This window comes from Saccopteryx bilineata, chromosome 8 (assembly GCF_036850765.1).
Source record: "Saccopteryx bilineata isolate mSacBil1 chromosome 8, mSacBil1_pri_phased_curated, whole genome shotgun sequence".
NCBI lineage: Eukaryota > Metazoa > Chordata > Mammalia > Chiroptera > Emballonuridae > Saccopteryx > Saccopteryx bilineata.
Genome location: NC_089497.1, coordinates 75,229,251 through 75,349,051, shown reverse-complemented (window position 1 = coordinate 75,349,051; position 119,801 = coordinate 75,229,251). Strand labels below are relative to the sequence as shown.

At 42.5% G+C, this 119,801-nt stretch overlaps 3 protein-coding genes across 8 annotated transcripts; 2 read left to right on the top strand and 1 right to left on the bottom strand.

Moving 5' to 3' along the window:
- The first annotated feature begins 1,165 nt into the window (after positions 1 to 1,165).
- ACTL6A (actin like 6A) lies at positions 1,166 to 34,510 on the top strand. Of its 4 annotated transcripts, none has more exons than XR_010726887.1 (15): positions 1,166 to 1,342; positions 4,982 to 5,058; positions 5,229 to 5,403; positions 9,575 to 9,675; positions 9,927 to 10,024; positions 16,884 to 16,978; positions 17,281 to 17,387; positions 17,483 to 17,572; positions 19,497 to 19,558; positions 21,026 to 21,140; positions 21,288 to 21,368; positions 24,608 to 24,703; positions 28,556 to 28,642; positions 31,398 to 31,737; positions 34,058 to 34,510. XR_010726887.1 is itself a non-coding variant. In XM_066241487.1 (14 exons), exons 1-14 carry the CDS (start codon positions 1,318 to 1,320, stop codon positions 34,136 to 34,138), a joined length of 1,290 nt encoding a protein of 429 aa, XP_066097584.1. In that variant the 5' UTR covers positions 1,166 to 1,317; the 3' UTR covers positions 34,139 to 34,510. The 4 variants fall into 4 exon arrangements, 2 of the variants coding, with proteins under 2 accessions (XP_066097584.1, XP_066097583.1); XR_010726886.1 differs by lacking the exon at positions 1,166 to 1,342 and adding an exon at positions 3,686 to 3,957; XM_066241487.1 differs by lacking the exon at positions 31,398 to 31,737.
- Positions 34,511 to 34,859: 349 nt separating this feature from the next.
- On the bottom strand, positions 34,860 to 59,306 carry MRPL47 (mitochondrial ribosomal protein L47). Of its 2 annotated transcripts, none has more exons than XM_066241488.1 (7): positions 59,150 to 59,306; positions 51,672 to 51,823; positions 51,104 to 51,164; positions 41,700 to 41,796; positions 40,402 to 40,532; positions 39,005 to 39,100; positions 34,860 to 35,044 (listed from the first exon to the last, which is right to left on the bottom strand). In XM_066241488.1, the coding sequence occupies exons 1-7, from the start codon at positions 59,287 to 59,289 to the stop codon at positions 34,912 to 34,914; spliced, it is 810 nt and encodes a 269-aa protein (XP_066097585.1). In that variant the 5' UTR covers positions 59,290 to 59,306; the 3' UTR covers positions 34,860 to 34,911. The 2 variants fall into 2 exon arrangements, with proteins under 2 accessions (XP_066097585.1, XP_066097586.1); XM_066241489.1 differs by having other exon boundaries at positions 51,672 to 51,817; positions 59,150 to 59,294.
- A 53-nt stretch (positions 59,307 to 59,359) lies between these two features.
- On the top strand, positions 59,360 to 85,852 carry NDUFB5 (NADH:ubiquinone oxidoreductase subunit B5). 2 transcript variants are annotated; one of them, XM_066241491.1, is made up of 6 exons: positions 59,367 to 59,566; positions 74,941 to 75,029; positions 76,853 to 76,919; positions 78,146 to 78,207; positions 80,272 to 80,378; positions 84,808 to 85,852. In XM_066241491.1, the coding sequence occupies exons 1-6, from the start codon at positions 59,443 to 59,445 to the stop codon at positions 84,926 to 84,928; spliced, it is 570 nt and encodes a 189-aa protein (XP_066097588.1). In that variant the 5' UTR covers positions 59,367 to 59,442; the 3' UTR covers positions 84,929 to 85,852. The 2 variants fall into 2 exon arrangements, with proteins under 2 accessions (XP_066097590.1, XP_066097588.1); XM_066241493.1 differs by lacking the exon at positions 80,272 to 80,378 and having other exon boundaries at positions 59,360 to 59,566.
- The last annotated feature ends 33,949 nt before the right edge of the window (positions 85,853 to 119,801 follow it).

Sequence of the window (119,801 nt, the reverse complement as noted above, 5' to 3'; positions counted from 1 at the left end):
TATTTTTAAAAAGATTTTATTGATTTTAGAGGAGGGATAGAACAGATTGTGTGTGTGTGGGGGGGGGGGGGGGCAGGAAGCATCATCTTGCTTGCATGTGCCTTGACCAGGCAAGCCTAGGGTCTTGAACCGGCGACCTCAGCATTGCAGGTCGACGCCACTTTATCCACTGCGCCATCACAGGTCAGGCAACAACTAATTTTTAAAAATTGATTTAGATTTTAGACAGGAAGGGAAAGAGAGCAAAAAAGAAACATCGATTTTGTTGTTCCAGTTATTTATGCATTCATTGGTTGATTCTTGATTGTGCCTGACAAGATTCAACTTGCATCCTTGGCATATCCAGAGGACATTCTACCAACCCATGGTCTTGAGGGTTTGATTTGGAGTTGTGTCACAGAATTGTTTTCATAGATAAAGCTGCCTGCAGTGTGGTCAAGCAGTAAAGCCATTATAAGGTGTTGCCGTAATACAGGGAAGAGGCAATGGTGATGTCAACTGGGCTGGGAGAAAAAGGGACCAAAAAAAATAGATGGAGATGTATGAGGACTAACTACATTGTTCTACACCTGCTCACAGGAAAAGAGATTGATGACATTTAAAAAATATTTGGAGGATAAATTTGTTTGGGATAGTATATCATCTCTTTGAATTTTTGATAACCATTTTTAACATTGCAGAAGCCTATCAATTTGTCCGACTCCTTTATCCCAAGGTGGAGCATAACATTTTTATTATTTCAACATAAAAGTTGAAAATACTTTTCCTGAACAACAAAAAAAAAGTCTGCACTCAACTGCACTTCAAAGCCAGAAATCACCTCGTGAAGACACTTCCCCAAGTTCCAGACGGCTTCCAGGTACCTGGCTCGCTCGGCCCCTCCACGACCAATACCCGCGAACCCGCCCTCAACCCTTTTCCTATTTCTTGTCCTCCCACGGCCGCGGTCCCCCGCCTACTCGAGTGGTTCCGCCCCCTCCTGCCCTCGCCCCAATTCTTTCACTCCTTTTGTCGCTTTTTTCTCTCCCCGCCCCGATGGCTGCCTTCGATTGGCTACCATGACAGTGCCGCAGCAGGATGCCTTAGAGCCTAGTTCTTACTGGCTAAAGGACAGCCGGCCCTGTCGTGATTGGCTGAAGAGAGAAGACAGCAAGTGTGACTGCGCCGCGGGTGTGTGGACGCCGCTTTGTTGCCTGAGGGGGGTGGCGGTAGAAGTTAAGGAGATCAGAGGCTAGCGCCTGTCAGGACCCGTGGTCGTCGTCGTCGCACTCACGTCGCCCGGCAGCCTTCAGCGTAGGGACCGCGACGACAGCAGCCATGAGCGGCGGCGTGTACGGGGGAGGTGAGTGTGCGCGGCCGGACCAGAGCGCGCCGTGCGTACGGGGCTTGTAACCGCCGCCCCCAGCGCTTCCCGCCCCTCCCCTCGGCGGCCGTCCCTTCCGGGCTCCCCTCCCGGGACTCCCGCCTCCCCACCGTCCCCGCCCCGTGGTCTGCGGGCGCCCGCGGGCCCCTTCCAGCTTGAGTGCCCGGAGGAGCGGGTTTGAGGACGCGCGCCGGCCTCGCGGCTGGGAGTGCAGCCCCATCCAGGGGGCGGCCCCAGGTCCACCTCCCCAGCGTGTCCGGAAACCGGCCGTGTCGGGGGCGCGCGAGCCCCAACTTGGGAGTTCCCTGCAGTTTGCGAGCGGACGGGGTTTCCGCAGCGTCCCGCGGAGGCGCGGCGAGCGCGGGCGGGCGGGCGAGCTGGTCGGAGGAGCGGCGCCTCCCAGGACGCAGCCGTTCGCGCTCCCTTCGCAACTCCTGCCTTCCGTTGCCCGGGTTCTCCGAGTTACCACGTGCCGGGAGTCCCAGGGACCGGTGTGGTCTCAGCCTCCCGGTTCGTGCAGCGCTTTGGCTTGGACAGGCGGCCTGACTTTTCCCAACTTGAGCCTCCGTAGTTGTGGGGGTTTCGAACCCGCCAGCCCACGGTGTGCCTCAGGAACGTGCGGGTCATTTAGAGCTAATGTCGACCTGAGCTTCAGCCTGGAGAGAATCTTCCCCTCCCTTTATCCAGATACGTTGAATTAGGGGCCTTGCCCGTGAGAGAGTGCCAACAATTGTGTCTTTCTGACTCACCTAATGGCACAGCACACCTGTATTTCCTAAGCATCTGCTCTCCTTACCCTGCAGTGACCCTTTGAAGTCCCCAAGGTGCACTACTTCATCTGTAACTCAGAATGTCCTATACACCTAGATACCCCTTTCTGTCTCTGAACTCCTGTGCCCGTGGGGTCTCTGACCTTCATGTCTGTGGGGCTGCCATACAAATGTATGTATGAAATTATTTCCTACTAATCTGCCTGATGTTTATTTGCTTATTAGGCCAGCCTAAAGAACCTTTAGACTAACGGATGTTTAACAACTCCTCTTTCCCTAAATCTTTGACAACTCTTGGTCTTATCAGACTTAACATTTTTTTCCAGTTATGTGAGGATGAATCATATTTCTTTTTCTTTTTCTTTTTTTTTGAGAGTAATTCAGGGAGAGAGAAGAGATAAGAACATTGAGCTGCTCCTGTATGTGCCCTGACCAGAGAATCGACCCAGCAACCTCTAGACTCCAGGATGACACTACAACCAACAGAGCCGTCCAGCCAGGGCTTAATTTTTATTGATTTTTTTTTTTTTTTTTAAGAGAGACAGAGGAAGGGAGAGAGTGGAATGGGAAGGGAAGCATTTGGTGTTCCGCTCAATCATGCGTTTTTTGGTTGCTTTCCAGGCACTAACGGGATCGAACCTAAAACCGTGTTTTAGGACAACACACTTAACAGACTGAGCTAACCGGCCAGGGCCTAAATAATATTTATTTTATTTTATTTTTTTATCGAGAGAGACAGACAGGTATAGACAGATGACAGGAAGGGAGAGATGAGAAGCATCAACTTGTAGTTGTGGCACCTTAGTTTCTTATTGATTGCTTCTCATATGTGCCTTGACCAGGGGGCTCCAGCTGAGCAGTGACCCCTTGTTCAAGTCACGACCTTGGGCTCAAGCTAGCAACCCCTGTGCTCAAGATGGAGGAGCCTCAGGGTGTCCTCAGGGTTTTGTACCTGGGTCCTCAGCATTCCAGGCTGATGTTCTGTCTACTGCGCCACCACTTGGTCAGGCTCTTTATTATTTTTAATAATTGAAAAAAATGTTCCTTTGAAAAATCAGTGCCTGGAAAATCCAAGTGCTTTGTTTTAAAAGGCATGATATTTGAGCTGAAATAAGTTTTGAAACATGCAAGCATTGATGATACCTTCATTTTAATGATTTTTAGAGAGAGAGAGAGAGAGAGAGAGAGAGAGAAGAGGGGCGGAGCAGGAAGCATCAACTCCCATATGTGCCTTGACCAGGCAAGCCCAGAGTTTCAAGAGGTGACCTCAGTGTTCCAGGTCGACTCTTTATTTACTATTATACCACAGGCCAGGCTTGGCCTAAATTATTACACCTTACATTCCTTTTTTTTCATAGTCCCTACTTTTTTTGGAGTTTTGCCAAGTTTCTCCTAATTGCATGGCATATTTTTTTTCTTAATGTTTGAAAAATGGTGCTGGAGTGTACTGGTATTTTCCCTTTGCCCCTCCAGGTCCACTTCCCATGCATTTCCACCCTCTCCGTGCCCTGGAAGACTGACCCATGTAGACTGACTGCGTCAGGGGGCTCCTTGACCTCTGGTTTGTCCAGTGGTAGAGTATATATTTCCTACTTGATGCCTCTTGTCCTGGTAAAATTATTAAAGTGGACCCTTTCACACTGAGATGTGACCCAGTTTAGATGAGGCATTATAAGAACACCTTAGCCCATGTGGAGGAGGAGTAGAGAGGTTGGCATGTTTGTTAGCCTGGATCCTTCCTCTCAGAGTCATCCAAGGCTGACTCCATTCCTCAACTGAAGGTCATGGCTTCTCCATACACAGCTCTCTCTCTGGGATCTGGAAGTAGGTTTTTTTTGTTTGTTTGTTTTTGTATTTTTCAAAAATGAGAAGCGGGGAAGCAGAGAGACAGACTCCTGACCAGGATCCACCCAGCATACCCACTAGGGGACGGTGCTCTGTGCATCTGGAGCGTTGCTCCATTGCAACCAGACCCATTCTAGTGCCTGAGGAGGAGACCATGGAGCCATCCTCAGTGTACGGCCAGCTTTATTCCAGTGGAACCTCGGCTGCGGGAGGGGAAGAGAGAGACAGAAAGGAGAGGGGGAGGGGTGGAGAAGCAGATGGGCACTTCTCTTGTGTGCCCTGGCCGGAAATCGAACCTGGAACATCCACACACCGGGCTGACGCTCTACCACTGAGCCAACAGGCCAGGGCTGGAAGTAGTTTCTTCTTCATTCTTTCAATTCTAGGGATGGCAACAGGTCCCTGATATTTAAGTCCTAGAGTATCATACTGTATTTTCTTGTTTCTTATATCGCCTCTCTCTCTCTCTCTCTCTCTTTCTTTCTCTCTCTCTCTCTCTATATATATATATATTAAGGTTTTATTTACTTTATTTTAGAGAGAGGGGAGAGAGAGAAGGGGGTAGGGAGAGCAGGAAGCATCAGCTCTTAGTAATTGCTTCTCATATGTGCCTTGACTGGGCAAGCTTGGAGTTTTGAACTGGTGACCTCAGCATTCAAGGTTGTCTCTTTATCCACTGTTCCACCATAGGCCAGGCTATATTGTGCCTCTATTTTTATAAATAATCCCTTTAATAAGTAAACTTTCCACAAATTACCCAATTTTAATGTAGCATCTCTTTCTTGATTGAATTTTTACATGTATGACATATTTTAATTAAATGAATTCTTAGTTTAAGGTGTTTTAAAAGTAAAGCAATATTCAAGGTAGTAATGTGTAAATGTAATGCCTGTTTTAAATGAGAGATTTTATATATGTTCTTATTTAAGCTTGTTAAATATTCTTTTAATTTTCATCTGATAATTGTAAGTTTTGAATGCTAATCATCCTCTCATCTTTTCAGATGAAGTCGGAGCCCTTGTTTTTGACATTGGATCCTATACTGTGAGAGCTGGTTATGCTGGTGAGGACTGTCCCAAGGTAAGTGTAATGTTAGAGTTAAGTTGATATATAAGGGCCGTTCCTGTAAAATGAAATTCGTGCGGAAAATACTGACTCAAATATGATAAAAGACATTAGTTGGGGGGGGGGGGGATGACTCCTTGACAGAAGCAGCTAAAACTAGTATATGATGTTTTTGACTCTTCCAGGTGGATTTCCCCACAGCTATTGGAATGGTGTTAGAAAGAGATGATGGAAGCACATTGATGGAAATCGATGGTGATAAAGGCAAGCAAGGCGGTCCAACCTATTACATAGATACTAATGTCCTGCGTGTTCCCAGGGAGAATATGGAGGCCATTTCACCATTGAAAAATGGAATGGGTATGATTTTTTTCCCTGTATAATTGATTATAAACATAGATTATATTTGGTGCATTTTAGACATAAAGTAACAGCTTTTCATAAGTTGAACATCAGCAATTTTTTTGTTTGTTTTTATTCCAAAAACGGATGTTCCAGGCACTGAGAATACAAAGATGCATAGGACACGTTTCTTTTCCTGAAGAGACTCATAGGAAGGTTGCATAGATGCATATACGAATGTGTTGGATAAGTGCTATACTATAACTACGTCTGATAATCAGTGGGAATAGAGAGGAGTGTCATTTAACTCTGTCATGGGGGTCAGTGATGGTTTTCACAAAGGAGGTAACTTTGTACTGAATCTTGATCATTGAATAAGAATGAGCATGGCCCAGGCCAGGTAGCTCAGTTGGTTAGAGTGTTGTCCAGTATGCCAAGGTTTGGGTTTGATCCCCCGTCAGATCATATACAAGAATCAACCAGTGGATGGATCAACAAATTGATGTTTCTCTCTATCTCTCTCTTTCTTTCTCCCTCTCTACCTCCCTCTCTTTCTCACTAAAATCCATAAATAAAATTTTTTAAAAAAGACAATTACCAAGAAAACGGTAAAGCAGAGCAGCCAGCATGTGTGAGGAGTTGGAGTTGTGGAAGAAACTTACATGTTTAGAAATGTCATCAATTATGTGTGGCTATAGCATTGGGTGCCAGTTGCAAGGAAGGTGGGCTGAGAACAATAATAAAAGGGCTCATGTGTATTAAGCTTGTCAATAAAAGAGTAATCCCAAAATAATTTGAGCCTGACCAGGCGGTGGCTCAGTGCATAGAGCGTTGGACTGGCATGCCAAGGACCCAGGTTCGAGACCGCGTGGTCGCCAGTTTGAGCACAGGCTCATCTGGTTTGAGCACAGGCTCACCAGCTTGAGCGTGGGATCATAAACATGACCGATCCCATGTATCTGTCAAAAAAAAAAAGTTTTCTAGATTTTTGATTGTAGTGACTAAATAGAGGGAGGAATAAAATGTAAACAGGAAGTTTTCTTATTTGTTTTTAGAGAAAGAGAGGGGAAAGAAGAAACATAAACTTGTTCCACTTTGTTGTGTACCCATTGATTGCTTCTCATATGAGCCCTGACCAGGGTTTGAACTGGTGACCTTGGCCTTGAGGTGGTGACTCTAGGATTGAGCAGGTAATCTTGGCATTCTGAGATGACGCTCTATCCACTGAGCCACCGGCCAAGGCACAAGAGAAAGTTTTACGCTCTTAAAAAGGCAAGTGTATGTGTGATAATCAAGAATGCCCTTGGCTTTGGCCTGTGGCTCAGAGGATAAAGCATTGGCCCAGCGTATGAACTTCCTGGGTTCAATTCCCAGTCAGGGCACACGGGAGAAGCAACCATCTGCTTCTCTCCCCCTCTGTTACCCCTTCTCTCTCTCTTTGCCTCCCCCAGATAGTGTCTCAATTGGTTCAATTGTGGCCTTGGGCACTGAGAATAGCTTAGTTGGTCCAAACAGGTCAGCCTCAGGCATTAAAAATAGCTTGGTACTCGAGCATTGGCCCAATATGGGGTTAACGGGTGGATCCTGGTTCTGGCACATGTGGGAGTCTGCCTCACTATCGCCCCTTCTTTCACCTAAAAAAAAAATAGAAGAAGAAGAAGAATATTCTCAGGTTCAGTTATTCTAGAAGGACTCACAAGACTCAGCACTGATTTGTAGTCATGGCTGAGATGATTACAATGAAATGGCAAAATTAGCAAAGGAAAAAAATAGTGGGGTTTTCCATAGGAAACCAGTGTAAATTTACAAGAGTCTTCTCTCACTGCAGTCGTACAGGATGTACTTAACTCCTTCTGCATTGAGTTATAACAACATGTTGTTAACTCTTTTCTGTACAGCAAGTAAATGAATTTGTTAGTGAGTTCAAAGTTTGAGTATAGGTCAGAAAGATTTTTAAGACATGAAGCTGCATTATATTACCCAGAAGGGTTTGAAATAGAACAGGGTTGCAGATGGGGTTCCTTGTGAAAATTTGTTGTGTATATAACCAATAGAGACGGAAGAAGGTGCCCATGAAGGTGAGTGTGAAGGAACATTTAGGGATGTGAGAGAAAATTCTGGAGGACAAAAGGAAAAGTTCTGGAAGCTTAGAAGTCCAGCGATTCTCATTGTTAGCTGTGGCATTGAGATTTACACTAAGAAGGGGATAGAGAAATTAGAGCTGCTAATGACATCTGATAACTGAAAAATATATCCTGCTAGGTCTGCAGAAGTATGTTGTACAAGTAATGACATTTCTTTGGACTGTGGCAGAAAACGTTAGTAAACTCTTCAGCTGTGTCAGTAATTTAGAGGTCAAGAGAAATTATCAATGTGAAATAGTCACTGGATTTGCTCATTAAAAGGTTAAAAGTGACTTAGACAGTTTTTTTTTTTTTAAGATTTTATTTATTGATTTTAGGTGGGGGAGAAAGAGGAGGGAGGAGAGGAAAAAGCAGCATCAACTTGTAGTTGATTCATTTTAGTTGTTCATTGATTGCTTGTTATATGTGTCTTGACCAGGCAAGCCCAAGGTTTTGAATTAGTGATCTCAGCATTACAGGTCCAGGTGCTATCCACTTTGCCACCACAGGTCAGTCTAGGCAAAGATTCTTTTTTCCTGTAATAGAAATTAGCTTTACTTATTTATTTTTATTTTAGTGAGAGAGGAAAGGAGAGAGGGAGAGGGGCAGGAACAAAGAAGATGTTCCTGTATATGCTCTGAGCAGGGATTGAACTGTCAGCCTCTCCACTTTGGGATGACACTCTAACCAACTGAGCTATTTGGCCAGGGCTAGGCAAATAGTTCTAATGGCATGTTCAGGTGGAAGCCAAATTGGAGACATGTTACATTAATCTCAATATTTTTGTGTGTGTGTGTGACAGAAAGACAGAGAGAGGAACAGATAGGGACAGACAGGCAGACAAGAAAGGAGAGAGATGAGAAGCATCAATTCTTCGTTGCGGCACCTTAGTTGTTCATTGATTGCTTTCTCATATGTGCCTTGACCGTGGGCCTTCAGCACACCAAGTGACCCCAAGTGACCCCTTGCTCGAGCCAGCGACCTTGAGTTCAAGCTGGTGAGCTTTTTTTTTTTTTTTTTTTTCTCTCTTAACCGGATGAGCCCGCGCTCAAGCTGGCAACCTTGGGATCTCAAACCTGGGTCCTCGGCATCCCAGTCCAACGCTTTATCCACTGCGCCACCGCCTGGTCAGGCAGGCTGAATATTTTTTATGTTTTTTAATTTTATTTTTTCAAATAGATTGTGAGGTCTTTGAATGTCAGGTCTAGATTATACAATTCTTTTACCATTTTGATCACATACTGGGCCTCTAACAAGTACTTATTGAATAATATGTACTCGGTACTTTATTTATTTATTTATTTATTTTTAATTTTTATTCATTTTAGAGAGGAGAGGGAGAGACAGAGAGAGAGAGAGAGAGAGAGAGAGAGAGAAGAGACAGAAGGGGGGAGGAGCTAGAAGCATCAACTCTCGTATATGCCTTGACCAGGCAAGCCCAGGGTTTTGAACTGGTGACCTCAGCATTTCCAGGTTGACGCTTTATCCACTGCACCACCACAGGTCAGGCAATACTCGGTACTTTAAGTCTATTAGATCAGTGGTCCCCAACCCCCGGTCCGTGGGCCATTTGGTACCGGTCCACAGAGAAAGAATAAATATATTATTTTCGTTTTATTTATATTTAAGTCTGAACAATGTTTTATTTTTAAAATGACCAGAATCCCTCTGTTATATCCGTCTAAGACTCACTCTTGACGCTTGTCTCCATCACGTGATACATTTATCCGTCCCACCCTAAAGGCCGGTCTGCGAAAATATTTTCTGACATTAAACCGGTCCGTGGCCCAAAAAAGGTTGGGGACCACTGTATTAGATACATCACTTATATTTGGGACAGGTCTTGGGATTGGGATACTGTTGGGGCTGAAGAAAGCAAAAAGGAGTTCTGTGTTCAGAAACAAAGATGATGTCTATGTAAGGTACCATGTTATGAAGTGAAACTGTCGAGAAAGCAGAGTCTGTGTATCAAAGTATTTAATGCTAAATCGTAGAAGTAATCATTCAAAAGATGCAGTTTACCTTCAACTAAGCATTGTTTTCAAGGTATTAATTTTCTATTGTAGTTGAAGACTGGGATAGTTTCCAGGCTATTTTGGACCATACCTATAAAATGCATGTCAAATCAGAACCCAGCCTGCATCCTGTCCTCATGTCAGAAGCACCGGTAGGAGTGGACAATTTTTTACTTCTTATTAAATAATATCCAATTTTTAATTTATATTTATTAATTTTATTTACAAAGAAATAGAATTGCACTCAATATTATAAAATTGTTATGAAGATTATTTGCCATATTATTATATTTTTAATGTTTTACATCTTTGTTAATATAATGCTGTAATGATTCTGGAGATAAATCAATATTTTAGTTTTTAAACAACAAATCACTTGTATTTCTTTTTCTCTCTTCTCCAGTGGAACACTAGAGCCAAGAGAGAGAAACTGACAGAGTTGATGTTTGAACACTACAACATCCCCGCATTCTTCCTTTGCAAAACCGCAGTTTTGACAGCGTATCCTTGAAAGAGTAGTGCTTAGATTTTTTCTAAAAGTGAATGTGGTGCTCCTGAAGACAGTGCCGCAGCAGGAAGACTGAGCCAGTTCTTGTTTGTTCAAAATATTGCAGTGTTTTCTCTCATGGTTTTTAGCTATCTTTTAGTATTTTTTGAAAGATTTTTTATTTATTTATTTATTTTTATTATTATTTTTTTCTGAAACTGGAAACGGGGAGAGACAGTCAGACAGACTCCCGCATGCGCCCGACCGGGATCCATCCAGCACGCCCACCAGGGGGCGACACTCTGCCCACCAGGGGGCGATGCTCTGCCCTTCCGGGGCGTCGCTCTGCCGCGGGCCAGAGCCACTCTAGCGCCTGGGGCAGAGGCCAAGGAGCCATCCCCAGTGCCTGGGCCATCTTTGCTCCAATGGAGCCTTGGCTGCGGGAGGGGAAGAGAGAGACAGAGAGGAAGGAGGGGGTGGGGGTGGAGAAGCAAATGGGCGCTTCTCCTATGTGCCCTGGCCGGGAATCGAACCCGGGTCCCCCGCACGCCAGGCCGATGCTCTACCGCTGAGCCAACCGGCCAGGGCCGAAAGATTTTATTTATTAATTTTAGAGAGAGAAAGATGGGAGAAGCAGGAAGCGTCAGTTTGCAGTAGTTGTTTGTCATGTGCCTTGACCAGGCAAGCCCAGGGTTATGAACCCAGCCATTTCAGCATTCCAGGCCAATACTTTATTTACTGTACCACCACAGGTCAGGCAATATATATAATTTTGTTTTTCTTTTTTGAGAGAGAGAGGAAAGAGACAGGAAGGAAAAGAGATGAGAAACATGAACTCGTAGTTGCAGCACTTTAGTTATTCATTGATTGCTTCCATGTGCCTTGATGGGGGGGCTCCAGCTGAGGCAGTGACTCCTTGCTTAAGCCAGTGACTTGGGCTCAAGCCAGCGACCATGAGATCATGTCAGTGACCTTGTTGTGCTTAAGCCAGCAAGCTTGCGCTCAAGCTGGAGAAGCCTGTGCTTGTTAAACTGGCCATCTGGGTGTTTCGAACCTGGGACCTCAGTGTGCAGGTTGACACTTTATCTACTGCGCCACCACCAGTCAGGCATCTTTCAGTATTTCTTATAGAACTGATACACCAGAAGATGTGAGAGGTTAATGGGGAAAATACATTCAACTCCTGCTTGTTAACAAGGTATTTTAAAAATTCAGTTTTTTGAGGGGGAATGTGCATAGAGGGCAGTGTTGTACCAATGTTGGCTAATAATCCAAAGATTTCCAATTCCTTTCTCCCCTCCTATACCATGGAAAAGTAGTTGGCAATAAATTCACTTATTAATCCCCAGATAATTATCATTTAAAGGGACAGATAAGGAAATATATCCTACCTCAAAGAATTTATTAATATTCTTGTTAGAACTAAATAACATATATATATATTTTATCAAATGAGAGGCAGGGACCCTGGCCAATTGGCTCAGCAGTAGAGTGTCAGCCTGGCTTGTGGAAGTCCTGGGTTCGATTCCTGGCCAGAGCACAAAGGAGAAGCACCCATCTGCTTCTCCACCCCTCCCCCTCTCCTTACTTTCTGTCTCTCTCTTCCCCTCCTGCAGCCAGGGCTCCATTGGAGCAAAGATGGCCCAGATGCTGAGGATGGCTCTATGGCCTCTGCCTCAGGTGCTAGAATGGCTCCAGCCACAACGGAGCAACACCCCAGATGGGCAGAGAGCATCACCTCCTGGTGGGCATGCTGGGTGGATTCCAGTTGGGTGCACGCAGGAGTCTATCTGACTGCTTCCCTGCTTCTAATTTCGGAAAAATACAAAAAAAAAAAAAATGAGAGGTGGGGAGACAGAGAAACAGACTCCCCCATGTGCCCTGACTGGCATCCATCCCACAAGTTCCCTACGGGAGGTGCTCTGCCCATCTGGGGCTGCTTTGTTGCTTGGCAGCTGAGCTATTTTAGTGCCTAAGGTGAGGCCATGGAGCCATTCAGGGCCAGCTTGCTGGAACCATTCAAGCCATGCCTGCGGGAGTGTGATAAATGGGAGGGGTGGAGAAGCAGATGGTCGCTTCTTCTCTGTGCCTTGACTGGGAATCAAAACCAGGACTTCCACACTCTGGGCCAATGCTCTATCCTTGAGCCAATTGGCTAGGGCCTAAATAACAGATTTAAATAGTACTTCAAAACACCTTTGGCAAAAGTTATGAAGAAGGGCATGATTAATTTGAATTTTTTCTATACCAATTGTGGTATTTCAGCAGAGTAATATAGTAGCTTGACAAACCTTTATAAACAAAATAGAATTTAACTGTATGCTATGGGAGAAAGAGCCCTATATTTAAAATTCAAGTTATAGTGCTTACAAACTGATCTTGAATTAGGTATTTAAAACCTGAATTTCACTTATACTCATTTATCTTGTATACCTCCTTGGATTGCTATAATATGCAAGTAAATTTTATGTATACATGAGGATTACTGTGGGAACTGTAATCTGATATTTGTGAATAGTGTCATGTCATGGAGATGACTAGCAAAAGTGTTGAGGTGGGCAGTATAAGCATCTGTGTTAGGGACTAAGTTTATAGTTGAAGATGTATGTGGTACTTCAGAAGGAGTTGTAAAAATAGGTTTAGGTCTGACTATGGATATAAAAAGTATTAGATATAAAAAGTGTGAACTTTAGAGAACCACTGAAGGTTTTTGAGTAGAGGATTGAGAGTTGAGTACTAGCAGACTCATTATGTACATTATCTTATTTCATTTTCATGCTAACCATGTCAGGAAATAAAGTAAGCAAATTGTCCCAAGTCCATAATTTGAAAATGATGGTCCTAGATTTGAACATAAGTCTGACTGTTTTCTTATAAAGAAAGTGTAAAAAGAATTGGGCATTGTTTAACTTTTTAACCTTTCATTATAATCCTGCCCATCTTCCCTACCACCATGATTTTGATGTAAATCTCAGACATAATATAATTTTTATCCCTAGAAACATTACCATGTATGTATGTATCTATAAGGGATTTTATAAAAGCAAAAAAAAAGATATAATCACAATTTATTTTCTTAATCCTTTGAGTAGTATGAACGTTCATGTACGTCCTCACTCAAAGGGTTAACAAAAAACTACTCAAAGGGTTAAAGAGTTTAATATCTTTGAATCAGGACACAAAAAAACATGGTAATACATTGTATTTATTCAATATCTCTTGATCTCGCTCTCTTTTAACATTTTTTATTTATTGATTTTTCAGAGGTGGGAGAGTGGAAAGTATGAACTCATAATTGCTTCACTTTAGTTGTTCATCAATTGACCGGGCAAGCCCAGGGTTTCAAACCTGGGACCTCAGTGTTCCAGGTCGACAATCTATTCACTGCGCTACCACAGACCAGGCTGTTTGGTCTTTTTAAAGAATATATATATATATTTAGATTTTATTTATTCATTTTCAAAGGAGGAGAGAGAGAGAGACAAGGGGGAAGGGAGAAGCAGGAAGCATCAACTCCCGTATGTGTCTTGACCAGGCAAGCCCAGGGTTTCGAACCAGGACCTCAGTGTTCCAGGTTGACGCTTTGTCCACTGTGCCACCACAGATCAGGCTTTTTTTTTTTTTTTTAAGATTTTATTTATTGATTTTAAAGAGAGAAGAAAGAGAGGGGTGGAAAGTGGGAAGTATCAACCTCAATAACTGCTTCACTTTAGTTGCTAATTGATTGCTTTTTGTATATGCCTGGCCAGGCAAGTCCAGGGCTTTAACCTACAACCTCAGCATTCCAGGTTGTTGCTCTATCCTTGCGCCACTACAGGCCAGTTTTGTTTTTTTAAGATTTTTTTTTTTATACAGACAGAGAGTCAGAGAGAGGGATAGAAAGGGACAGACAGGAACGGAGAGAGATGAGAAGCATCCATCATTAGTTTTTCGTTGAGACACCTTAGTTGTTCATTGATTGCTTTCTCGTATGTGCCTTGACCACAGGCCTTCAGCAGACCAAGTAATCCCTTGCTCGAGCCAGCGACTTTGGGTCCAAATTGTGAGCTTTTGCTTAAACCAGATGAACCTGCACTCAAGCTGGCGACTTCGGGTTCTTGAACCTGGGTCTTCCACATCCAGTCCGACGCTTTATCCACTGAGCCACCACCTGGTCAGGCAAGATTTTTTTTTTTTTTGAAGACTTTATTTATTCATTTTAGAGAGGGGAGAGAGAGAAAGAGAGAGAAAGGGGAAGGAGCAGGAAGCGTCAACTCCTGTATGTACCTTGACTGGGGAAGCCCACGGTTTTGAATGGGCAATCTTAACGTTCCAGGTCCACGCTTTGGACTGTACCACCATAGGTCAGGCTGCACCACCTAGGTCAGCCTGCTACACCACCATAGGTCAGGCTGATCTCTTTTAATGTATAGATTCTCTGCCTCCTCCCCTTTTTTCCTCTTATAATTTCTTTGTTCAGGGAAGTAGATTGTTTTTGCTGTATGAAGAATTTCCCATTTTTGTGACTGGTGTCAAACTTATAATGTGCATTGTATCTGGTATATTTACCATATTAGAAATTAAAATAGAACTTTTAAAATTATATTTGCTTAGTATTTTAAGTAAATTAATATTATATTTTAATATAAATAAAATATTTCAATGAAAAATAACTTTTCCGAAATGAAAAGAATTAATGAAAAGAGTAGTATTGTTTTACATTTTTCAGATCTCTTTAATGTAGGAGTTAATAGCAGAAGGTAGAGTCTACTATCTGGCTTTTTTTCCCTTTTTTTTGCAAGGGGGGGCAGCAGTCATGGACAAATAGACAAGAAGGGCAGAGAGATGGGAAGTATCAACTCATAGTTGCGGCACCTTAGTTGTCCATTGATTGCTTTCTCATATGTGCTTTGACCAGGGGGCTACAGCTGAGCCAGTGACCTCCTTGCTGAACCCAGCAACCTTGAGCTTTAAGCCAGCAACCTTTGGGCTCAAGCCGACGACCATGGGGTCATGTCTATGATCCCACACTCAAGCCGGCAACCCCCTGCTCATGCTGGTGAGCCTGCACTCAAGCTGGATGAGCCCATGCTCAAGCCAGAGACCTGGGGTTTCAAACCTGGGTCCTCAGCACCCCAAGCCAATGCTCTATCCACTGAGCCACCACCTGGTCAGGGTTCTATCTGGCTTTTGCATTCAGTCAGTGGTTTATCACACAAGACATCCCCTCTGGAAAAATCCCATATACTTATGAGAGAATGACAGTAAAAAAGACAAATAACATCTTAGTGTTATTCTAAAATTATTTTTAAAATTTTATTTAGAGAAGAAAAGAGAGAGAGAAACATTGATTTGTTGTTCCACTTACATATGTATTCATTGGTTGATTCTTGTATGTGCCCTGACCAGGAATCATACCACCTGGGAGTGTTGGGATGATGCTCTGACCAACTGAGCTATCCAGCCAGAACTAAATTGTTTTGACTTGTCAAATATTATGGCCTAGGGATTTTTTAATACATACAAATTACTGAAAACTCCCAAGAGCTTTTGTTTATATGGGTTATATCTATCAATATTACTGTTGGACAAATTAAAACTAAGAATTTACCACTTATTGGTTCAATTTACAGTAATGAAACAGACCTGTTGTTAACACAAATAACATTTTTATGAAGGGTCAATGTATTTTGTAAAACAAAACTATTAACAAGACTAGCATAGTTTTATCTGACTTAATTGATGATAGCTGGGTTCTCATATCTTCCGGCCACAGGCTCTGTCCTATTGACACCTTAAACACATAAGGAAGGCCAGTTTTCTGCTGTCCAAGCTGCATAGTTGGAGAATACATCCAGTTAAGAAAGTAATAAAATCACAGATTTTATAGCTACAGCTTTTTTGGGTTTTTTTTTATGTTTATTTTATTAATTTTAGAGAGAAGGAGGGAGAGAGCAAGAGAGAGGAGCACTGATCTGTTCCTGTATGTGCCCTGGCTGGGGATCGAACCTGCAAGTTCTGTGCTTCAAGGCAATGCTCTAACCAACCAAGCTATTTGGCCAGGGCTATTCAGTGAATATTTGATGACCAAGTAAATGGCCCTATTTCTTTTTCTTTTTCTTTTTTTTTAAATGGCCCTGTTTCTAAAAAGTGGTTTAAGATATTTGGTGCAGCCCTGGCCGGGTAGTTGTCCAGAGCGCTGTCCCAATACGCCAAGGATGTGGGTTTGATCTCCAGTCAGGGTACATACAGGAACCAACCAGTGAATGTGGAACAAAGTAAAATTGATGTTTCTATCTCTCTCTACCTCTCTTCCTCTTTCCCTCCCTTCCTCCCTTTCTCTGTCTCCCTAAAACCAATAAACAAAAATTAAAAAGAAAAAGAAAATGTGTTCTGGACATAGCTGTAGAAAATTTGTTGTGTGTTGAATCTACCTGGGCGGGAACTGCCACTCAGCTGCCAGTGCTGAAATTCTTTTTTAATCCTTAGTGACTGTTTTTAATTCTTAGCTCAAAGTCCATAGCCTCCCACTATTTGTTTTCCGTTTCTATGTATTTTGTTAAATAAATGCCCCTCAATTTGTTATAAACCCTTTGATATACCCCCAGAGACTGTGTGATTGTGTTCATTTTGATTAACTTAACGATGTCTTACTTTAGGAGAAAAATTTCTCCAAGTTCTTCATACCACCACTCTAGAAGTCGGTTTTGCCTGTTGTCATTTGTTTTTAAGCCAGAGTCATTATTTAATATCAATTTTAACCCCTAGATTCACTTTTACACTTTCTGAGCCATAATGCCTATGCTTACAAATGCCTTAATAAAACCTTTATTTTATAATAAACATATTTTTTAGGAGCCTTGATCCTTACTTTTCCTTAATGCTTTAAACTAGGTTTGCTAATGGACGTTCTACGGGGCTTATTTTGGACAGTGGAGCCACTCATACCACTGCAATTCCAGTTCATGATGGCTATGTCCTTCAGCAAGGTAAAGTTATTTAACCAGTGTGCACTCAGACAATGTTAGCTATTACGAGGACGCAGACAATGAAACTACTGTCAAAACATACCTGGTTCCAAATAATGTCTTTTTAAAAAAGAGATTTTTAAAATTTGGGGGTATGTAATGCAGATTTAAAGCTGATACATATCTTTGTGCATGCTTTTAGGAAGGATACTTCTGTTAACTCTACTTGGATGTCAATTATTCATGTATAAATCCACAAGGACATTTTGTCCCAAACTGTTTGGATTTAATGCTGTCTCAGCCTTGTTTAATCTGTTTCATAGGTATTGTGAAATCACCTCTTGCTGGAGACTTCATTACTATGCAGTGCAGAGAACTCTTCCAGGAAATGAATATAGAACTGATTCCTCCATATATGATTGCATCCAAAGTAAGTATAACTGAATATTCTTTTTGGAATTTATCTCCCGCTCTTCACCTCATGTTGTGAGCCCTGTTAACCTGTCCTGTGCTCTTGGTACTCAGGAACCTGTGCGAGAAGGATCTCCTGCAAACTGGAAAAGGAAAGAGAAGTTGCTGCAGGTGACAAGGTCTTGGCACAATTACATGTGTAATGTAAGTAACCATTATCCTCTTTTTTTTTTTTTTGTATTTTTCTGAAGCTGGAAACGGGGAGAGACAGACAGACTCCCGCATGCACCCAACCAGGATCCACCTGGCATGCCCACCAGGGGGCGATGCTCTGCCCCTCCGGGGCGTCGCTCTGCCGTGACCAGAGCCACTCTAGCGCCTGGGGCAGAGGCCAAGGAGCCATCCCCAGCGCCCGGGCCATCTTTGCTCCAATGGAGCCTTGGCTGCGGGAGGGGAAGAGAGAGACAGAGAGGAAGGAGGGGGTGGGGGTGGAGAAGCAAATGGGCGCTTCTCCTGTGTGCCCTGGCCGGGAATTGAACCCGGGTCCTCCGCACGCCAGGCCGACGCTCTACCGCTGAGCCAACCGGCCAGGGCCACCATTATCCTCTTTATGAAAGAGGTACAGCCTGTAAGTCTTTGAATACATTGTGAGCACTGTTTTCAATCTTTACATTTTTAATGGCATTTTATGAACAGAATTAATAGCTTTTTTGGGTGGGGTTGCTTTTCATAGTTGCCAAACAAATATATCAATGAACTACTATATACTCATTTGGATTATTGTGGTGAGACTTGGAAGGAACTTTGGTATTGGCATCAAAACAAACTATTCTGGACGTGTGTGTGTGTGTGTGTGTGTGTGTGTGTGTGTGTGTGAAGAATGGTTTTCATCTATAGCAATTACCTGGTATGGCTCAGTTAGTTATGTTCTCTTTCCTAATATAAGTAAGCCATAAAAATAAAGTGTAGTATTGTTCATCGTAACGAGCCAACAAAAAATTCTCTTTACAAAAAATTCATTTCTCAACATAAGACTTACTGTGGAGAGGTTAGTAAAACAACCCGTCATAGCACAGATATACGTTCATTTCTCTCAGTAAAAGACATAATTTACTATGACAGGGATATATAACCTATCTGATATTTTTGCACCTAAAGATAAAGGTTTTTTGTAGATGTTTGGTACAAGGAAAAATAGTGAAAATAATTAGCAGTTTGTCCAAGTATTAGACAAGATTTATCCTTAGTCACCTAAAAATCATATATATCAGAGCAAATGGTAAAATTGTTTTACAATATGTGCAGTCATTAAAAATTCCATCAAATGCAATGTATATGCTTGTGTGTTTATGTATTGAGGTAATGAAATCTTGTTTATAAATCTAAGCTTATTTTTATGATAAAAACTGTTTTGAAACTGGGTTTGTTATTTAGAACTGTGGTACACAATTCTTAGTTGTTATTTTATCATTGTTTCATAACTGTTGCGATTTAAATGTTCTGCATTTTAGCTCTAATGCAGATACTTACAATTGGGTTACTTTGTTGCTCAACGGTCTTTGCTGGACAAATTTTCTTTTTTTTAAATTTTTATTTATTGATTTTAGCAAGTGAGCAAATGAGAGAGAGAGAGAGAGAGAGAGAGAGAGAGAAAGAAACATCAATCTGTTCCTGTATGTGCCCTGACCGGGGATTGAACTAGCAGCCTCTGCCTTTCTATGCTCTAAATCCCAGGTTGGCCAAACACGGCTAGCGAGCCACATGCAGCTCTTCAGCCCCTTGAATGTGGCTCTTCCACAAAATACCACGTGCAGGCACTACTTCAATAAGCAGTGTACCTACCTATATAGTTTAAGTTTAAGAAATTTGGCTCTCAAAAGAAATTTCAATCGTTGTACTGTTGATATTTGGCTCTGTTGACTGAGTTTTACCAACCACTGCTCAACCAACCAAGCTATCCGCCTAGGACTTTGCTGGATAGACTTATACCCTTGAAATTACTTACCCATCCATGAACATAGTCCATTTTCTTAAGAAAACTATTTTGTAGATAATGTTATGAAAGTACAGATTGCAAAGACAAATCTCAACAACCTTGTGTCTTAAATTTTCTTATTTTTATCCATAGTGTGTTATCCAGGACTTTCAAGCTTCAGTACTTCAAGTGTCAGATTCAACTTATGATGAACAGTATGTTTTCTTATTTTGTCTACAAGATACAATTTAATAGTTCATAAAAACCTTTATAACTAATCTTTTAAAAAATAGTATACTTCCACCTGACCAGGTGATGGTGCAGTGGATAGAGCATCAGACTGGGATGCAGAGGAACCAGGTTCGAAACCCTGAGGTCGCCGGCTTGAGCTTGGGCTCATTTGGCTTGAGTGCAGGCTCACCAGGTTGAGCGCGGGTCGCTGGCTTGAGCCCAAAGGTCACTGACTTGAGCCCAAGGTCACTGGCTTGAGCAAGGGGTCACTCTACTGTAGCCACCCCCCACCATCAAGGCACATATGAAAAAGCAATCAATGAACAACTAAAGGAGCCGCAACGAAGAATTGATGCTTCTGATCTCTCTCTATTCCTGCCTGTCTGTCTCTATCTGTCCCTCTCTCTGACTCTTTCTCTGTCTCTGACACACACACACACACACACACACACACACACACCCAAAAGGTATATACTTCCTAAATGAGGAAAGAAATTGATTTATTTAGGTAAAAAAAGAATAAAATATGCTTAACTGTTCAAAAGGTAAAATGTTATGTTAAGAAATATGTAATAGCCGTGGCAAGCTAGCTCAGCGGTAGAGCATCTCCTGGTGTGTGGAAGTTCCGGTTCAATTCTTGGCAGGGCACACAGGAGAAGCGCCCATTTGCTTCTCCACTCTTCCCCTTCTACTTACTTTCTCTCTGTCTCTCTCTTCCCCTCCCGCAGTCAAGGCTCCATTGGAGCAAAGTTGGCCCGTGGCCTCCGCCTCAGGCCCTAGAATTGCTCCATTGCAACAGAGCAATGCCCCAGATGGGCAGAGCATCGCCTCCTGGTGGGTATGCCGGGTGGATCCCGGTCGGGCACATGTGGGAGCTTGTTTCTGCCTCCCGCTTCTCACTTCAGGAAAATACAAAAAAAAGGAAAAAAAGAAATATGGAATAGCTTGACCAGGTGGTGGTGCATAGAGCATCAGACTAGGATACAGAGGACCCAGGTTTGAAACCCCAAGATCGTCAGCTTGAGCATGGGCTCATCCAACTTGAGTGTGGCTCACCAGCTTGAGTGCGGGGTGGCTGGCATGAGCATGGGATCACAGACATGACCGCATGGTCGCTGGCTTGAAGCCCAAGGTCACTGGCTTGAGCAAGTGGTCACTCTGCTCTACTGTAGCCCCTCAGTCAAGGCACATATGAGAAAGTAATCAATGAACAACGAAGGAACTGCCACAAAGAATTGATGCTTCTCATCTCTCTCCCTTCCTGTCTGTCTATCCCTATCCTTTTCTCTGTCTTTCTCTCTGTCTGTCACACACAGATAAAATATGGAATAACATTTTAAAAGAAAATATTATCACTCTGTTTCGCTTTAATATAAGTTGAGTTTTTAGTAGGTTATCATTTTTGAAGAGGATTGTTTCTGTCTTTTCTTTAACGCTGAGTATGTTTTCAGAGTAGCCGCACAGATGCCAACGGTTCATTACGAATTCCCCAATGGCTACAACTGTGATTTTGGTGCAGAACGATTGAAGATTCCTGAAGGATTATTTGACCCTTCCAATGTAAAGGTATGAAAGCTTATTTCATAATTAGCCCTATTCTTCTGTATATGTAGAGATCTTGCATAATTATAAAACCTATATACTACTAAGGTTTTTTGGATGCACTTTATTGTTTAAATTTCTCTGTGTCATACTCATCTTATTTTGTTGTAGGGATTATCAGGAAATACAATGCTGGGAGTCAGTCATGTTGTCACTACCAGTGTTGGAATGTGTGATATTGATATCAGACCAGTAAGTGCCAATCTCCTGTGTATGCTATAAAGGTTTCATCAGGGCACTGAAATGCCCCACATTATTATTTAAGTTGGCAGCACTGGCCATTAATCTTGAAGTCAGTTTTGCAGCAGAGTATGTAAAAAGATGATGTTTACTAGAAAAGGAAAAATGCCAAATTTTATAGCTGTAGTGTTGAAAGTGGTATCTGCTGGCCACATGCGGCAATTTTTTTTTTTTTTTTTTTTTTTTAAAGAAGCCGTTGGAATTTATTTATTTATTTATTTATTTATTTATTTATTGTATTGAGGTTGGAAACGGGCCTGTGGGAGGGGAAGAGAGAGACAGAGAGGAAGGAGAGGGGGAGGGGTGGAGAGGCAGATGCGCGCTTCTCCTGTGTGCCCTGGCCGGGAATCGAACCCGGGACTCCTGCACGCCAGGTCGACGCTCTGATACTGAGCCAACCGGCCAGGGCAACACATGCGGCAATTTAAATTAAAACAAATAGAAATACCAAGTGGTTCTTTAGTTGTTGTAGCCACATTATAAATGTAGATGCAGTGCAGATATAGAACATTTCCGTCTACACCAAGTTCTTTAGGACAGTTCTAGATATTTCCTAAAAATGTGACACACCAAAACATATTGGTTATTTTTCTTGTTTATAGTACAGTTTCCCTTTTATTTTTCCAGAAGGTATGGTTTAAATTATGTAACTTTTACAAGGAGTATATAGGTCAAATGATCTTCGTATTTTTGTGCTTTTTAAAGTTTTATTTATTTTTATTCATTAATTTTTTTTATGAGAGAAACAGACAGTGGCAGACAGACAGGAAGGGAGAGAGATGAGAAGCATCAACTAGTAGTTGTGGCACTTTAGTTGCTCATTGATTGCTTCTCAGATGTGCCTTGACCAGAGGGCTCCAGCTAAGCCAGTGACCTTGGATTTGAGCCAGCAACCCCAGGCTTCAAGCCAGTGACCCTTGGGCTCAAGCCAGTGACCATAGAGTCATCTCTATGATCCCACACTCAGACTGGTGACACCATGCTCAAGTTGGCGATCCCTCGCTCAAGCCAATGACCTTGGGGTTTCGAACCTGGGTCCTCAGCATCCCAAGTCGACGCTCTATCCACTTCGCCACTGCCTGGTCAGGCTTTTTTAAGTTTTAAATACCAACTCCATATTATAATTCCACACTGATTATTAGATTGAGTATAGCGTATTCAAATCCTAGATTCTTTTTTTTTTTTTTTTAATTTATTAATTTTAGTGAGAGAGCCAGGGAGAGAGAGAGAGAGAGGAACATCAGTCTGTTCCTGTATGTGCCCTGACCAGGGATCCAACCAGCAACCTTTGTGCTTCGAGACGATGCTCTTAACCAACCGAGCTGTCTGGCCAGGGCAAGTCATAGATTCAATTTGTAATAATTCAGTGGTGGATAAAAATAGGTTTACACTTGTTTGTGTGGAAAGACATGCAGGTTACGATTAGTACAATAGCTTTACTAACTCAAAAGAATGTCACGTAACTGTAAACCTGCTTTTGCCCACCCGTTTCCCTCAATTTTCTTTGAACTCATTCCTTTGTGAAGAGTATAGTTCTCATAGCTAAAAGGGTATTTATAAACCATATTGTTAAAAAAACACCTTTGGGTGGCTCTGAAAAATATTCTTTATTTCAACCAATCACCTAGCAGCAGGCATCAGTTGTTTTTTATCACAGTAGGAGTATAAGTGTGGAACTTTTTAGTGCTAACTCCAGGCTACTTTTTGGAGAAAACAATGGAACTGAAGAACTTTTACTGTAAGAGAGTGATAGCTTTCTGTTGTTAGTGAAACCTCATTGAATTAATGTTGATGGCAGAGGAGATGCTTCTGTACTCCATTTTGTCTTTTAAAAGTTAGATGACTTATAACTTTGAAATATTTTTAAAACTATGAACTTAGCCACTAAAAAAGCAAGCTGGCATTTAACTTTCTGATCTATACTTGCAGATTAGAGATAAACACACTCCTTCTAAGTAGGAATGTATTTTTATTTGGAGAGGCCTCAGCATGTAGATTTTGTAAAAGCCCACCGTATGGTTCTGATGCACACCCGTGCGAAAGAGAAAGATAGCTATACTTATCTGGAGATATTGTCAGTGCACATTTTATTTTGTTCGTGTTTTTAAATGAGAAGTGGGGATACAGACAGTCTCCCTCCTGTACTCCAACCGAAATTCACCTGGCAATCCCCGTCTGGGGCCAATGCTGAATCAACCAAGTTATCCTCAGTGCTTGGGCCAACACTCTAAACCAGGGGTCCCCAAGCTACGGCCCGGGCTGCGGGCAGCATGCGGCCCCCTGAGGCCATTTATTCAGCCCCGCCGCACTTCCGGAAGGGGCACCTCTTTCATTGGTGGTCAGTGAGAGGAGTATAGTTCCTATTGAAATACTGGTCAGTTTGTTGATTTAAATTTACTTGTTCTTCATTTTAAATATTGTATTTGTTCCCGTTTTGTTTTTTTACTTTAAAATAAGGTATGTGCAGTGTGCATAGGAATATTTGTTCATAGTTTTTTTATAGTCTGGCCCTCCAGTGGTCTGAGAGACAGTTAACTGGCCCCCTGTGTAAAATGTTTGGGAACACCTGCTCTAAAGAGTTGAGCCACTGGCTGCCAAAGGGAAGAGGGAGAGGAGGTGGGGACGGAGGAAAATAAGAGAGCAGCAGATGGTCTCTTCTCCTGTGTGTCCTCAGTGGGAATTGAACCCAGGACGCCCACATGCTGGGCTGATGCTCTAACCACTGAATAAACCAACTAGGGCCAGTGTGCATTGTTCATTACAGTCGTTAAGAGTCACATCGTATAATTTTGAGTCCCAGAACTTCTAGATGAGCATTCTAAGCTGAAGGCATTATAAAATATACTTCTAATGAAATATTAGCAGCTATCTGCCAAAAAATTACAATGGGTTTTAGAATAATTGCTTTAAGTTAGTGATTTTTAAACTTTAATTCATATTAGAATCATCTGCAGAGTTGTAGACAACTAAAACAAACTACAAACCCATCCGCAGAGATCTATAACTGCTCCAAATACTAATGTTTTAAAATCTGCCTAAAAGAGTGGAATATGCGGCCCGTACTAGGTCTGTATAGAAGTAAAGCAAGGTAAAAAGAAAGGGCAATTGTAGTGGCGGACATGGTCTCATTCGTAGTTGTGTTTTAAAACTGTTGGAAACTGAAACTAATTTACTTTTGCTTTGTGTCCTAGGGTCTCTATGGCAGTGTCATAGTGGCCGGAGGAAACACGTTAATACAGAGCTTTACTGACAGGCTGAACAGAGAACTCTCTCAGAAAACTCCCCCTGTAAGTTGTGTTTGTTCTTAAGTGACACTCTTCAGTCACATATATCCGCCACTGGTGAAATTTTATCAATACTGCTTGTATCGATACTACTTTTTTCAGTAAATTGATGATAGTTTGTGTGTGCCTGGTGCAGTATTACTTCAGTAAAGTTAATCAGATTTTCTAGATGGCATTTGTTAGTTACTCTTGTACTACTTGAATCTCATTGTAGTCACTGACTCCATTGCTAAGCACCTGTGGTCGGCTGGGGACTGAAGATATTAAACATAGCCCTGCCCCGCAGGTGCTCAGTCTGCCAGAATGAAGAGACATGGAAAAATCTGACTGCAATGTGCTGAGTAGTTGAGGATGTCATGAACCAGGCATTCTCGGGAACACTGAGGAACAAGCACTTAAGTCCCTAGGGCCCCGGTCAGCAAACCGTGGCTGGCGAGCCACCTGCGGCTCTTTGGCCCCTTGAGTGTGGCTCTTCCACAAAATAGCACGTGCGGGCGCTACCTCGATAAGGAATGTACCTACCTATATAGTTTAAGTTTAAAAAATTTGGCTCTCTCTTGCCTGACCAGGCGGTGGTGCAGTTGATAGAGCATCGGACTGGGATGCAGAGGACTCAGGTTTGAGACCCCGAGGTCCCCAGCTTGAGTGCGGACTCATCTGGTTTAAGCAAAGCTCACCAGCTTGGACCCAAGGTCGCTGGCTTGAGCAAGGGGTTACTCGGTCTGCTGAAGGCCCGTGGTCAAGGCACATATGAGAAAGCAATCAATGAACAACTAAGGTGTCGCAACGAAAAACTAATGATTGATGCTTCTCATTTCTTCATTCCTGTTTGTCTGTCCCTGTTTATCCCTCTCTCTGACTCTCTCTCTGTCTCATTTAAAAAAAAAAATTAAAAAAAAAATTTGGGGCCCTGGTCAGTTGGCTCAGCGGTAGAGCGTCGGCCTGGCATGCAGGGGACCCGGGTTCGATTCCCGGCCAGGGCACATAGGAGAAGTGCCCATTTGCTTCTCCACCCCCCCCTCCTTCCTCTCTGTCTCTCTCTCTTCCCCTCCCGCAGCCAAGGCTCCATTGGAGCAAAGATGGCCCGGGCGCTGGGGATGGCTTCTTGGCCTCTGCCCCAGGCGCTAGAGTGGCTCTGGTCGCGGCAGAGTGACACCCCAAAGGGGCAGAGCATCGCCTCCTGGTGGGCAGAGCGTCGCCCCTGGTGGGCGTGCCGGGTGGATCCCGGTCGGGCGCATGCAGGAGTCTATCTGACTGTCTCTCCCTGTTTCCAGCTTCAGAAAAAAAAAAAAAAAAAAAAAAAAATGGCTCTCAAAAGAAATTTCAGTCGTTGTACTGATGATATTTGGCTCTGCTGACTAACGAGTTTGCCGACCACTGCCCTAAGCGTATCAGAGGAAGCCTCAGGAAGAGGCTGTGTGAACAGGAGCCAAGTGGTGGCAATTTACGAAAGGACATCTAGGCGGGGGGAGGGAAAGCATGTGACAACACAAAGGGAAGGTGGCATAGTCCAGTATATCAAAGAACTTGGCTTATCCTCTGTGCAGAGATGGTAGAGGATATGGCTGGTTGGATGGATGGTGTGTTAGTGTCCTAGGGTTGCCGTGAGGAAGTACCACAGGTGGGTGGCTTAAAGCAACAGAAACTTAGCTCTCTCGGTTGTGGAAGCTGGAAGTCTGACATTGGTGTGTCAGTCGGGCCATGCTCTCTCTGCAGCCTACAGAGGAGAATCCTTCCTTCCCCTTCCTAGTATCTGATGGTTTGCCAGCTTTCCTTGGTGTTTCCTGGATTGCAGCTACACTTCAGTCTGACTTGGTCGTCACCTGGCCTCTCTGCTGTGGGTCTGTTCTTTCCTTGTAAGAACACCAGTTCTTACACCAGTTCTGGATTAAGAGCCCACCCTGCTCTAGCTTGACCTCATCTTAATTGACCTTAATTACATCTGCTAAGACCCCATTTCTAAATTAGATCACATTCTCAGGTACCAAGGATTAGAATTTCAATATCTCTCTTTGGGGAACACAGTACAGTCACAGATAGGTGGTACCATATCATGTTGTTTATTACTAGCGAACTTCAGGGTTTGTATTTGGCCGAGGACTAACGAACTCCCGTGTCTGTTTTAAAGGGATCGCTGTGTTGTGTGCATTGTGATAACTTTTAAAAGGATAGGAGAACCTGGTTTTTGGAGAATTCAGTTTATGTGGTACATTCATAACAGAAGATTAGTCATCACCTTTAGATTTTAAAACGTCTCTCACGTAGTTTCTTGAAAGGTATTCTACATGAATGTTATTTTTAAAAAACTTATTAGAGGTTATGTAGACCTTAACAGTATTTGTATATTTGATAGTCTTCTGTTTTCTCACACAAAGAAATATTTTAATATGCATGTTTTTGTAATTGTGTTATAAATATTGATATAGGCACAAGATTGATACCTGCTTTATATTTATTCTTGGAGAAATAGTGATCTGGAATATATCCTTTTTTTTGTGACACACAGAGAGAGACAGAGAGAGGTACAGATAGGGACAGACAGACAGGAAGGGAGAGAGATGAGAACCATCAGCTCTTTGTCACAGCTCCTTAGTTGTTCATTGATAGCTTTCTTCTATTTGCCTTGACCAGGGGGCTACAGCAGAGCGGTGACCCCTTGCTCAAGCCAGCAACCTTTGGGCTCAAGCCAGCGACCAGGGAGTCATGTCTATGATCCCATGCTCAAGTCAACAACCCCATGCTCAAGCTGGTGAGCCCATACTCAAGCCAGATGTTCCTGCGCTCAAGCCAGCGACCTTGGGCTTTGAACCTGGTTCCTCTGCATCCCAGTTTGATGCTCTATCTACTGCGCCACTGCCTGGTTAGGCTGGAATATACATTTATTGTAGTGTTAATCATTAGATTTCTTAGACTCTTAGAATAATGAATATTAACATGGGCTCTACAGGGCCTTCTTAAGACCAGTAAGATACTATCCTTGTCCTTAAAAATCAATGAAATAAAAGGAAAATTCCACCATAATAGATATTGACTTGTTCCTCACCTACAAAAACCCATATTCATTCCTCCTTTTCCTAATAACCCCGCTCACCTGTACTACAACATAGTCTGCTCTGGCCACACTGTGTTAAAGATTCACACTATATTTTCACACTTATAATAATGAAAGTATCGACTATTTGTGAAAAATCTATTGATTCTGGAATCGAGAGGGATAGCACTGAGGCAAAAAAACTGTCTATCGAGAGTGTGAGTTCAAAACAGAAACATGTATTAGGAAGGAAAGCAGTATAAATTAAAAACTTACTGAGATTTGCTGTCTGCATTTTGTTTTCTGAGTGGGAATGGGTGTCGGGTTGGGGAGGGGTGAATTAGGATCGAAGGGTAAGCATAGCATGAAGCCTGAAATAGTAGTAGTGAGAAAATTGAGGAGGACTACTGAACTGAAGGGGCGGCAGGTTGTGATAATAGTTGTACTTTGTGTTGGAAGACATGAAGTAATATATGAAGCACTTAGCACCATACCTAACATATAGGAAGTGTTAAGTATATGTGTGCAGTTGTAGTATATAAAAGGTAAATGCCATAACTCTTTAGTGTGCAGTTTTCTAAGGTTATATAACTTATTTTTTATTAAATATTACACATAAAAACCCATAGTTAGTGTACTTTTAAAAAGTCTTTCTTATTCAGTTTGATCTATGATTATTTTTGTCTTAGTTATTGCAAAAGAAATCATGTACAATCAGTGTTTTAACCAATCATTAAGAAGTTGTCAAAGCTGAATTTCTAAGTTTAGTCTCCTGTTTTAATTAATCATGCTAATGATACTTAACTCTTCCCTCTTTATTTTAGAGTATGCGGTTGAAATTGATCGCAAATAATACAACAGTGGAACGTAGGTTCAGTTCATGGATTGGTGGCTCTATTCTCGCTTCTCTGGTGAGTAAATACACTGCTTTGAAAACTAGGTAACAATTCCTATTGAATGATTTATCTTAAATGTACCTCTGAGAGAAACAAAATACAGGGTGACAGAAGATTATCTGACTTTGGGTAATGGGTATACAACATAATCGACTATCCAAGTGATGTGGAGATGTTTTCTCTAAATCTGTGTATCTGGGTCACCAATGTCACCCTGTTAAATTTAATTGTCTAAATTAAAAAAAAATGTGTGTGTGTATATAATATATATGTCAAATGTATTCATTCAAAGTAAAAAAAAATGTACCACTGAAAACACTAAATTTGGTAAAAATACTAAAAATAATTTTAGTTAATCATTTATCTTTGCATTTTACAACTGTCAAATGAGTAGAGGGCCTAATAATACCAGTTTTACATTTTCTAATATAACAGACTGCTTTGTGACTCTACTAGTGGATATTTGTCAGCCTAATTTCAACCTTCCCTCTCAAACAGGTGGGAACCTGTTCATTTATTCACTCCTTTTTCATTAGTAATCTCATTGGCACTGGTCAGGATGTACCTGAAGCATATTTCTAATTAAATCATTCCCTTCCAGGTTCTGGTTGCTCCCTGGCCTGTTGGAGGCAGATGGTGAAGTCATGGTGCTTGGTTTTGCATGTTGTTTAGACTGGAGCCTGCCTTGAACCAGGAGAAAAAGTCCTTGTCCTTATTTGCACCCTAGATTGAGAATGTTCCCTTCTCCTCAGAGCAGTCAAATGTTACCAAGTACTTACACTAAACCGTTTTTAAGCAGTTAGATATTTGGAACTGTCCATGTATGTATTTTTTTTTAATTTTTAATTTTTTTAGAACCAGAGAGACAGGAAGGGAGAGAGATGAGAAGCATCAACTCGTAGTTGTGGCACTCTAGTTGTTTTTTGATTGCTTCTCATACATGCCTTGACTGAGAGACTCTAGCTGAGCTGGTGACCCCTTCCTCAAGACAACGACCTTGGGCTTCAAGCCAGTGACCGTGGGCTGATGTCTATGTTCCCACACTCAAGCTGGCAACACCACGCTCAAGCTGGATGAGCCCTCACTTAAGTTGGCAACTTTAAGTCTTAAAAACCTGGGATTTCAGTGTCCCATGTCATCACTTTATCTACTGCACCACCATTTGATGTATTTTACTTGTCTTTTAATCATTTTTCACTTTTCATTTACAGTTGACCAATATTAAATTTCATTTAATATTGTGTTAGTTTTAGGTGTACAGCCTCAGCAATTCAACATTATTAACTTACTAAATCTGATAAATCTTGTACCAATCTGACACCATACATAGTTATTAAAATAATATTGACTGTATTCCCTATGCTGCACTTAACATTCCCGTGACTATTCTATCACAACCCATTTGTACATTTTTTTTTTTTAAGCGAGAGAGAGACAGACAGGAAGGGAGATGCGAAGCATCAACTCATAGATGCGGCAACTTAGTTCACTGATTGCTTCTCATACGTGTTTTGACTGGGGGGCTCCAGCTGAGCCAGTGACCCCTTGCTCAAGCCAGCAACCCCACACCTATCGGGTGACCTCAGGGTTTTGAACCTGGATCCTCAGCATCCCAGGCCAACACTCTATCCACTGCACCACCACCTGGTCATGCCCTATTTGTACTTCTTAATCCCTTCCCCTTCTTCACCCATCCCTTCAAACCCCCTCCCATCTGGCAACCATCAAAATGTTCTCTGTCTCTTTGAGTCTGTTTCTGTTATGCTTGTTTATTTTTTTAGATTCAATTGTTGATACATATATATATTAACTGCCATTTTATCGTTTATATTTTTTATCCTTTTTTTTTTTTTGGTCTTCTTGAAGCAGACCTTTTATCATTTCACGTAATACTGGTTTGGTGGTGATGAAGTCCTTTAGTTTTTTTTTGTCGGGGAAGCTCTTTATATGTCTTTCAATCTAAATTACAGTTTTGCTGGGTAGAATAATCTTGGTTGTAGGGCCTTGCTTTTCATCTCTGAATATTTTTTGCCAATCGTGTCTGGCCTGCAAAGTTTCTGTTGAAAAATTAGCTGAGTCTTATGGGAGCTCCCTTGTACATAATTAACTGCTTTTCTCTTCCTGCTTTTAAGATTCTCTCTTTGACCTGACAAGGTGGTGGCGCAGTGGGTAGAGCATTGGACTGGGACGCAGAGGACCCAGGTTCAAAATTCCAAGGTTGCAGGCTTGAGTGTGGGGTCACTGGCTCTGCTATAGCTGCGACACAGATGAGAAAGCAATCAATGAACAGCTAAGGAGCCGCCACAAAGAATTGATGCTTCTCATCTCTCTCTCTTCCTGTCTGTCTGTACTTATCTGTCCTTCTCTCTGTCTCTGTCACACACACACACACACATTCTCTCTTTGCCTTAACCTTTTGCATTTTAATTATGATATATCTTGCTGTGGGCCTCTTTGGGTTCATCCTGTTTGAGACTCTGCTCTTCCTGAACTTGTATGTCTATTTCCTTCACCAGGTTAGGAAAGTTTTCTGTTACTTTTTTTTTCAAATAGGTTTTCAATTTCTTGCTTTCTCTCTTCTCCTTCTGGCACTCACGTGATGTGAATGTTTCTATGATTGAATTTGTCCCAGAGGTTCCTTACACTATCTTCATTTTGTAGGATACTTTTTTCTTTTTGCTTTCTGATTCAGTGCTTTTTAGTTTTTTATATTCCAAATCACTGATTTGATTCTCTACTTCACCTACTCTATTTTTTTTTTTTTTTTTAGGTGAGAGGAGGGGAGATAGTGAGGCAGACTCTCATATGCACCCCAACCAGGATCTACCCAAAAATCCCATCTGGGGCTGATGCTCAAGTCCTGAGCTATTTTTAGCACCTGAGGCTGATGCACTTGGACCATCTGAGCCATCTACAACATCAGGGGCCATGCTCAAACCCATCGATTCCCTGGTTTTGGGAGGGGAAAAGGAGAGAAGCGGGGAGAAGCAGATGGTCATTTCTCCTGTGTGCCCTGACTGGGAGTTGAACCCAGGACATCTATACTCCAGGTTGACACTCTATTCACTGAGACATCGGTCAGGGCCCGGCCCTGTAAACTATTCATTTCAGTTAGTATATCATTTATTTCTGACTTTTTTTATGGTTTCCATATCCCTTTTTATGCTGTTGAAATTCTAAGTTTATTGAGCATCATTATAACCAATGTTTTGAACTCTGCATCAAGTAGATCATTTGTCTCAATTTTGTCATTTTTCTGGAGTTTTGTTATGTTCTTTCATTTGGGACTCATTGGTCTCCTCATTGTGGCAGCCTCCCTGTGTTTGTTTTTGTTTGTTAGGTAGAACTACTATGTGTCCCAGTTTGGTCGAGTGGCCTTATGTAGTTGGTGTTCTATAGGGTCCAGTAGTGCAGCCTCCCCAGTTACCGTAGCTGGGTGCTTATGCTTCATGTGGGCTGTGCGTACTCTCCTGTTGTTGAACTTTGATCGCTGGATGGGAAAGATTTATCACCAAGCCAATCACTTGCAAGGTCTGGCTGCTACTATTGAAGATCAATTCTGGAGGAGCCTACCCCACTAAGTAGGACTTCAGCAGGGCTCTGGTGCTTGTCCGGACCACCCCCAGAATATGTTCGTTGTGGAGGTGGTTGGGTGGTGCTTTACCGGGTGCACTGGCTCTGGGGCCTCCCAGGAGGTCCACACCAAGGTTAGCCACCACCTATGTTCTGCCTGGGGCCACTGGACATGAACCACAAAGCTATCTACAGATGGCTGCTACTATGCTGGCCTTAGAGGTGGCCAGGTAAGGCCAAGTGGTGAACCAAGGCCGTTTTCAGGTTGTGCCTGATGAGGGACCAGTTAGTGAGTGGTTGGTGTGGGGCACAGTGAAACCATTGCAGCTTGTTGGAGAGATTTTAGGCAAGTCTGAGCATGCGACATGACAGACTCTTTGTATAAAAAGCCACTGGAAACGGTTTGGGTGAACCCGCAAGTTGGGTGGGGTGGGGTCTTGGGGAATCACCAGGGCTGGGTGAAGTGTGAGCCAGGATGATGGAGACTCAGAAGATGGTGCCCACCTGCCAGTTCTCTGGGGAGAGGGTTCATGAAAGGAACAGTGGCCTTTGCTCTTGCCTTGATGCCAGGTAATTTAGTTCCTCCCTGTATGTGTCTGTGCCCTTTGAGCTGCTGCCCCAGAACTGGAGATCAGAGCGTGTGAGTCCAGAAGTCCATGCACAGGGACTCCGGCAGCCCTCAGTCTGCCACAATCCCTTCTGGTTTTTACAGGCAGAAGTTATGGGGACTTTTCTTCTTGGCACTGGAACCTGGGTTTGGACTTCTAGCTCCTTAGGGGCAACCTCTACAGCGAAGATATCCCTCCAAACTTGAATCTTCCACATGCGGGTGTGGGACCAGCTCATTCCGTGTTTCCACCCTCCTACCAGTCTTTTTAAATTTTTATTTATTGAAATTTATAAAGAGGAGGGAGCAGGGAGGAATGAGAAGTATCAAATCATAGTTGCTTCACTTTAGTTGTTCATTGATAGTCCTATGTGCCTTTTTTTTTTTTTTTAATTTTTTTTTATTTATTCATTTTTAGAGAGGAGAGAGAGGGGGAGAGAGAGAAACAGAGAGAGAGAAGTGGGGAGGAGCTGGAAGCATCAACTCCCATATGTGCCTTGACCAGGCAAGCCCAGAGTTTCGAACCGGCGACCTCAGCATTTCCAGGTCGACGCTTTATCCACTGCGCCACCACAGGTCAGGCAGTCCTATGTGCCTTGAACTGGGCAAGCCCAGGGTTTCAAACTGGTGACCTTGACGTTTTAGTTCAACACTTTATCCATTGTGCCAGCACAGGTCAGGCTCATACTCTTTCTAACCTGTGGGTATTCTGGAGGATGGCAGAAAAGAGAAATCAAATACTATTTGAAGAGTTCTTCATGCCCGCCTGACCTGTGGTGGCGCAGTGGATAAAGCGTCGACCTGGAAATGCTGAGGTCGCTGGTTCGAAACCCTGGGCTTGCCTGGTCAAGGCACATATGGGAGTTGATGCTTCCAGCTCCTCCCCTTTCTCTCTCTCTCTCTGTCTCTCTCTCTCCTCTCTCTCTCTCTCTCTCCTCTCTAAAAATGAATAAATAAATAAATAAATAAATGTATCTTAAAGAGTTCTTCAAAGTTTGAGTTATGAAAATTAAAGATATTAAAAAGAAAAGGTATTTTCTGCCATGGCCAGATAAATTTGTTGGTTAGAGTGTTGTCTTGAAGGACAGAGGTTGCCAGTTCGGTTCCTAGTCAGGGCACACACAGGAACAGATCAATGTTCCTGTCTCTTTCTCTCTCACCCTGCCTCTTCTGCTAAAATAATAACAAAAAAAAGTATTTTCTAATAAAAAGGTATAATAATATAAATAATTTTTCTTTCCATTTTACAGGGAACCTTTCAACAGATGTGGATTTCTAAACAAGAATATGAAGAAGGAGGGAAGCAGTGTGTTGAAAGGAAATGCCCTTGAAAAGCGTTCCCATAAATCCACCTTCCTGATACCTTACGTTTCATAGCTTTAGCGCACTCAGGAAAAGAATGACCATCTTTTGTAGAATGTTTATACATTTTTGCATTTTTCAATTTCTACTTAAAAATTTTAAGGCTTTAACTGGCTCAAAATTAAAATGTGCTGTCCTTGAAATGCACCATTATTCTTATTACAAGCATTTTATAATTTTGTACAAATGTCTATTTTCTCTAAATATTTTGCTTTCAGTCAAATGTTTTCTAACTCTGCTCAGTATATTAATTACCAGTGGATTGGCAGAACTGCTTTTTAATTGACAAGTAAGCTTATTGCTTTTTACCTTAGGCTTGCAAATTTAAATAAAAATTGGTAGCCACCAAGATATACAGTTTTGGACTATTATGTTATGACTTGCTACTTTAAGTAAATATATTTATCAGTATTTTTAACAGTAGTATCCATGCCACCTTCCTATCCTAGTAAAAGTAGGGAAGATGTAACCACTATTGCTTTTGCTGTAGACACTGACACTACTTTCCCACCCTAAGATGCAGGTGATATTATAGTCTGTGTAGGTGTTAGAATTTATAAAATGGAAATTTAATCTGAATATTTCACTTGATTTTTAAAAGCATAACCACTTTCAGAATTAGCATACCATATTACTTTAAAACAGTTGTTTGATTAAAACTACAATTTCTTTATAAACCACTTAACATAGTTACTTTACTATACAGTTTATTATCCAGGAAAAACAAAATGGTAGATTGAGTTCAGACATCAGAGACAAGACTTGACTTCTTGGCCTTTGAAAGATGTGGGAATTTTTCCTGAAGAAGTTTTGCTTTCTTTTTCTCTAGATTTTTCTTCCTTGTTTGGATACGGGCTTGTTTCTCAAGTCTCAGTCTAGAATAATAAAGCACAACAGCAATTTATACAGAACTATTTCTCTGTTACTCAGTAGTATCAAAATATGTCCAGATCAGTGACTTAAAGGCCTCAATCATGTCAGTCTCTGTTAGGTGTGTCATGTATAACATTAAACTTGAATCACTGTAAACCCACACAGGTCAAGGAGAAACGTGAAATCGAAAGCATCTGTTTCCCTATAGTAATTCTTATTTTCTGACTGAACAGATCTTGTGAGCCTATAAAAGAATGGTCTATTTTTTTTACCTTGTTTAAAAACAGTTATTTTATTGAATACATTAGATTTTTTATGTCCTGAGATAGATCCTGAGACTTGGGAATTGCCTAATTTCAAACAGCACTCAGACTAGCATATCCTTTCGCCTACGACAGAGAGAATAAAGCCATGTTTAGAGATGATGCTCTTATCTTGATTTTGCCTGTACCTGTCAGCATCCCAGGGCATGAGCCATTTGTGCCTTAGCTAAATTATGTTGACCTCTATGGCAACCATCAAAACTGCAAATGATAAATTCACTGATGTCAAGCCTCTACACTACTGAAGCTAGTATTTTGGAGAAGATTTTATTGAGAGTAGGCATAAGCTTATATAAAATCTAATACAGGATCCATGTACTGAATAATATGTCAATGCTATGGTGGAGATCACAGAAATTTGAGATAAGGATTATATTTGGATGAATACAATGTATATACAAAAAAAGCATGATATTATCTACTTTGTAAATTAAGTATAACATAAGATTTTAAGATGTTGAAATTAGATTATTTTATTCCTTAATCTTTGCTCCACCTAAATTTTGGCCATTTGTAAGAAATAATCATATCTGAAAGAATAAAGGTTTTCTATTAATATTCAGAAGATCATGCTGCATGCTTTGAAGGCTTAAAAAGACTGAAAAGGAGAATAATATTTAAATTCTGTAAGAGTAACACTGGATTCATAATTTCTCATACATTGTTTTAAGTCATGTTTTTTGTGTTGTTTTTTTTTTTCATTTTTCTGAAGCTGGAAACAGGGAGAGACAGTCGGACAGACTCCCGCATGCGCCCGACCAGGATCCACCTGGCACGTCCACCAGGGGCAAAGCTCTGCCCACCAGGGGGCGATGCTCTGCCCATCCTGGGCGTCGCCATGTTGCGACCAGAGCCACTCTAGCGCCTGAGGCAGAGGCCACAGAGCCATCCCCAGCGCTCGGGCCATCTTTGCTCCAATGGAGCCTTGGCTGCGGGAGGGGAAGAGAGAGACAGAGAGGAAAGCGGGGCAGAGGGGTGGAGAAGCAAATGGGCGCTTCTCCTGTGTGCCCTGGCTGAAGTCATGTTATTTATTGCTTTACTTTACACAACTAGGGGGCAAAGGGTCACATGGCACATTAGGGTTGGAGAAAAAAAGTGCAGTTAGGTTTCTTCAATCACTGAGCATCTGAACTGGGTATTAAAACAATGTATAGGTGGAGAGATTTCAAAGCTGTGGGAACAGCAGCCAAAGAGGAGAAAATGAACAAGTTATGTTTAGGAAACCAGGAGAAAGTTCTGACTTTGTGAAGGATAAGTAGCTAAAACTAAATTGTGGAAACACTGGGTAGGACTGTAACTGTAGACGAGCTACTGGAAGGTTTTGAACACTGATGGGATAGGTTTGAGGACAATTAGGAAGCAGTATCTGAAGGGACTCAAGTAAGGAGGATGTTCAATTCACTCTGATGAAGAGGGACTGCTCTAGGGCAGAGTGGGAGTAGGAAGGACATCCTGCAGACATTTTGCAGGAAGATTTAAATGAAGGACTGACTGAATCTAGAGCAGTGGTGATGAAAAGGATGAATAATATTTAGTATCAATTAGAATGCATATACTGGAGGTAAAGGAGTTCTGGCCCAGTTCCACTGGGAGTAGGGGTTTCCCACACTACCAGGCAATTCTCAGACACACTGGGGTGTCTGAAAATTCAAGTCAGTTCTGAAACTACCTACCCAGAGACAGTGTCAGAGGTTGTCACCTGAGCTGACCAGTTCCTTCCTTGGACTTCAGACACTAGTCTAAAGTGCAGGTTGTTACCCATAGTTCTGACTGACTGGCTATAAATGAGAGATTCCCATGGCCCCCTCCTTGGGTTCAATTAATTACTAGAGAAGACCACAGAACTCGACACACCAGATTACCAATTATAAAAGGATATAACTCAGGAATAGCGAGAAAAATGACACGCATAGGGCAAGGTATAGGGAAAGAGCAGAGCTTCCGGGCCTTCTCCAGGCACACCCTTCTCCCCAGACTCCCTGTGTTCACCAAACCAGCTCTTCAAACCCTGTCCTTTTGGGGTTTTCTCTTTAGGGTGGCTCCATCACACAGACATTCTTGGTTAAACTACTGACCACTGGCAACAGATTCAACCTCCAGCCCATTTCTCCTCCCTAGAAATCGGGTATGGGACTGAAAATTTCAATTATCTAGTTAAGGCTTGTTCCCATGACAACCAGCACCTAACCTTAAGTGCTTTCCAAAAGTCGTTCATTAGCATAACAGAAAAACTAGCATCACTCAAGAATCAAAGGCTTTTAGATCTGTGACAGAAATGGACAAAGTAAACATTTACAAACCACAACTAGGAATGAGGAGAACTAGCTGGTTTGGTGGCGTAGATGAAAAATTGAAACTGATTTTAAAACATACTAAAATAACGTTAAAGATCAATTTAAAGATATATTTAATCCTATTTAAATTATTTTTTATAACTTGGATTTTTTTGATATGGAAACAAGATTTTAGGGGAGAAAGTCATTTTTTTTCCCCCTAGTGAGAGAGAGACAGAGAAAGGCAGAGAGACAAGAAGCATCAACTCATAGTTGTGTCACTAGTTATTCACTGACTGCTTCTCATACGTGCTTTGGGGGCTCCAGCTGAGCCAGTGACCCCTTGCTCAAGCCAGGGACCTTGGGACCATGTCTATGACCCCACACTGAAGCTGGTGACCTCTGGATTTCAAACCTGGGACCTTAGTGTCCTAGGACTAGGTTGACGCTCTATCCACAGCACCACCACCAGTCAGGCAAGGTCAGTTTTTAAAGAAATCTTGCTGAAAGTAGAACATACTATCTAAGCCAGTTGTTACAAGCTGCAATTCTTGTGCTGCTAGGATTTCCCCTTTAATGTCTAGCTGCTTCCCAGCCTTGAATTGACCGCTAGCATCCTTGGCCAGTAGCCCTGCATTTCCCATATCCTGGTAATTTTTTGTAGCCATAGCCACTGAGTTGAATGACACCCTTCCCCTGGAAACCACAAAGTTGTAATTCATTTACCTTCCAAAGAGAGTTTAGATGATTAATCAACTTTGCAATATTTCTATTTTATGCAACTAAAGTATCTGGACCTTCCTTTTAACATTACAGGAAGATTTAGCCTGACCAGGTGGTGGCGCAGTGGATAGAGCGTCAGACTGGGATGTGGAGGACCCAGGTTTGAAACCCCGAGGTCGCTGGCTTGAGCATGGGCTCACCTGGTTTGAGCAAAGTTCACCAGCTTTGAGCCCAAGGTCGCTGGCTTGAGCAAGGGGTCACTCAGGTGTAGCCCCTTGGTCAAGGCACATATGAGAAAGCAATCAATAAGAAACTAAGGTGCTGCAACAAAGAATTGATGCTTCTCATATCTCTCCCTTCCTGTCTGTCTCTATCTGTCCCTCTCTGTCTCTGTCACAAAAAAAAAAAAATTACAGGAAGATTTAACCTTCCACTTACATATAGATTGATGAATAGAGACAAAATTTTTGAAAGGATATACACTAGAAAGTGAATAAAAGGCTATTTCTTGATGGTGAGATTATACAAGTCTTTTAATTTCTTTTCTACCTGATTTTTCTATTTCTTCTGCAATAAACTTATTCTCATAAAAGCATGTCATCTGAAATAAAGATAGTTCATTAGTAAGGGTGCTTGTGCTCACCTGTCAAAACGATCCACGTAGGGCATTGCAAAGAATCGTTTCCTATTGTACCTTTTATTTAGGTACCAAGGTATAGGCCACTGCTTGAATTTGTGCCTGCCAAGAAAGCAGAAAGACATCACCTGATAGCAAACATTGAATATATTTTCAAGCAGATACAGAGCTCTAGCTTTTGGACTAAATATGTTGTCAAATTAAAAGCAAAATAACCTTGAAGAGAATAGCCTTCTTAGTCTAAAACTGACAGATTCTTTCCCTATCCCCACTCTTTCCTAATAAATCTCAACTGGATTAATCCAAATAAAAATTAGTAGGAAATAAAGTAGATCATTGTAGTATGCAGATGTTTTAGCAACTACCTCTTTTCCGTACTGGAATGCATGGTCAAAATCAGTACAGCTACTCCCCTAATGTGGCTCCAAGCAGCCCCATAAGCACAAACTCCATTAAAGAGCCCATCAAATGACTCAGTGCTAATATGTGATGCAATTTCAACGGTACAGGGGAGGTCTCCAACAACCCAAAATGCCTTCCCATTTACTGAGCAATGTTTAAAGTTCCATTAACGACACTTCCTTTTAGCAGCTCAATCTAAACGTAAAACCCCTGGCAGAGAGAGAATATGCTGGGTCTTCTCAGTTATTTATAACTCAGTATAAATGTTTATCAGATCTTTTCCCAAGGTCTGGTTGGTCTCTGGGAACTGGATTTAGGAGACAAGATTAAACTGTTTCATAACTTGGACTAGAGCTTATCCTGGTTCATGTGACCTTATTCTTCTTTTTAACAGCCTTAGGTTCTTAATGGGCAAAGAGGGAGGTATATGTCCTAAAATTAGCTTCATGGTATTTTTAACCTTCTGAATTACATGTACACATGCACATTTTTCTATGAAAGGATCTGTAACTTTCATCAAATCCTCAAAAGAGCACATGATTCACATGAAATTAAAAACCACTGTTATAGCCTGACTAGGCAGTGCTGCAGTGGATAGAGCATTGGCCTGGGATGCAGAGGACCCAGGTTTGAAACCTGAGGTTGCTGGCTTGAGTGCGGCTCATTGGCTTGAGCGCTGGGTCACTGGCTTGAGTGTGGGATCAAAGACATGACCCCATGGTTGCTGGCTTGAGCAAGGGGTCATTCGCTCTGCTGTAGCCCCCTGGTCAAGACACATATGAGAAAGCAATCAATGAACAACTAAGGAGCCACAACGAAGAACTGATGCTTCTCATCACTCTCCCTTCCTGCCTGCCTATCCCTATCTATCCCTCTGTCACCAAAAGAAGAACGAAAAGAAAGAGAAAGGAAGGAAGGGAAAGGGAAGGGAGGGGAGAGGGAAGGAGAGGAAGAAAGGAGGGAGGGCCACAAGGGAGGAAAAGCCACAATGTAAACTGCACCAGATGATTCTTCCAAAAATGTCTTTTCTCCAAGCACCAGGTCTAGCTTTTTCTTGACCAGTCTGAAGAAGTCTTAGAGCATCTTCTCGTTCCTGGACAACTTTATCTAATGCATCCATGGATTCTATTACCTGAGAAGAGAATGGAAAGATATAATTGCAACGATCACCTAGAAGAGAATTCTAAAGAAAGAAGATGTAAAGATTATGCTACAGAAGGAACTTTGTAAAATAACCCGTCTGTCAAATATTTCTAGCCTGAGCTGTGGTGGCGCAGTGGATAAAGCATCAACCTGGAACACTGAGGTCGCCAGTTCGAAACCCTGGGTTTGCCTGATCAAGGTGTATATGGGAGTTGATGTTTCCTGCTCCTCCCCCCTTCTCTCTCTCTAAAAAGAATAAATTAAAAAAATATATTTCCTAAAAATATTTTTGGCACAGGTATACATGGGTGTGTGCAATATCATCACTTTTTATAATTTTTTTAATTTAGTTTCATTTAAATGAAAACCTACAACAGATTTTCTATATGCAGAGAAAACTACTGGTGGATAAACAGGAAACATATGACTGATCACCTCTAGTAAAGGAAATATGGAACCCAAGGGATTTTTTTAAATGTTTATTTTATTGATATTAGAGATAGAAAGGGAGAGAGGAGAGAGACAAGAACATCTGGTTCCTGTACATCCCTGACCCAGGACTGAGCTGGCAAGCTCTCACTTCAGGATGATACCAGAACTGAGCAAGCTATCCAGTCAGGGCAGGATTTTTTTTTAATAATGAAAAAGAACCGAAATTTAAAAAGTTGACAATGTAAGTAGAGTGGACACTACTGAACTATACACTTAAAAATGATTAAGATAGTACATTTTATGTTATGTGTTCTTAACCACAATAAAAATATGCATAAATAAAATTTGACCTAGTGGGTAAGGAAGTGGCTAAGCTAGAAGGAGAAGTGTACAACGGTGCAGCTACTTTAGAAAAGTTTGGTTGGGTCCTAAAACGTTAAACATAGATTTACCATACAACCCAGCAATTTCACTCTTAGTGTCCACCCAAGAGGGGTAAAAACAGGCTCACACATATGGTGGGGGCCGGAGGTAGGAACGGGAGGGCCTGCAGCTGGGCAGCAGACGTCTGAGGCGATGGAAACGTTCTAAACTTAATAGTAATGGTTACACACCTCTGGAAGTTTACTAAAAACCAAGCAGAAATAGAAAAAAATCTACCTGGCAGGAAATAGAGGAATCATATACTCACTCCTGTTACCTCTGTCCCACAAATCAGCCTTACCTTTTCTAGCCGCTCGGGACTTGGCATGGGCAGGATCTGCCGCTTGGCCTCCTGCTGCAGAGTTAGAAGCATGTTTCTTTCCTTCAGGAGGACATACCTGTATCACATCACAGAGCTCGTGAGGCCGTCTTGTGGTAACATTAATAAAGTTGTGATTTTTGACATCAAAATTAGTAATATTTCTCAAAATATTTATAGAAATCTCAATATAGAGTATCATTACAAAGAAGAATCCTTCAGCCTGACCTGTGGTGGCACAGTGGATAAAGCGCCAACCTGGAACGCTGAAGTCGCTGGTTGAAAACCCTGGGCTTGCCTGGTCAAGGCATAAACGAGAAACTACTACGAGTTGATGCTTCCTGCTCCTACCCCTCCTTTCTCTGTTTCTCTAAAATCAATAAATATAATCTTAAAAAAAAATAATCCTTTAATCAGAGTTATATCTATTCTTATTCATTTGTTCAATAAATTTTCCATGTGGTACATAATTGTATTAAGAGCCAAGAAAACTACAAAAAAAAACAACCCATAAAATATAGTCCCTATGTTCAAAGTGGCTAGAGAGGATGGAAGACCACTAATATTTATGCAGTACCTGTTATATGCCAGGCAATGGGCTAAACACTTTCTATAGGGTGGGGCAAAGGTAGGTTTGTAGTTGTAAGTAAAACAGAGATTATTATTGTATTGTTATTAGTTGTAATCTTTTGTTTTTAGCAAGAGAGCGAGAAAAGAAAAGAGAGATGAGATGTATCAACTCCTAGTTGTGGCACCTTCGTTATTCATTGACTGCTTTCTCATACGTGCCTTGATCGGGAGGGCTCCAACCAAGCCAGTGACCCCTTGCTCAAGCCAGCAACCTTGGGCTTCAAGCCAGTGGCCAGGGGGTCCTGTCTATGAGCTCATATTCAAGGGGGCGACATTGGGGTTTCAAATCTGGGTCCCCAGAGTCCCAGGTCAAGGCTCTACCTACTATGCCACCACTGGTCAGGCAATTGTATTACTTTCCATACAAACAACTGTAAACCCACTTTTGTCCAACCCTGTATAAGTTTCTTTTGATTCTTATAAGAACCCTTTGAGGTTACTATTATTTCCACTTTCTAAATGAAGAAACCAAGGCTGGGAGAAGTAGGATATTCTGGAGCTCAGAGCTAATTCAAGATTCAAATGCTGGACTCCCTGCATGCACAAGCTGCTGTACTTTTACTCCACTAGGCTGCCTCCATAACTGCAATGTGACATGGTGGATTGGGTGGTGCAGACAACAAGTACCAGAAGAAGTAAATGGGAGAGAGGAGTCCTTTCTACTGTCTGAGATGATCAAGAAAAGCTTCACATGGCCCTGGCTGGTTGGCTCAGTGGTAGAACGTCAGCCTGGCATGCAGGAGTCCCAAGTTCAATTCCCGGCCAGGGCACACAGGAGAAGTGCCCATCTGCTTCTCCACCCCTCCCCCTCTCCTTCCTCTCTGTCTCTCTCTTCCCCTCCTGCAGCCAAGGCTCCATTGCAGCAAAGTTGGCCTGGGCACTGAGGATGGCCTCTGCCTCAGGCACTAGAGTGGCCCTGGTTGCAACAGAGCGACGCCCCAGATGGGCAGAGCATCGTCCCCTGGTGGGCGTGCTGGGTGGATCCCGGTTGGGCGCATGGGGGAGTCTGTCTGACTGCCTCCCAATTTCCAACTTCAGAAAAATACAAAAAAAAAAAAAAAAAGAAAAGTTTCACAGAGATGGGATCTGTGAGACAGGAAAGAAAAGCAATGCAAAATCACAGGTACTGAGTAGCAAAGCTGAAGGGAGGTTTTGGGAATAACTGATGAAGAATTAGAGCTGAAAGGAAAGGAAGTAACTGGGGAGGGCACTGAACAGGAGACAAAGAAGCTGGGGTACTTTATGCTATGGAGGAAGACAGTTTTAGGGGAAACAATTTTAGGCAGAAAAGAAATTGGGTTTTTTTGGGGGGGTTGTTGTTGTTTTGTTTGTTTTTTTTAGTGACATATAGACATACAGGAAGGGAGAGTGATAAGAAGACCTTGGGCTTCAAGCCAGTGACCTTTGGGCTCAAACCAGCAACCCTGTGCTCAAGCTGGTGAGCCCACGCTAAAGCCAGATGAGCCGGTGATCAAGCCAGCAAAGTTGGGGTTTTGAACCTGGCTCCTCAGCATCCCAGGTCAATGCTCTATCCACTGCACTATCACCTAGTCAGGCATGAGGTTTCACTATGTATGCATGATCGATCAATCACTGACCACTGCTGACTGAACTCAATGTCCAGTACCTCGGCCCCTCCCCAGAGGGGAGGGTGCTGGTGAGCCTGGAAGCTCCACTCCTGAATCACTCCTTGGTCTTTCTGGTGACCGGCCTCCATTCTGGTGACCAACTCTACCAAGAGTAGCCTCATTTGAACAAAAGAAACTTCCATCACTCAGGAAATACCAAGGAATTTAGAAGCCATGTGTCAACGAATGAGAACAAAATCTGAATAGATATCTTTTATTGCATCGCCAAACCTGCATCAGTGGTTCTTTATAAGCATTTTATCGTTTTTTAACCTGCCATGAAAGATAACCGTTTAAGTAAGAGGGTGACATTTTAAAAATGCCTACTCCAGTGCTTAGAAAGATAACAGTAAGTAGGAGGGTTTGGTGAAGGAACAGCAGGATGGAGAAGATGCACGTGTGTTGTGGACCGTTAAAGGCAAAAAGCCATTATAGATTCGAGGCTTGGCAGGGGGCTAAGTTCTCCCCCCTCCATCTCCATATTTGAGTATTTGCACCCACTCCACTTGCTTCCTGGGGTTGCAGGAAGCAATATACATGCCCTTCCTCTGATTCTTTGTTTGTTTCAGATGTTGGTAGATTTCACTAATGTATCCTGTTTTTGCCTTGGAAGAGTTCCTGTCTTAGCCTTTGATGTGCAACTTTGTATCATGGTCCTTGATTTGCATAGGTCTATATAATAAAGCGAACTTGGGGCTGTGAGGCACTTGGATACTGCCAGGCAGTTTAAGGAGTCCTCCTGGTCCCATCATTTTTGTTTTGACAAAGCATGTTTCCTTAATTCCGCACCGTTATTTGGAGCCGTGCTGGTCCGCAGCAAGTGGCGCCCGAACAGACGACTTGAGTACGAGGAAACTAAAACTGAAGGAAGGTGACGGAACTCCCCAAAGTGAAGTACGCACAGTGAGTAAAAAAAGTTTTGGGGGAAAGTTTAGTTGGTAGTAAAAGAATATAGGACAGATAGGGTAAAAAATAAGGGACCTTTTTGTAAAAATGTTTCCGTATGGAGACAAATCGTTGTCTGAAGAGTATCAGGGTGAGCTGGAAACAGAGGGATGTGAATATGAGGATAACTTGGAGTCTGAGGATGACAGGGGGGATGAAAAATCCGTGGCTATGGCGGCCTTAGCCGTGGGGCCTCCGCTGCCCTTAGCTCCTTCCTACATTCAACCCTCTGCTCCTCTGTTCCCTTATCAGGCTGATTCCATAGTCTATAGCTCAGAATCTGGGAAATCCCCTCTCCAACAATCTATAGACCAGGTTTGAAATATAGGGGAAACAATAGATGGCTTTGCCCATTTTCCTGTTGTGGAAAGACAGGATGATATGGGGAGACTAGTGCGAGAACATGAACCTGTACCTTTTAGAACTCTGAAAGAGCTTAAACTTGTTTGTGTTCAGTATGGGCCTACTGTCCCTTTTTCACTTGGTTTATTAGATACTATTAGGGCAAAGGCTCTTCCCCCAAATGACTGGAAGGCGATTGTTTGTGCTTGTCTCTCCGGGAGTGATTATTTGCTGTGGAAGTTGGACTTTCATGAAGGGGCTGTTGAGGTAGGAGAAAAATCTCAGCACAGTCAACCTGAGCTGCCGGTTACAGCAACTATAGCATTTGAGAATGGATAGGAGACTCAGGTATTAGGAAAGTTACAGCTTTTCCTGTCATGATCTGATTTTCTTTAATGTTTTAACTATGATCTTCTGAGCTATCATTTTGTTTCTTTCTTATTCTTTGTCTGGAAATTGAGGCAGGGGACCTGTGTTGGATCTGACTATAGAAAATATCCCAGCAGCTGCCGAGAGCAAATTTTCTCGGGGAGATTTTGTTTAGTCACATCCTACAGTTCCTCTGTCAGAAAATGCCCTGACTAATATCAGGCAGGCATCTTTCTAATCTGGATGTGCTCTGAAATCCCGGGTTTCTCTCTGGTTTGTCTAGTTCGTCTAATTCTTGTTTCTGTTTAGTCTTTGTTTAATGTTGTCAAAATGTGTCTGTTTTTAAGGCCTGAATTAAGGGTTTTTTTGCATGCAAAAATTGGAAATGCTGGCTCTAATATTTAGAAAAAATAAAATGTTTTTAGAACTTGTAAGGAGTGCTCATTTAAATTTAAATAGAATGTAGATCCTTAAGACTTACTGATTTGGTTAGTGCATTGTGAGGTGTGTTCAGAGTTAGGAGCCAAATAGCAACTTAAGTATTAGGAAACTCCTGCAAATCTTCTTTGTCATGCTCTTTTTACTTTAAATTTTTTGAATACTGATGTACAGGGTCATTCAGCAGCAGAGTCTCTGGAACCCTGCAAGGAAAGCCTTCCCTGAAGTGCAATGGAGGGACCTGCTCACAGGAATCTGGCAAGGGCCAGACCCTGTTCTCTTATGGGGCCGAGGATATGTGTGTGTGTTTTTCCTAGGTCTGCTGAAGCTCCTCAGTGGGTCCCTGAACGACTGGTGAGACACCATGATTCTAGATGACTCACTTCACAAGAGCAATTGTATGAGGCTTATTTCACTGTGCTCTTTTCCCTTTCTCAATTATTATTATCTAATTTTTTTAATGTTTTAGATCATTTTATTTCTTTCCTGCTCCATTGCTTGAAAAGAGGGCGAAAGGAGGGCCTGATTTGGGTGTTGCTGAACAGAAATCTCATACGGCCATGTTGAGATTTTTTTAGAGAGATCTCTGTTTAGTATATATCCTTATTATGTTCCTATTAAGGTAGCCCTACTTAAGATCAAGCAGGCCATAGTTTAATCTCTAAAACCCCGGGTTTCACTCTTGATTTGTGATTGTATGTGAAGTCTTTGTTTAATGTCTAAGTGTTTTTGTTTATAAGGCCTGAATTAAGTCCTTACATGAAAAGTAATAATAATAATAATAATAATTTTGGAAATGCCAGCTCTAGTATTGAAAACAAAATAAAAATAATTTCATTTCCCTATATAAATATAATTTTGTTTGGAATAAATAAAGCGCGCTCATTTTGGATCCAAAAGACTTGCTGGTTTGGCCAGGCTGCTCCAGGCCACAAGTGGAAGGCTTGGGGCAGCATAGATTTACATAATAAAGGTGTAAAGATTTTTTTTTACTATAGGAGAATAATGAAGATCACACTGGGATTTTTCAGTTTTGATATGTACTCTTTATGATGCCTGTTAATTAATATTAAGGGGTGTTTTGATAAGTGTGGGAATGTTGCTTGGAGGTGCATTTGCTCTGTTTTTGTTGAAAGTTAACAAAGTCAAGAATTTCTTGCAATCTTTGAAGTCAGAATATTGTAAAGTGTGCTTGAAGATTCAATTGTAAATAATAAGAAAGGGGGGGGTCATGTCCTGGAGCTCCTGCAGGTCTACCCTGTTACGCTTTTTACTTCAAACAGTTTCTTTTGAATGCTGATGTACAAGAGATGCCAAATATTTTTGTCCCACAAACTACTACCCCTTTTTTATTTTTGATTCCAGCTAATAACACTGTTTTGTCTTTTTCTGAATAGCTCCAGATATATAGGCAGATAGGGACCCTCAAGCCCCTCAGTGAGATCTTCTGAGCATGGCTTTTAAGGTACCAAGAGGCAGAAAAAGCCCAAAGGAGATCAGGTAAAATACCAGCTCTTGGCATACGCCCTCAGAGGCTCCAACGCTCCAACCGGAACTTCATCAGGGCCCTGCTTCAATAGTGGAAAGGATGGTCATTTGAGCCAAAGCCTGCCAGGCTTACATGCCTTTGCTGTGAGGAAGAAGGGACACTGAAAGGTAGGCTTCCCCCTCACTCCTCTAAGGGAGGGTTCAGTCTCTTCCAGCCCTGCTCCAGCCACCTGTGACCTAACCTTGCCCAGAATACTGGGATTTGCCACTGAAGGCTAAAAGGTGCCCAGGGCCATCGGCCCCATCTACGACACTGTGGATGAGCCTGGGGTATTTCTTCCAAGTAGCCGGTAGACTGGTCTCATTTACACAGGAGCCATTTAACTATGTCTTGCCTGAATATTCAGGTTTTTTATTCTTCCCTCGAAGATCTCTGTTGTGGGTGTTGATAGTCCTATTTTCTGCTGCTTTGTTTTATAGTTTTCCTTTATTCTTCCTGCCTCAATGCCTCACTCATATTTTAGGCTAGGACCTACTCCTAATTCAGAGCTCCTTTTTTTCCTTTTTTGCCAACTTACAAATTTACCTCTGCCACCCAGCTTAGTGTATCCCAAGGTTCTCACCACCCCATGGCTGTAAAGCTCCAGTATAGGACCCCTGGGTTCATCTTTCCAGTTTAAAGAAAACGGAAGCTCCATCTTTATGCATGCTACAGATGGCTTTTCCAGTCTACCTGGGTCATTACCAGCTAGAAGCAGCGGTCATTGGGACTTTGACGCTAACTGCAAAGTGTGGAAGTGTGACAGCAATTCTAGTGCCATGTGGACTTTTCCTGAATGTGGACTTTTCCTGGACTCCTGCTCCTGTGACAGTTTTTGACGGACTGAACTGGGGTTGGGTTGCATTTGCAGAGATTTGGAATGGTGTTGGTGCCAACTTGGACTTGAACACTTTAAGGACATTACTCTTTTATAGATTCTTGTTGTATTAGCTTAAAGAGTTTGCTTAAAGGCTTTAATCACTGTGATGTATTAGTATACTTGTTTTGGGTCATCTGTTAGCACTGGCTATACTAATTTTGTGTTTGTTCTGTATTTTTTCCGTCTGCCTCCAAATTAGAAAATCAGATGAGTGCAAATCTCAGCACACAAATTAACAAGAAAAGGGGGATATGTTGTGGACCGTGAAAGGCAAAAAGCCATTATAGATTCGAGGCTTGGCAGGGGGCTAAGTTCTCCCCCCTCCATCTCCATATTTGAGTATTTGCACCCACTCCACTTGCTTCCTGGGGTTGCAGGAAGCAATATACATGCCCTTCCTCTGACTCTTTGTTTGTTTCAGATGTTTGTAAATTTCACTAATGTATCCTGTTTTTGCCTTGGTAGAGTTCCTGTCTTAGCCTTTGATGTGCAACTTTGTATCATGGTCCTTGATTTGCATAGGTCTATATAATAAAGCGAACTGGGGCTGTGAGGCACTCGGATACTGCCAGGCAGTTTGAGGAGTCCTCCCGGTCCCATCGTTTTTGTTTTGACAAGTGTGTTTCCTCAATTCCGCACCGTTATTTGGAGCCGCGCTGGTCCGCGGCACACGTGCACTGCTCCATCTAGACCAGGCAGTGGCTACAGACCAACCCGTTGTTGCCATGTAGGAATGCAGGTCCAGTGTGGCCAGATTAGAGGTCTGATTATTACTGAGGAGCCAATCATCTTAATTTCCACATGAAATCTCCCAATTTAAAAAACACAGTAAAGTCCAAGCAAAACATTCAGCTAATGTAGGGAGTGGGAGGGTGAGCAAAATATGTAAAGGGGCTCAAAAGGTACAAATTTTCAGTTATAAAACGAGTAAGTAACAGGGATATAATGTACGGCCTATATAATATATAATGGTGACTATAGTTAATACTACTATACTGCATATTTGAAAGTAGCTAAGAGAGCCTGACCAGGAGGTGGTGCAATGGATAGAGCGTCGGACTGGGATGCAGAGGACCCAGGTGTGAAACCCTGAGGTCACCGGCTTGAGCGCGAGTTCATCTGGCTTGAGCGCGGGCTCACCAGTTTAAGCACGGGGTTGCTGACTTGAGTGTGGGATCATAGATATAACCCCATGGTCACTGGCTTGAGTTCAATGGTCGCTGGCTTGAAGCCCAAGGTTACTGGCTTTAGCCCAAGGTCGTTGGCTTGAGCAAGGGGTCACTCGCTCTGCTGTAGCCCCCTAGTCAAGGCACATATGAGAAAGAAATCAATGAACAACTAAGGTGCCGCAATGAAGAATTGATGCTTCTCATCTCTCTCCTGGTCTGTTCTCTGTTTCTATCTGCCCCTCTTTCTGTCTCTATCTCTGTCTCTCTCTCTCTTTCACACACACACACACACATACACACACACAGAAAGTAGCTAGGAGAGTGGATCTAAAACCCCACACATGAAGATTTACATTACATGAAGATCTCAAAAGTTATCATCACAGGCAGGGAAAAATGCTGTAACCATGTATGGTGATGGATGTTACCTGGACTTATTGTGATGATAATTTTACAATATATACCAATACTGAATCGTTAACATTGTACACATTAAACATACTGTCACATCAATTATACCTCTATAAAAAAATATAGTCAATTAGAAATACAACTTTGTCTTAAATCCTCTCAACTCTAATTTATCAAGAGAAAAGTAGCTAAAGATCTACCTGAATTCCCAATTAAATATGCCCTCCAATATACTTTCCCAAAGCCAAAGATTTCAGACCATGCAAAAGGTAATAAAAAAAGAGGAAGGCCTCAATGTGACCAATTTTTCTCCATTTCCTTTTATTAATTTACTGAAACTATTAGTATAAAGATGCCAGTATGACTGGTAGCAGTTACAGTAAAATTTCTAATTCCTCAACTACTTGAGAACTCTGGTACATTTGTCTTAATATACTTGACCCTCTGACATAGTTATAAAATTTTCTTTTTTTGGACTGTCAATTTATTGTGTGTCTGATGAGTGTTTTAGATAATTATATTTAGTTTTCAATTACAGTTGACATATATTAGTTTGGTTGTACAACACAGTAATTAGACCTTACAAAGTAATCATCTGTGACTGTTTTTATAGCTGGCAGTTTGTCCTTATTAATCCCTTACCCCTTTTTACCCATCTCCCCAACCCTTAGGTCACTGGCTTGAGCACGGGATCACTGACAACAAGCCATGGTTGCTGGCTTGTGATCAGGGGCTGCTGGCTTGAACAAGGGGCCAATGACTTCGCTTAAGCCCCCAGTTAAGGCACATATGAGAAGCAATCAATGAAAAACAAAAGTGATGCAACTATGAGTTGATACTTATAATCTCTCTCCCTTCCTCTCTCTCTCTCTTAAAAAAAAATCTGTCTTATTGTCATTCAACCTGTCATATTCATAAAATCTATGATCTTATATATCATCCACAATACAAACCACTCAATTTCTTACATCACATGAAGTTTATACCTCCTTGTTGTACCATAACTGCTTTAAACACCTTGATGTTCATGTACTCAGTATACTTACCAAAGTTTATGTAAATCTACATTACTTTTGTTCCTTAATTGCTGACAGGTCCATGAAGCTCCTATTAAAATGATAAATTCATACCATGAAATAATTTTCTAGCTATATGCTCTCTGGCAAATTACTTAACCTCTTTAAACCGGTTTATCTGTAAACTATATAATAGTTATATTAAAATTAAAGAGGGATTAAATTATATAACATGAAATTAGATGGGCAGTAGCATTCAAAAATATCAGTAGGACTACGGAATGTATTTTTAGTCTAATGTCAAAATACTTTACATCATAAATTAATTTTCAATTATCTCTAAAAAATAAAATCTGAAACAAACCCCAAACATCAATTTAGTGAAAAATTTCAGCCTACTTCTCTTCTAAACCTTTTGCCAAACTGCCAAGGAACAATTAACTCTATTATATCTTCCTTTCAATTTTCACTAATAGACATTTCTAAAGGAAATAAAAAGAAAAAAGAAAACACCCAAGTAATTCCTAAACTGTCCCAAAACGATGAAAGGTTCAATAAATATTGATATATTTAATGTCAATTAACCTAAATGTCTCACCAGATTTCACTTTTTCTTCCCCCCAATTCTTTGGGTCATCAAAAAATTCTTCCAGGCCTTTCCTCGATAACGTAGTATGAAGTATTCTATGCTGGTGTAAAGATGTGACACCTGCTGTGTTCTTAGGCAACAGTTTAAGAGAAAACCTGTAACTAAACATATATAAACAATTTATTAAAGTTTCACATTTGAATTTTATAAGCAATAAATGGAATCATTTCCTCATCTATAATGTTAAAAAAAAACCTATTCATGGTTTCTGCAAAAGAAACAATAAACTTATAAAACACTTTAGAAATTATTTAAAATATTGCATTGTAGATGATGTTACCCTATAATTTTAGAGGTAATATATTTACATAATTATATACTAAGGCAGTGATTTTCAACCTGTGTGCCATAAGAATTTTTAAAACAAGTAGTACCTGACTATTTAGTCAGGGGCACTTACCTCTTTCCCTTAGATTGTCAAATAAAAAAAAAATGAGAACACCACACACAACAATAGCCATCTGGTGTGAATCAATCAAAATTATATGTATCTTTTTGGTCAGATCAGCAAAATATCTTTTTTGGTATGCTGAAGAATTTTAGTAATTTGTTTATGTGTGCCATTAAGATGAAAAAGGTTAAAAATCATTATTTTCAGGTAACCTATATAGGTCCTTCATAAACTGCTAGTGGGTATATATGAGCAGATTCAAAATATTCTGAAGATTTATTCAGCAACATACATTAGAGGCCTCAATGCTTCTTCCCTTCACTCATTAAGTCCACATCTAGAAATTTTAACTAAAGAAATTATCATAGATGGGAATTGATAAATTAAACATCTATTAAAACATTATATAGGAGGCCCTGGCCGGTTGGCTCAGCGGTAGAGTGTCAGCCTGGCGTGCAGGGGACCCGGGTTCGATTCCCGGCCAGGGCATATAGGAGAAGCGCCCATTTGCTCCCCCCCCCCACCTTCCTCTCTGTCTCTCTCTTCCCCTCCCGCAGCCAAGGCTCCATTGGAGCAAAGATGGCCCGGGCGCTGGGGATGGCTCCTTGGCCTCTGCCCCGGGCGCTAGAGTGGCTCTGGTCGCAGCAGAGCGACGCCCCGGAGGGGCAGAGCATCGCCCCCTGGTGGGCAGAGCTTTACCCGTGGTGGGCGTGCCGGGTGGATCCCGGTCGGGCGCATGCGGGAGTCTGTCTGACTGTCTCTCCCCGTTTCCAGCTTCAGAAAAATACAAAAAAAAACAAAAACACATTATATAGGATATAAAAAAGTTAATAGTGTAAATGTACAACCATGAATGGTTTAGAAATTATTGTGCATCTCTATGATAATCTATTATGCAGGAATTTAAAATTCATGTTTTTAAAGAATATTTAATGACATTGGATAAATTATTTATTTATTTATTTATTTATTTATTTATTTATTTATTTAATTCTGAAGCTGGAAAGTCAGACAGACTCCCGCATGCCCGACTGGGATCCACCCGGCACGCCCACCAGGGGCGATGCTCTGCCCCTCTGGGTGTCGCTCTGCCGCAACCAGAGCCACTCTAGCGCCTGGGGCAGAGGCCAAGGAGCCATCCCCAGCACCCGGGCCATCTTTGCTCCAATGAAGCCTTGGCTGCGGGAGGGGAAGAGAGAGACAGAGAGGAAGGCGCGAGGGGGGGATGGAGAAGCAAATGGGCTCCTCTCCTATGTGCCCTGGCCAGGAATCGAACCCGGGTCCCCCGCACGCCAGGCCGATGCTCTACCGCTGAGTCAACCGGCAGGGCCTGAATAAATGGCTCTGGCTGGTTGGCTCAGCGGTAGAGCGCCGGCCCAGCATGTGGAAGTTCTAGGTTCGATTCCCGGCCATGGCACACAGGAAAAGCGCCCATCTGCTTCTCCACCTTTCCCCTTTTCCTTTCTCTCTATCTCTCTATCTCTCTCTTCTCCTCCCACAGACAAGGCTCCATTGGAGCAAAGTTGGCCCAGGTGCTGAGGATGGTTCCATGGCCTTCACCTCAGGCACTAGAATGGCTCTCAGTGCAAACGGAGCAACGCCCTAGATGGGCAGAGAGCATTGCCCCTGGTGGGCATGCCAGGTGGATCTCAGTTGGTCGCATGTGGGAGTCCGTCTCTCTGCCTCCCTACTTCTCACTTCAGAAAAATACAAAGAAAAAAAGAATTTTATTTATTGATTTTAGAGAAGGAGGGAGGAAGCATCAACTGGTAGTAGCTATTTCTCATATGTGCCTTTACCAGCAACCTCAGTATTCCAGGTCAAGGCTTTATCCACTGAGCCACCACAGGTTAGGCAATATGGGTAAATAATTTAAAACACAATAGTGAAGTGTGTCACAAGTGTTGAATTCCTACCCAAAAAAATGTAAACTGAATCTAGTCTTAAGAAAACAATCAGACAAACCCAAATGGTGGGATAGTCTAAAAACTCTGATATAGGCCCTTGCTGAGTGGCTCAGTGCATAGAGTGTCATCCCAGTGCATGAGATCACAGGTTCCATCCCCAGTTAGGACATGTATGAGAAACAACTAGTAAGTGTACAAGTAAATGGAACAACTAAGTGGAACAAGTTGATGCTTCTCTGTCTCTCACTTTCTCTCCTCTTCCCTTCCTTTCTCTCTCAAACCAATAGAAAAAAAATTTTTTAATTTAAAAGAATAAGGCTGATCTTATAAAAAGTATCAGTGTCAAAAATTAAAAAAAAAGAAACCATTCTGGATTTTAAAAGACTAAAGAGACATGACAACTAATGTAATAAATGCTCATTGTTTGGACTCTGAATAAAAAAATAAGAAAGAAAAGCCTGACCAGGCATTGGTGCAGTGGATAGAGCACTGGACTGGGATGTAGAGGACCCAGGTTCAAAACCCCGAGGTCGCTGGCTTGAGCACGGGCTCACCCGGCTTGAGCACAGGGTCGCTGGCTTGAGCAAGGGATCACAGACATGACCTCATTTTCGCTGGCTTGAGCCCAAGGTCACTGGCTCAAGCAAGGGGTCACTCCCTTTGCTGTAGTCCCCTAGTCAAGGTACATATGAGAAAGCAATCAATGAACATCTAAGGAGCTCCAACGAAGAATTGATGGTTCTCATCTCTCACCCTCCCCCCCAAAAAATTTTTTTAAAGAAAAAAAAATTAAGGCCCTGGCCAGTTGGCTCAGTGGTATAGCGTCGGCCTGGCGTGCAGAAGTCCCGGGTTCGATTCCCAGCCAGGGCACACAGGAGAAGTGCCCATCTGCTTCTCCACCCCTCCCCCGCTCCTTCCTCTCTGTCTCTCTCTTCCCCTCCCGCAGCCAAGGCTCCATTGGAGCAAAGATGGCCTGGGTGCCGGGGATGGCTCCTTGGCCTCTGCACCAGGCGCTAGAGTGGCTCTGGTCGCAACAGAGCGTCACCCCCTGGTGGGCGTGCCGGGTGGATCCCAGTTCGGCGCATGCGGGAGTCTGTCTGACTGTTTCTCCCCGGTTCCAGCTTCAGAAAAATACAAAAAAAAAAAAAAAAAAAAAAAAAAAAAGGAAGGGAATTCTGACACCTATTTCAGCATGGGTGACCTGTGAGGACATGATGCTAAGCAAAATATGCCAGTCACAGGACACATACTGGACAGTGCCACCCGGGTGAATGAAACACTGTACCTAAGAGGAATCAGAGCCGCAGAGCCAGAGCAAGCAGAACGGCGGTTGCCAGAGGGGGAGGAGAGGGAGAACGGGGAGTTCCTGTGTGACGTCTAATTAACGTTGAATTTCAGCCTGTAAGATGGACAGAGCTCTGTGGCCGAGTGGCGGCGCAGTAACACAGCAGCGTGGGTGTCCCAATTGCCGCTAAACTGTGCCGCTAAAAGTGGTCAAAGCGCTAAATTTCGTGTTATATGGATTTACCACAATTTATAGAGAATTACCATGGATGACAAATATTTTCCAGTATTTATTTACATAATTATTATTTAATCTCAAATAACTCAATACAGTAAGTTATATCCAAACATTAAAAACACGATGACATAAAAAAAAAAAATTACCAGGACAATTGATGATGTTTGAATTTGGGCTATATGCCAGATAAGAGTTGCTGAATAATAGTAGTGTATCAATATTAAATTCCCTGGTGTAGCCACATGCAAAAGAATGAAACTCAACTACAGCCTGTCCCCGTGTACTAAAATTAATTCAAAATGGATCAAAGACCTAAATATAAGACCTGAAACAATAAAGTACATAGAAGAAGACATAGGTACTAAAATCATGGACCTGGGTTTTAAAGAACATTTTATGAACTTGACTCCAATGGCAAGAGAAGTGAAGGCAAAGATAAATGAATGGGACTACATCAGAATAAAAAGTTTTTGCTCAGCAAGAGAAACTGATATAAAAATAAACAGACAGCCAACTAAATGGGAAATGATATTTTCAAACAACAGCTCAGATAAGGGCCTAATATCCAAAATTTACAAAGAACTCATAAAACTCAACAACAAACAAACAAACAATCCCATAAAAAAATGGGAAGAGGACATGAACAGACACTTCTCCCAGGAAGAGATACAAATGGCCAACAGATATATGAAAAGATGCTCAGCTTCATTAGTTATTAGAGAAATGCAAATCAAAACTACAATGAGATACCACCTCACACCTGTTAGATTAGCTATTATCAACAGACGGGTAATAGCAAATGTTGGAGAGGCTGTGGAGAAAAAGGAACCCTCATTCACTGTTGGTGGGAATGTAAAGTAGTACAACCATTATGGAGGAAAGTATGGTGGTTCCTCAAAAAACTGCAAATAGAACTACCTTATGACCCAGCAATCCCTCTACTGGGTATATACCCCAAAACCTCAGAAACATTGATACGTGAAGACACATGTAGCCCCATGTTCATTGCAGCACTGTTCACAGTGGCCAAGACATGGAAACAACCAAAAAGCCCTTCAATAGAAGACTGGATAAAGAAGATGTGGCACATATACACTATGGAATACTACTCAGCCATAAGAAATGATGACATCAGATCATTTACAGCAAAATGGTGGGATCTTGATAACATTATAAGGAGTGAAATAAGTAAATCAGAAAAAAACAAGAACTACATGATTCCATACATTGGTGGAACATAAAAATGAGACTAAGAAACATGGACAAGAGTGTGGTGGTTATCAGGGGTGGGGGGAGGGAGGGAGGGAGAGAGTTAGGGGGAGGGGGAGGGGCACAGAGAACTAGATAGAGGGTGGCGGAGGACAATCTGACTTTGGGCGAGGGGTACGCAACATAATTTAATGACAAAATAACCTAGACATGTTTTCTTTGAATATATGTACCCTGATTTATTAATGTCATCCCATTACCATTAATAAAAATTTATTTAAAAAAAAAAAAAATTCCCTGGTGTGATCACTGGAGTATTGTGGTTAAGACACTGCTCTTGTTCTTAGGAGATATATGCTGAAATGTCATAATATTTGCAATTCTGACATGCCTCAAATAGTTCAGAAAAAAAGGCATGGATATAAGAAAAATGTAACAAAGTGCTGAGGATTGATAAATATAGAGTACATGGTTATTCTTAGTCCTACTCTTACAACTTTTCCATTGGTCTGAAAAAAAATTTTTTTTGTGACAGAGACAGAAAGAAGGACATATAGGGACAGAGAGACAGGAAGGGAGACGAGAAGCATCAATTCTTTGTTGCGGCACCTTAGCTGTTCATTGATTACATTCTCATATGTGCCTTGACCAGGTAACTAGAGCAGAGCGAGTAACCCCTTGCTCAAGCCAACAACCCTGCACTCAAGCTGGTGATCCTGCGTTCAAGCCAAATGAGCCTGTGCTCAAGACGGTGACCTCGGGGTCTGGTACCTGGGTCCTCTGCGTCCCAGTCCTATGCTCTCTCTGTTGTGCCACTACCTGGTCAGGCTGAAATTTTTAAAAATAAAAAATAGGGGAAATAAGGGTAAGGGCACAAGAATGTGTGTCTATAAATAGAGCCCTGATTTTATTTTATTTTTTTAGTGAGAGAGAGAGATGACAGACACAGTAAGGGAGAGGGAAGAGAAGCATCAACTTGTAGTTGTGGCACCTTTTAGTTGTTCGTTGCTTCTCATATGTGCCTTGACCGGGGGCTTCAGCCGAGCCAGTCACCCCTTGCTCAAGCCAGCGACCTTTGGGCTCAAGTCAACGACCCAGTGCTCAAGCTAGTGAGCCAGGGCTCAACCCTGCGACCTTGGGGTTTCGAACCTGGGACCCCAGAGTCCCAGGTCAGCTATATCCATAGCGCCACCACTGGTCAGGGCTTATTTTATTTTTAAATTACATGTATGTACGTATATGCAAAGTTACAAAGTGAAAGAAATCTGTTTATCTCTGAGTGGTAGAATTATAGTTGATTTTTACTCTCTTCAAAACACTTTTTCCTATATTCCAAAGTGTTTACAAATGTACATAAAATAGATTCAAGTTTGCCACCTCTGATCAGGTTACAAACTCCTACCCTGACTGGTGGTGACGCAGTGGCTAGAGCATCAACCAGGGACTTTCACTGTCTCACACCAGAGGCCCTGAGGCCCCAAAGTCACAGGCTTAAGCATGGGATCATCAACATGACCACATTGTAAGTGGCTTGTGCTCAGGGTCGCTGGCTTGTGCTCAGGGTCGCTGGGTCAGCTGGACACCCCCCTACACTGCCCACTGGTCCAGACACTTAAGAGAAGCAATCAACTTACAACTCAAATGCCAACTACGAGTTGATGCTTCTCATCTCCCTCCCTATCCCTCTCAGCAAACAAACAACAAAAAGTTGCAACCTCCATTCTCTGCAAAATGAAAAAAATAACTTTTCTCTGAAGTTAATGTCTAACAATACTGTAACATAACATGCTCAATAACTGTGCTAGATTCAAGACTGCATACACTAATTAATTACCTCCTTAGGAAAAAAAAATCTATTTATAAAATTCAAATCATTATAGCCAAAAGCCAACACAAGGGAGGAAAACATACACCCTAAAGTAAAAACAACTGTTTTGACCAGAAGACAAGCTAACCTTCCAGAAATAATGAACACCATGTGTAGGATGTTCCTTTTTTCCACTCGCAAGGGCAACTTTTCACTTATTCAGCTACTTTAAATTACTCACTCAGCATTTACCGAAACAATCTCTGTGACACATTCCAGAAGTAGAAATATCCCTCCTTTTTTTCTCCAAGCCTGACACAGGTCCACAGCCAAAGGGTAAACTCTATACCTCTAGCTTTAATTCAACAAGTACTGGGTATCTCCAGACCTCAGGTATTGCCTGTCTAGAGTAGGTGGCAAGAAAAAAAGGCAAGAACAGAAATGTCGCAGGTGGGCGACTTGTACAAAGCCCCTCACTCGTGAGTTGGGTTCGGACTCAAGCTCCATCCCTGAGCTGTTCTCAGCATTTCGGTAGCCAAAACAAGACCCAGAGTTGACTAGGTGGACACACCTACTCCTCGCATCACTCACCCTGTTCCAGCAGGGGCCTGAGGATTTATTAACGACCTGGAAGCCTTCAGGACGGCTGACACTTTTCTGCAAAGACTGGCTAAACTGGCTGCAGCCATTTTTTTCGCGTAAGCAAACCGCGTTTCTGCCCATAATGGCATCACTTCCGGTGCTTAGCTCCAGCCGGAAGAAAAGAACAGGAACAGCCTTTGCCCTCACTCAATGTTGCTGCCTTCCGTCTTTGCCCTCAAAGGAAGATTGGCTCTCTCGGCTCCCGTTGCCCTCCCCGGTTCTTTCTTTTGCCCTCAGTAGCCATGGCGGCTATGAGTTTACTGCAGCGGTCGTCGGTCGCGGCAGTGGTCGCTCTGACTGGCCGCTGCCTTGGCCCTCGACTTGGATTCGGCGGGTTTCTCACGCGTGGCTTTCCGAAGACGTCCGGTGGGTGCTGGCTTCGGGACAAAGCGCTCCCAGGGGGAGCGGGGTGAGAGCTAGAGGACTCTTCCCGGTGACCTTGGTGGGGCCCCGAGCGGGTTGGGAGCTTTGGCGGGGTTGTGTTCCAGAGGAGGGATGAAGGATGTGCTCCACGAGGAGACTGTGGGTTTTCCTGAAGTAATCAGACCGGTCGCGTTTAAATTATTATAAGGGGACCAACTTTTTTACAATGAAAAGGAGGACAAAAATAAAATGAAGAAAACTATCATAAATAAATAAGCGTTTTATTCATTACAACAGTATACACTATAATATGACAAATGCATAATAAAAACATTTGTAATATTTTATGTTGTAATTATGCTTACATGCCTTTTAACTTTAGTAATAATTGTAAGAGAAAAGTACTCATTTAGATACAAATATGTCACATCACACGCAATAGGAGATCAAATACGGACATTTACAGATTAGTCTTCCAGCATGAAAAAGGAGGACATGTAGGAGGACACTTTTCGAGGGAGGACAGAACTTACAAAAGAAGGACTGTCCTCCCTGTAGGAGGATGATTGGTCACCTTATTAATTATCACTTGTACAATACTTTACCATTGATCCGTGCCAGTTGGTGCTCATTTGCGGGTGAAGCTGAGGTCAGAAAGGCACAGAACTGAGACCCCATGTCTTTCGGGCACCAGGCTGTTTGTACTTTCCTCGGAATTAGGTTCTGATCCCACAGTATGGGAAGTTATGTTGCTGAGGTGCCCACTGATGCTCGGTCATGTGCGGACAGGAGGAGAGGCTCGTGATGAGGCATTATGCATAGGGCCTTGCTGGAAATGATGGAAAGTATTTGACACATTTCCAGCAGGAATTTGAACCTTTTACAGAACTATACAGCTCACAAAAATTAGGGGATATTTCAAAATGAATATGAAGCTATAAAATATCCCCTAATTTTTGTGAGCAGTGTACTTTGCTAACATTCCTTTATAAAGCCCCTTTGTAAGCCATTTCTGAATACAAATTTCCTCCACTTTAAATACTCGCTAGGATAGTATTTCACCATGCCTAGCTGGAGGTAAAAAAATAACCCCCCTCCCCCTTTTAGGCTCTGGCCAGTTGGCTCAGTGGTAGAGCATCAGCCTGGCTTGTGGATGTTCCAGGTTCAATTCCCGGCCAGGGCACGCAGGAGAAGTGACCATCTGCTTCTCCACCCTTCCCCCTCTCCTTTCTCTCCGTCTCTCTCTTCTCCTCCCGCAGCCAAGGCTCCATTGTAGCAAGGTTGGCCCTGGCGCTGAGGATGGCTCCATGGCCTCTGCCTCAGGCGCTAGAATGGCTCTGGTTGCAATGGAGCAGCGACCCCTATGGGCAGAGCATCGCCCCCTAGTGGGCATGGCTGGTAGATCCCAGTCTGGCCCATGGAATTCTGGAAGGATCATTACAGGCAATCTGAGCCCTTTCCCTTGGGAGCAGGAAAAGATGTAATACCAATACTAAGGGTTACTGTATTTTAGATGTGTACCTGCTTTCAAAGGTATTTTGCATGTGAATCCTTGTCTGTCACTGCAATGAAAGGTTTTAATCTGTTATATTATTTATTGAAAGGCAGAAACTGCCATCCGAACTGAAAACATGAGGCTAGTGTGTTCCAAAAGGAAAATTTATTTTAAAAGTGCCCGGGTGCAAGTGGGCTGAGACCAGCAAGGATGTCAGTCCCCAGCTGCAGGACGGAGCATTAGATATAGTGGTTGCTGCAGGTATTTGCTGGCATGGGGTTGGGTGCACCTGGACATACTCAGATTAACATATCAGGGTTTGTGGCCTTGGTCACTGGTTTGATGATGAGCAGGAGGAGGGGGATTCAGCTGCAGAAACACAAGTTCTTTCTGATGCAGCACAGGCCTAATCAGCATGGTCCTTTCTGGTGTCCTTGGTAAATCTTCAAGACAGCCAAGAGGTCAGGACTCTCCCAGGAACAACTGGGACCTGGTGACTTTGGGCCTGTGGTTAGGCTTTGACAAACAACTATTGTGATTTAAACTCCCCTAATAGGTCCCTCCCAACATAAGCTTTCCCTGACATTCCTGCAAAGGTAAACTTTTTGCTACATTTCAAAGTAAAGGCCAAGAAGCCACTAAGAGAGAGAGAGAGTAGCAAGCAAATTAACTACAACCTCACAGTAGGGGATGAGAATGTTCTGTTTTGAGCCCTACTGGGAATTTGGGTGATGGGAATTTGAGTTTTAAAGGGGCTCTGGATGTAATGGAGCTCTGAACCTAAACCTAACATTTCTGTCTGCCCCTAGATGAAAGTGAGTTCCCAGAGTAGAGGACCTTGTCTTCTGTTGTTTCCCCTGGAGTTAGATTGCCTAGGTTCAAATTCTGGCTCCACAGTTTAGTAGCTATGTGACCTTGAGTCATCACATCTGGGAAGCTACCTGGAAGGCAATTAATATCTTGGAACATTTTTTCATCTCTAAAAAAGAGGATGTCTATTACAAGTGTGCTTGCTCTGTTGACAGGAAAGGGAAATAAAATAAAACATTTATCTTTCCTATTGATGAGTATTTAGAACCTTGAAATATATTTCTGAATAATTTTGTATATTTCTAGAAATCCCATTTTGAACTGAGCTTTTTTCTTACCATAAGAACTGGAGAGCTTGACCAGGCAGTGGCGCAGTGGATAGAGCATCGGACTGGGATGCAGAGGACCCATGTTCGAGACCCCAAGGTCACCAGCTTGAGCCCAAGGTCGCTGGCTCGAGCAAGGGGTTACTCAGTCTGCTGAAGGCCCGCAGTCAAGGCACATATGAGAAAGCAATCAATGGACAACTAAGGTGTTGCAATGCCCAACAAAAAACTAATGATTGATGCTTCTCATCTCTTTCCGTTCCTGTCTGTCTGTCCCTGTCTATCCCTCTCTGACTCTCCCTCTGTCTCTGTAAAACAAAAAACAGACAAACAAAAAAAAAGAACTGGAGAGAGAAAGAGGATGAGAATTTTAACCTACCATATAAAGTGGTTGTGGGGAAAATCTACAGTATCTAGCATTAGTCTTTTACAGGGCCCTGTGGCTACATATTTCTTAAACATCTGGTACTGTCTTTATCTGTATTTACCCTCAGTGAAAATCATTCTCAGGCCTAGCTCGTGGTTGCGCAGTGGTTAGAGCGTCAACCTGGAATGCTAAGGTCACCAGTTGTGAACGCTTGGCTTGCCCAGTCAAGGCACATAGGACAAGCAACCAACAACTAAAGTGAAGCGACTACGAGTTGATAATTCTCACTAATCCCCCCTCTGTAAAATCAGTAAATAAAACCTTAAAAAAAACCCACTCAGAAAACAAGCAAATTAAAGTATTTTCTCTAATTAATTAAATTATTAAATTGCAAATAGCAAGGGATTCAAGAAATGAGCTGAAGTTCTCCCCGTAGCTGCAGTGAACTTTAATGTTGAATACTGATGTGCACATATTGTTTTAGTGATTTTCTTTTTTAGTCTTTTTTTTTTTAGTGTGCATATTTTGGTTTTAAAAAACAGAATAGTATTAAAATTATAATCAAAGTGGTGTGGAAGATGGAGCATTTTCACTGGGGGTAGTTTTAACAGGTACAATTACAGGCAGAAAAGGATGTGTTTTCTGATGTATCTGTATGGGGCTCTTGGGATATGTAGCTGTTGAAAGAGAAAGCTAAAATAAGGGAAGTTGGAGAATAGTCACAGAAATGTGGATTACAGCATAGAGAATATAGTCAATAATAGTGTAATAAGTATGTTCAGGGCCAGGTGGGTGCTTGAAGCACTGGAGGACCACTCATCAAGTACACTATTTTCTGGTCACTGTGCTGTACATCTGAAATTAATGTGGAATGGTATTGAATGTAGATGGTAATTTAAAAATATAAATTTTTTTAAAGGGAAGTTGGGACCAAATTGGTGAGGGGTGGGAATGAATACAAACCCAAAGTATCTTAACTATTTTTTAGGCAGCAGAGAGTTTTAGCAAAAAAAGTCATCAGTCAGGTATTTTCAGAAAATGCTTCTGAATTGGATGGCTTCTAGTGTTGTAAAGTACCATATCTCAAATCTGCGGGTTTATGTAGAGACACCAGGTCCAGATGAATTTTGAAGAGTTTTATTAAAGGAGGAGATTTATTAAATATGCCGGCCGCATATAGCTGACATGGGGCAGTCTGGAAGCCCAAATCATGTGCCCCAAAAATATTTTAGGGGCTGTTTACATACCCTTGATCACACAAAGGCGGGGGAGAGCATGACATCATGGCACAAGCTAGGGGGATACACAGAAACATTAAGACTTTCAAGGTAACACAATCAAAGATATTTATAAATCTTGGCCCTGGCCGGTTGGCTCAGTGGTAGAGCGTCGGCCTGGCGTGCAGAAGTCCCGGGTTCGATTCCTGGCCAGGGCACACAGGAGAGGTGCCCATTTGCTTCTCCACCCCTCCCCCTCTCCTTCCTCTCTGTCTCTCTCTTCCCCTCCCGCAGCCGAGGCTCCATTGGAGCAAAAGATGGCCTGGGCGCTGGGGATGGCTCCTTGGCCTCTGCCTCAGGCGCTAGAGTGGCTCTGGTCGCAGCAGAGCATCGCCCCCTGGTGGGCGTGCCGGGTGGATCCCGGTCAGGTGCATGCGGGAGTCTGTCTGACTGCCTCCCCGTATCCAGCTTCAGAAAAATACAAAAAAAAAAAAAAAGATGTTTAGAAATCTTTTAGGGTTCATCTTCCCTCACTAGCCTAGAGGTGTTTTACTCTCAAGATTCCAAAAAAGGGGAGGAACTACAATCAATGCATGGTGGCATGTAAATTCTGTCTCCTATTGAAAGAGAAGAAGTTTCTTGGTTAACCTTTATTTTATTTATTTATTTTTTTATAATTTTATTTTTTTAATGGGGTGACATCAATAAATCAGGGTACATATATTCAAAGAAAACATGTCCAGATTATCTTGTCATTCAATTATGTTGCATACCCATCACCCAAAGTCAGATTGTCCTCTGTCACCTGTCTAGTTTTCTTTGTACCCCTCCCCCTCCCCCTTTCCCTCTCCCTCTCCCCCCACCCCCTGTAACCACCACACTCTTATCAATGTCTCTTAGTCTCGCTTTTATATCCCACCTACGTATGGAATAATGCAGTTCCTGGTTTTTTCTGCTTTACTTATTTCACTCCTTATAATGTTATCAAGATCCCACCATTTTGCTGTAAATGATCTGATATCATCATTTCTTATGGCTGAGTAGTATTCCATAGTGTATATGTGCCACATCTTCTTTATCCAGTCATCTATTGACGGGCTTTTTGGTTGTTTCCATGTCCTGGCCACTGTGAACAATGCTGCAATGAACATGGGGCTGCATGTGTCTTTATGTATCAGTGTTTCTGAGTTTTGGGGGTATATACCCAGTAGAGGGATTGCTGGGTCATAAGGTAGTTCTATTTTCAGTTTTTTGAGGAACCACCATACTTTCTTCCATAATGGTTGTACTACTTTACATTCCCACCAGCAGTGAATGAGGGTTCCTTTTTCTCCACAGCCTCTCCAACATTTGCTATTACCTGTCTTGTTGATAATAACTAATCTAACAGGTGTGAGGTGGTATCTCATTGCAGTTTTGATTTGCATTTCTCTAATAGCTAAAGAAGATGAGCATCTTTTCATATATCTGTTGGCCATTTGTGTTTCTTTCTAGGAGAAGTGTCTGTTCATGTCCTCTTCCCATTTTTTTTATTGGATTGTTTGTTTGTTTGTTGTTGAGTTTTATGAGTTCTTTGTATATTTTGGATATTAGGCCCTTATCTGAGCAGTTGTTTGAAAATATCATTTCCCATTTAGTTGGCTGGCTGTTTATTTTGTTATCAGTTTCTCTTGCTGAGCAAAAACTTCTTAGTCTGATGTAGTCCCATTCATTAATTTTTGCCTTCACTTCTCTTGCCTTTGGAGTCAAATTCATAAAATGCTCTTTAAATCCCAGGTCCATGAGTTTAGTACCTATGTCTTCTTCTATGTACTTTATTGTTTCAGGTCTTATGTTTAGATCTTTGATCCATTTTGAGTTAATTTTAGTACAAGGGGACAAACTATAGTCCAGTTTCATTCTTTTGCATGTGGCTTTCCAGTTTTCCCAGCACCATTTGTTGAAGAGGCTTTCTTTTCTCCATTGTGTATTGCTGGCCCCTTTATCAAAAATTATTTGACTATATATATATGGTTTTATTTCTGGGCTTTCTTTTCTGTTCCATTGGTCTGAGTGTCTATTTTTCTGCCAATACCATGCTGTTTTGATTGTCGTGGCTCTATAATATAGTTTGAAGTCAGGTATTGTAATGCCCCCAGCTTCATTCTTTTTCTTTAGGATTGCTTTGGCTATTCGGAGTTTTTTATAGTTCCATATAAATCTGATGATTTTTTGCTCCATTTCTTTAAAAAATGTCATTGGAATTTTGATGGGAATTGCATTAAATTTGTATATTGCTTTGGGTAATATGGCCATCTTGATTATATTTATTCTTCCTAACCAAGAACAAGGAATATTCTGCCATCTCATAATATCTTTTTCGATTTCCCTTAACAATGGTTTGTAGTTTTCATTATATAAGTCCTTTACATTCTTTGTTATGTTTATTCCTAGGTACATTATTTTTTTGTTGTTGCAATTGTGAAGGAGATTATTTTTTGAGTTCGTTCTCAAATGTTTCATTGTTGGCATATAGAAAGTCTATTGACTTCTGTATGTTAATTTTGTATCCTGCGACCTTACTGTATTGGCTTATGGTTTCTAGTAGTCTTTTTGTGGATTCTTTGGGGTTTTCGATGTATAGGATCATCTGCAAAAAATGATACCTTTACTTCTTCTTTTCCGATATGGATGCCTTTTATTTCTTTGCCTTGTCTGATTGCTCTGGCTAGAACCTCTAGTACCACATTAAATAAGAGTGGAGAGATTGGACAACCCTGTCTTGTTCCTGATTTAAGGGGAAAAGCCTTCAGTTTTGTGCCATTTAATATGATGTTCGTTGATGGTTTATCATATATGGCCTTTATCATGTTGCGATATTTTCCTTCTATACCCATTTTGTTGAGAGTCTTAAACATAAAATTGTGATGTATTTTATCGAATGCCTTTTCTGCGTCTATTGATAAGATCATGTGGTTTTTGTTCTTTGTTTTGTTGATATGGTGTATTACAGGTTAACCTTTATTTTAGATTTAAAACTAAATAACTCGTTCTTGCAAGCCAGAAACTTCTACATTCTTCTCCCTCCCCTCCCCACAGGAAGGACGGGACAGGAAAGCCTGACCTTTCCTCCTAGAATATCAATATTAATTTGTCATCTTTTTAGTACCTTACTACAATCCTCACTTGTTTTATTTTCTAAGTCTTTTGTGAACTGGCCCCTCCTCCCATATTTAATAGCTAAGGCTACCAATTACAAAATTAAAACTACTTCAGGAAATTCCAGAAATTAGTGCAGTAATGAAAGCAAGAAAGATAAGACAGATAATTAACTAGCACCCAGAATAAAGGGTGTTTGACTAAATAGGTATTCATTATTACACAAGACTAGGAAAAGGAGCCAACAGAAGAGACTAATTTCTTCAGGGGAGAAGTCTGACAGAGGGCCCTGATGCTAAAGTTTGTATCCAAGAACAAAGAGAATAAACAATTCGCCATTTAAGATTGCTTTTTAGTCAGAAACTTCTAATTTTTAACACAAAAACTCAAACCAGGCCTTAAAAACAGACAGATTTAGAATTAAACAAAGACTTGACATAAATAGTGAGCATGTTTCATTTCAATTAAATTTTCTGACAAAGACAAAGCTTCATAGACAATGGAAGATTTCCCCCTAGTGGCTGTTTAGGTGCACACAGGCCACGACCCTTACATTTTTTTTTTCTTTTACAGAGACAGAGAGAGGGATAGATAGACACAGACAGACAGGAACAGAGAGAGATGAGAAGCATCAATCATCAGTTTTTCGTTGCTACACCTTAGTTGTTCATTGATTGCTTTCTCATATTAATTTTTCAGCTTTTTGGTACCTTACTACACTAGAGGATGTTTCATTAGTTAAGCCATTGAGGTAAAGAGAGCATTGAGAGAAATGGAAAGTATGAGTCTTAAAATCATGAGGTCTTGACAACTGATGAATGAGGGTGGGTGCGAGGAAGGTGACCGAGACTTTTAGCCTAGCTAGTTGAGTTGGTGGTGCCATTAACTGGGAACAGTCTTGAGACTGAAGGAAAGAAAAGGGCCATTTTTTTTCTTTTTTAAGGTTTTATTTATTGATTAGTGAGAGGAGAGAGAGAAAGGGGGAGGGAAGGAGCGGGAAGCATCAACTTGCGGTAGTTGCCTCTCCTACGTGCTTTGACTGGACAAGCCCAGCCCAGGGTTTCAAACCAGGCTGATGCCTTAGCCACTGTGCTTCCACAGGTCAGACAAAAATGATGTTTTTTATTGTCTTGGAAACACAAAAATATTTTATAGTATCTTATTTGATTTTCACAAAGACTACAATTGTCAAAAACATAACTATTCTAAAAGTCATTTGCATTTAAAAATATTGTTATTAAAACCTAGTTGCGCCCTGGCCAGTGACTCAGTGGTAGAGCATCAGCCAGCATGTGTATATTCCGGGTTCGATTCCAGGTCGGGGCATACAAGGAGAGGTACTCATCTGCTTCTCCACCCCTCCCCCTCTACTTCCTCTCTATCTCTCTCTTCCCCTCCCCACAACCAAGGCTGCACTGGAGCAAAGTTGGCCCCGGGCACTGAGGATGGCTCTGTGGCCTACCCCTTAGGCACTAGAATGGCTCCAGTTGTAATGGAGCAACAGCCCAGATGAGCAGAGCATCACCCCTTAGTGGGCATGCTGGGTGGATCCCAGTCAGGCACATACGGGAGTCTGTTTCTCTGCCTCCCTGCTTCTCACTTCAGAAAATAAAAATATAAAAAATAAACTAGTTGCACATAATTAATGAATACTTGAGAAATTCCAGGCTTTATAAAGTGGTAGAAGATGCCAATTTTTTTTCCCAGAGACAGAGAGAGAGTCAGAGAGAGGGATAGATAGGAATGGAGAGAGATGAGAAGCATCGATCATCAGTTTTTCGTTGGGACACCTTAGTTCATTGATTGCTTTCTCACACGTGCCTTGACCGTGGGCCTTCAGCAGAATGAGTAACCCCTTGCTCGAGCCAGCAACCTTGAGTCCAAGCTAGTGGGCTTTTTGCTAAAGCCAGATGAGCTCGCTCTCAAGCTGGCGACCTTGGAGTCTGAAACCTGGATCCTCCACATTCCAGTCCGACGCTCCATCCACTGCGCCACCGCCTGGTCAGGTGAAGATGCCTATTTTCTTGGGAGGAGGGTCTGAGTTACACAAATCCTGGCAGTCACTTGTGTGTAAACAACGTTCAACCTAAGATTTTTAGATAGTAAGCACAACACTGATACATAAACAAGTCGTGAAGGCTTAGAATATTTGGAAAGAGTTTTGTTCTCTGAAATATACTTTAGAAAAGTCCATAGTAGTGAGTTTTCTAGCACATTTAATATTATGAATAATTGTTGTTTAACAATAGGATAATTACGTGTGAAAAAGCAAGCAGTTCACATTAATAGCTGCATTAATATTGCTAGAATGCAGCTAGACTAGTCTCCCATTTTCCGTATCTATTACAGTTCATAATCAGTTGTCCTTAAAACCCCATCAGGTTTAATTTTTATATCCTTCCCTCTGGGTGGTATACCTGTACACGGTGTTTGTCTAATTGAAAGGGGAAGTTAGAAGTATACTGTCTCTTCTGAGTAGATTTACTTTCAGGGACTAAGGAAAGATCTCCTACCAGCTTTTAATTTACTTAAGAAATGTAAATTCAACAATATTTATAGAGTGACTAGTATCTGGTGGGAACCAAGGGTACTGGAGATTACCAAATAAGACAGTTCCTGACCAGATGGACTTGAACAAAATGATTAGGCTTAGTGCTCCTTGTTCTAAAAGAAATATAGGCATACCTCACAGGTACGGCAGGTTCAGTTCCAGACCACTGCAGTAGCATGAGTATCTCAGTCCAGTAAAGCAGGTAGTGGTCTTTTCACTGGGTGAGGGTCCTGCCTTCTATTTTTAAAACATGCAACACTGGTGAAGTACAAAAGCACAATGAGAGGAGTTATGCCTGTAATCAGGTAACAGATAATGGGAGTAAGTGGGAGGCCAGCTTTGGATAATGTAGCTAGAGAAGACCCTTTGAATAGTTGACATTTGATCTTAGCCTTGGAGGATTTGTGGAGATGTCCATTCAAAAAGCCTGGGGAGCCTGACCAGGCGGTGGCGCAGTGGATAGAGGGTTGGACCAGGACGTGGAGGACCCAGATTCAAAACCCCTAGGTTGCCAGCTTGAGCCCCCCCCCACCCCCCGTCAAGGCACATATGAGAAATCAATCAGTGAACAACTAAGGTGTTGCAATGAAGAATTGATGCTTCTCATCCCTCTCCCTTCCTTTCTGTCCCTATCTGCCCCTCTCTCTGTCTCTGTCACAGACACACACAAAAAAGCCTGGGTAAAGCTTCCAGACAAAGGGCAAAATAAGTTTAAAAAGAGTTCTTAGCATTGGAAGGAAACCATTGAGATTGATGAGTTGGTTTTATTCTGGTTATATTCAGATTCTTTGAGGAAAAGGACCTTAGAACAAGGCATTACCTGTGGTGGTACAGTCGACAGTGTCGACATGGAATGCTGAAGTCACCAGTTCAAAGCCCTGGGCTTGCCTGGTCAAGGCACATAAGGGGCTTGACGCTTTACGCTCCTCCGCCTTCCCTCTCTCTCTCCCCTCTATAAAATGAATAAATAAAGTGTTAAAAATAAATAAATAAAATCTTTTAAAAAAATCATTAGTTTTATAATCTTTATACAACATCAGGGTGGTTAACTCTTTTTCTGAACCGGCACTGGTCCTGGTGACTGAAAAACACTGCTCTAGGCCAGCCCCTATGCTAATTCTTGTTACAGCCCATTATTGGTACTTGAATAATGAATGGAGAGTTGAGAGTTGGTCCAGTTTTCTTTTATTTTCTTTATTTTTATTTTTGAAGATTTTATTTATTGATTTTTTGAGAGAGAGAGAGAGAAAGGCAGGGGGATGAGCAAGGAGCATCACTCATAGTTGCTTCTGGTCTGTGCCTTGACTGGGCCTGGCTTTGATCCAGCGACCTCGGCACCCAGGTCAGCACTAATCCACTCTGCAACCACAAGGCAGGCGAGTCCAGTTTTATTTTCAACCACTGAAATTGTTAGAAACGTCTTCCTTTTGTTAAGCACTTACCACGTTGATTCTAGTTCTTCCCTTCAACTCACGTAGAATAGTGCATGCCTTTGGTCCTGGGACAGCCCTCAGCTCTTTCAAGACTCGCATCTGGTCTCTGGCTACCATCTTTTTTTGAAAAGCAATCAGCCTCAGTTCTTTCAGTTTCAAAATGTCAGTTTCCAGGTGGTTTTTCTTCCCCTTGCATAAACTGGGGTCATGCTCCAGGGCAGCTACAGTTGATGCTTCTCATCTCTCCCCCGTTCCTGTCTCACTCTCTAAGTAAAAATTTTAAAAAGGTCAAATTACCTTGGTTTTTTTTTTTTTTTGGTAATCACATGCCAGTGACTATTATTTTAGGTTTGTAACCCATTAAACTTTTTTTTTGGAGGGGCAGGGACAGTGTCCAAGAAGGACTTTCCACTTATATTTAATCATTTTAGAATCAACCTTTTGTAAATGCATATGAAGACTTTTGGGGGACCCCATTTCATCATCAGTGTAGCCTCCACTCTTATAGCAGTAGTTTTGTGACTCGTCAGGAACACCATTATGTGGGCCAGTGGTCCCCAAACTTTTTTGGGCCACGGACCGGTTTAATGTCAGAAAATATTTTCATGGACCGGCCTTTAGGGTGGGACGGATAAATGAACAAAATAAAATTATGCGACCAGCCTAAAAACTGTGGTATTTTTAAATATAATTGTCGAACTTACGAGACAAGCGTCAAGAGGGAGTCTTAGATGGATGTAACAGAGGGAATCTTGTCATTTTTTAAAAATAAAACATCGTTCAGACTTAAATATAAATAAAATGGAAATAACGTAAGTTACTTATTCTTTCTCTGTGGACGGGTACCAAATGGCCCACAGACCAGTACAGGTCCGCGGCCCGGGGGCTGGGGACCACTGCTGTAGGCCATTCAGGGAAACCCTGACCCTACGGGGCTGTGGAGACAGCCTTGGCACCGCGTTAAGTAATCACTACTTTTGGGTATAATCAGTCAAAATTTGAATTACCCATTCAAATTCACTTAACTTGATTTAACTTGCTTTTTGTCTCAGCTTATAATGTCCTTTCCTTCACACACACACACACACACACACACACACACACCATCACCCCCACCCCCCCACCCCGGACACAGAACATCCTCTGTAAATAGGAACTTTACTTCTGGGTCTGTTCTTTTCTGACACTGAATCCTGTTTCTTTCTTCTGTTGTTTTTATAGATTTGTAACTTTGTTCGTCTATTTATTTAATGTCTCTTTCATCCAGTAGGCTCTATGTTCCTTTTAGACTGTAGGCCTAGCATAAGATCTACACTACACATAGTAGGAACTTACACTGTTACCAGTGTAAAGCCAGAAGCCATGGCCACCATCACAGCAGCCTCCTGGCCCATGCAGGTTCGCATTGGATTCGGACAGTCGGTAAAGAAACAATGGAGCCACAAACTGGTGGGCCATAGTCTTTAATTCTAGCTTGCACCCGGCGGGCAAGTAAAAATGCACACTGGGCTCCAAAACCCACTCACATTCAGTGCTCACAAAGCTACTGACTTATCCGAGTTTCCTAGAATCAAAGGTTTCTAGCTCACCAGACTTATTCACCTCTGTTCCCCATCTCCTTCCTTATCCCAGATACAAACTCTGCACAAACTGGCGTCTCACTCAGCAATCCACCATCTTGGCTGCTTCTCCTGGCCACATGGCCTCTTTCTGCTCTCTGCTCTGCTCCCTCTGCTCTCTCATGCTAATCATCCCAGGAACCAAGAGAGCAAGCTCTCGTCCTGCCCCCATTTTATAGTGTAGATTCAAAACCTTTAATCCAATATACAAAATAGGGAAGTCTCTAATACAAAGTCACTTCTCTAAGGCATGATAGGATTGTACCAACCCACATCAAAAAGGGTGGGAAAGGCTTAATCCCAAAACCAAGCCCCAGGCTACAACGATTCTGCCTGCCCCCAACACACATTAATATCACCTGGGCACCTCCACATGGGCAGCGTTATCTTTTACAAAGTAAGCATAATATATTTTATCTGCCCAACACCCAGCCCATTTTTTTTCCATCTAGTTCACAAAAAATTCCATCTTTCAAGTGATTTGCTGAAATGCATACTTAAATGCAAATTCTCTTACCTTGTTATTTTAAAAGACTTAGTGGTATGAACTGTGCTTAATAAATTCATGCCAGCTTCTAATTCTTTTGTGAGTAATCCTCCTAAATTCATTGGAAACTGCTACAGGTTATACCAAAATTAAAAGAACAGTGTTGCCTTTAAGACATTTATATTTCATTGGTGGAGTGAAAGCAATTATATACCTCCCTAGACTATACAACAATTCAAAGGTAAGAAAGGTCTCATCTGATTGGGAGATCGTTGGTTTCTTGGAGGATAAAATGTCATTTTCACCTAAAGAACAGATTCCAATAGAGGGGAGGGTGTTCCAAACACTTAACCTTGAACAAGGATACAGAATGTAGAGTAACCCTCAGTTTATCAGTAACAGAGCCTTATCTGCTTCTGGAAGAAAGGGCTTAGAGTGCCTGTGTGATGTTTCCAGACTTCCAGAGAAGGAAAGAATGTAGAAGGAAGACCCTGGAGTGAAATTTTGCATCACTTTATCTCCAACCAGGTTAAATACGATCTAGGGGAGGAATTTTTTTATTTTTATTTACTTTTGATGTGTTTTTCTGAAGTGAGAAGCAGGATGGCAGAGAGACTCCCATCCTGCACTCGACTGGGATCCACCCGGCATGCCCACCAGGGGATCCACCCGGCACTCGACTGGGATCCACCTGGCATGCCCACCAGGGGGCGATGCTCTGCCCATCTGGGACGTTGCTCCGTTGCAACCAAAGCCATTCTAGTGCCTGAGTTAGAGGCCACAGAGCCATTCTTAGTGCCCAGGCCAACTTTGCTCCAGTGGAGCCTTGGCTGCGGGAGGGGAAGAGAGAGACAGAGAGAAAGGAGAGGGGGGAGGGGTGGAGAAGCAGATGGGCGCTTCTCCTGTGTGCCCTGCCTGGGAATTGAACCTGGGACTTCCACATGCCAGGCCCATGCTTTACTGCTGAGCCATGATGGGGGGGGGGGTTCTTAAATTCTTCTTCTTTTTTTTTTTTTTTTTTTAATTTATTGCCTGACCTCTGGTGGCGCAGTGGATCAAGCATTTGACCTGGAATGCTGAGATCACCGGTTCAAAACCCTGGGCTTGCCTGGTCAAGGCACATATGGGAGTTGATGCTTCCTGCTCCTTCCCCCTTCTCTCTTTCTCTCTGACTCTCTTCTCTAAAATGAGTAAATAAATAAAATAATTAGATTTTATTTATTGATTTTGAGAGAGGAGGGAGTGAGAGAGAAAGAAAGAGATGGAAGAATCTGGAAGCATCAACTTGTATTTGCTTCCTGTATGTGCCTTGACCAGGCAAGCCTCAGGGTTTGAACTGGTGACGTCAGCATTCCAGGTTGACGCTTTATCCACTGTGCCACCCAGGTCAGGCTATGGGGAGAATTTGAAGCAGAGGATATTGGTAATGAGGAATGGCTTACAGAGATTTTATCCAGATATGTAGAGTTTTCTTTTTTAACAAGTTCAAATTCCTGCTGATATATGTTAAATAAATATCTTTCCATTTATTTTATAGCTAGTTCTAGTGTTGTTTGTCTCATATGGAATGCCATCATTTAAATTTATTTCTTTTGTAGATTAGAAGATATTTATTGCAGAGAGTAAACAAAATAGCCCATCAAGGGTTTCTGACCTTCCTGCCTGCTAGTTAAACAAATGCAAACAATTATTTAGATATTTCTTTAACATTTAATAAAAATAAGGAAAGCTATAGTGTAAACAGTACATCAATCTGTTTAAAGATACCCTATCTGCCCTGCCTGTAATACTTAAATAAAGAGGCATGCATTTTTAACCTTAATTAGTATCAAACATTTATTCATATACATTTTTTTATAATCTGACTTTATCTCAGAAAATAATAGTATACCGAAAGGAAACCTGTATAAAACAGGGTATTTTAATGTTTCCAGCTCCTGTGCGACACAGTGGAGACCATGGGAAAAGACTGTTTGTTATCAAACCATCTGGATTCTACGACAAGCGTTTTCTGAAGTTACTGGTGAGTCAAAGGTTTTGTTGGAACTAAACTCCATATAAATAGGAAAAACACTGTGGCCTGTTTAGAAGACATCTTTCATTTTGTGAAAGACTTTATTTTATAAATTTACATTTCTTTTCTCAGAAGGTATTGAGAAGAGTAGTAAGGTCTGATTTGTTCCTGGGTTTCTTTTAAAGTTAACCTTTCTTTCTTTAAAAAAAAAAGGCTTTTATGCTTATTGGAGGTAAAAAAAAATAGGCTATTCCTTTCTTAAGATTATGGAGTTTTGAAAAATAACCTGTGTTCCTGACTTAAGTAAATAAATAAATAAACAAACCTATAAACTGTAGACCTTTGAAAACAGATTTATTTGGGGATAATTATTTGTATCATTAAACTAGTCTTTAAAATACCAAAGAACTGGCCCTGGCTGTTTGGCTCAGTGGTAGAGCGTCGGCCTGGCGTGCAGGAATCCCAGATTCAATTCCCGGCCAGGGCACACAGGAGAACTGCCCATCTGCTTCTCCACCCCTTCCCCTCTCCTTCCTCTCTCTCTCTCTCTCTCTCTCTCTTCCCCTCCCGCAGCCAAGGCTTCATTGGAGCAAAGTTGGCCCGGGCACTGAGGATGGCTCTCTGGCCTCTGCCTCAGGCGCTAGAATGGCTCTGGTTGCAATAGAGCGATGCCCCAGATGGGCAGAGCATCGCCCCCTGGTGGGCATGCTGGGTGGATCCCAGTCGAGCGCATGCGGGAGTCTGACTGCCTCCCGTTTCCAGCTTCAGAAAAATACAAAAAAATAAAATACCAAAGAACTAATTGAAGTATTTCTTTAAATAAGGTATGCCAGTATTCTGAGATATGATATTTTTATTTCTCTCTTATTTGAGAACATTGATTCAGAGAGTAAAGCAGGTTACTGACTCTGCTTATTAACTCAGGATTTTATACTGAAAAGTAGGGGCTTAGAAGATAGAAGGGTGTCTACACTCTGCCGCTGTTCCTAAAGCTGTGAGCCTCCACTGGCACCAGGGCGTGTGCTGTCCCCAACCTCCTCTTGCTCTGTCGGCCTGGTCCATCGCCTTGGCTCAGTTCTCACTTTTCTTATCATGAGTGACTTGGACTTTATACAGTGGTTGATATCACTCTGATGCTTTTACAGCGGTACCTTGAGATACGAATTTAATTCGTTCTGTAACCGAGCTCGTAAGTCAGTCAACTCGGATATCAAACTGCCGATACTGGACCCATGCGCCAACATGCCAACTAGCGGCAGCTTCCCAAATCACGACTCATATCTCGGAATTTCGCTTGGATCTCAAACAAAAATACAGACCGAGTCGCAGCTTGTATCTTAAAAAAAAAAAATTTCATATGTTGGTCTGTTCGTATCTCAAGGTACCACTGTATATTCTTCTTTTTCTTTTCTTTTGTATTGAATATATTGGGGTGACATTGGCTAATAAAGTTATCTAGGTTTCAGGTGTACAATTCTGTATATACTTTTTAATATAAAAATTTCTAACTTTCATTACATTGTAAAATATTTAATTTTGTATTTAGATATTTTATATTGTAATTAGCTATTTTGTAAATAGATATATAGTACAATATACATTAAATATATATTGTATTATACTTACATAACTTTTTTCTTTCATTTTTGGTATTAAATATAGGCATCTTAAACTAGAGCAAAAAAATCACAAATAAATAATTTGATACTATGTCTCCAATATTCAAGTTTATTTTGTAAGAATTATAAGTAAACATATAATAAGTACAATTTGAGGGTGGGGAAAGAGAGTTAGGAAATGGTTATATGAAAATTTTTTTTTAATTTTAACAGAAATTCTACATTTTGTTGACTGGGCTTCCAGTAGTAATTGGCATAACTCTGGTGAATGTATTTATTGGTAAGTCCCTCCCTCCTAACCAAGTTGGTCAATTTAAAAAACCTATGTACATTAACTAAAAAAAGAAATTATGGATAAGGAAAAGCTCTTTAAATAATTAAATAAGAGCATGAGAATTTATCTTAAAATAAATATTAATCCATAAGAGTATACAATGATATTTTCTAAAATTTTAAACAATTTATTTGAGAGAGAGAGAAACACGGATTTTGTTGTTGTTGTTGTTCTACTCATATATGCACTCATTGGTTGATTCTTGTATATGTCCCGACCAGGGATCGAACCTGCAACCTTGGCATATCAGGATGATGCTCTAACCAGCTAAGCTACCTGACCAGGGTGCAGTGATAAATGCTTCAATCATCTTGATTTTCTTCCAAAAGCTTTAGGCCATCAGTTCTGTAGCGGCCACATAAAAGACGTCAGAAAGCCTTGTCTTCCTCCTCATTTCCCAAACCAAGCTTTCACAAGACAGAATACTGACAATAGAAAGAGATAGGTGTGAGAGAGGCTGAGGAGTGCCAGTGCTTTTTTCATTTTAGAACACGTACTATTATCATCTAAAAAAGAATAGAATTGTGAATGACAGTAAATTTTAGATTTTTCTGGGAAATTCTGCTTAAAGTAATTCTAACATCTTGAACCCTAAAATGTTTTCTCTAGTTGGTATAGGGAAAACCAGAGGGAATAATGTCTGTTGTTATATCTTGTTATACTAAACAAAAACATAATGAGAAACTCTTATATAATCCTACAACAGTGCCTTATGTATAGAAAACATCTAAATATAGCTAATGAATAAATTTTCAACAGGATTGAAGTGAATTTAAAATATTAGATATCATACTGGACCAGGTGGTGGTGCAGTGGATAGAGCGTCAACCTGGGATGCTGAGAACCCAGGTTCAAAACCTGAGGTCACTGGTTTAAGCCCAGAGGTTGCTGGCTTGAAGTCTAAGGCCACTGGTTTGAGCCCATGGTCAGCAGTTTGAACAAGGGGTCACTGGCTCAGATGGAGCCCCCCAATCAAGGCACAGATGAGAAAGCAATCAATGAATAACCAAAGTGCCACAACAATGAATTGATGCTCTCATCTCTCTCCCTTCCTATTTATTGATAAAATAAAAGGCCCTTTAAAAACTACAAGAAGTTTGTTTCTTACTTAATGAAGACAATATTATACATTCCTGATCCTGAAGTTGAACATCACTATTTTCTCTTATCAGGTGAGGCTGAGCTAGCAGAAATTCCAGACGGCTATATCCCAGAACATTGGGAATATTTCAAGGTTGGTATAAGTTACTTTCTCTGAAATGTCTTTTCTGTGCACTGGTTAATGTTTAATTTAGCAATTAAGATATAGGTTTATATTCAGTTTTTAATATCGAAATATTTGAGATGAATTCATTTTGTGCTCACTTTTTTACACATAACTTTTTGGTAATTTTTTGCATTGTTTTTATATTAAGCTTTATGGTTTTTTGAAGGATTATTCCATTGTGTTCTCCAACTAGCAGAGTAACAGTCACAGTGTATCCCCGTGGTAGTCAACCTGGTCCCTACCGCCCACTAGTGGGTGTTCCAGCTTTCATGGTGGGCAGTAGTGGAGCAACCAAAGTATAAATAAAAAGATAGATTTAACTATAGTAAGTTGTTTTATAAAGATTTATTTTGCCAAACTTAGCGAAAATCCAACATAAAGTACTTGGTAAGTAATTATTATTATATGCTTTAACTCTGCTTTATAAATTTTATAAAGTAAAGTTACTTCCCTACTTTATAAATCACCATTACTGTGGAACTGGTGGGCGGTTAGAAAATTTTATTACTAACAGAGATACAAAAGTGGGCGGTAGGTATAAAAAGGTTGACTACCCCTGGTGTATCCCATGTTTAATGCCATAGAAAGGATTTTAGCAATAGTACTATTAGCTCATTTATTGAACACCTACTATGTATATGTAGCAGGCACTATGGTGCTCTGCAAATATGTCATTCCATGTAAAAGGTACTATTATCCTCATTTTAGAGGTAAAAAAGTTTGAGACTTAAAAGACATGGTGGCCTGACCAGGCGGTGGCGCAGTGGATAGAGCGTCGGACTGGGATGCGGAGGACCCAGGTTCGAGACCCGAGGTTGCCAACTTGTGCGCAGGCTCATCTGGTTAGAACAAAAACTCACCACCTTGGACCCAAGGTCGCTGGCTCGAGCAAGGGGTTACTCAGTCTGCTGTAGCTCCACGGTCAAGGCACATATGAGAAAGCATTCAATGAACAACTAAAGTGTCGCAATGCGCAACACAAAACTAATGATTGATGCTTCTCATCTCTCCGTTCCTGTCTGTCTGTCCTGTCTATCCCTCTCACTGACTCTCTCTCTGTCTCTGTAAATAAATAAATAATCTTTAAAAAAAAGACATTGTGGCTTGACCAGGTGGTGGCGCAGTGGATAGAGCGTTGGACTGGGATGCCGAGGACCCAGGTTCGAGACCCCGAGGTCGCCAGCTTGAGCGTGGGCTCATCTGGTTTGAGCAAAAGCTCACCAGCTTGAACCCAAGGTCGCTGGCTCGAGTAAGGGGTTACTGGGTCTGCTGAAAGCCCACGGTCCAGGCACATGTGAGAAAGCAATCAATGAACAACTAAGGTGTCGCAATGCACAACGAAAAACTAATAATTGATGCTTCTCATCTCTTCGTTCCTGTCTGTCTGTCTGTCCCTGTCTATCACTCTCTCTCTGTCTCTGTAAGAAAAAAAAGAGATTGTGACCTGCCCAAGAGATATGGCCCATGTTTGAACCTAGGCAATCTCGGCTCCAGAGCCTGCACTGCTAATTAGTCACTGTCACTGCTGCTGAAACCCCAGAATTAATTCTGCTGCTTGTCTTTACCAGTGTGGTAGTGAGTGGCCTTATTAGAATATCCTATCATATTATATCTGAATGAATTATATTTTAGGAAGAAGTACCTCATTATTAAATCTTAATATAAGCCATACAATTAGTTTATCTATCCTAACCAGTAGAAAGAACTCCACTTTTTTTGGATCACCAAACTCTGGGTTTGGCTCCTAACTCTGCCTCTTTGGGTACTCAGTACAGGCTTTGGAGTCAGACCTGGTGTGAATCCAGATGCTGCCGCTTAGTGACCGTATAACTTTGTGCAATCTGTTCCTCTGTATAATGGGGACAAAAATAGTATCTACCTAATAGATTAAAATTATTTAAAATATGCATAAAGTAGTTGACACATAGTAAGTGTTATTGGTTTACCTGAGATTATCATTTTAAAGAGGAGTAAAGTGGAAAAGCAAAATATTGTTCAGAAACTTAATTTTACACAAATTTTCTCTTGTAGCATCCTATATCTAGATGGATTGCCCGAAATTTCTATGATAGTCCTGAAAAGAATTATGAACGAACAATGGCTATCCTTCAAATTGAAGCTGAAAAGGCTGACTTACGGTAAAAAGGGGGTGAGAGGGGAGGGAAGAAAATCCTTACTATATTCCAACCATAAGAAAAAATTTAATGAAACTGTTTCAACACTATAGGCTGCTCTATGTAAAAGAATGAAGATGGGTGAGAATTAGCCTGTTTAGAGACTATGAGCTGGAGACTAGGAAACAATTAGGACATAATGTCTATCAGATTAAAAAGAATTCTTTTAAAAAAATACTCTACTCTTTTCAGAACAAGGCAGTCCTGACCAGGCAGGAGTGCAGTGGATAGAGCGTCAGCCTGGGACACAGGTTCAAAATCATGACATTGCTGTCTTGATCCCAGAGTTCACTGGCTTGAACAAAGGGTCACTGGCTCAGCTGGAACTCCCCATTTAAGGCACTGATGAGAAAACAGTCAATGAACAACTAAGGTGCTACAATGATGAGTTGATGCTTATCTCTCTCCCTTCCTGCCTTTCTCTCCCTCTCCCTTCCTTTCTCTCTCTCTCTCTTTCTCAAAAAAAAACCCAAAACAAATCAGTCCTCTCTTCCCTCTTCCCCTCCCCCAGTTTCTTTTCCTCTTGTACCCAGTCCATCCTTAGTGGTGACTACTGTTTACTGATTTCTTATATATGTTCCTAGAAAAAATTTTATGCATTAAAAAAATATTTTTTTTATGTATCATTTTAAAATATTTTAACACAGGCCCTGGCCGGTTGGCTCAATGGTAGAGCGTCAGCCTGGCGTGCAGGAGTCCTGGGTTCAATTCCTGGCCAGAGCACACAGGAGAAGCGCCCATCTGCTTCTCCACCCCTTCCCCTCTCATCCTCTCTGTCTCTCTCTTCCCCTCCCGCAGCCAAGGCTCCGTTGGAGCAAAGATGGCCCGGGCGCTGAGGATGGCTCTGTGGCCTCTGCCTCAGGTGCTAGAATGGCTCTGGTTGCAACAGAGCAATGCCCCAGATGGGCAGAGCATCGCCCCCTGGTGGGCATGCCGGGTGGATCCCGATTGGGCGCATGCAGGAGTCTGTCTGACTGCCTCCCCGTTTGCAGCTTCAGAAAAATACAAAAAAAAAAAAAAATTAACACAGTGGAATTCTTCTGCACCTTGTCTTCATTTCACTTAAATATATATATCTTGGTGATCTTTCTGTAATAGTATATACCTTATTCTCTTTAATGCCTGCTCCATATATTTTCATGAATGTGCCTTCTTTTTTTAATCAGTCTCCCATTGTCAGTACATAAGTGTTTTCCAAATTTTTTTGTATTCTACAAAGTGCCTATAGTATATTATCTCATCTTATGCATATTTTTGCATATTTATTCAGTGTATCTGGAATATAAGTTCTTAGCAGTGGTACTGATAAACCAGATGTTGTATATTTCAGTTTTAGATGTGTATAGCTGAACTCTTCCAAACAGTTGTGTGGTTGTGTTTTCTGTTACCAATCCATGATAGTTTCTGCGTCTTCATACCTTTTTGCAGTAATGGAATTTATCAAACCTAAATGTTTTTGCTAATGAGATAGTTGAAGAATGTTATCTCATTTCAATTTTGTATTTTTTTAAATATTTTTTTAATTTTAATTTTTCTGAAGTGAGAAGCCCGGGGAGGCAGAGAGACAGAGTCTGACGTGCCAGACAGGAATTCACCTGGCATGCCCACTAGGGGGCGATGCTCTGCCCATCTGGGGCGTTGCTCTGTTGCAACCAGAGCCATTCTTGCGTCTGAGGCGGAGGCCATGGAGCCATCCTCAGCGCCTGGGCCAACTTTGCTCCAGTGGAGCCTTGGCTGCGGGAGGGGAAGAGAGAGACAGAGAGAAAGGAGAGGGGGAGGGGTGGAGAAGCAGATGGGCGCTTGTCCTGTGTGTCCTGGCCAGGAATCGAACCTGGGACTTCAACACGCCAGGCCAACACTCTACCACTGAGCCAACCAGCCAGAGTCACTCAATTTATTATTTTTTGTACAGTTGAGTATTTTTTCATATATCAATTGGTTGTATTTCTTTTTCTCTAAATTGCCCATTTTCCTACTCATCTGTGCATTAAATAAATTAATTTTTGTTTTTCTTGCAAATATGTTTTCCTGGCTTGTCATTTGTTTTTTGACAGTGTAGAATGTTTTGCAACATAGAAGTGTTTTTGGCTTGACCAGGTGGTGGCACAGTAGATAGAGAATCAGACTGGGACACAGAGGACCCAGGTTCAAAACCCCAAGGTCACTGGCTTGAGCGTGGGCTCATCCAGCTTGAGCGGGGGGTGGCTGGCACAGCATGGGATCACAGACATGACCCCATGGTCACTGGCTAGAAGCCCAAGGTCTCTGGCTTGAGCCCAATGTCATGGGTTTGAGTAAGGGGTCACTCGCTCTGTAGAGCCCCCCAATCAAGGCACATATGAGAAATCAATGAATGAACAACTAAGGAGCTGCAACGAAGAATTGATGCTTCTTTCTCATCTCTCTCCCTTCCTGTCTGTCTGTCCCTGTCCCTGTCCCTGTCTCTGTCTCTCTGTTTCTATTGCTAAAAAAAAGTGTTTTTGTTTCAGATAACAAAAGTTAGTAGTAGTTAATATATTTTGAACATTGCTATGTAACATTGCTTTAATTACTTTATATGTATTTACTCATTTCTTTTTTTTTTTTTTTTACTCATTTCATTATTGTCAGGTTTATCATCTTTTTCTTTAGTTTCTGGGATTTTGTGTTATGCATAAATCTCTAATAATAATTAAATAAGTAAATATAAAAGTCAAATTTATTGTTTTAAGTGGTTACTAATGTTTTCTTTTGCTACTTTTAAATTTGCTGCTGTATGAGATTTATTTTGGTGTTTAGAATGAAGTTTACATGTAATCAAATGTACTGTTAAGTTCAGTGGGGTTTTGGTATAAGTATGTGGCTGTTTAAACGCCTCTACCTGGGTCATTCTGGTCTAGTGAGCCCCTTTCTCCGCCCTTCTGGTGAGTCCCTCCCTGCTCTCGGCCACTGCCATCTGTCTGCTTTCTGTTCATTCTGCTTTAATCTTTGGAATTTATAAAAATTGCTATTTATTGAAAACTATTTAAATGATTAAAAGAACATATGATTGGTTTGTTTTCTAGATATGTAATTGTATGTATATAGAGTTACCATATGGAACTGTCATTAAGTATTTAAGAGCATGGCACAACAATATGGCTCATACCAAGCAACATTGAACTTCAGACATATACTTTTAAGTGAGAGAGAGACAGACAGGAAGGGGAGCATCAACTTGTAGTTGCTGCTCCTTAGTTCATTGATTGTTTCTCATATGTGCCTTGGCTTGGGGGCTCCAGCTGAGCCAGTGACCTTGGGTTCAAGCCAGCAACCATGGGGTCATGTCTGTGATCTCACACTCAAGCAGCGACCTCGGGGTTTCGAAAATAGACCCTCAGCATCCCAGGCTGACGCTCTATCCACTGCACCACTGCCTGGTCAGTTCAGACATAACTTTTGAGTTCCAGTTAGAAGACCAGATCCCAGAATTCCTTAGAAATAAAGAGATCCTAAGCAGTTTGAAAATTGAAGAAAGTAAAAACAAAAAACCCTGATTTCTGCCCCCCAAAAAAGATGCCCATGTGAGTGTACAGTGGGGAGTACCTACAGTTTTATAAAGTATATATTTAGCCCTGACCAGGCAGTGGCGCCGTGACTAGACCGCCAGACTGGGACACAGGGGATTCCAGGTTCGAAACCCCAGGGTCGCTGGCTTCAGTGCGGGCTCATCAACTTGAGTGTGGGGTCGCTGACTTGAGCTTGGGATCATAGACATGACCTCATGCTTGCTGGCTTGAGACCAAAGGTCACTGCATTGAGCAAGGGTCACTCCCTCTGCTGTAGCTCCCCCCCCATCAAGGTACATATGAGAAAGCAATGAACAACTAAGGAGCCGCAATGAAGAGTTGATGCTTTTCATCTCTCTCCTTTCCTATCTGTCTGTCTGTCTGTCTCTCTCTCTCTCTCTCTCTGTCACAAAAAAATAAAAAAAAGAAAAGTTATATAATATTTAGGTATTTTAAAAACTGAAGCATAAAGAAAGTTATAAAATAGAAAGGAACTGCCTCCTGTAACTGACTCCCCCACAGATATATATATATATATTTTGTATTTTTCTGAAGTTGAGAACGGGGAGGCAGTCAGACAGACTCACGGAAAGTAGGAGGGAGCTCATTATCAATTCAAGTAATGTTTTGGTCATTAAAAACAATATTTGTTGGCTAATTATATAAGCAAGATAATTAAAGTAAAAAATAAGTCCTAAATTTTGGTTATAGGTAGATATCATTTTTATGCATACGCATGGATCTGTAGAGGTTCATTATAGTTTACATAAAGCAAAAGACTCTCCAGGGGTTGTTTTCTATGGTGGTAGCTCATTAAATATGTATTTGAGAATGTTAGACTCACAACATTGCTACATTTGTTGCAGGTTAAAGGAGCTGGAAGTACGGAGATTAATGCGCACCAGAGGCGATGGTCCCTGGTTTCAGTATCCAACCATTGACAAGGAGCTCATCGATCATTCTCCGAAAATAAGTCCTGATAACTGACTTTTTATTACTATATTCTCTTTATGGGAAAATAAAGTATTAATATATTCTGTATTTTTGCTCAGAGTGATGAATAAAAGATCCTCTTCCATTGCTGTTTCTCAATGTTGGTTCAGACTAAGCCTTTTATGTGTATGATTTAATTTTTTTTAGCTTTGTGAGGTATAATTAATAAAAATTGTAAGATATTTAAAGTGTTCGTGATGATTTGATATATGTATATATGGTGAGTAGAAGATAAAGGCTTTTGATTTGGCAATTTCAGCTTCCTCATTTAAGGTTTAAAATTAAAAAGAAAAAACTTGGAGAAATACAAATTTGTAAACTCCTTAAAGGTATAATAACTTTGAAAGGTTGATGTTTTACTTGTTTGATAAATGGAAGTTACAGAAATCTGTATGTGTTAAGTATCAGGAAGTATAGTAGTTTATGTACAAGACTATATTGTAGACATCTGGATTATTCAGGGGCAACTCAGAGTTTTAAATTATACAAATATTGAACCAACTATATAAAACACTTAACACCTTAATAAACATTTTCAGTGAACAGATCTCAGTTTGTTTTCATAGTTTTTAGCCATCTGTCATTCTTTTTAAACACACACATTTTACTTAGATGCAATCTCTTAAGATTCTTTAAAGTCCTTTGCAAACACTTGAGTTGTCCAAAAGGTAAAATGATTGCTGCAAAGGTTATGAAATGTGAGTAAAAGCTAAAATAATGACTGTCACTAAGCATTTACTGTCTGCTGAGCAATGTGTTAAGTAACTGCATTATTTTTACATTGTTTTCAAAGTGACCTTTGTGAAGTCATTTTGTGACCTTTCTGTGTTTTACAGATGAGACATTGAGGCTTGGAGATTTTAAACATGTACTCAAGATTTACCAAAATAAATATTTACACTTGAACTTCCAAAATGACCTTTTAGCTTCAAAAATGGCATTATTTTTAGCAAATACCTTCTGAGCATCCTCTTGCCCTAAGGGCCCTAAAGTCAAGTACCCTTTACAATTCAGCCAAAATCCTTTGGGGTGGTTGCACTTTCGTTTTTTTTTTGTTTTGTTTTGTTTTTTTAATTTTTCTGAAGCTGGAAACGGGGAGAGACAGACAGACTCCCGCATGTGCCCGACCGGGATCCATCCAGCATGCCCACCAGGGGCGATGCTCTGCCCACCAGGGGGCAATGCTCTGCCCCTCTGGGGCGTCACTCTGCCGAGACCAGAGCCACTCCAGCACCTGGGGCAGAGGCCAAGGAGCCATCCCCAGCTCCCGGGCCATCTTTGCTCCAATGGAGCCTTGGCTGCGGGAGGGGAAGAGAGAGACAGAGAGGAAGGAGGGGGGGGGGGTGGAGAAGCAAATGGACGCTTCTCCTATGTGCCCTGGCCGGGAATCGAACCCAGGTCCCCGGCACGCCAGGCCGACGCTCTACCGCTGAGCCAACCGGCCAGGGCCTGGTTGCACTTTCTTATTTCCCCAGCAGAGGGCTGCCTCCCAGCTACCTCCAGACTTGGTTCTGAGAGTTCCTTCCCTCTGCGATCTCATTAGTTCTGCTCAAGGATTTGGGAGGAGGACCTGCTGTCCCTCAGCCCTGCTTGCACAGACCATTCAGTTCTGTGGACCAGGGTTCGGAGAATGAAAGCAGATGGGTCTCCTAAGTGGTCATTGTAAACATTTGTATGTTCATGTTCACTCCTTTTAGGCTTTACAGGTTGTTTTTTGGGATTAATAGGTTTTACTCTATTTTCTCTTTTCTACTATAGATGTAAGAAAAATAACTTAAGAAATACAATCATAACCCCTAAAGAAATTTCTTTCAGTCATTTTCTCTTTTTTTTAAATTGATTTTAGAGAGACAGAGAGAGGAAGGGAGAGACAGGGATTGGGGAGGAAAGGAATGCATTTATTTGTTTTACTTCATTGGTCCTGTAAGTGCCCCAGCCAGGGATTGAACCTGCAACCTTGGTGTTTCAGGAGGATGCTCTTAATGGATTGAGCTAAACTGACAGGGCCCATGTCTTTTTCTTTTTGAACATAGCTGGGATCTTATATATAAAATGGAAGATTTAAAAAAATGTCTCTAGGAGGGAAATATTCATAAAGTATATATATAAAATACTGATTTATATGCACTTTTTTTCTGGTTCAAATATCTACGTTTGTTATACATCGTTCACTATGATACATACCGGGAATAAAGTGGTTATTAGTGTTGAGGAAAGTGACCCAACGGAGGACAGACACTCAGATAACTTCATAAGAGGAAAAGAGAATTTTTTAAAAGCCAGCAGAACCTGACCTGTGGTGGTGCAGTGGATCAAGTGTGGACCTGGAACACTGAGGTCGCTGGTTCAAAAGCCTGGGCTTGCCTGGTCAAGGCACATGGGAGTTGATGCTTCCTGCTCCTCCCCCCTTTCTCTCTCTCCTCTCTGTCTCTCTTCTCTAAAGTGAAAAAATTAAAATTAAAAAAATAAATAAAAGTCGGCAGAGCACGCGGGGATAGTGGCTCCCGAAGTTAGATTTCTTACATCTTATATAAGGTTCACATACATGGGGTCTCGTGATTCCTTTGTCTAGAGATACACATGTCAATTACAACTTCAGGCATGGGAGGAGGCTTAGGTGATGTTAGAGGGTACGCGTTTATAAATCGCCCATTAGGTCTCAGCCACTGAGAAAAAGAGGAGAGGAAGGGGCTACTCAGATCTCCCTTCCCTCCTGCATTCTTTACTGTTTATCTTTCTCATAGGTATGGAAAAGGGGTGGGGGGTCCTATGTTTCCTTCCTCTTTCCTTTCAAACCTAGTACACAACCTCTCCATTAGCAATATAGTAGCCCTTCCTAAGCAGGAATGTGATCTGTAACTTTACTGGCCATCTTGAGCTGGTGTTGCCTAGCTCTCATTGTAAATCACACACCAGTATAAAAATCATATTTACAAAATTATTTGGCTAACATCTTACTCCTTCTGCTTGCTTTGCCATCTATACCTCAGGCATTCCGACACAAGGAATTAAGTACATCACAGTAACAGTGTAAGTCATATCATTACGAAGGTGTTCTTTACAAAATATCCTGAACGTTTGGCCTAAAACATAAAATGTCCTTGAAGCCTTTTAGTTCAAGGAGGGTGTGGGTCAAATAAGTTTGCAAATATGATATATATGTTTGCTCGCTTATAGTTTGCATTGGGTGAGGGAGACAGGGTTGTAAGCCAGCAAAGTCATTATAGCCTAAGGCTTAGTTTTAAGACTAAGCCTTTCCTGCCTTTTTAATACTAAGATCTTTCCAAAACTAAGCTTTTCCCCACACACTTGACTGTTGCATGATGTGGAGTGGTTCACTCTTATGAGGAATCCCATTTATGCCTCAGATAAGTGGCTTTATATCAGACTTCCTTGTTTGTATACTGGCTTAAAGGTTTGGATTTCTACACTATAAAATGGGGCAGACCAGGGGCTTGCTCTCACTTGGTTCCTGAAATTAGCACTGGAGAGGAGAAGCAGCCAAGATGGCAGAGTGCTGAAGGAGATGCCAGTTTGTGCAGAGAGGAGATGGGGAACAGAGGTGAATAAGGCTGGTGAGGTAGAAACCTTTGATTCTAGGAAACTCGAATGAATCAGTAGCTTTGGGAGCCCTGAATGGAAAGGGAAGTGTTTTCCCACTGTGTGTATTTCTTGCCCGCCAGGTGCAAGCTAGGATTAAAGGTAATGGCCCACCAGTTCTTGGCTCTGTTGTTTCATTACTATCTGTCCGGGTTCAAACCTGAACCTGCACAGGCCAGGTGGCTGTGATGGTGGCCATGGCTACTGGCCATATGGGGGGCTTCCTATCTCACTCCCCCCTTTGAGATCTCCAGAACCTCATTTATTATACCAGAGTCTCCTCTTCTTCATCTGGCCCCTGGGGTAAGCCTGACAGTGGTGTGTATAGTATACATAGGCCATAAATTGTTGCTGTACGATGGTCTTTATCATACTCTAAGTTGTTTATTAGCAGTGGCAACACACACTGACCTATTAGGTAGATTTCTAGGAGACTGCTCCTATTAGGGTTTTGAACCCATCAAAAGCTCAGAACCATCCCCCCAAAAAGCTATTGGGGTCCCATCCGTGCCAGACTTGCACAGGCACATGTGTGAGTTTTGTCATCTTCTTGACAAGGTCCTCAACTGCCTGGCCCTGGTCATTACTTGCAGGCAACAATTAGTGAGATTGAATTTCCCACACACCCCTCCTTCTGCTGCTAACAGGTAGTCTAGTGCCAACCTGTTTTGGTAGGTGGCGTTTCTCATCTGAGTTTGCTGATATGCAAGGAGGGTTAGGGCTCTCCCAGTCTCATTAGTAATTATTTCTAAAACTGCCTGCAATTGGATAATTTGGTTTATCATGTATTTGGGGGTGCGGTATCCCCAAGATCCATTCTGTACCCAGGTGGCAGGTCCATAGTATTGGATTACCCACTCTGGGGGCCGCTCATTATCTTTCCAGTCTCCTATTTGGATTTCTCATTTTACCCAGTGTAAGGGCTCTGGAGCTGGGTAGCCTAGCAGTTCCCCTGTTTTCAGAGGCAAGAGGAAAAAGGAGGGCTTTATCGTACTTATTACACAGTTTCATTCCCAGTTCCTGGGGAGACAGGTATAAGCCCTGTTCCCACAGATCAGATCCAGTAAAGTCCACGTGGGGCTATCCAGTCTCTGGCCCTGCCTGGGTCCCGCCAGGCTCCAGTTAGCTCAGGGAACCTGGCCAACAGATTTCTCTCCGTCTGGTTTCCTCACCACACACTCTGCTTGGAGGTGGAATTATAATACCATTGTCCAAAGCAAGTCAGTTCTCCAACTGATCCAGTCAGATCTCCTCCCCTGCCCAAGCAGTATTTCCCTATGATAGCATGTTTTAGAATCCATTGGCTGTCATCAGAGAGGTGGGGGGCCATTACATTTGGCCTAGCCCTTGTGAGAACTAGTTCCTTGGCTTCCCATGGCCATTTTTCCCCATTAGAGTTCCCCCACATACGTAGCAAGAGGTGACATTTAGGGAATGGGCTACTACCTCAGCCATTCTGAGGAACAAGTTGACTTGACTGTAGGGGTGGAGGTAGGGGTTCAGTTGCTTCCTTATAAAAGGATTTATATACTTGGAAGGCTTGAGTGAGGTGGTTTAGTACCTGTCCTCTAACTATAACTGGAACAATGGGATCTAGCCCTGTCCCATCAATGCCAAGTGTTAGCACTTCTCCAGCCTTCCAGAGGGGGTTTGGGGGGTTGGTTATGACCAACTCTAAGGGATTACACCCCTGGGTGGTGCAGTTTCACAGAGCTACTCCTCTCTTAAAATATACTTCTTTCCTTTTACAAGTGTCCTATTCCCAAGTACCCCATTGAACACATGACCATAGTAACAGCTTATTCCACAGAAGTACCTATAAGCACATATATACTTTTCTTGTACACTGTAGCTTCTCACCCAGCTGAGAGATCCACACCCGCTTTCTGTATGACTTATACCAGCACATGCATCAAAACTTAAGATGACTTGTTCTGGGTTTCCTTTGACACTTGTTTGTGCCATAACTGGCCCATCTTTCCACCCCCAAACTCCTCCTCCCTTTGCTACTTTTACCTCAAACACTACTTCAGTAGGAGGGTCTGTGGGGTTATAACAGATATAAGGTTGGTCATTTTCTGGGTCATATATTAAATATTGAGTCTGATTATAGGTACAGGTCCCTTTCTGGGTTCCCTGGCATTCATAGAAACTATAGAAAAGCAAGATGGTGGAGATTTTCTGGCCTTCCTTGGTGACATAGATATACAGTTTACAGTCCTCTGCTATAGTTCCCTTCCCTCCCCAGAGTCCAATTATGAGGAGCCCCACGGCGAGGTTCCTCAGGCTTCGGTAGTCTGTGGACCAGCCAGCTCCTAGTTTGTGGCTTGTTGTCCTTCTCAGGGTCAACTTACAAGGATTGGTAGGGTCGAGGACCCAGGTTCGAGACCCCAAAATCTCCATTTTGAGCGCAGGCTCATCTGGTTTGAGCAAAAAAAGAAAAAGCTCACCCACTTGGACCCAAGGTCGCTGGCTTGAGCAAGGGATTACTCGGTCTGTTGTAGCCCCACGGTCAAGGCACATATGAGAAAGCAATCAATGAATAACTAAGGAGCTGCAACAAAAAACTAATGATTGATGCTTCTCTTCTCTCTTTGTTTCTATCTGTCTGTCCCTATCTATCCCTCTCTTTGACTCTCTCTCTGTCTCTGTAAAAAAAAAAAAAAAAAAAAAGAATTCCTACACTCTGACTTATCCTCCCTTCCTGGAGTCCTGAGAGTGATGTATACCTCTAGACAAAGGGATCACGAGAACACTCCTTTTGTTTGAAAAACCAGCATCTGTAACATTTTATATGCTTTCTAATAATTATCCCTTTTGAAATTCTTTATATGTATAAAACTTGTAAACTAAACAAGCGTGGACTAGCTTATTAAGTTCCTAAGCTAGTCCCAACACTTTTTGCAAAGGTATTTTCATTTGGTTTCTCTCCTTATCCTAAGCTAAACATTTCGTTGTGGTGACAGGGATGGGGGTTAGACACTAGAAGATTTTGGAATGTCTTTGCTGGGTATGTAAATCAATTGTCTCAACTGTGTTATCTCATGGTATAGAAATGTTTTTTCCTTTTAATAGAGCCTATAGATAGATGTTGTAAGCTTGTTAGTGATTGACTATTGTACCATGCTCCCTCCTTACCCTCCCCAACCATACTTGATTTTGTATAAAAGAAGGTCTAGAACAGTAAGAGGGCCTACATGATTTGGAATCATGCTCCTTGTAGCTAGCCGGCTAACTAATAAATTCCTCAAAAATTCATTTGGACTTGGTGTCTTTATGTAACCCATGGATTAAGGCATGGTACTTTACAACAGAAATATCTGGGTGCAAGTTCCGGGGCCCACAGGATGAGAGGGGCTGTAGTACCCTGGTGGTAGGGCAGTGTAGAAGCTCTCTTTGCCTCTGCATCTGCTCTGGCATTTCCCTGGGCTTCTCCCATTCCTCCTGTAAGGCCAGGAGCCGCCATCGTGACCATTCACATGCAGGTTCCCATTGGATTCGGGCAGATGGCAAAGAAGTGGTGGAGTCGGAGGATGGTGTCCCATTCTGTTTATTGGTGTCTCACCAAGACAGGCAAGCCACAAGAGAAGACAAGGGAAAAGCAGAAAACCAGCTTTTCCCATGAAGGGAAAGGGATCAGGGAGGCCCCTGCAATGGTGATAGCAGGAACCGAGAGAAAGCAAGCTCCTGGTCTGCCCCACTTTATAGTATAGAAATCAAACCTTTCATCCAATATACAAACAAGGAAGTCTCTGATACAAAGTCATTTATCTGAGGCAGAGTGGGATTCCTCATGAGAGTGCACCACCCCACATCATGCAATCAGTCAAAGGTGTGGGGAAAAGCTTAGTCTTAAAACTAAGCCTTAGGCGGCCTAACCTGTGGTGGTGCAGTGGATAAAGCATTGACCTGAAATGCTGAGGTTGCTGGTTCAAAACTCTGGGCTTGCCTGGTCAAGGCACATATGAGAGTTGATGCTTCCTGCTCCTTCCCCCTTCTCTCTCTCCTCTCTCTCTAAAAATGAATAAATACATAAAAATTTTAAAAAAACAAAACAACAAACTAAGCCTTAGGCTATAACGACCCGGCCTGCTTACAGCCTGTCCCCACACCCAATACAAACTATAAGCGAGCAAACATATATATCATATTTACAAACTTATTTGACCAACATTCCACCCCTTTTGCTCACTTCACAATCTAAACCACAGGCATCTTCCATGATGGTCACTGTGCAAGGAGTAGGATACATTGCATAAACAGAAACAGTACCAACTACAGCAATAGGATTAACAAATCAAAAGCTATGGGCGAAATGAGAGAGCTGTCAGTGGCACCAAGAGAGGCAAATCTTTTTCCTCTGGCAGAATACAGGCCAGAGTTTTGTCTGCAGACAGCACCGTCCTGGTACCAGAGGCCACCCTGAGCAAGCATACCAAACCTTATTGGCCAATACACCAGCATCTGCTGGTTCTATGTGTAGTAAAATAGGAGAACTCATTATTGGCCATAAAGAAATTACAAAGGTGCCCTTCATAATGCTGTTCCCCAGAGCACTCAAGGGATAATACACTTCTACCTTAGGTGGCCAGGTGCTGGTTGCTCAAGGAGTTAACTGGAAGTCCACCTCCAGCCCCTTTCCCCATGGTGCCAACAAGGCCACCCATCTCAGATGGGGGGCCTGTACAGTCCAGGGCCAAGTCCATTGAAGCCGTTGTCCTTTAAGAAGGGCTGTTGGAGCAGGCAAGAGCATGTTGCCCTGCTGTCCAAAGCCTGGCTTGAGTAAAATGTCCTTGGTGCGTATTTGCAACTGAATAGGGGCAGCTGTCCGATGCAGGAGGGCCTCTACTGGAGCTGGGCTTCCCCGTCGAGGTCGCTCATTCAAAATCCGGAGTACTGTCCATAAGCGGCGTGTCCATCCAGTAAGGGAGCCGGTGCCCCCCTCCTGTCGCAGTCCCTGCTTTAAGAGTCCATTATAACACTCAATGATACCAGCAGCCTGGGGGTGGTAGGGAACATGGTACTTCCAGTCCACCCCCAGCTCTTGAGCCCATTGCCTCACCATAGAACCAGTGAAGTAGGTACCATTGTCACCTTCAAGGACCAGCGGTCACCCGTATGCAGCACTCAGGCGGTCCAGAGCCTGTATGACTGCCCTCTGGTCAGGGTTACGGGCTGGGTAAGCAGCAAGCAGCCCAGTGGCAGTATCTACACAAGTGACTGCATACTGGTACCCTTCTGACTCTAGTAAGGGTCCAGTGATGTCTATCTGCCATCGTGTCAATGGAATATGACCCCTCTGGATCTGTCCAGGTGACACCAGTGGTCTCCAAGGGTGCTCCTTGGAACATACTGCACATTGCTCACAGGCTGCAAGTACCTCTGCATAGGACACAGGCAAGTTCCACGCCTTAACCATAGCCCACATAGTTTTCTGTCCTGCATGGAGCAGGTGCTGGTGGAGCCACTGTGCCATGTCACCTGCAGGTACAGTCTCCAACCATCGCACCCTTGCCAACGTATCTGCCTCATCATTCCCAGGATGGGCTAGAAGGGTATGCCCGTGACATGGTATACTGTCACCTGCTTCTGGTGTCCTATTTCCCATAAGTCCTGCCACATGGCCTGACCCATAGTGGACGGTGCATTACCATCCACTGGTTAATGTGCCAAGTAGCAATCCAAAGGGTCAGTCCACGATAGACAGCCCAACTGTCAGTACAGATCACTAGAGGTAAAGGTTCATTATGGGCAACTAGCCAAACAGCTCTTAATTCTGCCCATTGGCTGCTTTGGCCCATACCCGTGTCCATCTAAACAGTCTCAGTGGCCGGGTGGAAGGCGATAGCCATCCATTTGGCAGGTTGGCCCCTGCTGGAACCATCAGTATACCAGGCATCCTCGGGGATGGGCAACCGCCCCTCCTGGTAGAGACTGACCTCAGGTTCTGCCTCCTGAGCCCCAGTTGCACCTGACTCTAAGGTCGCATAGGTGACTGGACCCAAGATTTCCTGCAGTTCTGCCCTCAACGGGCTGGTGCTAAGAGCACAGCGTTGTTGCAGGTAGGCACCCCACTTGGCCAGGGTGGACATTTGGGCCATACCACTACGTAGTTTGGTTGCCCAATCTCTTACCCATCCTGCAATAGGGTATGTTGTCTTGACTGTAACTGGAGTTGTGGTTGTAATGCTCTCAGTGGCCAGGAGGGCAGCATACACAGCTGTCACCTGCTTCTCCACTAATGAGTAGTGGACTTCAGCACCTTTCCACAATTGGGACCAAAATCCAATAGATTGCCGTAAGCACTCTGTCCATTGCCACAAGCCCCATCCAAACCCCTCAGAGGTTACATGAACATCCAGCTCACAGGGCCTGGCAGGATCAAACACATTCAAGGCCTGTGCCACCTTGACAGCTCTCTTAGCTGCTGCAAATGAACCTTGCACCTGCTCAGACCAATCCCAGCAAACCCCCTTCCAAATAAGGTTGTACAAGGGGCGTAGTAACTGAGCCAAATGGGGTATAAATGCTCGCCAATACCCCAACAGACCTAAGAATTCTTGTAACTGTTTTACCGTAGTGGGCATGGGGTATGCTTGGATCTTATCTATAACTGCGTCAGTGATAACTTTTGTCTTACCTGACCAGACAACTCCCAAGAAGTTAACGGATAACCTAGGTCCTTGTAATTTGTTCTTGTTGACTGCCCAGCCACAAGCTTTCAAATGGGATAGCAGGGTAGGGACTGCTTGCTCCAATTCTGGAAGAGAATCAGTAGTTAGCATAACATCTGTAATCCACTGTCATTCTCCAGGTTCCGTCTGGTTTGCGCACAGGCCATACCGGGGATTTGTAAGGACTGTGTGCTGGCTGGATAATTCCCACCTTTTCTAGTTCGAGGATTGTCCCTGTGACTTCTTCATAACCACCTGGCAGGCGGTACTGCTTGGTGTGAGTCACAGACCGAGGGATGGTAATTGCAAAGGGGAATGTGATGCATGCCTCACAACACTGCCTTCACAACCCTGATTCGCAGCCGGAACTCCTCGCTGTAGTTTCCAACCACAGTCCTTGTGAGACATCTACCCCCAAAATATATTCAGGAATAGAAGATACATACACCTTATATGGCTTAGGAGGCAGTCTTCCTATCCCCAATGGAATAGTTATTGGCTTCACTTGAACCGTCAAGGGCCACTGAGGTCCCAGCAAACCGCTCTGGGTTCCCATAGAGGAGGGAACATTCTGCACCTGTATCCACCAAGGCCAACACCCGTTGTACATTGGAGGGGGACCAGTGGATAGCCAGTTCCATGTGTGGCCTCCGGTCCCTGCCCATCCCCGTTAGATGGGTCCCTCGGCCCTTTTCCTATTCAAACTGGTACAATGGGTCTTGGGAATCTCCTCTCCCTTGGCCATCTCTATCATATAATCTTGTAACCAAGCTGTGCGCGCACCAAACGTTTCATTGGTAGCTGCTGGGGCCTTTCGTCTCAGTGGCTGGAACTTCTGTTCTGGTTTAAGCTGCTGCCAAAGCTCCAAAAGAATTTTATTAGACTGGCCATCCAATTTCCCCTTATCTGCTCCAGCCGCAATCAAATCTACCCACATCTGTGTTCAGGTAACCTTTACAGGCCCGTCTCCCTTGTTAGTTGAAGGGGTAACATAGGCAGCAGCCCTCACTGCTTTATGATCTCGAGCAGCCTCCAGCTCTCCCAAATCTGCTACCATCTGTGTAACTGCATTGATGGGCTGTCCCACATAGGGGCCCAAGATAGCCACAAGTGACCCAAAAAGGGTTGACGGAACTCTAGCAAGGACAAATTCCCTCATTTTTGCCGTAAACACTTTCTTGTCTGGCCCTCAGGACCCAGGATTGAAAACAGCATTTTTCATACCTAGTTCCCGAAGGACCTTTACTAAGTCACTGTAGCACTGCCACTGACTCATTGCCCCCGGTAATTCTCCAGCATTCTGCCAGACCATACGAATGGCAGCCATCACCCATTCTAATGGGGTATGGTCTCCTGGGTTGCCATGGCAGTTCTGAAGATGCTGCTTCAAGGAGGAGTGTGTGGTAATCTACTGAATCCATCCCTGTTCCGGAGAGCATGATGCCATCCACCCCTATATCCCATATCGTAGTAACCAGGCTACCAGGGATTCAGAAGGTTTCTGCCTAAATTGTGCCCCCCAACTCCATCAGCTCTGCCTGAGTATAGGGCCAGACCACAGAGTGTTCCATTACCTGGGCAGGAGGCTGTGGCTGCCCCTGAGGGACTCTTTGCTGCTGGGTTTTTATCTTCTTGGCGACCACTGCTCGGGCTCTCAGTGTGTGCATGGCAGCTTTAGCCTGAGCCTTCTCATCCTCAGAAGAGGAGTCGCAAGCGCCTGCTCTGCTGACTCAAAGCCAATCCACCGGCATGGATGCTGCTGCTCCTTTGGTGACAATTTAGGCTCCTGTGGCTGCTGGCTTTTGGCCAGAAGCTGAGACTGGAGCTCTTGAATCCACAGTTATTTCTCCAACAACTGCCGGTGAAAACGTTCAGCTTCCAGGGTAAACTGCAACTCGCGAACTCATATATCCTTCTGCAGTGCTCGCTCCAATTCCAGCCTTTTCTGTCGTTAGATTTGCAATTCTTACTGAAGCTTTCGGCCTCAGGCAGCTTCTTGCACAGAACTCCTGGTTTCCTCTTGAGTAAAAAACACATAGCCCATGGCCCCTAAAAGGACAGCCATGGGGAACCAGAGCAGCAACCAGTACTCTACCACACCCATCAAGGGTGGCGGCCCCATACCGATCTACGAATGCTGCCACAAACTACGCCAGTTGTATGGCCAGGAGCCGCCATCGTGGCCATTCACATGCAGGTTCCCATTAGATTCAGGCAGATGGTAAAGAAATGGCTGAGTCAGAGGATGGTGGGCCATTCTGTCTATTGATGTCTCACTAAGACAGGCAAGCCACAAGAGAAGACAAAGGAAAAGCAGAAAACCTGCTTTTCCCATGAAGGGAAAGGGATCAGGGAGGCCCCTGCAATGGCAATAGCAGGAACCGAGAGAGAGCAAGCTCCCGGTCTGCTCCACTTTATAGTGTAGAAATCAAAACCTTTCATCCAATATACAAACAAGGAAGTCTCTGATACAAAGTCACTTATCTGAGGCATAATGGAATTCCTCATGAGAGTGCACCACCCACATCATGCGATCAGTCAGGGCTATAATGACCCAGCCTGCTTACAGCCTGTCCTCCACACCCAATGCAAACTATAAGCGAACAAACATATATCATATTTACAAATTTATTTGACCAACAAGCTTCAAGCCAGAGACCTTTGGGCTCAAGCTAGAGACCCTGCGGTCATGTCTATAATCCTGCACTCAAACTGGTGAGCCTACACACTCAAGCTGATGACCTTGGGGTTTTGAACTTGCATCCTCTGCATCCCAGTTTGATGTTCTATCCACTGTGCCACAGCATGGTTAGGCTCTGTTATAGTTTTTGGAAATATAAGGGGTTTCTTTGCCAATGAGAGAAAACTGTTTCTAAAGGTCATGAAATCTGTTCATAAAAGTATCATTCTAAAATTGTTAATTACTAACTTAGTCATCACTGAAAAGTAAGGGTTTTGGAAATTGAAAATTCTGATTAACTGGAAAGAAACTGTATGGTTTTAATAATAGAGAATATAAGGTATGTGGATACGTTTGAAAAGAAAAAGAAAGTAAGTTGTTCTGAAAACTGGTTATTTCTGAATCGAGAAGAAGGTTTGTATAAGATGCAGAAGGTTTGTGCAGGTTTTAGATTTGTGCAGAGGGAAGAAACAAAAAGAGAAAGAACTGAGAAAGTGAACAAAAGTGAGAAAAGAGGAAGGACTTTAGAAGAAGGATTGTCCTGAAAGAAAAATAAAAAGGAACATTAGAACATTCTTAGGGGCCTTAGGAGCTTGAGAAATTCACCCAAACTTACAGGGATTGTAGAAAGAGCCAATGGCCTTCTTAAGCCCCAACCACACAAACAGAAAAGGGGGAGTCAGGAGGAGAGACTCACTCTATAAGAACAATTGCATAAGGCTTTTTACTCTTAACTTTTTGAACATTTCCTCATCTGGACTTACTGCAGACAAGACACATTTTCTACCAGCTGAGCAAAGGCTCAGCCTCTTGTGTTGTACTGGGACATATTAGCTGGCCCTGAGTGGCGGAGTCCCGTCAAAGTGCGACCCCGGGGGCGAGGGTATGTTGCAGTATTGTCACCAACAGGTAGGTCCTCTTTGGATACCAGTGAGGAACGTGAAGCCTCATCATGAGTTGGCATCAGCCCCTAGGAAGCAACCTGGTTCCAGAGATTCAGAAGCTGATAGTGGATCCACCTCTGGGAATGAACCTGAAAAAGAGGAGGAGACCTCACTCGCTCCCAAGCACTCAGGGAGCACCTGGCACTCCTGGGGTGCTTTGAAGTACCTAACTAGGAGTGCTAAAGAAGTTTTCTAAAATACAGGCATGCCTGTAACCCCTGAAAACCTGTTTCTCTCTATGCTTGTCTTTCACCTTCCACTGCAACTGCCGCCACCTGTAGAAAAATGTCCTCCCAAACCTATTGAAGATTTGAACCAGAGGTGGAGTAAGTTCAGTTGAGGCCCCGGGTGAAGAAGAAAATATTGGGCCCCTTAAAAAAGAGAGAGACAGGGAAAATAAGAATACATGTTAATCATATTTTAAAATAAATAAAAAATATTATGTACTATTAACCCTTTGAATAGTGAGCTTTTTTCATGCTCTCTGACCCCCCCGGGAGTGAGTTTTTTTTTCAATAAATAAAATTAGTTCTGTAAGGTATTTTCCACCAAGGAAGAAAGAGGGATGTAGCCACCAAGTGTGGACAAGCAACAGCTTTATTTAGAGAGCTCCCGGGCCAGGTTCACTGGTCTGCAAGACAGGGGCCAGGGAAGTCACGCAGCTTCTCCCACCCAGGGTGGGGGGGATTTATAGTGTTGGTAGGGTGGTGGTGGTGTGATAGGTCCTGGTGAAATTTCATTGGCTGACAGACAGTTGTCTTTTTTCAAAATGCTTCTGCCCCTCCGGGGTATCGCTCTATTGCGACCAGAGCCACTCTAGCGCCTGGGGCAGAGGCCGAGGAGCCATCCCCAGAGCCCGGGCAATCTTTGCTCCAATGGAGCCTTGCTGTGGAAGGGGAAGAGAGAGACAGAGAGGAAGGAGAGGGGGAGGGGTGGAGAAGCAGATGGGCGCTTCTCCTGTGTGCCCTGGCCGGGAATCGAATCTGGGACCCCTTGCACGCCAGGCCGACGCTCTACCACTGAGCCAACCGGCCAGGGCCCTTGGCCATTTCTTTTGGCGGTCATGGGCGTGGGTGGTTCCTCATGTGACCTTCCCTCATTGCCAACCGATCTCACAAGTTCCAGTTACAGTTTTATTAATTTAAAATTATGTTTGTTTGATTTATGGAAACAAGAAGAACATACATTTGCCTTTTTAAAATGTTGCCTTACACATTTTTGTGTGACAGAGACAGACACAGAGAGGAACAGATAGGAACAGACAGATAGTATGGGAGAGAGCTGAGAAACATCAATTCTTTGTTGCAGCACCTTAGTTGTTCATTGATTGCTTTCTCATATGTGCCTTGATGGGGGGAGGTGTGGGGAGCTACAGCAGATTGAGTGACCTCTTGCTCAAGCTAGCAACCTTGGGCTCAAGCTGGTGAGCCTTGCTCAAATCAGATGAACCTGCGCTCAAGCCAGCAACCTCGGGGTTTTGAACCTGAGTCCTCCTTGTCCCAGTCCAATGCTCTATTCACTGCGCCACCACCTGGTTAGGTGCCTTACACATTTTTAAAATAAAAAAAATTATATAATCGTATTCTGGATTATTAGGAGGCATGAAGACATACATGAATGTTTGTACTACTCAAAGGGTTAATGTTAAAATTGCACACATGAAACCAAACTTGGTGTCATTAGAAAAACATGTAAAGTTGAAGTTTTGTGGGGCCTTTCAGAAGCCAGGGCTCAGGGTATGCACCCAGTGTGCCTGCCATTAAATCTGCCTCTGACTGCATTGATAGGTTGTCCCACATAGGGGCCCAGGACAACCACTAGTGACTCAAAAAGGGCTGAGAGAATGAGATCCTGTAAACACTTACTCGTCTGGTTCATGGGACCCGGGAAAGAAAGCAGCATTCTTCATACCTTTTCCCAAAGGACCTTTACCAGCTCACTATCGCACTGCCACCTACTCACTGCCCCCAGTAAGTCCCCAGCATTCTGCCAGACCTTACGAATGGCGGCCATTACCCATTCTAATACAGTATGGTTTCCTGGGTTGTCATGCAGTTCAGAAGACTCTGCTTCAAGGAGGAATATGTGGTAATGGCAGCCAATTTCTCCATCTCTGTTCTGGAGAGCTTGATGCCATCCATCTCTATGTCCTACAACGTCAGTAGCCAGGCTGCCAGCAAATCTATGAATTTCTGCCTGAATTGCACCCCCAACTCCATCAGCTCTGCCTGAGTGTAAGGCTGAATCACAGAGTGTTCCATTATCTATGGAGAAGGCTGTGGTTGCCCCTGAGAGACTCTTTGCCACTGAGATTTTACCTTCTTGGTGACCACTGGCCAGGCTGAGTCTGCAGATGGCATTTGCAGCCTGAGCTTCCCCCTCAGAAGAGAAGGAGTTGGGTCCTGGCTGGTTTGCTCAGTGGTAGAGCATGTCAGCCTGGTGTATGGAAGTCCCAGGTTCGATTCCTCATCAGGGCACACAGGAGAAGCACCCATCTGCTTCTCCACCCTTCCCCTTCTTCTTTCTATCTCTCTCTTCCCCTCCTGCAGCCAAGGCTCCATGGGAGCACAGTTGACTCAGGCACTGAGGATGGCTCCATGGCCTCTGCTTCAGGTGCTAGAACGGTTCCGGTTGCAATGGAGCAATGGCCCAGATAGGCAGAGCATTGCCCTCTAGTGAGCATGCCAGGTGGATCCCGGTTGGGGGGGGGGGATTCACCTGGCATGAGGAAGTCTGGCTCTCTGCCTCCCCGCTTCTCTCCTCATAAAAATACAAAAAAGAAGAAGAAGAAGAAGAAGAAGAAGAAGAAGAAGAAGAAGAAGAAGAAGAAGAAGAAGTGTTGGAAATGCCTGTTCCGCTGACTCAGAGTCACTCCACTGGCAGGAATGCAACTCTGTCTTCTGCACCCCCTTAGGCTTTTGTGGCTGCTGGCTCTCAGCCTATAGCTGATTCTCAAGCTCCTGAACCCGACTGTCAAGCTCTTGAACCCACAGTTGTTTCTCCAACAGCTGTTGCTGTCAACTTTCAGCTTCCAGGGCAAACTGCAATTTGCAAACCCGCAATTCCTTTTCCAGAGACCACTCCAGTTCCAGGCACTGTTGGTGTTCAGCCTGCACCTCACAATGCAACTCTCAAACCCAGTCAGCCTCCCTCTCCAGTGCTGGCTCCAGTTCATGTCATCGCTGGTTCTCAGACTGCAGTCTGACTTGTAATTCTCAGATCCGCAGCTCTTTCTCCAGTGACTATTCCAGCTCTTGCTGTTGTTGCCACTTACTCCGCAGCTCATCTGGACCTTTTGACCTTAGGTTGCCTCTCACTCAGAGCTCTTGGTTTTTTCTCATGGAGCTGTAAAAAACACCCAGCTTACAGCCCCCAAAAGGACAACCACAGGGAACCATACACATGAGAATAGCAACCACTCCTCTACAGCACTCTTCAAGGGTCTCAGTGGCTCCATACCCATCTGCTCCAAACCCTGCCCACTATACCAGATGTAATACCAGAGACCGATGCCAGGCAGGTTCACAATGGATTTGGGCAGATGGCAGAGGAACTGTGGAGCTGGAAAGTGTTGAGTCATACCCATTTATTGGAGGCTCGCAAAGACAGGTGAGCAAATAAAAAACAAATGGAAAAGAGATAATAAACAAGGGAAATCTGCTATTTGTAGTAAGGGCAAGGGAGCAAGGAAAACCACACTTCATGGTGGTGGGAGAGCCATCTGGGGAAGCACCTTACATAGGCTGTGCACACGTGCCTCTGCCACATGCTCACGCACTAACTAATCGAGCAAAGTGCTTGCAACTGGTAAAGCTGCAAGCAAGCCTAACACAGTTGTCTCACACCATCCATCCATCCATCATTTAGTCCAGGGGTCCCCAAACTACGGTCTGCAGCCCGCACACAGTCCCTGAGGCCATTTATCTGGCCCCTGCCGCACTTCCGGAAGGGGCACCTCTTTCATTGGTGGTCAGTGAGAGGAGCACAGTATGTGACAGCGCTGCAAAGCGTGGCGTAGCTCACGTACAGTACCACTTCCGGTGATGCAGGACACACGCGTCACAGCTCCAGAAGCACGTCATATCACTTGTTATGGCTAGCAGTGACAAATATGGAACCGGACATTGACCATCTCATTAGCCAAAAGTAGGCCCATAGTTCCCATTGAAATACTGGTCAGTTTGTTGATTTAAATTTACTTGTTCTTTATTTTAAATATTGTATTTGTTCCCATTTTGTTTTTTTACTTTAAAATAAGATATGTGCAGTGTGCATAGGGATTTGTTCGTAGTTTTTTTTATAGTCCAGCCCTCCAACGGTCTGACAGACAGTGAACTGGCCCCCTGTGTAAAAAGTTTGGGGACCCTTGACTTAGTCTATGGACATATATAGATTCAGTATGTCTGGAGTGAAGTACACATATTATTAATAATGGTAATTCTAAGTGAAAGAATTTTGGACAATTTCCTTGTAACTTTGCTTTGTTTCAATGTTCTTATATTGTTTATTAAGGACTAGTATGGAGGAAAAACTTAAGAATCATTTCTATTTGAGGGAACTAATGTTCAGTGCCCAGAAATATTTTTTGTCTATATTCTTCACAAACAGGAAGGAAGAGGGTTTTTTTTTTGTCTGGGAAATAACAGAAAAAGGAATAAAAGTTTAGCAGCAATCTTGACTGCCTGCAGCACAATTGCATATTTGGGTCTGTACTAATCAGTTTCTGCTATGGTAACAAATAACACAACATCTCAGTGTTTTATAATAATGAACAACTGTTTCTTGGTTTTAAGAGCTAAAGGTTACCTCTGGATCTGCTGGGCTCTGCTGGAAACATGTGTCTTCTCCTTCCAAGAGTGGAGACTAAAGGAGCAGCTTTTGATGATGGTACTCTGTCCACAGGTAAGCACCAGAGGGACATGGCAGGAATGAACCTTGATTCCATATAGTCTTGTATTTTCACTGTGTCACACACTTATATTTTGCCCTTTTATTAATCTATATACTTCTTGAAGGCAGATATTAGGGCTTTAGATTCCAGTTCTTTTATTTTCTAGCTGTGTATACATTAGGAATATTTGAGTTTCTCATCAGTAAAGTGGGGATAATGAGTCCTACTATAGGTTTGTTATAAGGATTAAATGAGAAGCTTGATAACTTTTTACTCTTTTTTTTTTTTTTTTAAATAAGAGGAGGGGAGATACATAGATAGACTCTCGCATGGACCCAGACCAGGATCCACCTGGTGACCCCCGTCTGGGGCTGATGCCCTGCCCATCTGGGGTCCTTGCTCACAACTGAGCTATTTTTAGTGCCTTAGGCAGTGGCTCTACAAAGCCATCCTCAGAGTCTGAGGCCTAGTGCTTGAATCAATCTGAAGACAGAGAAAGAGAGAGAAAAGAGGGGGGGGTTGAGAAGCAGATGGTAGCTTCTCCTATGTGTCCTGACGGGGAATCAAATGCAGGACTTCCACACGCTGGGCCGGCACCATCCTGCTGAGCCAACAGGCCAGGGCCCACTTTTCTTTATTTCCCTCCCTTCTCTTTCCCCTTCCCTCCTCCTCTTCCTCTTATTGTCCTATTGTAGTACGGTCCCAAAAAGTTGAAAAATTAATATTGATATTCTAGGAGGAAAGGTCAGGCTTTCCTGTACCATCCTTTTTTTGGGGAGGGGAGAAAGAAGAATGTAGAAGTTTCTGGCTTGCAAGAACAATGGGTCATTTAGTTTTAAATCTGAAATAAAGGTCAACTGAGGAACTTCTTCTCCTTCAATAAGAGACATAATTTACATACCACCCTACATTGATTGTGGTTCCTCCTCCCTTCCTGGAATCCTGAGAGTAACATACTTCTAGGCAAAGGAGGGGAGAGAGATACTAAAAGATCTGTAAATATCTTTGATTGTATAACCTTGAAAGTTTTAAGTTCTATGGATCCCCTAAACAAATGTTGTAAGCTTGCTAATAATTGTGTCATGATGTCATGCCCCCCCCCCAACCTGTGTGTGATCAAGGGTATATAACCAGCCTCTGAAATGTATTTAATGTGCACAATTTGGGTCCGCAAATGCCCCGAGTCAGCCATAGGTGGCCGGCTTATTTAAGAAATCTCCTCCTTTAATAAAACCCTTCAAAATTCATCTGGACCTGGTATCTCTACGTAAACCCACAAAAGTGAGGTAGAGGTACTTTACAGCATCTGGGGTACAGTACTTTATAACACTATACCTTCTTCTTGTTAGTTTCATAGAAGAAATTTTTTGAGAAGTATATATATATTCAAACTGTTCTTGCAAACTACTTAATTTGATGGGGTTATCCAGTGACACTGGAAACAATACAGCACAATTTATAAGGAGCGAGGCCGTATGTTTTCACAGGAGGCTTCATTAGCACATCTCGACTTCCTTATTGTTGGAATCCATGGGAGTCCAAAAAGACCAGAGTAACAGGCTTTATTGAAAGGAAGAAAAGAACCCTGCCAGGCACTTCTCCAGAGAGAAGGGAACCAGTACAAGCTACGGGGACAAATTTATAGGGTAAAAGGAGAGTCTTAAGCAAGTGGGTGTTGAATCAAAGTCCTGGTATGTCCAGAATGCTCCTTCTTGGGGTGGCTTGCCAGCTTCTAAAAATTCCTCTGTCTCAGGGGCGATAGTCCAGTAAGGGTGAGGTCTGAAAGATAAGCAGAACATCAAGAGGGTAGTTTAGAACTCACCTATCTATCATTTCTCAACTCTGTATTATTAACATATAAAAGAAAGGCAGTTATTAACTTTATAATATATGGTGAGGGGTGATGAGGAGAAAGAAAAGAAAGAATTGGACAATTATTGTTTCTTCTGGAGAGAACTCAAGAAAATAACCTTGCTAAGCCAAGTCCCTCATTCAGTTAAGGAGGTCGTCAATTTCCATGTTGTGAGGTCTGAATCAGGCAATGTTTTTGAAAACCCGAGTGAGGAAGTAAAAAAATTTTGCAAGGTAATAATTGTTAGTTGCTTGCTGCGAGTGCTGAGTGGACAGGGTGACATGATGATACATGGTCTCCTGGATGAGCCTCATGAGACGTGCTGGTCTGGTTCCTCTCGAATGGGAGGGCATGTGGAGATTTTTAGAAACAGGGAACCTGTTGGTGTAAGGTTTTATAAGGACTGAGTATGTGTGGTTTAAAAGGAAGGGGGTTGGCAGAACATTCAGGAGGGAACTCCTCAGGCTGAGGTGCGGCTTCTTCCTGCTGTCACCCCTACCTATTTGATATTTCCCTCATGAAGTTCTCCTTGTGGTATTGGGGAATAGGAGTGTAGGAGCATTTGATTGTAGGTAATCCTAGAGATTTCTCTCACCCAGGCATGTAGGAATTTGATAAAGAAGGAAGCAAGTATTTGAAGATTAGGAATGCAGATATAAGGAGAGTTGTATAGCAGAAGGGTGAAAGTTCTTCCATGGTAAAGTTAGAGATATTCTTTCCTGGCAGCCCTGGAGAGACCAGTTAGCTTGAGAAAAAAGAAATGTTTTGGAAGGGGCGGAGACTCACCCTTGAGCAAGGGCACAGGAGCACAACCTTGTTCAGCCCGCAAAACCGAGGCTTGTGGTCTGACTTGGGAACTGGCTCCTCCCACGGGGGTGGAGACAAAAACCTGGAACAGGCAGAGTCCCGCTACTGAGCATGGGCACACAGTTTCACCCGGCCTGTGGAGCCAAGGCTTGCAGCCATCCCATTAGCAGGATCCTCTGACAAGGGCAGGGTGAAACCATGGAAACAGGCAGAGACCCGCAGCTGAGCAAAGGTGCTCTCCAATGCCCTCAGGGCCGAGCATAATGACACCCACGGGGGCAGGGCAAAGGCCAAGGCCACCAAGGCTTGTACACCTGAGCACATGATCACAGCCACTCCCGTGAAGGAGAGGCGGAAATTACAGCAACAGCCCCAGTGGGCAGGCACCGGCAATGCCTATACCCAAACACCCTAGGCAGCAACAGCAGAGGGGGTGGTGGGCCTGAAGACAGACCATACCTAGGGAACAGAGGCCACACCCAGTGGACTCCGGTGGCCAAAACCTTCCTTTACACAGAGAAAATGAAAAGGCAGAGAAATGCAACACAAATGAAACAAGAGAAATCCCCAGAAAAAGACCTGAATGAATCAGATACAACCAAATTATCCAGATGCAGAGTTTAAAATAACGATTGTTAGGATGCTCAAAGATATCAGAACAACAATAGATGGTCATTACAAACACCTAAAAAAAGAGATAGAAAATATAAAAAAAGGACATTGAAATAATAAAAAAGAAACAGTCAGAAATGACAAATACAATATCATAAATGAAGAACACAATGGAAGTAATTAAAAGCAGGATGGATGAAGCTGAGAATCAAATCAGCAAGTTAGAGGACAAGATAAATAAAGGCATGGAAGCAGAGCAGAAAAAAGAAAAGAAACTCAAAAAGTCTAAGGAAACTCTAAGAGAGCTCTGTGACAACATGAAGAGAAATAACATCCACATCATAGTGGTTCCTGAAGAAGAAGAGAAAGAATAAGGGGTAGAGACTTTGTTCAAGCATTTAAAAGCTGAAAACTTCCCTCAATTAAGGCAGGAAAACATCTTGCATGTTCAAGAAGCACATAAAACTCCATTAAAGAGAAACCCAAAGAAATTAACACCAAGAAACATCATAATTAAAATACCAAAGCTAAGTGATAAAGAGAAAATATGAAAAGCTGCTAGACAAAAAAAGACTATCAACTACAAGGGAGCCCCCATAAGGATGACTTCTGACTTCTCAACAGAAACATTTTAGGCCATAAGGGAATGGCAAGAAATATTCAAAGTAATGCAGAACAAGAGGCTACAACCAAGACTACTTTATCCAGCAAGGCTATCATTTAAAATTGAAAGGAAACAAAAAGCTTTCCAGACAAAAAAAAAAAGTCAAGGAATTCACTACAACCAAACCAAGGCTGCAAGAAATGCTAAGGGGCCTGTTGTAAACACATCAAAGGAGAAAAAGAATATAGCAAAAGAGGAATCCAGTTTTAAAGAATAAAATGACAATAAACAATTACATATCAATAATAATCTTAAACATAAATGGATTAAATGATCCGATCAAAAGACATAGGGTAGCTGCATGAATAAGAAAACAGGACCCATACATATGCTGTCTACAAGAGACACACCTTAAAACAAAAGATGCACATAGACTGAAAGTAAAAGGATGAAAAAAAATATTTCGCACAAATGGAAATGAAAAAAAGCTGGGGTAGCAATACTTATATCAGACAAAATGGACTTTAAAACAAAGACTATAGTTAGAGATAAAGAAGGTCACCACATAATGATAAAGGGAGCAATCCAACAGAAAGATATAACCGTTATAAATATCTACGCACCTAATATAGGAGCACCTAAATATATAAAGCAGACTTTGATGGATATAAAGGACAAGATCAACAGCAATACTATAATAGTAGGGGATTTCAATACCCTACTGACATCACTAGATAGATCCTCAAGAAAGAAAATTAACAAAGAAACAGCAGACTTAAAGGATATACTAGATCAACTCGATTTAATAGATATCTTCAGAACCTTTGACCCTAAAACAGCAGAATATATATTCTTTTCAAGCGCTCATGGTACATTCTCCAGAATAGACCACATGTTAGGGCACAAAAACGGTCTCAACAAATTTAAGAAGATTGAAATCATATCGAGCACTATCGCTGATCACAATGGCATGAAACTAGAAATCAACCACAACAGAAAAGCTGAAAAATACTCAAACACTTGGAAATTAAATAGCATGTTATTAAATAATGAATGAGTAAACAGTGAGATCAAAGAAGAAATTTAAAAATTTATAGAAACGAATGATAATGAGCATACACCAACTCAAAATTTATAAGACACAGCAAAAGCAGTACTGCGAGGGAAGTTCATAGCATTACAGGCATACCTCAAGAAGCTAGAAAAAGCTTAAATAAACAACTTGACCCTACATCTAAAAGAACTAGAAAAAAAACAGCAAGTAAAGCCCAGAGCTAGAAGAAGGAAGGAAATAATAAAGATCAGAGTAGAAATAAATGACATAGAGGCTAAAGAAACAATACAGAGGATCAATGAAACCAGGAGCTGGTTCTTTGTAAAGGTAAACAAGATCAATGAACCTTTAGTTGGACTCACCAAGAAAAAAAGAGAGAGGACTCAAATAAATAAAATTAGAAACAAGAGTGCAGAAATAACAACTGACACAAAAGAATATTATAAGAAAATACTATGAAGAACTTTATGCCAAAAAACTAGACAACCTAGATGAAATGGACAAATTCCTTGAAACATATAATCTTCCAAAAATTAATCTGGAATAATCAGAAAACCTAAACCGACCAATTACAACAAATGAGATTGAAACAGTTATCAAAAAAATCCCAAAAAGTAAAAGTCCTGGGCTTGATGGCTTCACAAGTGAATTCTACCAAATATTCAAAGAAGAACTAACTCCTATCCTTCTCAAGCTATTTCAAAAAATTCAAGAGGGAGGAAGGAAGACTTCCAAGCTCCTTTTATGAGGCAAGCATAATTCTGATTCCAAAACCAGGCAAAGACAACACAAAGAAAGAAAATTATAGGACAATATCCCTGATGAATTTAGATGCTAAAATCCTCAACAAAATATTAGCAAACCGGATACAGCAATATATGAAGAAAATCATACACCATTATCAAGTGGGATTTATTCTTGGAAGGCAAGGCTGGTACAATATTCGCAAATCAATCAATGTGATTCATCACATAAACAAAAGGAAGGAGAAAAACCACATGATAATTTCAATAGATGAAGAAAAAGCATTAGATAAAATCCAGCACCCATTCATGATCAAAACTCTTAGCAAAGTGGGAATACAGGGAACATACCTCAACATGATAAAGGCCATCTATGACAAACCCATAGCCAACATCATACTCAATGGGCAAAAATTAAAAGCAATCCCCTTAAGATCAGGAACAAGGCAGGGGTGCCACAGCAATCAGACAAGAAAAAGAAATAAAAGGCATCCAAATTGGAAAAGAAGAAGTAAAACTATCATTATTTGCAGATGATATGATATTGTATATAGAAAACCCTAAAGTAGCAGTCAAAAAAGACCTGATAAGTGAATTCAACAAGGTGGCAGGATATAAAATTAATACTCAGAAATCAGAGGCATTTTTATACACTAACAATGAACTGTTAGAAAGAGAAATTAAGGAAGCAATCCTCTTTACCATTGCAAAGAAAAAAAATAAAGTACCTAAGAATAAATTTAACCAGGGAGATTAAAGACTTGTACTCAGAAAATTATAAAACATTGATAAAAGAAATCAGAGAAAATACAAACAGGTGGAAGCATATACCGTGCTCATGATTAGGAAGAATAAACATCATTAAAATGTCTATATTACCCAAAGCAATTTATAAACTCAATGGAATACCAATTAAAATCAATGACTTACTTCAAAGATATAGAACACATATTCCAAAAATTTATACGGAACCAAAAGAGAACACAAATATCCTCAGCAATCTTGAAAAGGAAGAATAAAGTGGGAGGTATCACACTCCATTGTATTCAAAACAGCCTGGTACTGGCATAAGAACAGGCATATAGATAAAGGGAACAGAACTGAGAACCCAGAAATAAACCCACAGCTTTATGGACAACTGATATTTGACAAAGGAGGTAAGAGCCTACATTGGAGTAAAGACATCCTCTTCAACAAATGGTGTTGGGATAATTGGACAGCTACCTGCAAAAAAATGAAACTGGACCACCAACTTACACCATTCACAAAAATAAACTCAAAATGGATAAAAGACTTAAATGTAAGCAGTAAAACTATAAGCATCTTGGAAGAAAACATAGGCAGTAAGATATCTGACATCTCTCGCAGCAATATATTTGCCGATTTGTCTCCACAGACAAGTGAAATAAAAGACAAAATAAACAAATGGGACTTTATCAAACTAAAAAGCTTCTGCACAGCTAAAGACAATAAGAACAGAATAAAAAGACAAACTACACAATGGGAGAATATATTTGACAATGCATCTGATAAGGGATTAATAACCAAAATTTATAAAGAACTTCTAAAACTTAATACCAGGAAGACAAACAATCCAATCCAAAAATGGGCCCAAGAAATGAATAGACACTTCTCCAAAGAGGACATACAGATGGCCAATAGGCATATGAAAAAATGCTCAACATCACTAATCTTTATTATATATGGCTTAAGTGACTGTCGCTGATAGCTTATTGGTTGCTTGCGTAATTGTACTAGCCAATGGGGTAAAGTTGCCATGGCATTCAAATAGTCCCGCCTTCTGGCATGCCACCTCACAAATTGAGGTTAAAGATTGGAGCAATTATTATGCTGTTAAGAAATCTTAACACCAGAAGGGGTCTTTGCAATGGTACAAGACTAGAGGTTCTCCAATTGAAAAATAATGTCATAATAGCTAAGTCTTTGACTGGCTCCTCTAAAGGTGAAATACATATCATTCCAGGAATTGATTTGGCTCCATCTCAAATAGGGTTGCCTTTTCAATTGAGATGTAGACAATTTCCTGTAAAACTTGCCTTTGCTATGACCATCAATAAGTTTCAGGGCCAAATGTTTAAGCGTGTTGGCATTTTTTTTACCTGAGCCTGCATTTGGACACGGTCAACTTTATGTTGCCTGTTCAAGAGTTCGTGAAAGAACGGACTTTAAATTAAAAATAATTGATGGTCCTCTTCAAGGTGAGCATAAAAATGATGGAAAGATCTACACAAGAAATGTTGTGTACAAAGAAATCTTTGACATGTGAATTAACATTTTATTATTTAAATCACCTTTATTTATTGAGCTAGTGGTGGCTCTTAAGAAATGTACCGCCAATGGTTTCCTTCATTGCACTCTATTTTAAGCAATTAAGCAAGTAGAAGGGGGAAACCCCGTGGGGCAGTAAGCAAAGGGGCGTCCTCGCTGCCTGCCCTGGGTAATTCAGTTTGAATTAGCAGACACCTTTGCACAAATCATTTTAATTACAATTTATAATATTTAGAAAAGCGGTCATTTCATATGACCGCTGGGCTTTCTAGTCATTAGAGAAATGCAAATTAAAACCACAATGAGATATCACCTCACACCAGTCAGAATGGCGCTCATCAACAAACAACACAGAATAAGTACTGGTGAGGATGTGGAGAAAAAGGAACCCTCCTGCACTGCTGGTGGGAATGCAGACTGGTGCAGCCACTGTGGAAAACAGTATGGAGATTCCTCAAGAAATTAAAAAATTGACCTGTGGTGGCGCAGTGGATAAAGCTTCGACCTGGAAATGCTGAGGTCGCCGGTTTGAAGCCCTGGCCTTGCCTGGTCAAGGCACATATGGGAGTTGATGCTTCCAGCTCCTCCCACCTGTCTCTCTCTCTCTCCTCTCTCTCTCTCTCTTTGTCTCTCTCTCTCCCTCTCTCTCTCTCCTCTCTAAAATGAATAAATAAAAAAATAAAAATTAAAAAAAAAGAAATTAAAAATTGAACTACCTTTTGACTCAGCTATACCACTGTTAGAAATATACCCCAAGAACACCATAGCACTGTTTGAAAAGAAGAAATGCACCCCCATGTTTATGGCAGCATTATTCACAATAGCGAAGATCTGGAAACAGCCCAAGTGTCCAGCAGTGGACGAGTGGATTAAAAAGCTTTGGTATATATATACTATGGAATACTACTCAGCCATAAGAAATGATGACATCGGATCATTTACAACAACATGGATGGACCTTGATAACATTATACTGAGCGAAATAAATAAATCAGAAAAAACTAAGAACTATATGATTCCATACATAGGTGGGACATAAAAGTGAGATTCAGAGACATGGACAAGAGTGTGGGGGTTACAGGGTGGGGGTGAGGAGAGAGAGGGGATTGGGGGAGGGGAGGGGCACAAAGAAAACCAGTTGGAAGGTGACGGAAGACAATTGGACTTTGGGTGATGGGAATGCAGCATAATCAAATGTCAAAATAACCTAGAGATGTTTTCTCTGAACATATGTACCCTGATTTATCAATGTCACCCCATTAAAATTATTTATTTATTTATTTTTATTTTTTGTATTTTTCTGAAGCTGGAAACGGGGAGAGACAGTCAGACAGACTCCCACATGCGCCCAACCGGGATCCACCTGGCACGCCCACCAGGGGGCGATGCTCTGCCCACCAGGGGGCGATGCTCTGCCCCTCCGGGGCATTGCTCTGTTGCGACCAGAGCCACTCCAGTGCCTGGGGCAGAGGCCAAGGAGCCATCCCCAGCGCCCGGGCCATCTTTGCTCCAATGGAGCCTCGCTGCGGGAGGGGAAGAGAGAGACAGAGAGGAAGGAGAGGGAGAGTGGTGGAGAAGCAGATGGGCGCTTCTCCTGTGTGCCCTGGCCGGGAATTGAACCCGGGACTTCTGCACGCCAGGCCGACACTCTACCACTGAGCCAACCGGCCAGGGCCCACCCCATTAAAATTAATAAAAAAAAAGAAATGTTTCATGTCTGTTTGTAGGCTCTTCTTTGGCCAAGAAGACCCAGCGATCTCGTCCCCTTACTATGTGAAGGGTGAAAAGATTCAGAAGCGTTAAGAGGTGAATGCTGTTCATTCTCCTAGTTCTTCAGGGATATTTTTTGTTGTTGTTGTATTTTCCCGAAGCTGGAAACGGGGAGGCAGTCAGACAGACTCCCACATGCGCCCGACCAGGATCCACGCGGCACGCCCACCAAGGGGCGATGCTCTGCCCATCCGGGGTGTTACTCTGTTGCGACTAGAGCCACTCTAGCGCCTGAGGCAGAGGCCACGGAGCCATCCCCAGTGCCCGGGCCATCTCTGCTCCAATGGAGCCTCGGCTGCGGGAGGGGAAGAGAGAGACAGAGAGGAAGGAGAGGGGAAGGGGTGGAGAAGCAAATGGGCGCTTCTCCTGTATGCCCTGGCTGGGAATTGAACCTGGGACTTCCGCACACCAGGCCGACGGTCTATCACTGAGCCAACCAGCCAGGGCCTAGTTCTTCAGAGATATTGGAGAGCTTTAGGGTTAGGGGACTTGTAGGAGTTGAAAGGTAGGATTTAGGAGGTTTTCTGATATAGGGTTTCAGATTTTTCTGTTTTGTGAGGGCAGGTTTTAGGGCTGGTGTGTAGGGTTAGGTAGATTTTTCCAATTTTCTTATTGACAAAGAAATAGAATCTGTATGCGATTCTGTGAGAAACTAGTGAACAAATGTAAGAGCTAGGGTCCAAATGTTAGAAAAATAAATAGGAGAGTGAGTGGACCAATGAAAGTCAATAGTCAAGACACCTAGCTTGTGTAAAACCACTGATTCCATGTTTACGAATTCGCTGGGCTTCAGAGAGAGAGAGAGAGAGAGTGGAAATAAGACAAGAAAGTGGTCAGTCCCCCTGCCCCTAGACCTACTTTTGTAGAGATTTTTAAAGCAATAAGAAGAAGGATTACTTGTACAGCTCGTTTGGTCATTAGATTGACAGGTAGTGCACTAGGAACTGGAAGGTTTATTGGGTGGGATTAGGTTGATCTCCTTGGGGTAAGATAGATTAGGGTACAGGTTTCTGTCTAATTAGTAGGGAAACATATATAGGTTTTGGTCCCATACGAATAGAAAGCCCCTGATTGGTTGAGGCAGTCTGAGAGGTGAATAGAGAATAGAAGAACAAGGGGTTGGTTTTATTTCTCTGTTTTTGAGCTCCAGATGGTCAGGATGGAGGAAAGAGTCACCCTTAGCAGCAGTTGGAGTTGTCAGGATCATGGTGTGTGAACCTGTCCATGTAAAAGTCAGTCCTTGGGCCCTGGCCGGTTGGCTCAGCGGTAGAGCATCAGCCTAGCGTGCGGAGGACCCGGGTTCTATTCCCGGCCAGGGCACACAGGAGAAGCACCCATTTGCTTCTCCACCCCTCTGCCGCGCTTTCCTCTCTGTCTCTCTCTTCCCCTCCCGCAGCCAAGGCTCCATTGGAGCAAAGATGGCCCGGGCGCTGGGGATGGCTCTGTGGCCTCTGCCTCAGGTGCTAGAGTGGCTCTGGTCGCAACATGGCGACGCCCAGGATTGGCAGAGCATCGCCCCCTGGTGGGCAGAGCATCACCCCTGGTGGGCGTGCCGGGTGGATCCCGGTCGGGCGCATGCTGGAGTCTGTCTGACTGTCTCTCCCTGTTTCCAGCTTCAGAAAAAAAAAAAAAAGAAAGAAAGAAAAAAGGAAAAAAAAAAGGAAAAAAAAAAAAAGTCAGTCCTTGGGTGATGTAATGCTGGAAGCGCCTCTTGGACCGTCTTTGAACAGTTTGCTGAGTAACCTGTAAATCCTGCATGTACTTAGGGAAAGGGTGGTTACATTTCTACACTTTGCAGTTAGAGTTTAAGTCCTAGTGACCACTGCTTCTATCTGGAATTAGCATCAGGTCCCAGCCTATAGTAGGCATGGGGCATTGAGACAAGAGGTATAAAGGAGATACTATACATTAAATAAGTCAACAAAATCGAACTGTCAATACCCAGAGTAGAGATCTGTGAGAAATTTGGTCAGGCAAAAGCCTGACCAGGTGGTGGTGCAGTGGATAGAGCGTCAGACTGGGATACGGGAGAATCAGGTTTGAGACTCCGAGGTCGCCAGCTTGAGCGAGGGCTCATCTGGTTCGAGCAAAAGCTCACCACCTTGAGCCCAAGGTCGCTGGCTCGAGCAAGGGGTTACTTGGTCTGCTGAAGGCCCACAATCAAGGCATGTATGAGAAAGCAATCTATGAACAATTAAGGTGTTGCAACACGCAACGAAAAACTAATGATTGATGCTTCTCATCTCTCCGTTCCTGTCTGTCTGTCCCTGTCTATCCCCCTCTCTGATTCTCTCTCTGTCTCTGTAAAATAAATAAATAAATAATAAAAAAATAAAAAATTAAGAAAAATATTCAGGCAAGGTATAGTAGATGGCCCTTGTGTTTACAAGAAATGAGATCAGTTTATCTGCTACTTGGAAGAAACACCTTAGGCTCATGAACAATGTCCTTGGGCCTTCAGTGGCAATTCCCAGCACGCTGGGCAAGGTCAGGTCACAGGCAGGTGGAGCAGGGCTAGAAGAGACTGAACCCACCCTCCATGGAGCACGGGGCAGCTTACCTTCTTGTGTCCCTCTTTCCACAGCAATGATGTGTCCCTTGATGGGGCCTGGAAGCCTGGCAGGCTTCAGTTCAATGACCTTTCTTTCCACTCTGGAGCAGGACCCTGATGGAATCCTATGAAGCCCTTTAGGGTGCTGGAGCCAAAAGCTGATATTTCCTGACTTCTTTTGGACCTTATTTGCCTTTTCTATTACTTCCTTGGCCATTATAGACTTTAAAAGCCATACTCAGAAGATCTCACTGAGGTGCTTGACGAAGAAAGCAAATTTGGGAATCCAGTGTTTATAGAAGCCTATTAGACTGAGGAAAGAAAAGATTTGATCTGTGGTGGTAGGTGGTTGGAGACTGTGAAGGGTCTGCGTTCAATCTAGGGTGAGACCTCAGGTGGTAGGGGTTAAGGTGATGCTTAGATAGACATGGACTAAGAGGAAAGTTGAGCCTTAGTAGAGAAGACATGATATCCCTTCATGGTGAGGAAGTTAAGAAGGGTGGTGGTGTGTCTCCTGGAGGCAGCCAGGGAGGGGCTGCAGAGGAGTAGGTTATTTATATATTGTAAGAGAGTACTAGTTTTGAGATTGCATGCTGCTAAATCCTGAGCTAGTGCCTGCCCAAACAGGTGTGGGCTGTTTCTGATCCCCTGGGGTAAGACAGTCCATGTAAGTTGCTGGGCTGCATTAGTGTCTGGGTCAGTTTAAATAAACGTAAACAGAAAGTAAGAGTCAGGGTGTAGAGGAATGTTAAAGAAGGTATTCTTGAGGTCTAGGACCATGAAGCGAGTCGTGTTTGAGGGAATGGGTGATAGTAACTTGTAGAGATTAGGAACTATTGGATGGAGGGGAATTATTGCCTCATTGACTAGGTGTAAGGCTTGTACGAGGTGATAAGCCCCTGAAGGTTTTTGAACAGGAAGGATGGGGATATTGCAGGGAGAGTCCATGGGGATGACTAAGCTTTGATTTAAAAGGTGTGTAATTATTGGTTTAATGCCTTAGAAACAGACACAGTTGCACATTAAACAAAAATTTTACATACAAATTATGAATTAAGGAATTTAAATGAGCGTGTTTTACTTGTATCAATTCAAATTATACTAGAGATATTTTCTGACAAACAAAGAGACAAACAAATTACTTCAGCCTGTGAGGGGGGAAGAGGGGTTTAAGAACACAGTGGAGAAGGGAGGGGCCCCTGGCCAGCAGGGGAGGAGAAAGAGAGAATGGTATTTGCAGGTGAATGAAAAAGAGGATTCAGCAAAGAGAGTTGAGGGGGCTTTCTGGAGGGAAGAGACTCGAGAAAAAGAGATTTGCAGAAGGACCAGAGAGGGGTCCTGAGAGAGGGGTGCCCCGGGGGTCAGGCAGGATGGAGAGAGAGGTGGGAGTCCACAGAGAAGAAAAGATTAGGGGCGGAGGTTTAGGTGAGGTTTCTTTGGCCAAAAATGGCCTGCATGTTGAACAAGCGGAACAGAAATTAAGGACAAAAGAGAAAGGAGAAGAAAAGCCTGCATGTAAGGAATCTCTGATGCCCTCCCTGTCTGGTGGCAAAAGTTGTCAAGATCTCTTAGGATATTGTAATGGTAGTAGAAAGCAACCTGGCTAGGCGCCTAGACTTTCGAGGAAGTCCATAGAAGCAGGCCGCTCAGAGTAGAAACTTTCCAAACTGTGAACCTCAGAGAGTAGGGTGAGTCCTGAAGGAGTAGAGGAGTAGTCTCTGAGGCCTGAGGTTGGGAGAAGCCCGTGTTCCGAGGGGAGCCTGGCTGGATGGTTTGAACTGAGAGTAGCCCACAGTAGAGGAGACTGGTGAGACACATCCCTGCCTTCAGTCACAGTTCGGAGAGGAGAAAATCTCCGTAGAAAGAGAGTCTCAGACAATAGGTCGTCACCCCAAGGCTGAGATCCCGGGACGTAGGAGAGTGGCCTGGCTAGGCGCACCTAGACTTTCGTAGAAGTCCATAAAGGAATAGAGGCAGACCACCCGTAGATATGGGGTCCGAAGTCAAAACCATCCGACCAGGAAGGGGTGTTTTTAGAGAGAAATTTAGAGGCAAACCGGGGAAGGGGAAGGGAGAAACTCCTTACCTTTCTGGTCCAGCAGGGGTTCAGGACAGGGTTAGACTGCCGGCCAGTCAACCTACAATTACACATCCAAAAAGAATCAGGGAGTAAGCCTGGGATGAGCTGCCGCTGCCCATTGCTTCCCTGGTTGTAAGTTTGGACGGCAAAGAGGGATCGTCAGGCAGTTAATACCCTGTCCCAGGTTTCGGCACCATATGTTGGAATCCAAGGGAGTCTGAAGACCAGAGTAACAGGCTTTATTGAAAGGAAAAAAGGAACCCTGCCGGGCACTTCTCCCAGGGAGAAGGACACCAGTACAAGCTAGGGGGACGAATTTATAGGGTCAAAGGAGAGTCTTGAGCAAGTGGGTGTTGAATCAAAAGTCCTGGTATGTCCGGAATGCTCCTCCTTGGGGGACTTGTCAGCTTCTGGGAATTCCTCTGTCTCAGGGGCGATAGTTCAGTAAGGTGAGGTCTGACAGATAAGCGGAACATCAAGAGGGCAGTTTGGAATTCACGTATCTATAACTTTTATACTATAAAGCCAGTAGCCATGGCCACCATCACAGCTACCTGGACTATGCAGGTTCCCATTTGATTCGGACAGACATTAATGAAACAATGGAGCCAAGAACTGGTGAGCTATTATCTTTAAACCTAGTTTGCACCTGGCAGGCAAGAAATATACACAGTAGGAAAACACTTCCCTCTCCATTCAGGGCTCCCAAAGCCACTGACTTAACTGAGTTTTCCTAGGATCAAAGGTTTGTACCTCACCAGCCTTATTCACCTCTGTTCCCCATCTCCTTCTCTCTGCACAAACTGGCTTCTCCTTCAGCACTTTGCTATTTTGGCTGCTTCTCCTCTCCTCCACGTGGCCTTTCTCTGCTCACCCCTCCATGGGCTTCTCTGCCCCATTTTATAGTGTAGAAATCAAACCTTTAATCCAATATACAAACAAGGAAGTCTCTGATACAAAGTCACTTAGGGTGGGAAAGGCTTAGTCTTAAAACTAAGCCCTAGGGTATAACAACCCTGCCTGCTTACAGCCTGTCCCCCACACCCAATACAAATCACAAGCGAGCAAACATATATATCATATTTACAAACTTATTTGACCAACATATACTTTGGAGCTTTCCCCCAGTATGATCTCTTGTCATGTCATCATTTCAGGAGGGTTTAGAAGATGTCTGAGTTTAAAATAAATAAAGGAGAGAATGCAAAGAAAGGACAAAATGTGCAATCCTTATATATACGTTTTTTTCATCCAGAGAATGTAATTTTTTACTTAACATTTACAGATAAAGAGGTCAAAGTATGAAGCAGTTAATACAACTGCTCAGGCGCTATGACTAGGAAGTAGGGCCAGATAGCTAGCTATATAGCCAGGGGTGTGTTGGTCAAATAAATTTGTAAATATTATATATATGTTTGCTCGCTTATAGTTTGCATTGGATGTGGGGGACAGTCTGTAAGCAGAAAGCATTTTTATAGCCTAGGCTTAGTTTTAAGCCTCAGCTTTTCTCCACACCTTTGACTGTTGCTTGATGTGGGATGGTGCACTCTTGTGAGGAATCCAATCATGCCTCAGATAAGTGACTTTGTATCAGAGACTTCCTTATTTGTATATTGGATTAAAGGTTTTGGTTTCTATACTGTAAAGTGGGGCAGACCGGGAGCTTGCTCTTTTTTGGTTCCTGAGATTAGTATTAGAGCAGAGAGCAGAGAAAGG

Excerpts from the sequence above, each read along its gene's own strand:
- ACTL6A (XM_066241486.1), top strand. The coding sequence starts at position 3,918 with ATGGCTTCTCCATACACAGCTCTCTCTCTGGGATCTGGAA. Across the intron at positions 21,141-21,287 it reads TTGACCCTTCCAATGTAAAG|GGATTATCAGGAAATACAAT; the intron begins GTATGAAAGCTT and ends ATTTTGTTGTAG. Across the intron at positions 21,369-24,607 it reads GTGATATTGATATCAGACCA|GGTCTCTATGGCAGTGTCAT; the intron begins GTAAGTGCCAAT and ends TTTGTGTCCTAG.
- NDUFB5 (XM_066241491.1), top strand. The coding sequence starts at position 59,443 with ATGGCGGCTATGAGTTTACTGCAGCGGTCGTCGGTCGCGGCAGTGGTC. Across the intron at positions 59,567-74,940 it reads TGGCTTTCCGAAGACGTCCG|CTCCTGTGCGACACAGTGGA; the intron begins GTGGGTGCTGGC and ends TAATGTTTCCAG. Across the intron at positions 76,920-78,145 it reads TCTGGTGAATGTATTTATTG|GTGAGGCTGAGCTAGCAGAA; the intron begins GTAAGTCCCTCC and ends TTCTCTTATCAG.
- MRPL47 (XM_066241488.1), bottom strand. The coding sequence starts at position 59,289 with ATGCCATTATGGGCAGAAACGCGGTTTGCTTACGCGAAAAAAATGGCT. Across the intron at positions 51,165-51,671 it reads GGAAGAAAAAGTGAAATCTG|GAGCTTCATGGACCTGTCAG; the intron begins GTGAGACATTTA and ends TCATTTTAATAG. Across the intron at positions 35,045-39,004 it reads TACGTGGATCGTTTTGACAG|ACTGAGACTTGAGAAACAAG; the intron begins GTGAGCACAAGC and ends TTATTATTCTAG.